This window comes from Solea solea, chromosome 2 (genome assembly GCF_958295425.1).
Source record: "Solea solea chromosome 2, fSolSol10.1, whole genome shotgun sequence".
In the NCBI taxonomy this organism is placed as follows: domain Eukaryota; kingdom Metazoa; phylum Chordata; class Actinopteri; order Pleuronectiformes; family Soleidae; genus Solea; species Solea solea.
This window is the reverse complement of record NC_081135.1, coordinates 11,796,163-11,940,341: the sequence shown is the minus strand read 5'-3', so window position 1 is coordinate 11,940,341 and position 144,179 is coordinate 11,796,163. Positions and strand designations below refer to the sequence as shown.

Below are 144,179 nucleotides of genomic sequence, written 5' to 3'. Positions count from 1 at the left end.
GGACAGCACAGAAAATGTCATGGTAGTTGCGTATCACCTCAGTCTCGCTTTCAAACCGAACGATTACAGATTTCTACTATACTGCTGTGCATTATAATGTCACACTAAAAGAGGTGCAGTCTTTGAAATAAGACTGTCAAAATAAAGTATTCGATGGTGAAATTACCGTGATCATGTGGGTGTCATTTACGTCACTGCTGTGTGGGGCTGGAGCCAATAAAAGACTGTCTATTGCATGTGGGAGTGAATGCCGTTGTATCTATTTCCACTTTATACAAAAGCCAGATGTTAGCAGATGTTAGTGAGTGTTTTGACCAGTGGAAAACAATAGTTGATTACTTTGAAAATAAATTGTGAATATCACTTCCCTAACTCAACATGTTTTTAACAACATATTTGCTCCCAAAAGGTATGTGTTCCTTGCCTTCCTCCTGGAGCTTCTTGTTCCCTTTCCTCTGTTCATTCCTTCCCAATTTCTCTCTTAAATTTATTTTATTTCTGTCCTCCCTGTGGTTCCTCTTACTTGCTCGTCATTCCTCCCTTCACTTGTTGTCCTCCCATCTCTACATTTTCTCTTAGGCCCAGCCTCTGCATTATTAGTTGCGTTCAGTCTTCACCTTCACCCTTCAGTCATCCTCTCCTTCCTTCCTATGGTTTCTCCTTTGATTGCAGCCTGCTCAGCCACGTGGCCAACATCATAAGAAAACCCTCATGACAGTAAAGTCTGCCAAGTTATGCCATGTGGCCAGTTGCAACCCACAAGCAAGGGGATGCTATTCCCCCCCCCCCTTGTGCAGAAAGTCTGCCTGACCTCAGTTAACTCTGAGGAATACTGTATTCAATTTACACTTATCTTTTCCATGAAACTGAAACTATTTAGGGACCTTAGAAAGTTGGTTATTGACTAAAGGAATTAGTGATGAGAACGGCAGTTCTTTTGACTTTACTGAATCCCTAGAATCCATTCATTAAAATCATTTGTTCAAAAAATTCATACAAGGAATCGTTCAGTGCTTAGCAGGAGCCCAGTGCCCTGCCAAGTCTGTCATTCAGTTCACGCAGTCAACGTGAATCACGTCCTCAGCGACAGTTCTATGATACTGTGTGTCTGCATCGTCCAGAAGAATTATGACAACCTCTCAACGCACAAGAGATTTGTTTAGTTTAATCCTGTCCATTTTAGTCACCCCAAACTAATATTTCAGCATCTTCAACTCTGCCACCTAAGTTTTGGGACTGATTGTTATTGCCATTTTTAAACAAACGAATCGTTGAGTGTCAGTTGGAAATGGGAAACAGCTGCTTTCTATGATAAAGCATGAGTTTATTATCCTTCCAGTCAGCATGACCACCAACCTATGCATATACTATTTAGGAGTCTGTTGTTTTGCTACAAAGTTTTATGAATAATAACTGTAAATAGAGAATTTGGGATTGCTGTCTTCTGCCCGAGCTGAAGCCAATCTGGCATGCTTCATTAAATTGGTATGAATGAGAAGTTGAAGTGATGAGTTTCTAAATGAATGTACAATGGACGGATGCATGGGTCTATGTGCTCAACATGAACAGAGGAAGAATTAAAGCTGTTCAGAGGATGCGTTATAACCTATTGTCTTTATTTGATAATTAACGTGATACAAAATTGATCCGTTATTATTATTATTATTGTTATTAATAATAATAATAATTATAATAATAACAACAACAACAACAACAACAATAATAATAATAATGATAATAATAATTCATTTTATTTTTGGGCGTTTTTCTCAACACTCAAGGTCACCTTACAAAATCAACAGTAAAAACACAGTCCATCAAACAAGCAGTCAAATAAAGGAGGCGATAAAACAGAGAGAGGCAGGGTCGGGTCATTCAAGTCAAAGCAAATGAAATTAAAGGGAGTAGGCCTGTCTGAAAAGATGGGTTTTCAGGTGAGATTTGAAAGTTGTAATGGAAGTGGAGTGTTGGATGTAGTCAGAGGCAGAGAGTTCCAGAGGTGGGGGGCTGAGTGGAAGCTCCTGACCCCATGGTAACCAGACGAGCAGGTGGGAGGATGAGCTGGATAGAGGAAGAGGACCTGAGAGAACGGGTGGGTGTCTTGATATGGAGGAGCTCAGTGAGATACTGAGGGGCAAGATTGTTGATGGCCTTGAATGTAAGGAGGAGGATCTTGTAAATGGTGCAGTATTTGAAGAGGAGCCAGTGGAGTTGCTGCAGGGCAGGCATTATGTGACTGATGGAGGGGGTTCTGGTAATGATACGGGCAGCAAGGTTTTGGACCAGTTGCAGTTTATGAATGGATTTGTCAGGTAAACCAAAGAGGAGAGAGTTGCAATAGTCCAGACAGGATGTGACCAGGGTGTGAACCAGAATTTTCGCACTATTCGGGGAGAGAGATGGCCGCAAACAAGAGATGTTACGTAAATGGAAATATGCTGACTGAGTGACGTTATTTATCTGGGACTGGAATGATAGATGGTGGATAGGTAGAGCTGGGTGTCATCTGCATAGCAGTGGAACGGAATGTTATGTTGATGGAAATTATGGCCAAGAGGGAGAAGGTAGATAATGAACAGAAGGGGTCCTAGGACAGAACCTTGGGGAACACCAGAGGAGAGGGGGGAGGAGTGGGATCTGAATGTTTTGAGTTGGACAAACTGAGTACGGCCAAAAAGATATGATTTAAACCAGTCCATAATCCAAGTCGGTCACTTTTTGACCAGGTCAAATAAATGTGGTGAAGCTTCTTTTTGCCAAAGTTTAATCCACAAATGTAGGTTCTTCAGAACTAAAGCCTATTTAAATAATATGAATAATATTGTATTATTATTATTATTATTTATTGTTTGTATTTGTGCTTATCTCCAGGCTCCACCGAGCGTTTGTTTCGTGTTGTTTTGTGGTTTAGGGGAGAAAAAGAAGACAAAGGTTCTTGTTTTTATTTATTTTTATGGTGGTTGGCAAAACACCTGGACGAAGCATTATGGTCAACCTTTTTGTTCTGCTGCTGATGTGCAAAAAGTTCTGGGATATGGTCAGCTGTGAAGAATACACCAGATACATCCATCCCGGATGGGTAAGCTTTGCAGCCATGTGAAGGACCTGACAATTCTTGTGACAATTGGAACAGCCCAAGTTGCAGTTCTGTGAAGCAACCCCCCCCCCCCCCCCATTCATTCAGGGTAGGTGCTAGAAGTACACTAGATTAGAGTTCTCAATGGGCCTGAAGATTACAACCCCGACCCGGCCCACGGGTCTTTAAGTCTGAACCCAACCATGACACACCAGCATGAATTGTCCGATCAAATCCGCCCCAGACAACAGGTGGGACTTCACATACTGTTGTACATTTGCCCTTTGGTCAGTGGCAGCATTCGCAACTGGTTGAATTTCGGAAAACTGGTGCGTATTCCGTTGACGCACGGCTGCCAGCCCTGCAGTATCATTGGCATTTTGCTGGCAGTGATGTCTGAGTCGTTCTGCCCATAGCAGCACAAGATGCAGAGTGGGATATTTGTCCCCCTCCAGTTCACGCTCAGCATCTTAAAAGGGCTCCACAAATGACACTAACATGCCCAAAGTGTCGGGGGGTAACGCATGCAGCGGCGTCAGGTCTGCCTCTCTCCATCAAGCAGGCAGCCAGATTTACTCTTCACCACATGTGAACAGCGATGATTTACAACAAACAACATATAATTTACAACCTGCAAAAAATGTGTTTTATGGGCGGAAAAAAGAAAGCCTAAGGCCCGACCCGCCTCATTTGCAAATTTCCAGTTACAATCTCAATTCCCTCACGCTCTTCTAAGAACTGCCCCTACACTGCTGTTTATGGGTAAAGAAGTTTAACTTAAAATTTCAAATAATTCAACATTACACCATCGTGGGTTCAAAATATTTTATGGTACTGTGAGCTTCAGTCTGTATTTCCTATTCCATCATGATGACACGGAACCATTTACGCATTTTACTGCACATTTAACCTACTAGTGCAGTGCCCGTGCAAAATCTGTTTTTGTGTGTGTTTGAGTGCTCATTGTTACTATTACACAGCAAAAGTTCAGTGACATTTTTATTTGTGTATGGTAGAAAGCAAATACTGATACTGACAAAATCGCAAAGAAAATAAGGAAAATTGTACTACATGGTTGTCACAGGGATGCAAAGCTAGAGTTCAGTAGGTTGACAGCTGCAGGAAATAAGCTTCTGTAACCAGCATGAAAAATCAGGTTACTAACCCTGTATATGTTATATAGACACCCTTAGTATACCCCTGTAGGGGGCAATGTTCCCCCAAGAGTGTTTGAGTTTCGCGTGAGCCTAAATCAGGTATCACATGAAGTCCGGACCTGTGTGCGACGGCATTTCTGGTGAGAGAGGAGGTGATAGCAAACACAAAGCATATGACTATAGACAGACATCCGGTAGCAACAGATCGATCCAGGTTTCATCCTGATAAGCTGTGAGCTGAGGAGGATAACTTTCACCTATGAGAATTTATGCTGATGGAATCTCTGGTGAGTTAGCACAGTGTTAGCCGGCGGTTCGCTAGCTGCTCTGAAAGAAAGGATTTATTGTGCTATTAACTGGGTATAAGTTAGTCTACATGGTTCAATAAATGTCAAAAGATAGTTATTGATGTTTTTCTATAAAGTTTATGCACTTAATATTGTAATTTAATGTTAAAGAAAAGATCACTGCTGAATGCTAATCGCTAGCTATATGCTATTCGCTAGCTAATGATAGTTACTAATTTCATTGTTGTTGTTATGCTTAGCTCATGCTAATATTAAGTTAAACATGGATTAGATGTGTTGCAATGAGAATATGCATTTTATTTAGTTCTTGTGCGATAGTTCAATTGATGTGAAAGAGTGTAAATATTAAAAGGATGGATTAAGATAGTTTAAAATTGATGATACAAGACTAATAGAGGTTAAAAAGGATGCATAAATTATGTATCAGTTTGAAATAGTTTGTTACATTGAAATTATTTTGTAATTCATGAATAATCGGTTACATTTATGGATAAATCTAATTGTTTTAATTAGTAATAATATTTTTTTTTAATATGCATATGTATTTCCTTGGACGCTTGGTAATCTATTTCATGCATAGAACTGAGAAATATTGAGATCTCATAAAGGAACTGAGACCGAATCGGATGAAGAACTTTACAACTCTGCACTTCTTGTGTAGGTTTTTTTTGCCCGTTTGATCAACTGTCAAAGCAGTAGAGCGAGGCGACTTCGATGGCGAGCCAGCCCAGTGATTTTGAGAAAGAGAGAGAGAGAGAGTTGGAGATGCGGTGTGGCCAGCCGCAGAACCTATCTTGAAGCCTCCAGATGATCTGAATCACAAACCTTGAAGACTTCAGATCATCTGATTCACATATTCTGAGACAGCTAAGACATACTCACTCCTCACCTACCCGGGTAGTAGTAGTTGCAATTGACATAAACACAAAACACCTACACACACAATGGGGATCCCTCTTTTCTTTTATCTAGTTTTTTTTTTTTTCCTTTTTGAATGGGACTTCATCGAGTTTGAGAGCTCGAACTAAATGGACCCTTGGTTTTCTTTATTTGGTGGCGCCTTATTTTTTTTGTGTAACTAAATGCACAGCCAAGCTGTTAATGTTAATTGATTGTTGTACACTGACATTAAAGTGTCGCCTGTTCAAACCGTACTAGCACCCACTCCTTTTTGTAAGTAACTTCCAAGTGCAACTGCTATCAGACCGAGAGCGATATGAGTATCTCTTAACCTAAAAGTTAGGACCAAAGGTGCTACACTTCCTCTGAACCTGCTGGTTCAGGTGCAGAGAGACCTGTAACGCCTCCAGAAGCGTTTGTCATCTGCCTCAGCTTCACGCCTACTGTGAGTGACAGTGGGAGTGGCTGCAGTAGAGCGATAAGAGTGGTGAAAACCAATAATAATGTGTGCTTATTTTACTGATATCTTTTGCGTTACTTATCCGAACAATGTCAAACTGTAGCAAGACACCAGTCAAGTTTGAAATCAATCGGACCATTGATTTGAGAGAAATGCAAATAACACACACAGATAGACCAGACAGACATATGTTCCTGGAATTTATAGATAGATAAGCATATTGAGAGCATTAATGATGATGACAGTTTTGTCCACGTTCTGGCACAGCACAGCACTGTTCAGATATATGGGTGTTTAAGCACCAATGTGTAACTTGTGTCACAACATTGCTATATTGAGTCATGTGGAGCTTGTAGGCTTAATCAGTAGTGTGTGAACTCATCTGACAAAGGTTTGAATGTAACGGACATTTGTTTCTATTTAAAAGTTACACACTACAGCTTTAAGCACTGCCCACCATGCAGTTATTTCTAACATGAATAAGGCAGCCTACCATTATCCTTGCAGTGAAGAGAATACAACTTCCTCTTTCACATGTTCGAACCTGATGGCCAATTGGAGCCATAAAAAGTCCACAAGGTTCCCATACGCAGCAGTTCACACCAGGCAGACTGTTGTTAATGTTAATGAGGTGCGATAGAAGGCTGCTTGGTTGTCATGGTCAAGGCTAGCACTGCCAACAACATAGATGCAGAGAGGTCTAAAGACAAGCAAACTCTGTAGTTGCAGAAAGGAAGAAATTGATGCAGCTTAATTTTTTCTTCTTTTCCTCTGTAATGATGAAATGGAGTTGCATCTTTTATTGAACTTTTTCCTGAACACATTTTCAGAAACTGTGTCTCAATTTCTCAAAACTCTAGTGAACTCTTTCCAGTTTATGTTTAGAATAAGGGCCAGATGTTTTTTTTACTATTTACATATCAATGCAGTATTCATATTGGCCCACGGCTATAATACGACTATTTTTCAGTTCATGGTCGATTTTCCAGAGCTTCCTTTTCTTATGAATTCACAGCTAATCAGAACGAGTGATGGTGTAAATCAAGCTTCAAAATAATTCTCACCAACGTTTGCTCGGAGTTGCTGTCTCTACAGCTGAGTTGACCTTTTTTCTTCGCATTGTGCTTGATGAGCATGTGTCATAATTCACATCCTAATTAGTAGCACTTTTGTCCCGTATATCCGCAATGCCTCTGGTAGAGGAACAGTGGGCAGCACTTATATCTGCAATGGGGATCGTGTGCCTAAGAAATTGCCTTGCCCCTCTTGAACAGTCCTTGACTTCCTGCAAAGAATTGAACGCAGGTCACTGCCAGTGAGCGCTTATAGCCCTACAGGGCACCAGCTCTGCCAACTTAGGTAGCCAGCACCCTATTTCAAAACTACAAAACTTTGTTCTCTTATTAAAACTGATTCCCTCCACTAAAACTGTATTCACAGCATAGGTATTATGTATTATATAGTTCATAAATTAGCAGTGAATTGGTCTAGGTCTCACTTGCTAAAGAGATTCTAATCTCAATGTCACTTCCTAGTAAAAATTAAGTTAAATGAAGTATAAAAATACACTTATGTACTATAGAGGATCAAATAGACTATGTGTACTAGCCCTAACCCACACAAATGTTACTTACGAGAAAACCAAAGAAAATCAGTGCACCGAGAAAAAAAAGTAAGAAAAGTAAATCCTGCACATATATATATATATATATATATATACAGTATATACATACATACATACATACATACAGTGAGCCACTGTCTGTGAACCTAAGATATGTACAATGTTAGTCATCACTGTGTCTGGGAGATTGATGAAGTTATTATTATTGTTAATACTGTAATAGTTGTGCTGTTGACAATGGTCTGATCATAGGTCCGTCAAAAAATGAATGACATACAGTGATTTAAAGCAACATTAAATATAACAGCTGACTGTAGGTGTTCTTTTTAGGAACACGAGTGTTTAGGAAGCTGCTTGATGATTGGTTGATTTAATGCACAGATGCAGGAGGATGTTCAAGATTCACCAGATTCATGATACATTAATAAAAACATCTAAAAAGGAGGTAGAGTAAATACACTTACTACCTCACCACAAAAAAAACTTGATCAGAGGAATCACAATGTTATGATCCGATGTGGATCCTCTATTTTCAATGCCCTGTTAAAAGATTCTAAACTAGACCAGTGGGTAACATTTAAATATAAACATGATTCTCAGTATAGCTGTATTTAGGTCTCGTGCAGTGGCATCCTGGCCTGACTTGAACAGTCACCGGACTGAGTAAACTGACTGGAGTTACCGGACGCCCTGGCCTATCAAATCAATCCATCTAGTTACGTAATGACGCCGTTCGGCGACCTGTCGGCGTCACACAACAATCAATTAACTCCGCTGTCTTCACTCTAGTAGTCGAGAGAAATAGAGGGACAGAAGAAAAGGAAAGGTGGAGCAGAGAGAGAGAGAGGGACAGAAAACGGAAAGCCCTTGCCACAGACGCAGCGAAATGTTGCAAAATAAGTGACATGTTCACCAGGAGGGAAGGTCAGTCAAAAACGCTATAGCTTTCATTGCGTTTATGGTTCAATCCCGACAATCAATCCAGAATACCTAGCGATGAATGAAAAATATGATTTTGTTGCATAATGTTTGAGCCACTACAGGATAGTTTATATATGCTGAAATAATAATTAAATACAGCTAGCTTTTTTGTTTACTCTTAATCTATTAGGCTGCAGCTTTGTGGCAGTTTTCTTTACTGTTATTCTGCAACATAAATGATAGTTTGACTATCATTATAATATATACAAGCTCTATATAGTACGACTATAAACTTTATAGGTGTGTGTGTGTCTGTGGTGACCATAACTATCAAATAGGGTTAGAATACACAACTAGAGGTATGGTGGTCTGCATGAGAAGGGTGGCCTGGAATGGTATCGAATTCTCGGCCTGAATTATTGTCCCAGTCCGCCACTGGTCTCGTGTCAAGCTGTGATATTCTCACGCTACACACACAAAGTTATTTATGTTGAGTCAGATGAGAGCAACATCAACCTTGTGGTAGTAAAGTGGGACGCCTGCAAACAGGTGTGGGGTATGAGTGAAAACAGGAAGAAGTGCTCACAAAAAGAAGTGAATTCTACTCTCAAAAACAATTTGATAAGGTAAAAAACCTCTTGTTTGCACCTGCCCCTGCACTGCTGCTGTATACACTGAAACGCTCCCTCAGTCAGGTCTGATCGTTTTACTTTGGATGAAGGACGTATCGTACAAATAATGCTTCATCCTTTCTGTTCGCAAAGACCAAACTGAGGCAGAATAATAACATCAAAGACAACAAAAGTTGCCAAACGTTACGCACTGCAGTTTTCAAGAAAATTATTCATCATAGCTCTTAAAGTATGTTAATATAAGAAAAGACATAAACAAAAAAGAAAATAGACAAATAGACAGTATTATGAGCCATAGTGAAGGCATTTCAAATACTGTTTACACAAATTCCACATGTTGTGCGAGGATGCACTGTATATTGTATATGTGCCATGCAGAGATAAATAGTGTTTGAGTTTCACTGCAGATACTGTATATTTAATGTGTATAAATACACAGTCCAGTTCAGTCCATGATGGCTGAAGGCAGAGAGTTGGAGGGGTGAGGCAGCGCAGCAGTGCAGCAGGATCTTATCTTTTGTCATGATAAACCCACAGGAGATCCTAACAAGGCCAGGTCACATATTTGACTTTTGACCCTTGCACCAGCTCTGAGGGCTCTGCCATGAGGAGCCACTGTGCTGGTTCAGAAATGAGAGAGGGAGAGAATGAGGGGGATGGCGCAGAGTTGAGAGAGGGATGGGGGAGGCAGAGAGAGTGTTTATATCAGACTAAGTCCAATGTAAACAGCTTGGATGTTGACTGTCACCACAGCCCAGAAAACACAGTTGTCCTGCTTTCACTGTCCCAGTTACAGCTGTTATGAAACTTATTTTGGGTGCCAGAGTTATGAAAGCATACCACACACTAAAGCTGCACCATACAGTTTTATAGAGGTGTAAGACAGGCGAGCTATAGCCACTGCATTTGTTGTTTTTAAAAACATACAGTCCATGTCGGGGATAGGTTTTGCCAGAAGAGAACCTCCAAACTGACACATTCTCCTTTGTCACCTTTGATGCACTGAAGCATAAAGCAGGCTAGGTTCACACTGAATGTATTGCAAAGCATGTGATTTTTCATTTTGACTCGCATGTTAATTGATCGTCCACACTGCCCTCAGGAACCATAGCATCTACATCTGTTGTAAATATCACAACACATCCTGTTTATTTTTCAAAGTAAAAGCACTGTAGCGTTCAAATTTTGTGAAGTATGAGCAACACTGACAGATGCTTGGCTTTGTACATTCACAAGAGGTATTCAAAATGATATTTTATGATATTCAAAGGCAAACCCTATGTACAACATAGCAGAAATTCTGCAGCAGGAGCACAGCAGGTGACACCACCTGTGTGAGACACAGGAGAGCAGTGCTACTGTGCTATCACACACTGCACACACATCCAGTGTGAACCTGGCATAAACTCTGTTTTAAAAATCATAAAATGTACTTTTGAATATTTTACATACTCCTCTATAATGCCTTGGCTCATCAATGTGAAGCCAAGCATCTGTCAGTGTTTGCATATTTCACAATACCATTTTACTGAAAAAGAAAAAAAATGGAATTGGGGAAGTGAAATGCTTTTACTTTGAAATTTGGAACTCACTGTGCTCTGTTTGTGACATAAGTGACAGATACAGCGACAGTGACATTAGTAGACACTAAAACTATGAAGAAAAACAATTTTCACTGTATACCATTACAAGCCATAACATGCCACACACGCATCAGTGTTTACCTGGCCTACGGTACCTGAGCAGTCCAGCAAGTCCCACTGCAGGCCACTGAGAAACTGCTCCTTATAGTGTGTTCACACTTAAAGCACTTACAACTTGTGACTCCACATCTGACTGAAAACATTTGGAAGCAGTAGACCCATAACTCCTTTGTTTGTGTTTTTGTCAGTGGACTCTGGTGTGGAGCAGTGAGTGGTTTACAAACTTCAGTTCCCTCTCAAAAAAGGCTGTCTTACAGGAAGGTCAAGTGACAAGCATATTCTTAAGATAGTGCATATTTAAGATGACTTTTACATTTTACCAAGTGAGACTTTCATTAACATGTTTTTTTTTGTACCTGTTATTTCCCCATGCTTCACTGCTTGCCTGTTCCCAATTGCCTCCGCACAAGGATGTAACACACTATGTCCAAGTATCTCAAACAAACCCCAAACTATCCCTTTGTTTAGTGCAAAATTAGTACAATATCATTCATCTCATCATTTATTGTGAGAAAATGTTCTGCCTGCCTCTCCATCTTAAAACTCACCCTGGTCACGTTGCTAAGGAATGTTCACCCATTCCCATGATTCATCATTTCTATGTGATGAAACTTGTAAACTTGTAAACCCAAACACATTCTTTGGCAACAGCTCCACATACATAGTATATTTTAGTAGCTATATGAACAGGTACGTTCCGTGAGTTACGGTAAAGCAGTGTAGGCTGTATATTTCTCTAATAAACTGTGTAAATCTGCCTTTAAACCCCTGGATAGTTATGTCTCTCGTGGCAACTGATGTTTTTAAGATGTGCTGTTTGACAAATCCAATCCCTGTGGTATGCTTCATGTCTCATGTTTCAAGCTTTTCATTTCCAGTATTATGTCATTTCTAAATAGAGTGTATAAATATTTAACAGACTGTAATGCAGGAACTGGTGAACTGGGAGAGCTGAGTGATGATCTGCCTCACAAATCATCATCTGCTATTTATTTCAGTCTTGTCCTCACTCACTCCTGTGGTGAATAAGTTCTGTGCTTTTGCTGAGCTCCTCTTTGATCTTGTTGTAGAGGCATAATGCCGCCTAATCACTGACTTATTACTCATCACATGCTCACAATGTGATCTTATTTTCTTGTCGAATGAGAGTGGGCATGCTGCGTTCCATTTCCATCACAACTCGTAAGTCAGAACTTGAAACGACCCCCGTGTTTACCCCATTCCAGTTGAGACGTCGGAAATGCTGACGTATACTGGGCTAGCCATTGTTAGCAATTAAAGGTCAGCAAATAGTGTAGCGACATGTCTATGAATACAAATTAAACCATACTATGTGAACAACTGATTTAATGAGAAACTGATTCAATTGAAGTGCTATTAACAGTAAAAGAAGCAGCCATCTTGGAATCCTAACTCATGGTAAGTAAGGTTGCTCCGAGAACTCGGAAACTCTGAATACAAAATGAAGGCATCATAACTGCATACCCTTAGCATAAACATTCATTTAATATGCATTTAAACATTTTTTGGAACACATCAATGTTATAGCGATGGTATTTAAAGCTGCAGTAGGTTGATTCTGGGGTCTCATCACCATGCTGTGAAAATACTAAGGTTTTGAGATCGTAGCTCTGTGTCCTAAGCCCCACCCACTAAATGACCATGAACAAACTTAGTAATAACAGATGACTTGTGGCATTAGTCTGATTTATATTGAAATTTTTCACAAATTGTATTTGAGTTTTCCTAAATGATAATCAATAGGTGGTGCAAAAGTAAAACAGAACGATAAAAAGGAGCAACTTGATGAGGTCAATAGTGAGTGTGTGATGAATAAGTGTTTGGTTGCTGGCTCCTTCTATTATTGCAGAAATATTTGCTTCCTGCACTAAACGGAGGAATGTTGTGGTTTTCTCATCTGTCCACACATTCCTCCTCTTAACCTCTGTTTCTGCTATTTTTCCAATGCATTTAAACACTTAAGCTGGAGGGACATTTAAACATCCTCCTTTATTCACTGAATATGTTTCTATCGCACTTATTTTGCTAACTTTTCTGGAATTTTTTAAGGCTTTTGTAAGGGTCAAATGTCAAATGCTGATGGAAACCCACATTATATGTCCATTTCTGCGATTGTCTGCCCCATGGTAGATGGCGCCAGTGTGTGTGGCCTGCCATCTGTCACTCCCAATGCTGTGTGTGTCTGTGCTGTTTGTGTCACTTATAGCTCTGAATGTCAACTCTCTGCTGGTGTACGATCACCAAACACTGCCCGGCTCCACATCCTCAGCCTAAACGCACCCGTTTGGCTGGTGAGGCTGTCTGCCCTTTCCTTCAGATTGTAAGATTGAGTTGTGATTCCTGTCATTGGCCCGGTCCAGTTGTCAGTTCCTACCAGGATTGGCCTGGCAATTGCTAGATCACTAGCGAACAAGACTTTTATCTTAATGGATTTCTTCTCATCCTGAAGATTGTATTTCCTCTGTGTGACTGTTGGTGAGTCCAGTGCTTTTGTGGAACTTTCGCCCCACGATTGTGGTTATTTTAACTACCCAAGGATGCCGGGCCAAGGAGGAGGAATAGTGACTGTTTTTAAATGTAAGCAGATTTCACCATCAGCCTCATTTACCAGCTTTGAACTGAGTTTATTTGAGCCATTAACACCATTAACTTGGTTCTTAATGTCCCACAGGCTGTCTGTATGGAGGCCTCCACCACTTTATGTACTTTTTTAATGACAAAGTCTCTTCTCTTAGGGCTCTTATCTCGCCTCCTGCATATGACCCTTCAATCTATGTGCCCTGCACTGCTGTTTTTAACCAGTTTGAGCCCGTGACTGTCCATTTTACAGGAGGTCGTTGGTAGACTGAAGCTCTCAGGTTCTCCAAATGATGCTGTCCCTCCTCGACTATTTAAAGAGGTTTTCCACACTATAGGCCCATCTATTATTGCCTTATTCTTAAATAGCAGTCTGTCCTCAGGTGTGGTCCCCAAAAACATGCAGTAGTACAACCACTCATCAGAAAACCTGGTCTAGACCCTGTAGTTCATGCTAATTTCAGGCCCATCTCCAAATTTCCTTTTATTTCAAAAATCCTAGAGAAGATAGTCAACAGTCAAATAATGGCCTTTTTAGAGGACAATAATATCCTTGAGGTTTTCCAGTCCAGTTTTAAAGCACTGCACAGCACCAAATCAGCACTTTTAAGAGTTTTGAATGATGTCTTTTTAGCTACTGCCTCCGGTGACTGTGTTGTTCTTGTGTGTTCTCACGTTTGGAGCAGCAGGGGCACAGCATTGGAGTGGTTCAAGTCATACTTCAGCCTCGTGCTTAAGAGCGTGCTTAAAACCAATCGGAAGCTCATAGGAGATTGTGCCTTCGCTGTCGCAGCTCCAAAACTGAGACACATAAGACAGGCCTCGACCTTGTCTGTTTTTAAATCCCTCCTTAAAACACACCTCTTCTCTTTGGCTTTTGACACTTTGTGAGACTTGGATTTTTTATTTATTTTTTATTCATTTTAATTTGAATTTATTGTATTGTTTTTTAGTGTATGGCTGCTATTTCTTCTTGTGTTTTTTATGATCTTTAAATTATTTTACTCTATTTTATTTCATTTTGAACCTTTTACTTATTATTATGTCTTTGATTTATTCTGTACAGCACTTTGGTCCACTGTGGTTTGTTTTAAAGTGCTTAACAAACAAAGTTGGATTGGATTGGATGGTATTATAAATAGGTAATGACCAATAATACAAAAAATATGTTGTGTACCCCCAGATGTACTCTCAGGGTCCCCCATACTGTGACATATGTCCTGAAGTAGAATGTTGGATTACTGTGGCCCAGAATTAGAACATACTTAATGCAAGTGATGCATAAAAATGACACTTTCACACATACAGTCACACTTTTAAAACAATCATATATCATGTGTTGTAGAAAGCATAAACAATTTATAGTATTGCTATTTTAGCAATTTATAATATTTCAATTACTTATTTTTGTAACTCCAAGACTGTAGAATTGTACTCTCTGTTGTTTCGTACATGGAAATGTAATTATAATTATATACTTTGTTGTGTTGTCTACTATATGATTTGCAACTTCCATTGTATCATGTTGAGCTCTGGCTTTCTCAGAATCAGCCACGTGCAAACTGTAAATAGTCAGGCTCTGCATTGTCATTTTCCTTGTACTGTCAATCCTTTGTCTTCCTTTGTCTTTAAAGGTTTCTGATGAACTACCATAGCATTCCTGTCCCCAGTCACTTGTTCCAGGAACTTCCTAGAAGATTGGGAGGCATTCCCAGGCCAGATGAGATATATAATATATAATGCAGGAAATGTTCTCGGCCATGTTAATTCCCCTTCTTTATCTGTGCAGCAACTGAAACTGCCTGTGTCATAAACCCTTTGTTGGGTTTAGGGTCTATAGGAAGCCTCAGGCCTCCGGTCAATTCAATCAAGCAGCTCTACTCCGGGACTGAAACCAGAGAAATGGCAGTGCTCCTGGGAGCGAGGATAGTGATTCCAAGACACCCATTCAACAGCCAAACACTCTTCCCTGGGGTGTAGGCCATACAAGCAGAAACTATACAACGCTCAAAGCTCTGTTATTGCCTAAATTGACTCATTATAAATGACTTATTTTAGGTGATTGTTTTACACAATCGATGACTATGGCTGGGTTTTACCCAGAAAGTGATCAACAATTTTTTTCATATATGTATGTATGTATATATATATATATATATATATATATATATATATATATATATATATATATATATATGTATATATATATATATATGTGTGTGTATATATGTATGTATGTGTATATATATAATGATATTGTATGTGTATATATATATATATATATATATAATATGTATATTGTCATAAAGGCCTTTCCTTCATGTAATTTTTTTACATTAATAATACTTTTCCAGTCAATTCAATTTTCACATCAGCGATTGAATTCCATTGAGCAATAATGGAGCTTTTATTTTTTTGGATCTTGGTAAATTATTTCAAAATTTCACAGCAAATGGTTACATCTAACCCATCAGAATGTGTTGTGTTGATGACGTGGCATTGAAAACATTCAAACAAATGCAATTAGGCAAAGCAGGAGGTGTTCACAAATAAACCAGACATTCCTCAAATCCTCAAACGATGTGACAAACATTCCGAAAGTGCGTTCAAGCCAAACGTTTTCATCACATTACACGCACGATTCCCTCTGCTGAATGTTTTTGTGTTTACTCGCAAATATTAAAAACAACTAGCCTGGGGCTAAAACTCAAGCTAACCAACAGCCAACCAACAACAGTGCGACCAACAGTTTGAATTAAGTGATACAACATTGGAATGTTTGAAGAATCATAGCAGTGATTGGCTTTCATGCGAAGCCATTGCAACTGGGTCGGCAAACAAGATAATAGCCTCGGACCCCTTGGGAGTTGGGAGGGGTGGCCCAACGGACAGCTTATACAGCCACACAGCAATGACACCATGTCATGTATAACCTGCAGAAAACAACATAGATACAAGATACCACCTAAAAGGGGCTCCCACTCGTAATGCAATGCATGCATCCGGACACCAACTGGCAAAAAATGATGGCTCATAGGACCCTCAGACACCCTAGAAATAACTCTTTTTTTTTCATTCAAGTTAAAATATTTCTACTTGAATGGCTATAGCAAAAGACATGAAATTTGAATCTTTGCAGGATTTGCGTTGCATGGTTCGAGCAATTTGTGTTGCCCAGCGCCATCAATAAGAAATTTTCACCAACTCTTCTAAATGGCAGTAAAATTAGCTGTCTTTGTGAGCGCACTTTACAGTCTGACCTGTATTAACATTAACTCTCCTCTTCTTCAGTCTTGGCTGTACCTAAGTATTTGGTTTTACTTTTTCACCCTACATGACCTTCAGGGTCCTGGAATCACTAAACAACATGCTGCCATTGGCCAGTGGTGTAGTTTATATATGCCGTAAACCCAGTACAAAAGGGCCAGTATTTCTGTATAATTACTTAAAAATGCGCAATGATGTGTATCAACCCCAATCTCTGGCAGAACTTCCACTCAAGCAATTTGTTTTTGCAAATAAAGAGAGGGGAAGTCGGTAATTTTCATGAGGAATCTAGTTAAATATAATAAAATGCATCATGTGTGCACTGCTTTTGTAGGTAATTGTGCTGGTCTGGCAACAACCGGCGATGTTTTTCTGAACTCAGTGATCACACAATGATCTAATTTCATCCATCTTACACATCATCTCCAGTGTGTGCATGCAGTGTTCCTGTGAATCCCTGGTGCTCATACACATTGAGAACATTGTGCAGAAACACTAGTAACAGGTTGGTAACTGCACTGCGTTAACAAGGTGCCATTGCTGAAAAAAACAAATATGAACTTTTTTTTGTCAGAAATAACTGCCACACCTGCTGCCCTGCCCTGAATTCTACTACTCAAAAACACACTGTCAGCAGTTTGATGGGTAAATGCTTGTCTCCGTCCACCCCTGCACTGCTGATGTATACATGCAAACACTCACTTAGTCTCGTCTGATAGTTTTGATAGACAGCACTGTTTTAAGATGAAGGATGATCGCATACAAACAGTGTTACATCTTGTGTTCATGAAGACCAAACAGAAGCAAGAAAAGTCACACACAATCTTAATCAGGTGCTTTTTGTATTGAAACACCAATGAATCATCACTGATATTTCTGTTTTCTTTTCATTCTGCTTAGTTGTTGTGTCTCTGTAACCAACTTGGTAACAGATCCTGCCCCTCTCCTCCTTCGCCTGTCCGTCGACTCACCTTCATTAGTCCCCCAGCTTATAATTATTGATCTATTTTCACCAGACCCTTTCCAGATTTTGTTTTTAGCTTCCTGCAAGTATTGCAGCTTTAACCATGGTTCTCTGAAAAACTCAACACTGCCTGATCCTGAACCATGCTTGATTAAATGGACTTTTCCTGCTTGCCCCCTGTCATTTATGTTTGACCTTTTTCTCTGATTGACCCTGGCTTTGACCTCTGCCTGTTTTTGTATAATCCCTGAACTTTGATTGTGTACTGACTGTATTTTGGTTGTGCTTATGGGTTCAATCACTGACCATTGCAGAAACTTACCTACATTTATAACCACTAAATTACCCTTTTTAATGTGTGGCCCCTCACACGGTCAGACACTTGTTTCCTCTTCCTTGCGTCCTTCAACAACAGTTTTGTCTGCTTCTTTTTTGCCGGCTCTGCCATGATGAACTTCTAAAATAACGCTATCACTGCCTTGATCTTATAGTCGGTACCTCTTTAAGGTGTGTGTAGTGCCATAAAGAAATATGTATCTTGCCAGACCCAAGACTTCACGAAGACCTCCTGGGTGGCGGCTCTGCAAGGATGGTTTTCCAATAACAGACATTAGGGGGAGTAGAGACGGCCCGCAATCTCCTCCCAACACGCTATTTAACCATTACAATGACTCCTACACTGTTAAATTATGGTCAAATGAAATCATTTTTGATTCGCTTTTCTTGCTGTATTTTTGGGCTGCACGTGCCAAGTGTGTCCCACCAGCTGCCAGCAGTGTCACAGGTTTAGTGGGGCCTTGAGCCACACGGATAATCAGCTTCATTAGCGCTGTTGCTAAAACCAATTTAAGAGCAGACTAGAGGGATCAGACGGGCCAGCTGTCCACACCAGCTCCGTGGCAGGCTCCCCGAGCACCATTCGCTCAAAACACCAAAACAACAATGAGCCAACTGTGGAACCAATTACGCCTGATTACCATATTTCAAAAACGGACTCAAGAGAATGGACACAAAACCATGCAATTCTCAGACTGCTTTATTTGAGTCAAACTATTCATTTAAAGAAAGTATAGCAATGTTTAATAATGTTAAAGGGATGTTACTAATCTAGACTGGATTTATTGGTGGATTTTATTTGTTTTCCTCAAAATACACCACTTTCAGTTCGGTCAACTAAGTACAACCCATCCCTGACCAGTCACTGACCCCAACAGTGACCCAACACCAGCCTTGTGCGACCTCTTGGTGTTTCATCAGCAAGCACAGTCTATCTGCATGTGCTACTAATTACATAGTGGCAAAAAAAGAGGCTAACTCCATATTAGACAGGGCGAGTGTGCAGCTTCAGGCACGACTGCAGCCTTACGTCACGTCTCTGTCTGGATGGAGAACTGAGACAGTGGGGAAGGATCTGCACAGTTAATCTCAGCAGTCACATCCTCTACGCTGTGCCAAGTCTCGTCCACTCAGACAGAGGTTTCAAGGCCAGATTAAACAGGAAAAGGGCAAGTGAATAACAGGACACTGGGACAGATAATGGATCTCAGTATCAGGGCACCAAGACAGTTAAAACACTGTCAGAAAATGTGTTTTTGACTCTCATTTATGAAGATTTTACATATTCAAAAACAAAAGTGTAAAACAGAATTCTTATATATGTGTTAAGTTCTTCAATCATTAACTAAAATGAGTGTCTCAAATGATTCACTTGAAATTGATTGCAACTCTTTTCTATATGCTCTACTAAAATCTTCTAGTGCAGACCAAAAGTGTTTTTCTTTTGTTCTAACAAAATCCTATATATTACAACCCGACAGGCTCTCACTTAAAACATGGTTGCCATCAAGGTCAAGGTAAATTAATTTTCTTTCAATTTCATAAAATAAATGGTCAAATATGTACTGTTGTATTTACATTTCATTACTAAAACTTCGCTGGAACTCGTTCAACTGTTGTATATGATTAGTTTGTCAGAATCAGCTGTTTATCACAGATCGTCTGACATGATTTTAATGCTCAGCTTCAATTGATCTCTATGAGACAACACAGGAGAGCTTTTTTTCCACAGCACTGAGCAAGATGGGGATTGGATAAATGCGGCAAAAACATCACTTCCATGGAAACGCAGCAGGCGTGGATGCTTGGCTGATGCATGATGATTGGAGGAACTGTCTGAATGGCAGAACCACGTCATGATTGACAGCACTGTGGAAAAACAACACCGGAGCCATTTCTGTCAAGTGAAGTCTAGAAACAAATAGCAGCCAATTGTTTATTATTTTATTGGTGATTTTCCTCATTTTCACTTGTACATATTCTTACACTGTAAATAGAAACACTATGATAGCATTACCTGGTTTCAGATTTACATAGCTATCATGTGTTTCCTTGTTCCAGTTGTTCATTCATTGTTATAAACATCAGTTTAGTCATTTTGGGGCAGCAGAATTCATGTATAAACAACTGTGCCTGAAATGAGCCTCGTCTGCTTCACAGACCAGCAACTGCCACTCACACATACAACATTTGATAAAGTGTCAACAATAAAAGTAAATTGACAACAGAGCTTCATCCTAGAAAATTAGGGATCAAAAGAACAGTGTGGGAAAAAAAAGGATAAAAAAAGATACAATAGAATGCAGGGTAAAAACCATCAAAGCAAGATAAAAACAAGATCAAGTAGTTCAATTAGATCATTGCTGGGTTTTATGAATCACTCTGATGGCAGCAGGAACAAAGCTATCCTGCTCATCTGTGTCTGATTCATTTGATTCAGAGAGTTTTGTTTTTTAGGGAGAGGTTGCTGAACCAAGACACCAAGCTAAAAGATAAAACAGATTCAACAAGGCAATCAGAGGTTGGCAGACTTCACCCCATTCACGCAGCAAGCCTCCGGCAGCCTCTGTTGGTCATATTGGCAAGTGTGGAAGCACAAACAAACAGACAGACACACACACAGAGCCACTAAAAACAATACTTCACTCCCACTCCATGGGGGTGAAGTGATAAATGAACGATAAAAGAGGGTCATCAGCAGTGGTGGCGCCTCCATCAACAATGTAATTCTAAATAACATAAATAATTCTAAATAATTATGAAACTGAAATGGATTACTCACACAGTGTATGGTGTGTACCTGGTTGCGTACACTGTTGGTTGTCTTCAGTTAAAGGGTAATTCTGGTAATTCTTCGACCACGGCCCTATGTTTAGAAACGTGGGTGTGTGCTGTAAGTGAATAGACTGACAACAAAATTCATAATTGGTCCAGTAGATCGCTTCGGGCGATGTGCCAATGTATTGTCAGAATACCTGCACTCTCTCTCTCTTGTCTCCGCTGTGACTGAATGCTGTGAGAGGACGGCGAGAGTGAGCGACCGTATTTTACGCGCATCAGTGAACGCATCGCAACCGAGCAGAAAGAGTCACAGAGGAAACGAGAGAGAGAGAGAGAGAGAGAGTGCAGGTCATGTGCTGTTCTGACAGTCTTGTAACCAAACCTACGCCCTTGGTAATATTCTATAATAACAATATCTTACAATAACAATCTGAGCCATTTATTGGCGAAAACAAACAGTTTTTATGGATATAAATGGCGATGGTCCCATTTGAAGCGACTGTCACCTGTAGTGGCTGCTGCAGCAATCTTCTGGACCAATTATGGAACTTTTTGTAAGTACTTTTCACGAACACATCCACATTTCTAAACATTGGGCCCAGTTAAAAAAATATTGGAATCCCCCTTTAATTACTTTCTGTGTAAATATATAAGTTTTAGGGGTACGAACGACGGTCATATGAGTGTGTACTTTGTCTCTCATTTCATCTCATTGGTTCCATCCAAACCCTCCCAGGCCAATCACATGACACCGTTCATCATTGTCAAATTTACATTCAAGTAGTTGCTTGTTCAATTTTTTTGTAAAAAAATAAGCCCCCCCCAACATTTTACCACCAAAATGATGTGACGTGAGGATGTGAATTGATGTGAAAAGAGGACGCTGATTTTCCTTTTTATACATGGCTTTGCCTCAAAGTTAGCTTATTATCAATGGGACACAAGGAAAAAATAATTTCCACCACTTAACAAATGGCTCACTTGTAAATATCTGTACCTGCTTCTATGATATCTTAAGAATATGCTTGCTGCTTTAAGTTTGTAAATAGCTCACTCGCCAGCACTTCCATAGAGGGAGGAAGTAGATCAGCAGCTTGTGTCACCATAAGCTAAAAATGCAGTTTTACATCAATCAATACACAAATCAATGTTTTTCTTAATGATGTGACATTTTATGGAACAAACAACTGATTGATTCATTGAGAAATAATCAGTGGGTTAATAAATAATGAAAATAAGACAAAAATGGAGGCCATCAGAATCCAAAAACACCTCCAGTCATAATGTCCAATGAGAGAATAGGGCGCAGGGCAGAAATACTCGTTCTCCGGACATGTTACTATTTATTATTATTAATAATGAATTGTACAAGTACAAATGTCTTAATCTGAGTGTGTTCCCTTCCTGTGCACCCATGCTGTCTTGCATTTCCCTGTGTGCATGTGTGAGCAGGCTTGTGTGTGTATAGAGGATATGAACGGCAGGGTCTTTGGAGCCAGGAGCACAGATCTCAGTTAATCTGCAGTTAACGGCTGTTTAAACAACCACCATAAATGTTCAGTGGTGCTGCCCGTGTCCTATTGAATGGAAGGCATTTTACCTCCTGCAAAAACAGGCCACTGGGGCCCCAGCCCCCCCACTACCACCACCATCAATCCCCCCCCCCCCCATAAAAAAAACCCCGACATGCATTTAATGTGTGTAAGAAGGCAGCCATTATCAGTCCCACAATGAGACAATTCACTCTGCCTGTGTGTCTGCCATCCCATTTGGTTTGTATCAGGGCCCAATGTCCTGCTGATGGCTATCTAATTGTTGGAGTTAACCAAGAGCTAATGCCTTGAATTGATGCCTTCACAGGTTTAAACTACTTCCTTAACTGTTTTGAGTTAGAGGGGAGATTATTGACAGACCAGGATGGGAATTATTGTCATGGGATCTCTTTATTTCCTCTTATTTTAATTCATATTTGCATGTGTAATTGACATTTGGAAAGCTTTGTAACATTTGATTACAAGATTTACTCTGAGTGATTTTAATGTTTAAAAGACTTAAGCACATAATCACATATTCATATATCCATGTTTGATATTTGTCTTTCTTTTTTACCTCTGCCAAGGAGGTTATGTTTTCATGGGTTGATATTTAAGTTTGTAAAATAAAATTGTATTCTGTATTCCCTTTAGTCCCACAACGGTAGAATTGATATTGTTCCAGCAAATACAGAAAAGCTAAAGGTAATAAATAATAAACATGCAATACAGAAGACATTGACTATTAAGATTATAAAAATAGAATAGACTATACAGTATATACAGTTGCAATCAGAAAGATTCAACCACCCAAAGATTAGATTTTAAGGATTTATCAATTAAACTTTTTTCTTAAAGAGCAATATTCTGCTTCAAATTACTTCTTTATGAGTTGCGTGGTACAAACAATCAACAGAGAAAATGCATGATGTAGTATTTGTGTTTAACGGTATATTTTATTAAGATAGCCATGTCACAAGGATTCAACCCCTATATAACAATGTTGTTATCGAAGCTGTCTTTTTATGGCCTAAAGTGGAGTTGAAACATAATGAAGACTTTAGGAACTCTATAATGACCCTTGATGCATATATAAAATCCCACCCATGAAGGTATTCAAGGTGAGTTGCAATCATGGGGAAGACAAAGGAGCTTTTACAAAATGAGAGAGGAGATTATCACATCTGAAGGGCCTTGGGTATAAGACGATTTCCAAAAAATGTTGTATTCCAAGACACACCATCGGGAGCATTATAAGGAGGTTCAAGACTTATGGACCAGTTGCAAACTGTGGATGAAAGCCCAGCATTTAATTAAGTAACCAGAATATATACAGTATGAGTTTAATATTTAAAGTTTAATATTTAAACCAGGATTGCATTTAAGATATTGTTCTTCCTTTAGCAACTTCCTGTTAAAATCTGTCAAAACTCATCAGATTTCACCAACATTTGCTTATGGATTACAGATTTGATTTAAAATGTCTCAATCCAATTGAACAATTTCAGACATTGCAACAGATTAGGATTAATTGTGTTACACTTATAAAATGATTATAGCTATAAGCAGGTGAAGTTCTATACAGATCCACAACCGCTATATCCTCCACAATAGTCAATAGATGAAACAATCAATTTTCAAATAAAACTGATTCTTTTTGCAAGGCTTAACTTAGTATTGTAGTCATCCAAATAATCCACTCGTTACATACATACTCAGGTGTTTGGGCCCAGTATGGCCCTTTAACGGAGGGTGTGGCCTTATGCCTACTGTGTGTGTGTCTAAGTGAGAAAGGAGATTGAATTGACTGAATAATCCATTAGCCAGCTTCTACTCATGTTGCATTGGATCATACAGTTTGTTTCCTTTGCACATTTCCACATTTCTACATTGATACATGTGAGCTTGTGTTAACGAAACAAAATGAGGAAATTGAGGAAACGAAGGTGATAACAAATCTTCTGAAGTTTCACCTCAAACCGTTCTATTGCTTGGCGTATGTTTCATGGATGTCTTCCTCTTGCTAAGTTACGCAAACCACATGTTGTCGGCACCTTTTTCTGCCATAATGTTGCTGCAAATGTCATTTCCGTATTGTAAAAAATGCTAAAGGCTCTGAGTGTGCAGGATTAGCGCATGAAGAGGGGTACGCGCATGGGGGAGGGAGGACAGATGGCAGTTTCATTGACGCATCACGATCCAATTAATTTGTTTGGGGCCGTTCAAATTAATTGAATGGTGTTTTTACAGGCCTGTCTGTTCCACAGGTGACTGACATTTTTCGTTTTTGTGACAATGCATTCATTAATGAATTGTTCACGATCAATACTGAATATGAATATATACATATATATATATATATACATATATCTATGTGTGGTCATATGTGGGTCACAAAGGTTTTCAAAAAGTCCTCATTGACACGATACACACAACTTGCATGACTTTATGGTGCACATCCACCATAGCCCCCATAAACGTTGGGTGTCTTATACTGAAGCAAACAAAAAAACAGAAAGAACAGGGCCTCTGCTGCCACACACACACACACACACACACAGAGGGAGAGTGACTGAGTGGTGTGTGCAGAATGGTGACCAGTGCATTCAAAAGGGCATTAGTCCCTGCACTCAGCGCTCTAGGGGAGCACAGTGATTTACTGTTCCTCTCAGCAGTGTTATAAACGCTGCCCAGCTCCTTAATGAGCCTCTGACATGCTGCATGTTTCCAGCGTGTTTTCATTTGCCTCAGTGGCGACGACTGCCTGATTGCCGCCCCCATTAAGAGGGCATTCCCACTGACACCGGGGTGCATTCAGCCTCATGCACTCGGGCATTACAGGCAATCAACCAAGGCTTGGTAATATAGGAGAGGTATATGTATACAGCACCTATGTAGCACCTGCTGTGCAACTTGTCAAGCAAAAAAGATACTTATGGTCATTTAAAAAAAAAAAAAATTCCGCTAGTATGAAACTGTATTTTTTTTCTGTCAGAAAAAATAACACTGTCTACTGCTTTATCCACCACATTACGGTTGCAGAGCCGCTGGTGCCAATTCCTGCTGACATAATAATCAATAAAACAATAGAAAATCCTACAAAATGTCTGTGAAATTACAAATCAAATGCAGCTTTTGGCCTTTATACACACGTATAATTGGGGATTTGATATGGGCCACATTAAAATGTAAATATAAAATTATATGGAGAATGTCCTTGTCCAAAAGGGCAAGTGATTGAGCTTGTCAATAATAAAACATTTTATTGCCACAGAAGAAGAAAAAACGATTTGTGAAAAAATGAAAAAATCTATTTGTCTACATTCAACCCTAACCCTAACCCCCAGGTTGCTTATTGTAAGCAGACATGTTTGCAAATGAACTCCACTCACCACAGGTTTGTGTTGGACATGCCAGCGCTCCAGTGATTCTCCTGGTCCTGGAAGCTGAGAAAAATCAAAAATCATCCATGTGAAATTGGGTTTTGCGGTCAGGTAACCCATTTTGCAAAAAGCTGCCACACAGCCGGCCAGTCCAGCACACCAACAGCTGCTGTTGCCCAGTAGCTTCAAACAACCAAGTTGCATCTGGGGACCAATGGGACATTGTGGCTCGGACGACGGATTCCGCTCTTAAGGACCACAGATCCCAGAGTGCCCCAGATTCCCACTCCCTCCTGACCAAATCCCGTCTCTTGTTCTGTCTGGAACTTGCCGTGCTGAGCCATCAGTGCGAGAGTGGACACACTTTCTCTAGACACAAGGCGGGATTACTCATTAACCACCTGGACACCAGAGCCAAGTACAAAGAACACGTTTGGACACCACAAGCCTAATTTAATTCAGAACGTTAAAACATTAACCGAGGAGCTGACTGTTACAGTGACCACTTAATGAGCATTAGGTCACAGACAGCCATGGGATCTTTGCTCTACTTAGTATTCACAGCTTTGCAACATATGCTGTCATCATGCTTTTTTTTTTTGTAGATTCTGTTGTTTTTCTTCCAGTATATATTTTATTCATTGCATTATTGTATCGTGTTGGGAATGTATTAATATGTTAATACAGCATCTAGTGTAATGGCTAATAATCTGAACTGAACAAAACCGGGAAGCTTGCTCAATGGGACTTTATCCTTTATTAATCAGATCCTGATTAGCTGCCAACAAGGTCACAGCTAGTCTTCCTGGGGTCAAAACACATGCAACATAGAGTTAAACGACAACATATAAAAAAAAAAAAACATGTTTTGATGTAAAGAGTCAAACAATGGTTGAAACTGAAAAACGCCTGTGAACATTAACCCTCAAACACAGAGCATGTGCACGCACACATTACTTGTTCAACTCAAGTACAAATCAAGGGAAAGTGAAAGAGGAGAGACAAAAAAAACATAAAATTGTTTGGCTAAAGTTATCATATCATGTCCACAAATACCAAACATAACTAAAAATTATTATACTTCATGTACAAACCCCATTTCCAGAAAAATAAGAATCTTTCTCAAGATACACTAAATTCTAAAATAGACATGAATCACATGAACCTTTATTTAAAAGTATGGTGAAAAAAAAGTGTTTTCACTCACAAACATAATTGTTTATATAATTCTAATAATGTATATGCAGAATATGATGCTTAAAGCAGACTCAAAAGAAGAAGTTGGGGGAGTTTGCGAGACTGAACAAGTTACACGAGTTATGCTACAGAAGGTCCCACAATTAGCAGGTTAACTGATATCAAATGAGCATTCACCAAGGCTTAGTTTGGGTTGTGCATGTCACAGTACTATCATTAAAATACGCTAGAGTTAGAGGGACATCTTGGTGCATAAAGTGCAAAGAATATCAACTGCTGCTGAATATGTGTGAATATCGAGCCCGCAGGTAGTATTACTGTATAATGATAATGTTTTTCTTTGAACTACATCTGAAAAAAGGGTGGTCGTCTCACTAGTCAATGTCAATGGAACAACAACAATAGATGACGCCAAATCCCTATCTAACAAGTTTGTCTCAGAGGACTGAAGAGACCCGCCCTGCAAACTAATCTCGGTTAATTCTGCTGGTGCCACGTGCACGATGGAGAGTGACCCTCTCGATCGTAGTGGCTCTAAAATTGGGCAAGTTCACCAGCAATTGAGGAGAAGTTATGACGCAAACTATAAGCTAATGGTCATCAAACAAATACAAAAAGACTGTTGAAAATGCATACACTCAAAGAAAAGCTTATAGTGGTCCTAAAGGTCTCCGCTTCCAGGAGATTGACAGGGGAGTGTGTCAGTATGTGGTTGAAAAGAGGGGCTGCCCAAAACTAGCGAGCCATCATTCAGCTCAAGGCCCTGGAGATTGCCACAGAATTGAACATACCGACCAGTGAGTTCAAAGCTATAGCCTCGGCTGGTGCAGATGAATGATGAATTAAATGTGTCATTGGCCTGAGAAAAGAAACACTTTTCCCCCGTGGACCAGATTGGTGATGCTGTTCAGACACCTGTGCATAAGAGAGGAGAGAAATCTACTGGTTGGTGTGTCTCACTGAACCAAACTCCTCCTGAAACGTAAGACTGTACCTAAAGATGAAATGCCAGTCAGCATTATTGTGTGTGTTTAGGAGAAGGGCTGGATTAAGACTGCGCTGACTGATGGTGGACTGATAACGTGGATTCCTTGGAGAGAAGAAGTGAATGGTGACCTCATGATCATACCAGTGGGGATGAAGAGCCAGCTACAGGTGTTGGATGTAGTCACCCACAAGCCATTTGAAGATCATCTGCGCAAGAGATGCACAGAGTAGCTCCTGTCTGGTGATCAAACGCTCACACCATCTGGAAGAAGTCTGAAACCTGCGGCGAGATTGCTCTGTGAATGGATCCTGCAGACATGAGCTGCAAAGTACTACATCTCAGATGCTCTGGATGGGAGTGAGGATGACGCTCTGTGGGAGGAGCCAGTGGAGCCAGCGCTTGTGAATGACAGTAAGAGTGAGCTTAGTGAGTCCGAGGACCTCTGAGGATTAGACTATTAAAGAACATTCGGCCAGTTTGCACTTTTTATTGCACTACTGTTGTTTTCAATCTAGCCTGTTTTTTTTTTCTCTGAAGGCAGAATTGCAGGACTGTTTTACTGTTAAATACAATTTAAATTGTGTGTGTGTGGGGGGGGGGGGGGATCATCGTATAATAAGGGTTGTCTTCTATTCTGACTAATACAGTATGTAAGAAACCGTCATGCTCCTGTGATGGACATTGCCACTTGGGCTTGGGGAGTGATATGCAACCTGAAACTGTATTATGCAAAGAAGAAATGTGCAGAGGTTGTACAAATGTGTTCTCTGGGCCTGAACTCATCAGAGAAAGAAAGTGGAACATTCTGTGTGTGTAGACGACTCCAAGCTTCAGCTTGATTTGGGGAAAACAAATCAGAGATGACAAAAAACATCCAGAATCTTATCAATGGGATATAACCCTAAATGATAATGTGTGATGGTATGCCCAAACTTTAAACTGCAACAATTAGTTTCTACAATTCCCAAATTGTGGAAAACATTTCCCTATCACAACCTTTTGTGGTGTGTTGCAGGCATTTTTTTATTTTTTTATTTGTTATGTTTAAAGGCGTTTGTGTGTGTATCTGCGTCATTACCTCGTTTATGAAACCCTAAAGTTTCAGAACAAACAGTTCAGCCCCTGCTGAGAAAATAGGGTTTTATTGTTTTCCTGGGCTCTGCAAAACGGAAAGGCACTTCCGTTTGCTGATGATGTCATCAGGAAACCTCACCACTCCTCTCACCACCGTAGCGCCTCCTGGTGTGGGCACTAGTCCGGGCACATCCGGTTGCGAACATTCAACCGCAGAAGAAGAAGAAGAACTACTCTCGTTGTAGAGAGTAGAGATGCGTATCTGAGAGCTGACGTGCTAATTACGTCACTTCCAGGTACCTGGAGAGTGATTTTGGTCTGAAACAGCGCGGCTGACGAGAGCGTCAGTGAGGAGATATTTCGATCGGCTCGTTTGCAGCGACTAGGAGGTTTTTGACCATGAAAATAACGTAATATATGCAAGTAGTTTGTTTTTTGTAGAAATTAGATGAACTAACCATTTAAAGGTCCAGTGCATAACATTTAGGAGTGTTTATTGGGCAAACTGTATCTTACGTCCATAAATATGTTTGTATAGTTGTATAATTGCTTTAAAATAAAAATCATGTGATTTAATTAGAATTCGAATAAGCCTTTATGTACTTTAGACAAGGGCCACAATGTTTCTACAGCAGCCCAAAGGGACAAGGCAGCTAGAGTGTGTTTCATGTTTTAAAGCAGAACTATCTGCAGTCTCGCTTGTTACTCAACCTTTAAATACTTTATTAAATTAATTTGAACAACAAATTTACTGCCTATAATCTCAATATCTAAAAAAGTGCAGAACAGAGGCATGCTCATATACTGTGCATACGCTCAGTAGGTGTGTGTGTGTGTCCGTGAAAGCTTACACGTACCTTTCCTCAGGGGGGTAATACACACCAACATGACACGTCCCTCTAAGGAGTTGCTGTATATTGAAACATGAAATATGTGTCGCATCATGAGCAAAACAAAGAACAATGCCTTTATAATTCACATGATATTGACACCACAGGGGACACAAAGGAACAAGGAGCCAAGTAATGACATTATAGCAGAGATGCACGGGGCAATGTTTCACAACAGAGACCTTTCTGGCCTCTCACACGATTGAAACAAAGCATGAATCTATAGGTGGTCAGTGTTTACTCTCAACCTGACAGAATAAAGGTAGCCCCTACACAATTGAAATGATACAAACATTGGCGTCTGTACACTGGCAGTTTGAGTTACTGAGTAAACTATATAACAAGGTAATGTGATGCATCGCTGTTACAGTTAATATTGTTTTGAAATATAGCCATGGTTTCTCACTTCCTTTATCCACTTCTGGTTCTTCTGTCAAAAGTGTCCTCCAGGGAACAAACATCTATACCTAAGTAGAAAGAATGGAGATGGATTGATGTTTTCACTTTGTTGGAATTTACATTTGGGGGTTGTTTTTCAAATGAATTAAACAGAAGTAATTTGTATTTGTGCATAATATTTTTACATGCTGTGCTAAAACTAATGTGTTAATGTATTGAGGAAGTAATGTTTTGAGAACACCTGATAATGGAAGATTCCAGTGCCAATAATCAGTAATATAGTATAACATGTGTTGCGAGGATGTAAACTGCAGATACATACTGTAAATCTCAAAGAAGAAGAAGGAGTTGCAGTTCAGACTCTTGTTACATGGGCACAACTTGCATTTTACTGTGATATTCCCCCAAATACTTCCACAAGAGAACAATTATCTTGACCCTCATTTCAAATACCAACAGACCAAATAAAAGAGAGCATAGTAAGGGTGGTGTCAGTGATGGAGAAGGTCTTGTCCCCTTCCAGGTTTGGTATCAGCAGAGGGAAGAAGGTGGATGTGAGAGAGCAAAGGAAGTCAACAAGGTAGTGTTGAGAGCTTTGTAGGTGATAAGGAAGCGTTTGAACTGGTTGGGCAGCCAGTGGATTTTTGTGGGTTTCATAAAAAAAGTATTTGAACAGAAAATATTGACTATACAGACCTAAACATGTCAAGTAAGAACCAATAATGTATACAGTATATCCAGGGTTCAAACCACAGGGTTTTTCCATGACACCAGTGATACCACAAGGGCCCCTGTACTATTGGCCTGGGGTAAAAATGAGTCTGTTGCAGGAACAATGCCACGTTGCCCCGGTATCACCAACACAGAGCTAATGGAGAGCAGGTGAAGGATGAGAATGAGCAATGTCAACACTGCAATCCGAGCTCTCCTTTGGCAGGCCTCCAAACCTGATTGGCTCTCCAGACGAAGTGGTGCTTCAGTGTTCTGCACCACGTGCATGTGGAAAAGAACCAGTGAGTGAAGTCTAAGCATCATCAGCATCATCCGACGTTTAGGTCAAATGTCTCATGCAGAACAGATTTACAATATGCAGAATTTTGACAGATATTTGGGATGTGGGCATTGGCAGGACTTTGTTGCTTTCTGTAAGAGGTACAGTAAATTCAGTTAAAAGCGAAATAGATTAACAGATGGATGGAGTGGAGATAATGAAACATGGCACAAATAGTAGCAGCAACGGTGGCTATATAGACACACACAAACTGGCTTGTAACTTCACACTGTGCGATAATTAAGAGTTGTATTCATGTAAAACTGTCTTAAGTGAGGACTAGGGTACATAATTGTCATTTAGTGCAAAGATATGCATTGTACCTTATTAAGTACCTGTTCAAATGATTTAGATTTCTAAATGGGAACAGACCTGTATAGTTTAGTAGAGCTTAGGGGTTACCTCTTTGTCCCGGTGCAATTGGCCTCTAATGTACAGTTTCTTACAGCCTGGAATCCACCATAGTTGTCAATGGGAACAGGTGCGTGCATCACTCTACGATCTCTTTGGGAAACTGATTGTTAACGTTGAAGTCCATTCCTCTCATGCCTTTATCAGCTCTTTTTTTTTAAAGTGTTCAAATTTGGCAATGATCAATCGTGGGTGCTGGTACTCCTGCCTCTTCCCTCCCAAGCAGTTCACTCTGTGGAAGATAAAAGGACAGTGTTCACTGGGAGTTTCAGTTTATTCTGCTTTTGGATAAACTCCGCCAACATTTCCGGATCCTCTTCACTTTTTTTCCAGAGAAAACCAGATTCTCTGGATGCCTGGAGATTGATGAGGGTTTCTTTTTATGTTTTTCTTTTCTTCCGAGAGTCTGCCCATTTCTTCTGTGAGCAATTTTACTGACCCTATGTGGACCTCATTCTGAACACCTGATGCTGAATCCTGAAACTCTTAATGCAGGACATCCACCAAAGACAGTCTGGCATCTAAGCTGGATCATTTCCTTTCCATGGATGCCAGGATATCCATAAAGTCAAGTTCCTGGAGAGTCCTCAGGGTGCCTTCTTTCAGTGGAGGGTGTAAGACATGAACATTTTCCCTGTGACTAGCCAATAAAAACAGTTGTCAATGCTGTCCTCAAGCCTCTTCTTTTCCGGTAAGGAAACATCAGATAAATAAAGCTTTTTCTTCATTAACCACAGCAAATATTTGGTTTATATGTGCAACATTCTTGCTCAGTCTCAAGGAGTCTCACGATACACAGCATTCTGCAAGTGATGAGTCCAAATTTGAGATTTTTGGTTCCACCTGCCATGGTATTGTATTGCAAGAAAAGGGTTCAGCAGGAAATTTCACCTCCAGACTATGTTAGGGTGCTTTGATCAAGAAGGGGGAGTGATGGAAATCTGTGTCAGGTGACCTGGCCTCCACAATGTCAGTGTCATTTATAATTCGAAATAGCCTATTTCAAATTACACTATTTTATTTCCGTGAGCACATTTCACTTTTGTACAAAAGTATCAGTATCAACAATATCACCTTTTGATTGTACTTGTGTTACTACCAGGCCTAGAGGGGAACCTGATTGCAATGTTTATGAGGAGACTCCCAGCAACATATTAAACAAACCATTAAAAAAGGTTGATTAAAACCAGCATGAGATGTCTGCTGGTAGTTTGGCAGTGAGTGGTTCAAGGGAAGTCCACTGCAGCTTGGATGATCAGGCCTCCCGAAAGTGGAACCTCCTGTGCAGGACCAATCAGTTCCCAGGATCCACCTAGACACTCACATACACACATCATTCAATCACACGTGCACACCTGCAATCCATCACATGCATGCATGCAGAGAGAGAGAGACACACACACACACAAGGAAAGGGAAAGCACAAGCCTGGGGTCATAACACCTGCTATTGGTTTGGAAAGAGAATTGCACATCACTAGTGAAGAACAAAACAAGGACATGTGAACTCGTGTTCATGGGGACAGTTTTACCTTCACCACAGTAGACAAAATCCAGAAAAAAAAAAAACATTATTCTCATCTGCCTGTGGCTACAGTGTGTCTCCATGTTCTCTAATCCATGTGTTTGTCTGGAACATGTCCAACCTCATAAAGCAGACTATTAAGCTCCGTCGACCTACTCTGTTGTGGAGAAAGAAGAGGGTAGGGGTGAGAGTTCAAAAACAAAACAGTAAATAAAAGTAAAGCGTGTGCACACAGCTTATCATTCTTCTCTTATGCTGTATTTTCAGGCGGATTATAAATCCTCGGTCTACTGTGCCTGTGTGTAGGGGTTATGCTGCGGTTTGATTTAGGCGGATTATTGGATGAGGTGTGTGTATGTTTGTGTGTCTGTGTGTGTGTGTACACATGTATTTATATATTTAGAAACATACAAACCGATATTTTGAACATCTGGTCTGGGCACCACAACTTTAAAGGGCTTTTTCAGGGTTAGTTGTGATGGTTAAGGTTCAGGTCAGGTCATTATGTCTATGATGTGTCCTCACTTAACATGTGTGTGTGTGTGTGTGTTTACTTGTTTGTTTACCTCTTTAGAAGGGTAGGGTTAGGGTTAGACATTAATTGGTTATGGTAAAGGTTAGGCTTTAGGCTGTCCTAAGAAATGGAATTAAGAACAATGATGTTATTGTTTATCACAATATTGGCTGTTATTTGCAATATTATTTTTACGGTATCGTATATCACATAGCTGCTACACATTTCCAGACTTTTATTTTGAAAGAAAGTCGACACGGCACTGGATTTGGCTCTTACACAGAGACATGGCAGACTTAGTTTGCAAGAAGGATGATCATCAATTTGGCAGTATTTTCAATAGAAACTGGAGCGGCAAAACATGTAAATAAGGCCCTATGTTGTCTCACCTCAGAGTCCATCACTCTGCACCATTTGCTCCACTCGACTCTGCATCAGCTCAGGAGGAAATTGACATCGGCACCACTTAAAGGGTCATCATTCTCCAAATCCACTAAATATAAATGAAACAGCACGAGGTGGACCGAATGATCCACCTTGTCAAATGTATTTGACAATACATGTATTTGACAAGTTTTATATGGTGGAAAAATAACTTCATTTAATCGAAATGCAGGATCGCTAATACGAATTGCTCAGCTGAAAATATTTCACCAAGACGGCCATGCCCAACGTGTTCAATAGAGTGATGGGAGATTTGTTTAGTGGAGTTCTTCTCAATAACAACAGATTTATGGTCCAGTGTTGACATTTCTCACACTTGGCAGAAGAAAGCTCTCCGTAAAGCCTAACAAGTGCTCAAACTCCCGGAGCATTCCCTGATAAGGGTAACTATCATTTTCATTTGTTATGATATCCAACCACTTGCCCTCTGATTGCATGTGTTATCATTTATTATTCCCTGAAGGAGCGGGTAGTTGTGAGCAGTGCAGAGATCATGCCGTCTAGACTCTGGTAGTGCTATAATGAGATTTGGTCAGATTATTGTGATTACACTGGTAGATGTAATACAGGGCCGCTCTTAGGGAAGCCAGAATGCTGAAACCTCTCCCATTCAATTATGTGAAAAATGTCCTTCACTCATTTCCTGAGTGATATATTTAATTCAACATTTAACCTCACAAGATGCCAGGAAACAAACATAACCCCTGTACATACAGAGCAATGAATGATATTTGTACGTCTGTTTTCTGTTGCATTTGAGGGTCGGAAATGCTGGAGCCTATATGTAAAAATGGTGCATTCAAATGTGGTTGTTTACCCTATTAACAAGAGGAGCCCTTCTGAGCACTTCCCCCATCATATTCACAAGCCGTTAAAGTGAAAGCGTTTTTTTTTTTTGGTTTGTTTGTTTTCAAGTCTGAGCGAGAGAATCAGCTGGAAATAAAGAGGCTTGCACTCAATGAAAACATGGATGCCAACGTGGAGAGAAGATAAAGAGGTTTTAGCCACTACAAAGGACTCATCTAATAAAATATAAGTCAACAATATCTTAAGAATAGGTTTCCTATTTTATCACATTGAGTTTGTAAACTTCTTACACTCCAGCACCAAATCACGTACAGAAAATGAGTTACTTTTAGCATGCAGGGATACTGAAGCTGCTGGTCTACTGCTTCGTTGTTTGGTAGGTTTGTGACTTATAGGCCAATAAGAATGAAGGATTTCAAACACTGAAGTCACTAAATAACACATTTAGACTGACTGACGGACGCAGCTGTGGATCAACAACTCCCATACGCATTGAAGTAAATTATTAGTAAATGAGTCAAATATTTTCTCTATGGACTTTGGTGTGGCAGGGTAAGCCTCTACAAAGTTTGACAAACTACTACGTCCAGTCAGAAAAGTGTCTAAAATTGTCTAATGGTCAGACAAAGCAACATACTTATTCTTTAGATATATTAGATTTATATGGAGCCCCAGACATGACACTGGAAAAAACAAAGTGATTAATGGCCACAATAGGGAAAACGTGGGCAGGAAATACTAATTTGTGGCCACAAAATACTAATGCCTTCCCCTGAAATTGGTATAATGTCCTTCCATTCATCTTCTACCGCTTTATCCTCCACATGAGGGTCACGGGGGGCACTGTGCCAATCTCAGATGACACAGGGCAATAGGCGGGGTATCCTGGACAGATCACCAGTCCATCGCAGGGACACACATGGCTCTACTCGCCTCGGCACAGCACAACACGGCACGATTAGGTTGCATCTCCACTACAAAAAAAGTACCTAGTGACTTTACACCAGACTCCTGTAGTTGTTGTAGATTAACCCACGTTTTTAGGATTGTTAAGTGGTTTTAAGTGATCTACAGTTTGGCGCTGTTCAGCTTGATTTGTGTGTGGGACGTCTCTTCCTGTGACGGCACCTTGGCCAACAACCATCCACTCTCACACCTACAGTCAATTTTAAAATGGCCAATTTACTTAATCCCCATATTAGATGTTTTTACACTGACAGAAAACCCACCCAGAAACGGGGGAACAAATTAGTATTCCATGACCACAAATTAGTATTCCATGACCACAAACTAGTATTCCATGACCACAAATTGGTATTTCGGGGCCACAAATCAGTTTTTTTTTCCCCACATCATGTCAGGGGCTCCATAGGTTTACATATGAATTCATGAATTTAAGTCATCATAGGTTTTAATGGGTGGGCCTTTAGTTTATTGGCTAAAATCTTTTTCCTGATGTCCCAACTGGCAGCCATGTTCTCAGTGAGAGTGATATGGTTCTTGGCACACAAAGGGAACACACAGCGCAGATAAAATGCTGCCTACATGTCAGTACCTAAACTGAAATGTTTAGGACTCATAAGTAAGTTTATGCACACTGCACATAATGATATGTGCGTCTTTTCCTTTAACAGATAAATGTGTGAATCTCCTCAAAAACAATATAATCATACAATGATGATTTGCATTAAAGAAGGCCATCCAAAAAAGTGTGGAGGATGGGATGAAGAAATTAAGAGGCCTTTACAATAGGGCTTTAATAACCATTACAAACAACATATTTTGACTGTTTCACTTCACTGTTTGTTGTTCATTCACTGTCTACATGGAGGGGTTAAGCTCATCACAGCTGACATAGGGTGAAAGGTCACCAGTCCATCACAGGGCAAACATACAGAGACAAACAACCATTTACTCTCACACTCAGACCTACAGTCAATTTGTCAATTTGAGTGTCCAATTAACCTCTACATGTTTTTGGACTGTCGGAGGAAACCAGAGTACTTGGAGAGGACCCACATGTACATGATGCAAACTCCATACAGAAAAGCCCTCGGTGGAATCAGGATCCGAACCAGTGACCTCCTTGCTGTGAGGCAACGCTATGTAGGCAATGCTAGCCCTGTCACCACAGTGTAACCCAGTTATGTCTATTTAGAATTTTCACCAGAGCAACCAGTTTTTATTTTCCATTTTCGGATTATTGAATGTTCTGGCTTCCACTTTATTGTTAATTGATGTTTCCCTTGTTCCTACGAGCTCCTGTTTGTCTATCCTCTTGAATAAATATTCATTCCCAGGCTTTAGAAGCTATTGCCAAATTCAAAACACTGTGCAGCCATCACTGGAAGACGTATTGTGCCACAGATGCTGAATTCCTACAAGACTGGCCTGGAATTCAAAAGAAAAACTGATTTTAGCTCCAGATAGTGTGTGACTGGATGTTTTCTTTACATAAATAAACCTTGACAGTGATAGAGTGAACTTCTCCCCTCTTCCACACTCACCAAACTTTGACTTTTTAATCAAAGAAACATCATTTCTCACTGTTTATCTTTTAGAATGATGCCTCGGACGTCCATGCCAAGCCAAGTAATCAAATAATGACATGTTCTCATGGCAAAACATATTGAATATTTTAGTTTTGTCTTAGTCAAGAAAAACATCCAGTTAAGTCCACTCCAGACTAAAGATTAACATTTCAGTCTAACTACTTTCAGAGAGTTTACGATGGAAACATCTGCAGATCCACTTCAACTGTGAGTGTACCAGCTTTTCTTCTCCCCATTCCTTCCTCGTGTCTCTGCTGTGTGCTTCCCTTCCTCATGTTTCTTGCCCCGGTTTATCTTTTTGGAGTGTGTTTGTGTGCGTATGCTGGAGGAGGCATGGCTCTTTCCCACTGTCTCCCCCCCCCTGCACACCTGTACCAGATTATCTTATCCTCCACTCTCATAATTTTACCCACGCTTTGGCCAACCTCAGCTAATCTTTTTGAACTTTGACAGTGATGGGTCATACCTTGCATAGGAATGCCCCCTGAACTAGGATTTCTTGAGGGTTCCAGTGTAGTATCTGACTAGTTATAAGCCTGTTATAAATGCAAGGGCCTCGCTTTACAGAGGCGGTCATCATGTTACAAACACAATCTCATCATTTGATGTGGCTCTAATTCTTACAATTCCCAATATAGTTTGGGAATTTTTTGAAATAAACATAGAGAATGGATAGATGCTTTTGATTGAACTTACTTTTCCACTGTAATAAACTGTTGACAACAAGACATGTTGCATTTTTTTTATAGATATAATCTCACAAATCGTGTGAGGCATGTAAGTAAGACGATATTCATCTGAGAGGCATATGTCAATAAACCTAATGGAAAGCATAAAGTAAGGAAAGCACCAAGCCACTCATACACACACACACACGACACACAGGTCAGAGCGACTTAAATTGAATCCCGCCAAGAAAAAGGTGTTAGGATTCCTTAATGAGGACATCAGGCTTCTCCTGTGCGTGCTTACTGGACATCTGCCTGCCACTGCAGAGACGAGGTAAACGGGGTCAAGATAGTTGAGACGGTTACTGAAGGAATAACAACGTCCCAGACAGTGGCCCAGTCTGACCGACTCACCTTTGAGATGTCTCTGGCCTACATGCCCTGAATGTTATGATGTGTGAGACCTGTTTACACCGTCTCTATAGCTGCACCTACACTTTGGCTTCTTGTTGAAGAGAGGAATAATATGTCTTTGCTTTCCAAAGCAAACTGCTTCAGGACTATAAAAGAGCTTTTGTTCCGAGTTTTTGTCCTTAAAATACCTAGCGACACACAACACAGCATATGTGGGATTAGGTAATGCGATATGTGGCTTGTGTTTGCTTTGCGGATATGTATCAGATACCAATAGGGACAGCTTCAGTCACTGCAGGCTGATCCCTCTCAGCCATCAATCACACATGTTGTTGTTTTTTTACACGGTCACACTTCAAATGTATACGTTTTCCAAAACAACATCGGTTAAGTTGCGTGTCAAAACATGAGTGACGTTAGACGTGGTCACCTGGGACTTGGACCTAGGAGGTTTTAAAGTGTGCCCTTTAGGTAAATCCCATTTGTGACTCCTTCACATACTGAAGGATGTTTTTACAGTGACTCTGAGACTGTGGACAATGCAAAGGTTGTTGTCTTTCAGCATCTTTCACCTGTCTGAGGTCAACACTCACCTGTCTGAGAAAGAGAGAGAGAGAGACTGCACCAGACACAGTGTCATACATCAAAGCATGTTCAGTGAATCACAAAAGCTGTCGTGGGAGATGGCGACACCATGTTTGGAGGTAGCCACAATGTGACCCTGTTATCACACCACCTCCAAACATGGTAGGTGACTTACAAAGGGCACCAATTTTGATAGTTCGGATTAGAAATGCAAGGGTATGGATGCTGTACTAGTAGTAATGGCAGTAGCGTACCGTGGGGTTTCAGTCAGGGCCTTCAGTAAAAAAAAAAAAAAAAACGCACAAACACCGACTATATTCACGAGACAGTTGATCTGCAACAACCATAGCGCACACGCACACCACTGCGCATCTATAGGCTACTGCATCATTACCACCACATCTTCCCTTATGTCACTCAGCAACCGCAATTTCACAAGACACTATATGACACAAAAACAAGCTTCCACATAAGCATAGGCGTCAGATACGCGGGGAACACGTCCACGGCACTAGTTATGATCAACAGTTTTGTCCTCCAGACTTCTAAAAAATGTTATCAATGTATCATTAACACTCGAACTACCGTAATTGATGTACCTCTTCGGTGTATTTCTTCCTCTTGAAATAATTTCCTTCTTTTCTCCAAACGATCGCCGTGAAAAGTGCACACGAAGGAGATCAGAAACATGATGGATCGGTGGTGTTAATGCAGTGGCCATAGTTTACTTCAAAACCCGCCAAAGGTTCAAACGTCGTTGAGGACAACAGCAGGGGGCTAGCGCCAGACACATCGCTGGGCCTGGGGCGTCCTGTCACTATGCATCAAATTTTGATTGGCTGACGACACACGTCAGTCAAAGTAATAACCAATTAGGAAATGGCAGCTTCAACGAAAGGCCAGCAATACTACTAGAGCAGGTCCACGGAGCTATGACGCGTTTAATGACATATGGAAAATCCAGCACAGTTTAACCATATTATTTCTGGAAATATAATTATAACATACTGAAAAAGTAATTGAATTCAGACACGTTCAGACACACATTAATTTGATTATTAAAATAATAATAATAATAATGATAATAATAATAAAAAAATATACTTTTTTGATATTGTCAGGGCCAGCAGAGAAGGCCCTGCTGGCCCTGACAGCCCACCACTGAGTAATGGAAGCATGAAAAGCACCCAGAAGCACAAGAGAACATGAGCACAATTGCATGGACACCACAGACAGCAAAGATAAGATAGAGACTGGAAAGGACAGACAACCTAGAGGTGCTACACCGCTGGAGAGGAAGCAGATGCCAGCAGAGGCATAATGCTCCAGCATCACTACATGGAATGGTATACTCTGGTTGCAAAGTGTGTGCACTTTTCAGGTTACATGTTACTTTAGGTCCGGATTTCCCCTTTTTTATGAACTCACGAGTATCCTCCTGTTTTAGTTTTATATGTTTTACTGTACAGTAAGGAAGTTTGTTTAGTCTCTTCTCCCTTGCCATAAAAAGTGTGGTGTGTATTTGAAATTACAACACTGTGAAGAGCAGTGAATGCAACACGCACATTTGTGAGAGTATGGAGTTAGTTAGGTTTTTGGTTTTAACGGTGCTCGTAGCTAATTGCATAGACAGCGAAAGTCTGCTGCTCTGTGCCTGAGCTAGACACCCTAATCCACACAACTGATGTCAAACAGGTGTATGGTGTATTGTACTCACCTGCTGAAGTTTAGTAAAGTTCCGAAAGTGAGGATTTCTTGTCGTGTGAACTACTTTACAGCCAGTCACATCCAGACCAAAGGGATAGCTTCCCATGCTGAACATGACATGTTTATGTTGTATATGCTTTTTCTGGTTTTCCTTGAAACTCTAGCCAAATAAGGACTGTAACTTTGCCTTAAAACTAGATTTAAGAAAGTTGTGCTTACCACAAGCAAAGAAATTATGTCATATAAGAAATTATTACTTAAAATTAAAAGGATATATAGAATAGAAACAAGGCTTATTTATTTTACTTAATAAATGTCTTAAGGTGTGTTAGAATGGATACAGATTATTTTCTCAGACCAAACTGAAACACTTTTTTTAAGGGTTGGGATTCCAAGTGAAAATGTAATATGGTTGCAGCCCATGTTCAGATGTGGTGCGTCTATTAATGACTGGTTTCAGCCTGTTCCTGCCCCAGAAGGTTTGGCCCCTCTCGGTCGCAAGGGTTTACAGCAAGGTGGGGTCAGTTATGGTAACTGAATCATATGTGAGAGAGAACGAGTCAGATCCTCTGGAGACCACAGAATGCACATTTCAGAGAAAAGCCCCAATTTCCTTGTCTGTCTCGGTGTTTGAGGTTCTCAGACAGTTTGGTCATAAGGGGAAAAACAGCCAGGTCTTTCACTTGAGACGATCAAGCACTGGGTCTCGGCCAGTCGCGAGGGTTACTGTGTAATATAGCGCAGGCCGACTATAATGAAAACAGAGGGAGGAAGGCATGTCAAAAAAGAATGGCCTTGATCTCATACGTCTGTGTAGTGTTCAGGTAACACCATTTGGACAGGTGTCTGAAAGCCCTCACATGACCTCATAATGGAGGAGTAGACACTAACGGCCTAACTGGGCATACTGGGTTTTACTTTCTGCCTCCTCTGTTTAGGCTTTGCACATCTGTAAATCATCAACAAATAACAATAATGTTGTTATTCGTTTATTATTTTATTGAACAATGTACTCAATATGTAGTGCTGAATTATGATATTTTGTTGGCATCTCCATTTAATGTGTAAAAGAGTGGCCTTTCTGGGGCTATTTTATGGCTAAATCAATACATTTTATTTCATGTAAAACATTGCCCTCAGACACTTGATTCTGGATTTAATTAAGTATTGTTTTACTATATAAAACCTTAAAATTTGCTTCACCTAAGCTTCCATTATGTATAGTATAGTAATAGAATATTCTGACAGGGGCATAATTTGATATTCTTGTTTTTATTTTTCATTGGCGTCTAGCATTTTTACGTTTTGTAATATTTAATTTTTCACAATTACAGCTAGTTGTCATTTTTCATGAATAAAACCAAAACATTTTTCAGTTTAACATTATGGTAATAATCAAACAATCTCATAGTATGCAGGTTAAGATAACCATCATCACGGGTGAGGGAAAACGGCCAATAAAAGCCATTTTACCGGCAGACTTGATGTTTTCTTTTGTTTTTTTAATCTGTTTTTCCATCATCTTAAAAAATATTTTTGTGGGGTTTCAGATTGTTGTTGAAGCAATCAATCCGAGGACATAATCTCAGGCTTTTGACTTTGTTTTTCTATTCAATATTATTTTTTTGTCTTTAATGTAGAAGCCTGTTGGGAAACGAAATCCCCAATTGGACTTAAACTGGCAGCTCACATTCTTAAATGTCCTTAAGTCCAGAGGTCACTGTGAACCTTTGACTCAAGCTCGAGTAACAGAAATGATTATAGTTGAAGACCTGCGAGGATGTGACGTTAATTTGGGCAATAACGTCGCATGTTTAACAGGGTTACAGAGAGGAACACTGCAAGCTAGTCACACGGAGGCAAGAGATGAAGAGATGAGGGACAGTTTATTCCTTTTCCCCTCATCCGCTGTCCTTGTATTCTCCAAGGCCCCAGACCAGCGATGCGTATCTAGATCTGGCCTGCATATTTTGTCCCGATCCTTCCCTGGGGTTTTTCAAACTGGCCCTCCATGTTTGGGCAAGCTTGAAAGAGAGTTGATAGTATTCAAAGTACCATGACAAGAGAGTGACGCACACAGTCGCTGAGATTTATCGCAACATCGGCAGCTGGGAGCGGAGCTTTGGCCATCGTCTCATGTGTTTTTGCAGCAGCAGTGCCACTTTCAAAAAATGTTTTTTTGTAGATCAATGTGATGGTGATTTCTGAGATTCTACACGAGTAGCACTGAAGGCTCCAAATACCGTCAGCTGTCTGTTAAGCCACACTAAATCTTACAGAAAGCCTTGAAGAGCAGTCAGCTGATAAGTTAATGATGTTAATGTGCTGAAGTGGTTGGTATAATTTTAAACAGATTTAGTTCCAGTCAATGAACAACAGGATGTTGTACTTTGGACCAACCAAGACGCTTTCCTGCTTCGCTGTCAGGAAAAAAAAAAAAAAAAAAACTGGCAAACAACCACCGCAAAAAACCAAACCTAAGAGCTGAGCGGATGTTGCTGGAATGGCCTTAGGTGAAGCTGTGTGTCTTTCTTTTGCTGCCTCCTATCAGCACCACAGATCACTGACAACTGCAGCTGGGAGGTCCACCCACCCACACACTCACACACACACAAGGCAGGTCATTGCTGAGCTTAATTAACAATAATCGTGTTTGTCTCAGGTGTTGATCTCCATCTCTAGGTATTTCACTAATCCTGGTAAAGACGCTCCAAAACAAACGCCAAGCTTCACATCTAATAAAGACTCCGTTTTGTTATGATAATCTGCTTTTCAATCATTCCCAGTTGTTCTTATCGGCATTGGAAAGGTGTGCATGGAGGGGTTTTTTGGATGACCATCTTTCTGTTCTTGATTAAACACAATTATAAACAAAAAAAAGGTAATAAAATGAATAACATTAATAACAATTATCATCATCACTATCATCTGTGCCATGCCTCTTGCCCCAAAACCATCTAGGATTGGTTTCAGCTCTTCATGTGACCCCTCAGGACAAGGACAAGTTGTAGATGAAGGATGGATGAGGATTATGTTGACATTAGCAGTAATGCAGCTATATAATATATAGTTAGAGTAGGTGTTGAAGCTCTGGAATCGATACCTGTAAAACAAGAACAAAGAGAAAGAGAGAGGAGAGAGAGTTCACTTGAACCATCCCTAACTATAAGCTTTATTAAAGAGGAAGGTTTTTAGTGGAACTTTAAATGTAGGGAGATTGTCTGCCTCCCTAACCCAAAGTGAGAGCTGCTTCCACAAGAGAGGAGCACTGAAGTGATGTCATCTCTTTTCCTAGTTCCTGTCAGTATACCCACGCTGCTGCATTCTGAACCGCCAGAACACTCTTCTGAGATGATTTAAGAGTATAATTATAATAATGAGTTACAGTAGTCTAGTCTAGATGTAATAAAGGCATGAACAAGCTTTTCAGCATCCTTTAATGACTTTTGTTATGTTGCACAGGTGGAAAAAGGCTGACTTACAGACCTGTTGTATGCAAGAGTGGATTCTGGGTGAATAACAACTCCAATGTTTCATACATTCGAACTTGAGGCCATGGTAATGCCACCCAGTGTGACTAAATGTTCAGGTAAGGTGTTTAGGGCTGAGGACCATGATGGATATGTACAACTGTGTCCCATTTGCATAACAATGAACATGTAGGTTGTGTTGTTTTAATAATACTACATAGAGGAAGCATGTATAAAATGTATAAGGTGAAAATAATTGGTCTGAGAACCAAACCTTGTGGAACTCCACGTTTAACTCCAGTGTGTTAAGTACTATGAACAAACTAACATGAACACTCTCTGATAAATAAGATTCAAACCAGTTTAATGCAGATTCTTTGATGCCAATAACATGATCCAGAGTAAAAAAAAAATGTCATGGTCAACAGTGTTGAATGCAGCACTAAGATCTAAAAGTCTACATACAAGGGCATTGTCAGAAGGTCATTGGCGACTTTCAATAGTGCCGTTTCTATGCTACGATATTTTCTAGATCCTGACTGAAAGTCCTCAAACAGATCCATTGCTGTGCAGATAATCACACAGTTGGATTGCCACAGCTTTTTTAAGGATTTTAGAAATAAACGGGAGGTGGGATATATGACGATAATTAGCCAGAACATTTCGGTCGAGAGTGGGTTTTTTAAGTAGGGGTTTATTACGGCAACTTGACATGTTGACTCACTACCTTCCTTTTCAGAGGGGCGATGGAATCTGGTGTTGTACATAGTGAAGTCGCCGTACTATTAAGGAGCTCAATCAGTTTGAGTCAGAGTTAAATTAGGATAGATAACCTGGCTTATATTGACACTGTGCAGTGATGTCAGTGCCCATGGAGCTCGGACAGATTATTTCTGAATCCACTGTTGATTATCATAAGAAAATTAAATGTAATTAGAAAGTGGAAAATACAGGATTATGGGGAAAAAATCAACAGATTATTTACGCCATAGGTTGACATGAGATTGAAGGTGTGAATAAAACTGTGGGTGGATTTATTAGCATGTTGAATAAAACTAAATGAGTTCACTACAGACATAAACACAGAGCTAAATCAATATCTAGGCTTGGGATTAATGGAATACAAGGAACGGCTTCATGAAATTAGATATGGGAAAAAAAGGTAATTCTATAGTTAAAGAAAAAAAAGACATAATCACATTACTGTTACATTTAGTGAAAATTGGGATTATTAGTAGGATTACAATTTGTAAATTATGCAAGTCAGTGTTAGTTATGCCTTCCAGATGTGAAAATGCTGTCATAATCCAAAGGACTCGACATCTAATTTAAAGAAACATTGACTGGTAAGCGATAACCAGACTGTCGCTGTTACTTCTACTGGTACATGTGTAGTTTTTGTTCTTTTTTCTATAATGGAAATTCAATATCATAAATATTGAAAATCATCCATAATCATGACTCAGACAGGAAGTATTTGTACTTTAAAAGATTATGTACAGAATACAGGATTCCCTGGCAGGTTAATCTGATGTCTGTGTCTACACTGGAAACATCGCTATAATATCAGGGCAACAGACTAAAAAATCTCACTTAAAGTTACCATTACCTCCAAAGAATAGATCACCGGTGACTCCTTGTGTTCACTACAGGTACTGCGAACACAGACAACGGCACACCAATCTGAGTGAGGCTCAAACTCTCAACAATAAAAGCACCTTTACTACTTCTATAAAATAAAAACACTGGCTCCAGCTGTAAAACTTTCTCTACCGTGGGATCTGAGCAGCATTTTTACTGTATCATTGGGAGACATCAAAGAAAGGAAAAGACAGATTTCTCTCCCATGAAAGAGACAATTAGTGTGTGATCAGTGGTGCAGGTCAGTTGATGTCTGATGCTCTTCCATGCACTCCGTCTCACACACACAGTGCCGTGACTTGAGGAGCCAGACCGGGTTGTGAGTCAGAGAAGATTGGGCACTTGTGGGCAGCTGGTTCTGCCAGCTCACTCGGCAGTCTGCGATTGTGATGAGGTTTTTAGACACAGATGGCTACTCAAGAGTCCAGGTCTTAAAGGGGCCCATATGTTGTGCGTAAATTCAAGCACTGTTCACTTTAAAATATCGATTTGTGGGCTGCAGACATTGTTTTGATTTGGTGTTTTGGGTTAGGGTTAGGTCCACCCACCATCACCCACCCAATAACGCAGTTTGTAACACTTTGAGAAGTGTTAGGGAAGTAAAACAGAAATCAAGCAAGATTAGCTAAAGCTCTCTCTCCATTGTTGGTAGATATGTCATAATATATTTACAGTCTATGTCATCTCCTCTCTTCTGCTGCTGCTGCTGCTGCTGCTGCTGCTGCTGCTTATAGAGCAGACACACTTTCACTCTCAATCTTTGCCTGTTGCTGACACTTGATGAATGAACCAAGTGAGAGGTGTTAAAGGTGCCTGTTACACACACACACACACATCTATACGTGTGTGTATATATATATATATACATATATATGTGTGTATATATACATATATACAGTATGTATATATATATACATATATAAATACATATATATTGCCTTTAAGTGACCAAAGCTACAGTATGATGACCAAATGCGTGACTACAGCAGATTTGTGTAACGACCCATGTACAACCATATCTGTAAATATAGTTTTGAATTGGTAAATATCATTAAAGAGGGTTATATAATACATACTGTATACACATAGTTATTACCTAAAGGTCACCACTGCCACTGCCATAGAGTGTATAGAAAATAGACATAAAAATCCCATTATGAAGACATGCTTTACCATCTATTTTCTTCTAAATTGAAATATTATTGAGTATACTGATGTCATATTCTGCTGAAAAGACCTGAAACCAGTGATTGACACAATTTACTCCTCAAGAGAATGAAGTTAAACATCAACTGAGAAGTAGGCTCATTTATCCATAGACTTCCGCCCGGTGGCGAACTGTCCTACTCCTAAGCTTCACTTTTCCAAACCACAAGAATACATCATTTACAGTCTGTAGCCAGTAAGTTCTCATGGTGCTCACTGGGAAACCCCAAAATAAAGTCATCACTGAAAGTCATTGTAATTCTTCCTGTGGAGGGCAGCAAAATTAGGCTTAGGAGTGGTTCAGATTATCTGAAGCTTTAAAACTTGGAAATGACTTGTTCCCACCTGCTGAATTCTCAAAGGCTCCATAATGACAACATCTTACCCACAGCTCCCAGTTAAGCCAACAAAATGTCCCGGAACGGATGTTATCCTTTGAGGCTGACTGTGAGTCACTGAGAGGGGACAACACCCCCGTGCCTCCCTCCTCCCTTGAAGGGGTCCCACAGCTTTGAAGTGGTGGCAGATTGTGCACAAACAACGTAAACCTCCCCACAACAAACACTGTGATTTACCACCCGAGGCAAGGAAATGGCCACTAAGACAGTTCTATTCAGTTTATAGGGCTATTTTGTTAGCTTTCATACCTCCGGACGGATGCTCTTTTGTCATGGCCACTTTGAGAATGCTGGTAAAGAGGATTCCCAAAGCAGTGACTGAACAAATGTCCAGCCCGGCACCTAACTAAAAACCTCAGGACAAAACTGTCACTGTCACTTGCTGTGGCCAATGAAAGCCCAGTGTCACTGAACTGAAGTCAGAGGTTTGATCCTGCAGTCTCAATTTCAGCATCTGGACCTGATTTATCCTCAGTCTCACTTTAGCATATGGAAAATAATGTTTTGATTGATTTATGGAACTATCCCAGCCAACATGTCCATGTGGGCCCCATCAGGGTTATATACCGGCTGACAATATTGGTCTCATGGGTTTGTCTGTTATGTCCGTGGTGGCCCCACCCATGTTTATCCACTGCAAGCCCATGCCATCCTTTCATTTATTTATTTATTTATTTAATATGTTTTTCTTTGTTTTAAATGAAGAATCTGCCCCTTAAGGAATTAACCTAACCTGCTTCCATTTTGCTGTCATGTGTCTCGTATCAAAACCCATGTTAAAACCCAATAACTGTCTTCCCTCCACAATTCAAAGTTCTTAATTCCAGTTTAAAGTTTTTCAATACAGGTGGAAGTTGTTCACCAAATTGCTTTCTCGTCTCCTCAGTCAATCATTTCCAGCAGGCTGTACACTGAGATGTATAATGCTGCCCTCAACAGTTTGAAGTTCTTAATCACAGCTCCAACTTCTTAAATCACAGTTCTCCTCATCCCTCCCCACGTCCAGCTCTTTTACTACCAACTTCCATCTCACACCCAATAAACACTGAGATTGAAAAATACTTTGTCTCCTTAATTATGTAAATAAATCATATACTCTACCATAAATACTAAATAATTATATGTCTGTATTTATTATTTTTCTGTATTTATTTTTCTTCCTGTTATCTCAACTGTCATGTTGTCCATGTCAGATCTGTTTATTGTATTGTAATTGCACTCCCAAGTGTCTTGAGATAATTTACAATAAGTATTAAACATATTATATGAATATAAACTACATTAGATTGGACGCTCTAAATTGACCGTAGGTGTGAGTGTGAGAGTGAATGGTCGTTTTGTCTCTATATGCTACATGTGGTCCTGTGATGGACTGGCGATCTGTCCAGGGTGTACCCCGCCTCCTATGTCAGCTGAGCTGTTACCCTCATGTGGAGGATAAAGCGGTAGAAAATGGATGGCTAAACTAGATTAAGCACAGTGCTCTGTTGGGGCCAGACCATCTGTTGCTTCACTCCTTGAAATTCTTGCCTCCAAAGAGCGTGGTTTGTGATTGTAGCAGCAGAATGAATGTAACATACAGTGTAATTGTGTAATACAGATATATCACACAGATGATTATTTGTGTATTTCATTTGTAAAGGCACACAGTACTTGCAGCTTTTTCCACATTTAACTTCAATACACTCAATTCTCTATGTTGTTGTTCTACAAGTCAAATAACCCTGACCGCATTTAATAAATGATAAATATGCTGGTGTACATACATACATACATATCTTATCTTAAATGTTATGATTACAAGTGACTGTAAAAAAAAACAACACACAAAATGTGTGTAAGCATGTTTTTATTTTTATAAAAAGACATTTCAGACATTTCTCGATAAGTTGCCGTTTTAGTTTAGTGAAATTGGTGTCTTTACTAGCAGAGCTGTTGACGCTGACCACACTGCAGTAAGAAAACATCATCACTAGAGGGCAGCATTTCATAAGAAATCCACATCAATGAAACTGAAAGTATGCTGTGTTTAATTAAAAGTTTAAAACGTGTTTGAGGATTTATTAATTTAATTATTTGTTTTAATGTAAAGCACTTAGTACATTTTTTTTTGAAAAGTAAAAATAAATAAACTCATTAACAATATATAGCTGGTACTGGAGGTAAGTAAGATGTTATGTATAGTATTATGCAGTTGGATTTAAGGGGGCATGAGGTTGGGAATAATCATTTTCAATTCATAAAATTGCACTAATAAAATTGAAGTTATTATTTATGACCACAGACTGCTATTTTAAACATAGATGTGCTCTATTCTGTGTTATATGTAATGTTATGTTGTACTTGTATATGTTACATATTAGACCATTTGAAGGTCTTTTGCTTTTTTTATTGCCACACTCAAACCTCTTGTTTTTTTATCACTCATCCTTACACGTGTTTACAAGCTGAGCCTGTGAGTCACAGGTAAAGGGGTCACCAGTCTGCTGTCCTCAGAAAACACTGCGGTGCTTTCCGAGTGTTTGGCTGATAAAAAAAGAAAAAAAAGACAAAGTAGCTGCTGTACTCCAGCAGAGGGCTGCCTTTACATCACTGACCTCATCCACTTTACATTGATGTGATGCTGCTGCTGCTTCTCACTTTATCAGGAGTCTGTGAGTAATGCAGATTATAAAACCCTCTGAGGATGGTGTTTAATCTTGACCTGACTCTGAATGGCTCAGTCTTTACCACAATGGTCAGCTTGTTTTACACAACCAGACTTTAGAAATTCATTATTAGCATATTTAATAAAAATGCAAATGTATTTCCAGAAACTGTGGGTTTTCTCCGGGTTCTTACCACAGTCCACAAACATGCAGCGGTTAATTTGACACTCTAAACTGGCGTGTGTGTGAACGTGAGTGTAAATGGTTTCTTTGACCCATGTGTCAACTGAGATTGGCTCCCAGCGACTCTCATGAGGAGGATGACAATGAATGAATGAATAAACACAAACTGAAAAGAGTCAATTACTTTGTCAAAACTCCGCAAATCTCACATGCATTTGAATATTTGAGTGAAGTATATAGTATTTACACTGCTGCATGTATTATGCAACACAAATGTTCCTTATTTCACATATTGTAGTAGTCTCAAAATGCAGTCATGTCACCCATGTAAGAACAGAGAGAAACACTACAAAGACAGAGATTTGCAAACCTGTGATTTAGAATGATATTTGAGTGAGAAGTCAAGTTGTTGATATGTGAGCATCAAGTTTTCCGTGCACATATAGTTCCATCTCTGAGTGTGTTTAAAAGGGGGATAACTGTAAAAACAGAGGAATAACTGCAGTTACAGAAGTGTTCTGCCCTCTGAGTCCATGCTCAACACGCATTGGGTAAAAATACATTATAATACAAAATACACAACTAAGTATCAAAATAAACTACAAAATAAAATCTTACAGCATTTTAAAAACCCAACAATAAACAACATTGAAGTACATTAAAGATACAAACTAGGGAGGCATTTACACTCACTCATATATCCACCACTTTATCCTCCACATGAAGGTCGCAGGGGCATTTCCATCATGTCAAATAAAATACAAAAAAATAAAATTTGCATTTGAAATATGTAATTTATACTGTAACTTAGAATAACAGCTTGATAGACTGTGCAGTGCCCCCTCCTGGTGAGAACAAGGTGGTGGTGGTGTTGGTAGGTGAGTGACTCTGTGCTGCTCCTCCTCTTGCTACAAATTATCTTGCATGTTGTTGCCTTTGTCACTATTTATCTCTGTTTGCTGTGTTATTTTAAATGTATTTAAAAATGACGATCATTCAGATTGGCCACACGGTGGTGTAGTGGTTAGCACTCTCGCCTTGCAGCGAGAAGACCCAGGTTCGAGCCCCGGTTGGAACAAGGGCCTTTCTGCATGGAGTTTGCATGTTCTCCCCGTGTGTGCGTGGGTTCTCTCCGGGTACTCCGGCTTCCTCCCACAGTCCAAAAACATGCAATGTGGGGATAGGTAAATTGGACACTCTAAATTGACCATAGGAGTGAGTGTGAGAGTGAATGGTTGTTTGTCTCTATCTGTGTGTGGCCCTGCGATGGACTGGCGAACTGTCCAGGGTGTACCCCGCCTATCGCCCGATGTAGCTGAGATTGGCACAGCACCCCCCGCAACCCTCTGGTTGAGGATAAAGCGGTAGATGATGACTGACTGACTGACTGATCATTCAGATTCTTATTTCACTTTTGTGTATATATATATATATATATATATATATATATATATATATATATATATATATATACATATACATATATTATTAAAGGACTGGTGTGTGGGATGTTGTGGTTTTGTATTTGCTTTAAGCTCCCTGTTGTATATGAAAAACTAGGGTGGCCTTCAGGTAGCCAAAAAACATGTCAAGCCCTCCTTAGAGCTATTTGATTTGTCCATTCTGAGCTACTGTACAAATATAGCAGCAAAACATACAGTAGACAAATACAATTATATTTAAATATTCTATTACATTCCTGATAGATAGATAGATAGATAGATAGATAGATAGATAGATAGATAGATAGATCATAAAATGATCCTAACACATTGACAGTACTGCAATATTAATATCTTTAAGAATGTGTTTGCATTTACAGGAAAGATGAGTTCAGTTTATTAATATGTAGCCCATAAACAACAGGGTAAATAGTGAGTTTACTGATGTGCTCACAAAAGAATGCATGAGGTCATGTGATCCAACCACAATCTCATCGTATCCTGTGATCCCGTCAAACTTCCTCTCACCTCTCCATCTTTATTATTCCCGTTCCCTTCTCCTCCCTCTTTGATTCTCTATCCAACAGCTTTACCGTCACTACTTTGCACTTATATTGCTCTGTTAGTGCGATCAGAAAGTCCAGCCAGATCATTAAAATTCCTGCCTGTAGAACCATAGCAGCAGGAGAGTATAGGCCAACAAGCCTGATTTGCTCAGGCTCAGCGGCACAGGCAGCAGCTACAGAGGCCGATCATGAGTGAACACAGTGAACACTCAGACGTGATACAAATGGGGAGAGGGAGAAGCATGTGTGCCACTGCCTTCTTTAGAAAGTTACGCAATACCCAACAAACCTATTCTTTTCCAAATTCTTAGACATTGACAATTAATGTAGTTTCAGTATGTTCCTGAATCCTCAACATGTCTGTTTCCAGCTGCATGAATGCAATTAATTACACTCCTCAACTAATAAGGTGTACACTGTAATATATAATGTAAACATGTAAAAAAAAAAGTTTTGCATCATTATACATCCCTGTTCCAGTGTTATAGTAATGTATAATATTAGTATTATACACACCTACATCCATCCATCTGCACTGATGTACATACACAACCCATTTGTACCTACGTCCATACACCCATACATACCCCCCCACCCCCAGAATTAGGATGAATGAGTGTTTGAGTCAGTTATGCTTACATGAAGGAACCCTGTACCTCCTCCCAGAGTTCATTTTAGAGTGTCCAGTTTGCCTTGTGGGAGGAAAGTGAAGAACCCGGAGAAAACCTGCTATAATTATCCATCCATCCATTTTTATCCTCATTTTCATCCTTTTGTCCATATAGACAAAGAACCATTCACTCTCACACCTATGGTCAATTTAGAGTGTCCAATCTACCTAACTCCATGCAGAAAGACCCTTGTTCCAACCGGGGTTCAAACCTGGCTCTTCATGCTGCAAAGGCAAGAGTGCTAACCACCACACCAACCATGTGGACTGTACTGTAATTATCATACAGTATAATTATTTCTCAAACACTTTATTGAAACACATCCGGAAAATACAGGGAAAAAAAAACAACCCAGATACTAATTTAAGTGTCAAGTATTTAGTGTAGCACATGGCGCTCTTAAAACTGGAGTGTAACTTATAAATAAATGTTACTGGTAAAAGCTTGTGTTCATCATATTTCATAATAATATCTGCTGTGAAAAAGTTATATTAAGTTGACAAACTTATGGCCCTTTTCCACTATGGTCCCAGCTCCCCCTCGACTCGGCACGGCAGGGTTTAGGTTGGTTTTCCACTACAAAAAAAGAACTTCCACTGATAACTGATACAGATAGAACTGATAACACCTAAATGAATGAAGTTCTTCTCTCAGTGTAAATGTAATTTAACTGCGGTGTTCATGTGAGTTTTTCTTTTTTTGTCAACAATCACCATAACACATGAATAGAAAGATACAATTAAATGCTGCTTTTCCAACGGTAACAACAAAAGTGTTGATTCTTCCTGCACTTAAAAACACAACCTGTTTAATTAAGTTGATTCAAGCTAAACTAAGCAAGTTGTCTTACTGTCACTTGGTAAATTTGCTTTGAATAAACTTTAAGGTGGGGTGAGAGATTATTTTCTGGAGCATTTGTTACTGTATTGCTTAAAATCCTCTTCACACCCGGATTGTAACAATCTAATTAATGCATTGTCACAAAAATCCAAAATTTCACTTGTGGAGCGCACAGGCCTGTAACCATCCAATCATAATGAACGGCCCAAATGAATGAATTGGTGATGCATCAATCAAACTGCATCTGTTTTTCAGCATCACGTTGTCATTTGAACAAGTTTCCAAAAAGGTTAGCGTCACCAAAATGTACTAAATGTTACCGATGCTGCACAGTTCTCATGAATCCGTGTATGTTGCATGTTGTGTGTGCTGTGGAGACGTAGCTTTGGAGGTGTGAAGAAAGGAGCTTGGTACGGTGGCCCTGAAAGCCCTCAAAACACAAATGCAAATCACAAAACACAAACCACATATTCACATATTCAACAGTGATCCTCTTTTTGTGTTTTTTAATTCACGTTTGTGTTTTTTGATTCACGTTTGTGTTTTTTGATTTGTGTTTGTGTTTTTTCATTTGTTTTTGTGTGTATTTGATTTACTTTAGTTTTTTGTGATTTACGTTTGTGTTTTTTGATTTACATTTGAGTTTTTGACTTATGTTTGTGTTTGTGTTTTGTGATATGCGATAGTGTTTTTTTCATTTGCGTGTGTGTATTTGATTTACTTTTGTTTTTTTGTGATTTGCGTTTGTGTTTTTTCATTTGTTTTTGTGTTTTTTCATTTGTTTTTGTGTGTATTTGATTTATTTTAGTTTTTTGTGATTTACGTTTGTGTTTTTTGATTTACATTTGAGTTTTTGACTTATGTTTGTGTTTGTGTTTTGTGATATGCGATAGTGTTTTTTTCATTTGCGTGTGTGTATTTGATTTACTTTTGTTTTTTTGTGATTTGCGTTTGTGTTTTTTCATTTGTTTTTGTGTTTTTTCATTTGTTTTTGTGTGTATTTGATTTATTTTAGTTTTTTGTGATTTACGTTTGTGTTTTTTGATTTACATTTGAGTTTTTGACTTATGTTTGTGTTTGTGTTTTGTGATATGCGATAGTGTTTTTTTCATTTGCGTGTGTGTATTTGATTTACTTTTGTTTTTTTGTGATTTGCGTTTGTGTTTTTTCATTTGTTTTTGTGTTTTTTGATTTACATGTGTGTTTTTTGATTTGCGTTTGTGTTTTTTGATTTACTTTTGTGATTTGTGTTAGTGTTTTTTCATTTCCGTTTGTGTTTTGTGGTTTGCGTTTGTGTTTTGACCTTCAGAAAATGGTTGAAAAACTGAAAAGAAAACAAAATGACTTCACTTGGTCACACCTAAATGATTTAGGTTAATCCAAACTAATTTGCCAAGTTATTATTATTATTATTTAAAGTCTGTCGACCATTTTCATTTTTCAGTGCAGCACTATAGTGTTAATGAACATGTGTGACAACAGTACAAAAAAGAAAGAAAAAAAAGCTTCCATGAAAATAGTCACAACTATAAAGGCCAGTGAACAATCGAACAATAAATGAAACTTTATCTAACTTTCCTCTGTAGTATAATACTACAACTGCTTGATTGAGTTAGCCTGGCCCATCTGGTGCAGCAAATGGCCCAACTCACCAGGGAGCGAGGGGAGAGGGAGGAGGAGATGGTGGAGAGAGAGAGAGAGAGAGAGAGAGAGAGAGAGAGAAAGAGGAGGGTGAGGAGGGGTTTGAAAACAGATCGGCAGCTTGAGGATCTCAACAGCACCGCATGTCTCTGCAACAACTGTGGGAGTGAAGCCAAACTGCGCTAAGTCCCGTTCGAACTTTTCTTTCTTTATTTTTGTTTACATCGTTTTGTACGTATCATGTTCGTTTGCTGAAGGCGCGCACGCAGGACGCACGGAGAGAAAGAGCGCACGTCTCTGGAGAAGAAGAAGAAGAAGAAGAAGAAGAAGAGGAGAAGAGGAGAAGAGAAGATGGATTGTAAGAAAAGAAAAAGTTAACAGGACAGGGGGCGGTCATGCTATGCCAAGTCTGCGCGATTCCCAACTTTTCCTAAAGTCGCTTGTTGTTGTTTTTTTAATGGAGTTTTGCTCGGACGCGTGTTGTTTGCGCGTTTCGGTGCCAATGTTGGCGTCCGCGCACTCATAGTTTACGGGAAACCCGACTGCACGCGAACGTTTACTCGGGACAAAAAAGAAGAAGAAGAAGAAGAAAAGACGAGGAGAACTTCGGCTTCGACGCGTAAGGAGATAGCAGTGAAGGTAAGGAAGGAAGGAGGGAAGGAGGGAAAGGACACTGAGTGTGTGCGTGGGGATGCTGTCCTGTCAGCAGAGTTTGGCATTGACTTGTTTATGTTATGTAAAAAAAAGTTTGGTGGTGTTGTGTGAGTTTTGTCCTCTGCGGCGCTGCGCGGCAGAGGATGAGGCAGCTTCACGAGCAGCTCCACATCTTATTTGCACTTTGAACTTATCTGACACAGGAATCCAGAACATTCCTTGTCCTGCAACTTGATCCATATGGGAAGAGATTTGATCAGAAGACTCGGCGCCAACCCCCCACCACCCAACCCACCCTTCCTCTTGCAAAATCTTGAAATAGTTGAACACAAACTTGTGTTTTTCTCTCAAAGTCTGCAGCATTTCAAGCTGCTGAATTATCATTGGTTAGACTCAAGGATGCAAGTGACTGTAAAGTTAACTTATCAAGCAAAATATACATATACAAACAAACACACAGTATGTGCCACACTCTCAGGTTGTCTGCAGAGTATGAAGCTATACTGCGGTCTCATGTTTGCACCCCAAATGTAATTCCAGTTAAAGTAACTTTGCAAATTTTACTTACGTTTGTCCATTTTCATCACAAATATAATGTTTTTCCCCCACACCATATAAAAAGAAATTATAGTACAGTATATGATGTGTGTTGAAGTCAAGTTAACATCAAGAAAAACACTTTTCTTGATGTTGAATTTATTGACATTTATTTTCTCCAGTCATTTATCAGCTTTTGAGTAAGTAAAATGTAAGAAAAACTAAATTCAATCAAAAAAATCAAAGATATTCACAATCAAGAAGCTGAAAATTCTTCTTTAAAAATACACTTGAACCGGTTAATCTATTGTCAAAATAATTAGCAATGCATTTCGTTATCGATTAATAGTTTCAGCTCACTCCTGCACTTACGCTGGTCACGCTCACACTTTTCAAGCACTTGAAATTGTTAATCTTTTAATTCTACAAAGCAGAAAAAAAGAACTTGTTGTATAGAAACTAGAGACGCAACACAGACTCATCCTTGCTGCTGCTATGGAAATGTGTACATATTGATGAAAGATTCAAAGTTTACTATTTGCTCTTCAGGCTGAGCAGTCAACAAACACTTGACGCCTTTGTGAGCCTCTTAACCAGATATATTTGCTGTTGGCTTTTAGCCTCATCTAACAAGCGCTGCTAATGATCTCCAAACTCATGTGTGGACGCAGGACAAGCCCCACGTGTGTCTTACTTGTTTTTTGCCATTTTTATTAGTAAAAAAAAAAATATATATATATATATATATATATATATATATATATAAAAGTGGGTTTATTTGTGTGTAAGAAAGTAAAGTAAAAAAAAAATCAAACGGAAGCTTCAAGCTTAAGATGTTTAAGATGTTTAAGACGAAAATGAGCAGATTTAAGAGTAATTTAATGGAGGCTAAATAAAAGAACGAACGTGTAATGTCGTATATGACGCAACCGTTTTTTTTATGTTCTCGTGGTGTCAGGATACATGCACGTTTTCCACTTAACATGATGACAAACCCAGGCAGCGCCGAGGTGATTTGCATGAGAAAAAAAGACGGAGAAAAAGTTTTAGTGCATTTGGCCATTGTGAGGAATGAACAGTTCCAACAGTTCCAGCCTACGGAGGCTGAAAGGACTAAAGAATGGATGTGCCTATTCAGCTCATTCAGCCTTCAGTTCAGGGGCTCTGCTGAGAGCCATAGTGACCATGTCACTTTCATCTTGCAGCCCCGGCCCCTGCATGCTCCTCTATGTATCACCTCTTTGCACATGCACACCCCAGTTGTATTGATCTTGTGAAGTCTCTTTTCTGGAAATCTGCAGCAAATGTAATGAATCATATACTGGAAAAGGAGTGACTGGTTTGCATGTGTGTTGTTAGAGGGGTTTCAAGAAGAGGAGGAGGAGGAGTAGGTGTTTTTTTTCTTCCTCCTTTCAGGAGGAATACCGATGAAGTCTAGCGTACAGGGAGAGAGAGGAGGGTCGGAGGAGAGGGGTGAAAGTCTGAGTGACTCTAAGGAGGGGGGAGGAGCACCCCCACCACTCAGCCGCCCCTCTTTCTCTTACCCACCACCACCACCACCACCACCACCCACTCCTGCTGAGTAAACTCAAAGGTTAGAGAAGAAGAGAAAATGCCTGTAAGACCAGCTCGACCCCGCTGTACTGTAGCAGCGGAGCCATTCAGCAGCCTGTCACGTCAGGATGGTGACGTGTTCAGCGTGGTGTGGTGGACGGAGGCCCGGGGGCCTCAGTGATTCAGCTAAATCAAATGTTTGCAGTGGATTTTTAGTGGCCGCGGGTAAGGAATAAGGGCGACTGCTCGGTAAACCTCTGACCTGCTGCTCATCATGCTGTAGTTCAAGTTTAAGATAAATCCATACCAGTGTGTTCTTGATGCCTATTTTGTGATGTAAATTGTCAGTACTGATAACCATACTGATACAGTAACTAAGAGTTTTCAGCCTACCCTTACTTTTTTTATTATGCTGCCAAAACCATTGACCAAATGAAGTGTCTGGATCTTGGTTTTACCACTTTTAAACATCTAGTAAATATTAATTAGACAGGAGGAGGCCTCTGTAAATATAGTGTATATAGAAAACAGAATTAAAAAACAAATAAATAAGAAAGCTAAATTTGTTTTGACCATTTCTTCATTATTTGCATTATTGGTAGAGCTGCAACTCATGATTATTGTCATAAACAATTCATCTGTCGCTTATTTTCTCCATTAATTATGTACTTTGTTTGGTGTGTAAAAAATGATCAGAGTTTACCAAACCTGGAAATGATGAGGTTCTCAAATGTCTTGTCAATTATTCAGTTGTAATTACTTATTTGTTATATGGAACATTTCAGAAGCGGAAAAATCAGAACGCTTGTTTTCGTTTTTTGAAAAAAAACACTCTAATCAATTATCAGTGAATCCATTAGTTAGTTAATTAGTAATTTAATAATATTTTAATCGAATAGTAGTTGCAGCCCTAGTTATTTGTAGTTGTTTTTTAAGAAGGAAAATAAATTTATAGCCATATTGCCCACCCCTAATCCATATTTGAATGATATTTATACTATTAAAACAAATACAAAAATATCAAATATTACACATTTCCATAGGTTGAAATGAAACGGTGGACCAGTAAATACCAGTCTGTCTTGTATTAATTTGTATTTTTTTTTTTAAGCATCTTAAATTTATCACTCATAGAGATCACAGAGGATGTGTCATGACTCCGAGTCGTAGTAAAACTAAGTTACACAGTTATTTACTCAGATATATCCAAATTACAATCGCTTAAAAGCAGATGTTTGCATTTTTCTATCGAACATATAGAATAGATAGAAATATATAAATGAGCAAAAGTGATTTCAAGCATCAGTGATTCAGGTGGAACTCTTCCTGTCAGGAGTGTGGGTCCTCAGCCACGTGCTGAGTGCTGCCACCATTATCACTTACAGTGCACACTTAAGGGGGCTGGAGAAGTGGAAGAACGAGAGAGTGAGTGAGAGAGAGTGAGTGAGAGAGAGAGAGCGGTAGTTGCTTTCATTCATCTGTAGAGCCCTTCATTGGACGAGGACACCAGAGGACATTTGCTGCTTGTTCAAACGCCTGTTGTTTCACTCGGTCCCGTTCGTTCTCCATTCTCTCAAGTGCGTGAGGTTAAATAGTCTCACATCACCTCGGACAAGTACGCGGGGGTAAAGTTCGGGGGCCTGGTTTCGCGTCCACACTCCACGCGCTTCTCTATCTTTACACCAGAGCAGCTACGAGTGGACACTCGAACCCCAGCAGCACAAAAACTTAGGTCACGGCGGATTGTCTCAACGTCCTCCATGTCCTCCACGTCACGCAACCTCCAAAAACACACACATGCCGCTGGAAAACAGAGGGGAGGTTGAGGTGCCTTGAACAAGCCATTTTAAGGCCTTTAGGGTGAAATAAGCGTCAAGATCATTACTGGCTGATTGACCTCATCAGTCAGGGAGCACTTCTACTGTGTTCCATTTACATCGCAAGTCGGAACTGGGAGTATTTATTCTGCGTCCCAGTTGAAAAGTTGGAAAGGCAAACAAATCCTGGGCTCGCCGTTGATAGCATTACCGGTCAATAAATATCAATATTAAACAGTACTATGTGTACGACTGATTTACAGTGTTTGTAAGATGCCACCATACGAACACACATTCATCTAAAGCAGGATAGAAACTGTTAACTCTGTTAAAAAAAAAAACGATATTTCCATGTTTAATCTTAACAACCATCTTCCTGTGGATCTTTGTTGTAATTCCGCAGATATTATCTCCTCAAAGCCCTGTGCACAGTGTATGGTGTGTCATCACCAGCACAGTGGAAAGATCTTCCCATCATTCATTCCCTAGCCGAGCTCTTCTCGGACTCCTTAACTGAGTCACAGGAAACCGAGTTTCCCAAAAGCATCTCAGCAGGAACATCATCATTGTCTATCAGCCTACAAGAGAACAATGGTGGTTGTAGACCTGGTCTTGGGGGGGGGGGGGACCTGCCCAGGTCACAGGAGGTCACTTACTTGTGGGAAGGGGGGGATGGTGAGACTGATTTCATTACCTCAACACAAGATAAACTCTCGGGACAATGGAAAGTGACTGCTTTTTTTTTTTTTTTTTTTTTACAACCCTGCAACTGCATCTACACCCAGTTTGGTCTAGTTTAACCTACTCACGTCATACAGTTTTAGATGAAATGGCTTAGAAAAACATTGGAGATGGTTGTTTTTTTCTGTCTTTTGTGTCTTAATTTGCAGGTTTTGGTGCTCACCTGTGCAAGTGATAAGTTATAATCATTAATGATATTAGTGTGAAATTTTAGCAATGTCGTTCAATAATCTAGCATTACGCATAAGGCAAAGAGCCATCCATTTTTTACACCTTACTGAAAGAAAGCACCTCATCTGCACTTCAGACAAATCAAATCTCTATATGTGAACTCCTGAAAGATGAGATTAGAGAAGCTTGTCAATGCATTGCACATTCAAACATCTAGTCTGGACGTTCTCTGGGGTTTGCCATCCGTGTATAATGAACACAGTAGGTGATTGTCTGAGTCCGACATGTTCACAACAGCAGGACAATGTCCAGGTGAAGGAGTGATGCCTGGGTGGAGCAGGCAGGAGATGGCACACTCATCCACTCACTTGCTATAGAAGAGCTTTTCCTGCTGTGTTCTTCTCACTGTGTTTTGAGATTTGAGAATTGAGAATATCTGGAGTAAATATGAGAGACATTTGTGTTCTTACGATCTCCTTTCTTTTCTTCTGTAGTATATTTGCCAGGCCTGTATTTGGTGTGTGTGTTGTTATGCTGCCAAATAAATACAGAGAAGAAGGCATGGAGCATGCGTGTCAAGCTTAAAGGCTGTGACAGCATTGTTTTCCCAAAAAAACATAAGGGTGGCGTTTTTTTTTAGTTTTTTTCACTCCGCGACCCATTTCCAAAAATATAATTTGTGAAAACCAGTATGATACAAAACGTTTTAATTCTTCTTATTCTTTATTCTTTGGCTGATGTCGATCATTTAATATCAGCACAGCCAATAAATAATAACAATTGTTTTGCGCTGATTTAATTTTTTCCCTCCCATCTGATAAACTGTAGCATTTGTTTAATTAGCAGTGATACACAAAATGACTTAAATAAACATTTGGCACAACCAAATAACACTTGTGCTCTATCTCCCTTCGCTGCATTTTATGTCTGCAAAAACAGGTCATTAAAACAAACAACATTTGGTATTTAAAGATAAGCGCATTAATGTATTTAGCAACATTTAGCAAGTTTCTGAGAGTAAAACCAGCCAATGCTGCAATGGGCAATTTAAAAAGAGTGTTCGAGTGTTCCCATATGATGTAGGGATTTCCACCTTAAATAAAGTTGCCCACCATGTCTACATTCTTTCCATCTGTTTGTTGAACTGTGTGACTGAAACTCAGGTGACAAATACTGTCAGGACTAAACATTGTTTGGGTGGAAGATGCAATCTTGACATAATTGCAGTTGATGGCAATAAGGAAGGACACTGTTGTTATTTAAAATAATTGCCAAATGTAGAGAGAGAGAGAGAGAGGGAGAGAGAGAGGGACCAGTGTGATGTGTAATATGAGCTGGCTCCTGTTTGCTTCCCTCACGCCCTCCTGTGGTTTAATTCACTTCTTGCTGGTGGATGTAAAAAGATGATAAGATGTTGCTGGTATTAAAATGTAGGAGGGGAAAAGATCATGATTTCCCTCCACTGTATCATTAGCACTTCCTCTTCAAACAGCCAACAGGCGTTTCTGTGTGACTGGGAGCCACTGAGTTAGACCGACACAGACGCGCAGACAATGGCGTATTGTCTGTGATGTTTGCCCCGAGGCCTTAATCTGATGCAGAGGCAGAGATTGGGGGGCCACTGACAACAAAATAGACCCGGCATGCGGAGAAAGAAAGAGGAGGAGCAGTGGGATGTGTTGTGCTGCAAACTCCCGGTTTTATGTCGGCAGGGGAGAGGGCAAAGAGTTTGTAAGTTATGATTTACACTAGGCCCTCCCATAGCTACAGAGTCAACGCAGCCTCGAGGGTATAGTGGTTGGGCTCCCTTTTTTTTTTGCATTTCCATATGATGGGAGATATTAGATACCAAATGGTGCTGACTCGGTGCCAGACCACAGTCTCCGCTCAGATAGAAGACAGAGACAAGAGACACAGAGAGTAAGAGTTGAGCTTGGATATAAAGACATGTGGTTGTCTTTAGCAACCGGCTCTGTAACCTCTCCCTCCGCCCTCTTAGTGTTCCTTTAGTTGCCATCATCTTCTCTCTCTCCCTCTCGTTCTATGTCTCTGTGTCTCTCACTCTGGCTCCAGTCCAACGTGAGGTTTGCTCATGTTTTGTAATCAGCTCATTAGAGAGAAAGTGGGATGAAAAACCGCGCTGGTTACGCGAGAGGCCATCTTCGCTCGCAGTTGTTTCACATGCAAGGCTGTACAACAGCAGGCTGCTCTCCGTGTGAACTCTGCAGTGTCAAGTTTGGTCCTTTTTGTAGCGAAATTAAAAAGGACAAAGCTGTGTAGACATGGTGTACATCCTAAAGAAAGGAATACAGTCATCTGCCAAATTATCACACAATTCAAGGGACATTGGATTTACACGTAAAAGTCAGGTTCCATAAATGAGACCCGTATGGTGATATTTATAATTGCTCAGTGAGTGGCTTTGAGACAGCAGAAAGTTGACTTCCAAACCTTCATTGACTCACTGTCGTTGACTTGTCTGAACAGGCTTATGTCACAGTTTTTCCACAAGTCATTTCCCTCCGTTTATAGTAAAACATGAGGAAGGTGTAGAGTAAGAAAGTGCATTACAATTAGTGATAACACAGTAATGTCCTTGTGGTAGTTACAATTAAAGTACCAAGAGTTCACCTGGTGATGCGCTTTGACAGCTTTGACACACACACACACACGCACACACACACGCGCACTGACACCCCTTGAAATTCTTCCTCAAAAGCCACACGATTTGGGCCTAGCAGCAGTTTTGCTGTGTGAGCGAGCTACGCATAAAACAGATAGACCATCAGTCACCATAAACACTTTCACTGGAGTGATTTCACGTCAACAATGAGCCTCAGTGAAACATAAGTAGTTGCCGGGGTTATTGACAGCTGAAGCAGTTTAGAGTGAGTGTTAACAACACATTTGAAGGATGAATGACCGCAGCCAAATGCTTTCAGAGAGGAAACCGCCTTGACTCAGCAGTATGTAATGTGGCACAGGTGACAGCTGTGACTGTAACACACACACACACACACACCACTTCACTTCCCTCACATGCTCAGCTTCATTTGGCTGTGACAGGCTGTGAAATAACAAACATCACACAGGTAGTGATTCCACCTAATTGTAATGTAATTGTCATGTAAAACAATTGCAATAGTGTTCAAATGGTGTCTGTTTGCAACCTAGAAGATTTATTTATTTATTTTTTCAGCCTAATGACAGCTGACATGCAAGTTATGCACCGCTGCAACAGTGCAGAGATTCAAACCAAACTTTACAAAGTAAATCATTGAGTTGCTGTATGTGGATATTGCCCATGAGTAGTTTTACCGTATTGTTTTTTTTGTTTTTTTTAAATGTTAAATGTTCAGTTTGAGGCATAATTAAGTTAAAAGCTGTCAGAGCTTCCTCTAGTAGTCAGGAATTGTCTATTTCATCATACTGTACTGAGTGCTCTCTGGATACTCTAATGGTAATAGCACTGTTACTTCTGTGGTGTATTAGGGGAGCTCACAGGGGTGTTTGAATTAATTTAAACCAAAGAGGATCTGTTTCCTGTTTGCACCAGGACATGAATGCATATACGTTTTCAGCTGTAGTATGGACACAGATTACTTCTGGAGCTAAAACCTTAGTAGTATGTGGCTTTACACCATCTTCTGCTAACCCTTTCTCCAAATGTTCCTGGATTTTTTAAAGTGATGCTCACCAAAAAAATAATTTTTTTGGGGTGTACAAATTTAACCGATTAATCATCAGTTTCAGCACTTCGCCCTTCAATTGGTCCTGTGATAATCTTTAGGCCTTCCTGTTGTACATCCAAAAGTATGTGTTTTCATACTAAAGGGTAACTCCGCCCATTTCACTCATCAGAGACAGCTGCTATAAGAACAACACACCCAAATTCCTGAGTATCTCTGGTCCCCCTGTTTTTTTTTTTCCCAGTGCCAATCATGAACTATTCAATTTATACATTGATTCTGTGCCTCAGAGTCCGGGTCTGCTCATGGACAGAGGGAATAACTCTGCTTCAGGACTATGTGTAGGCTTTGAGCTCCACATCTGGTTTCTGTTGGTTGAGGGAGATGAGAAGCTCAACCACAGGATATTGCATTCACTAGCAGGAAAGGTCAGATTTAGGGGTGGGGTAAGAACTCATCCATAGGGCCTTTGTCTGCTGTTTTAGATGCCTTTTATATTACATCAGTTGTTAGCCGCTCATTACTCCCTATATTCTGCTTTCCACAGGATGTAAAAGTTTGAAATATCGTGGGGGAAAGTTTTTTTCTTAATTAAAACACAATAAACAGGATAATCATTATCTCTGATGATTACACCAGGTGGGAACAGGCATTAAAATAAAACACAACAGTCATATCAGGTGTCTTAGTATTTATCTACCATGACGAGGGTTGTGTACTGTTTTGGTACCGGTACCCAATGGTACATTGTTTTGGTAGCAGAGCAGTACAAAGACCTCTGTGCAACATGAAACCGGACCTGCTGTACCGTTCTCTTTCACTTGAAGTTTGTGCTACCCATCAGGTAATGAAAATGTGGCAGAGATTGATTGAATGTGAGTGCCAAAAAGTGCCAAGATTGGTACTGAGCCCTAGCCATGAACCAGTGGTATCGATTCTGAATACTGAATGTATAGAATAGACTGAATGTATGTAGATGATTGAATCATGTTTCTGGCCTGTGTGATTGTGCACAGAGCTTCAAAGCAAATGGGAGCTGTGTTTCCACCAAGTGGAACGGTTCAGTTTGATATAGTACGGAACTTTTTTTTTTGGCGTTTCCAGTAAGAATAGTACCAAAAGCTCCAACCCGTCCATTCTTTGGCGTCCTTCCCTTGAGGAACCAGAGTAAAATGGTACGTTGTGTCAGGGTGGAGGTAGATCTACCTCCACCCTGACACAACGTCAGGGTGGAGCAACTCGACAGTCAGCTGATTGAGCAAGAGAAAAACGTAAATAACCCTTGGAAGGCAAGGCAAACGCCTACAGTCTGTGCTCATACAAAGCTTGATGTCTTGTTGAGACAACCTGCTATGTTGTTTGTTGTCAGTTGTGTCACGTTTAATATCATCGTTACTATAACAATTCATTTCAAACCGTACCTAACTGTACCATGATGGAAACACAGCCCATGAAATGGAAGCTCGTGGAAACAGCTCAGGCCCTGCAATTTGCATTGCACTTTGGTTGAGTTAGATACTGATCGAGTAGATACCAATCATACAAGCAAACTGCTACACTAGTCACCTATCTGTTTGTCTGACCTGTAATCTGACAGCCTGCACTGAGGTCATTTCTGCCTGTGAATCAGACTAATGGCTGATTTGCAGCTGTCAGAGATCTCACGGTCTGTTTCATGACCTTTCACACCTGAGCTTTAAATCCTTATCGGGACATGTTTCTCCAAAGACAAGTGATTCACCCACAGAGAATGTGTTCCGTCCTCGTTGAAACTTGTCTTCTGCCAGAGGTCTCTGTCAGTATGGCACGGTTTCATCTGTCAACAAAAAACATTCCTTGTCTGATATTTATTGTGTTTGCAATAATATCTTTCAAATTGTGCTTTGCTATTTAGATTGTTAAGTGTTGTAATTAAAAGAAAGATAACTGATAATAAGTCAGTTTTGGTGTAATGACTATAGAGATAGATTTTTTTTTTATCTTGGATGGATGTCTGTATTTATGGGATAAAGTGTCCTTCTCAGAGACCCATCAGCATTTAGACTAGAGTAGCTGGAGATTGAAACTCAACTTTCCAGTTGGAAGACATGCCCAACTTCTAGGCACGCCACTTTTGAGCGCAGACCGAGTGTGTTCTTACCCCGAGCTGCTTGAGTTTTGGTTCGCCTCACCGTGACCAAAGAGGCCTGTCGTATTTATTTTCTTTCATTCTGGCCCAGAAACGAGGAAATCAAAAGTAAAAATATTTGGTCAGCTAAGAGACCTCGCACGGAGAAAAAGGTTGGTCAGTAAAATTAGAGGTTTCCCATGAAGCTGTCACAGACCGCCTGGGTGTAATCCAACACCACCACTACCATCCCTGACTTTTACACCTGTCCACCTGTAAATTAGATCTGACGGCTCTAGCATTCTTCCTCCTTGTGTTTCATGTTAAGCATGAGTGCAACTGGAGGATGGTTTTAGAGCAGAGACTGTGCATGGCCGTGTCAAAGAATTTAGGTCTGCCTTCATGAAGGGGTCAGTAGACACTAGTCAGGCCTTCTTGAGTGTTGCATTCTCCAGCCTCATGACTCATGTGTGACTCCACTTCCAAAGAATCAATTACATACAACGGAGGGTTTGGTTTTTCTGTAGCTACAATACCTCAATCACTTGCAATAAATAAAATGCCATGAAGCTTACTCATATCGTAAGGACCAAGTGGTGACCCATTGTGACAACATCTACTGCTGATTTGAAGACTCCACTTTACTCCATTAAAGAACATGCAGCCATTTAAGAGTATATCTCTTATATACGATCTATGATTTTTAACATATAATATTGCAAAATAGCATACATTTTATGATTTTTTTTAAAGCCAATACAAGCACCAGAGTCTGATCTCAGTCAAAATCTCCAGCTTCACCACACTAAGACTTGTTCCTCTCACAAAGTTATTGTCTGGAAGAAGCATGGAGTATAAATAGAACAGGACTGTAGGGACGAGTACAGAGTAGATCAGTTTTCAGTGTAGTAGTTCAGTAGTTCAGTGTGATGATGTTGTGTGTCCCTTACAACCGCCATAGTCTCATTTAGCCAATCGTTAACAACCACCTTTGTTAAAATCTTAAAAAATATCATACACTGTATACATGTATATGTACATATATACATATATATATATATGTATATATGTATATATATAAATTTTTATTTTTTTTGGAATAAAAGTATTTTCAGGTGAAATGTTCCAGAGTTAGGTAAAATAAGAACTTCATCCTTTAGTAGTCCCACTGTGGGGAATACAAGTATGAGTACATGAAACTTTCTTTTTTAAACGTCCTGTCTCAAATGCAGAAGCTGATCCTCTCCAGTTCCCAAAAAGGACATGTCACTAACATGCCCGTGATGAAGACACAAAAGTATGTAAAACTAAACCATATTTTGGCTTTTGCTGGTTGTTATGTGAACCTGCATGTATGTCACCACCAGTAATGTGAGAAGAAAGGTCTGCAGGTGGCATGAGGGCATCAAGACCTCACCTATCCATCTCTCTTGTGTTTGCCAAGTGAGCAGAGTGTGGGACAGCCGTTGGTGGGTGTCCCATTGCACGTGTGTGTGTGTGTGTGTGTGTGTGTGTGTGTGTGTTTGACGCTGCCAGGATAAAGATCCTACCAGCATAGGGAATGCATCGACTGAAAGATAGGGAGGAAGAGAGTAAGAAGAGCAAAGCCTGGAAATCTTCAAAATGAGAGGGCCTCTTTTGATGTGTGTTTGCATTCCTTTCAGTGTTGGTGAAAGGGGAGCTGTTGAACGGTAGTGGAGGAGAGGAACACTTGAAACTGAACGAGGCACTAAGGAAAACACACGCCAGGTCTCATAACAAAAAAAAAGTCCTGCAACTCCGAGGAGGAGGGGGGTGGAAAGTGAATTAACGGCGAGAGGAAGAGCAGTTGAAAGGGAAGAAAAAGGGACAAGGCAGAGAGACAACTCGCTTTAAATGAGTGGAAATCTGATTAAGGAAAAAAATACTTAAAATGTATTTGTCCTGAAAGAAACTCAGGAAACAAGTCATTTGAAATAAATGGAGGTATCCAACCTTCTTATGATTTTAAGACTGACCTTGGCTAAAGAAAACATAACAGTTCCTTTCCGCATTACCTCAGTCTGTTTCCTGTGCCTCATGTGGTTAAGTGGCATGTCTGGACGGTCCATCAGAGACAGGACTGGTTGAACACAACGATGAGATGAACAATCTCTGTATCTACAGTATCTTCCCTGTACCATGAGCGCTGAACCTGTCTGTTTTCTACTGCTTGTTTTGGTTATGAATCAGTATATATATGGTAACTTCACATTCAGCCAGAATGTATTTAAAGTCTTCCCACTGTGGGCAGACTGTGTTTGAAAATAGCACTGAAGAATTGTTTGAGTTTATTAAAAACAAGACATGTTTTTTTTTGCATCTGTGTTCAAGTACTAGAGCACTTGAACCAGCAGTGGGAAACACACAGCACGCCCACACACACACACACACACTCAAATGTTTTGTAAGATAATTTACTAAAAGCAAAGACATTTCTCAGTGACGTCCAGTTTTGTGGTTATGTGGCAGGAAGGAACCAGAACAAAGCAGCCTCACTGTAAATCTTATGGATAGCCTCACCCATGAAAAAAGTAGCTTTGCATGAAAGTAACTGAATAAATCATTCAAAGTAGTAATCTGAGGGATTGTTTTTATGCTCGGTATGCCTGTTTTTCAATGGTATGTGCTATATCACTTATTGACGTAGACTTTTAAAGTCGTTTACAGACATGAGAAAATTATAGCCATCACTCCTGGAAATTTACAACAAGCACGTTTGTTGACACGGTGTCCATAGCTCTGCATACGTCATCTGGAACTAGGTCTATCCAGTTGTGTAGAGAGGCATTTTGATCTGTGTCCGTTGGTCATGCCTTTCCAGACTTACACTCGATCTCAAATTAGATTGAGATGCAGTCTGTCTTACTGTCTTACACATAAATTGCCATACGGTGTCTGTCCTCGCCTGTCTTACAATGTGCAACAGTGCTCTGCTCAGTCATCCACGGTTTTACAATAACACAGCACGCCGTTAATCCACTCTCAAACACCTTGGTGGAAATTCCTTCACTGCGACAGTACAGAGTTCTTGAAAGTATGTGGAGGAGTTAATGTGGACGTTCTCCCGTATAATACTCGAAAGGTATCTCAAACTGCTCTACGTTAAAAATGGAAGATCTATTTGTCTGAAGCGGACTATAAGAAATCCTAATTTCTTGAGATTTTGGTGACTGAGTGTTCTGTAAAGGTTCTTAATCCTGTCCTGCTCTCTGAAGTCCCCAGTCTGTGGTCACATGGCGTTGGGGAGTTGGGTAAGGAGAGGGTGGGTTGGGGGTTTAGGAGGAAGTGTGTCTTATCCTCTTCGTGCCACAATGGACTACCCAGCCAACCAGAAGATGGGGAAAGAAGTGGACCCTTGTTGTTTGCTCGCCTTTGGCCCCTGCCATCTGTCCACTTGGCTCATGACACCTGTACCAGCCTGTCAGACACGGGCTTCCCTGTCATCGGGGGCAACAAGGGTCTGGTCTGTTGGGAGGCAGTGTGAAACGGGGCAAATGTAAAAGCCCCTGATAATTATGGAAAGAGATGGGTGGGGGTGGGGATGGGTCAGGGTGAAATTGCGGCCACTTTTAGAGATGGACTCAGATCTTTAAAGTTTAATTGCTTGTTTTTTCCATTAAATGCCCTCTTAACGGATTTATTTTATTTTGTTTTAAGTTGATGACCTTTCTTGACGCTTATTCCCGAATTTCTGGCTTCATCAAAGAGCTGGCACAAGGTTTTGAGGCAACTGGAAAGCAAATGGTTGGTATGCTGTAAAAGCAGGGAAACAGCCATTAATGTGATGCCAGATGTTTAACCAGGCGCTGATAGTAATGGGAGGATTCACAGTTATTCTTAAGGGGCAGGCTAGTTGAAAGGCAATGGCAGTTGCTGTGAGCAGGGGCATGTTCATGTGTATGTCTTATCTGAGCCAAAAGGGGTTCACCTTCAGAAAGAGCCTGCTCTCTGAAAAACCTTGTACACGATAAAGACCCACGAAGGTGGCGCTTTGAGTCCTCTAAGAGGAGACAACTCCCTGGCTGTATCTCCAAGACTTTTTGGCACCAGAAAAAAAAAGAAACAGATGCAGCATAAACCTGTTAGTCGCCCACCTCTAATCGGCTTACACTGGCTCTGTGACAGGCGACTGGCACCTCCAAAGGGTCGCAGGCATGGCAGCTAGGACACACATCTTACAATGAAGGACAACATGTTGGATAGCCACATGAAACCAAACACAGTACTTCACACATTTGGCTATAGCGGTGACCACATCGGTGAACAATTACATGAAAATCTTTTCATGACAGAATCAGGATTCATAACTGCAGTTACATGTTCTCATTAGGAATGGGTATGAATGTTCCCTTATTTGATTTGATTATAAAGAGTCAGTTGATGCGACTATTAGTATATATATTTTAAAGATTAAAAAATTTAAAATGTTTTATCAGTGATTGTGTTGATAAATAAATGTATCTACCCCAGTGACTACCTAATGTATGAGACATTTATTACTACAATGTGGCAGCAGCAGGACACATTTAATTAGTTGACCTGATTAAATTTAGAGGGTTACTGAATGCATCTTGTTAGCTGCTCCTCCGGGTTCAACACACTGTAAACCCTGCATTACTTTCACGGGCTCTCATGCGCTCTCATTACTTTGTAATGTTGTAATTTTGCCCACGCTATTGAATGGCTGGTTTCTAGAACATGTGGAGGAAAAAGAATATTTCTCTATGGCTTTGTGTGTGTGTGTGTGTATTTTGGGTGGGGTATTAGAATATTTATCAAATATGTCTTTTATGTTTCCTGTAATCCTTTAACATTTGTGTGCAATAGATTTCCAGACTGCTGTGTCAGGGTAATTTCTAGCCACATAAACACATGATAGAGCGGCAAACAGGTGGATGCCCCAAAGCATTCTGGTGCTGTGGTGCAATAATGTTGCATGCTGACCTTACATGGGTTGGATACAGCTGCTCTGCATTGCCGTCGTCCATCAAAGTACACAAACACTTTCTCACCAGTGTCTGAAAGCAGGTATAAAGCTATGGCCATGAGCGATAGCTACCCCCCCCCCCCCCCCCCCCGCCATGGGTCTTGTTTGTTCTTCGCAGTGGATGGCCTCGCAGGTCCTAACAAGTCAAACAAGTGGCGTGTTGCAAAAGTTATCGAGGCATTCACACAGACGTGTGGAGGTAATAGCACAGAGTTTGTGGCTAGAGCCTCTGCGTTAAGGGCCACTCGTGTTTACACTTGGAACAGAAGAATCTGTATGTGAATGTAGGGCCTGACCTGACGTGCTACACATGCTATACATACAGTGTGGTTCAAACCTTGTATTATGGCTTATGGCTCATAGTGTTTTAATGCACTTATAAAAATGATTTCTCAGTGCATCTCTTACCTTTTCAGGTTGTGACGGAAACCGAAGAGCAACATGGAGACTTCAGCTCCGACAGCCACTGAGAAGAAGGAGTGTAAGGGCTCGGGCTTGGATGGAAGCAGCTTCTCAGAACTCCCTAAAAAGCCCTCGCCCACCACCCTGACCAGAGGTACAACAATCTTATCATGTTTTCTCACATATGTGCAGTGCGTTAAAATGGTTAGTGAGTAGATAGGTGATACACTGGCTATACTCCTTGAAAAGAAGTCTCGTGTCCTGATGCTTCCTGTCGAGGATCACTTACCCTGCAGTGCAGTGAGCTGAAACATGACGGCTATTCACAGAAGTTGCTGGGTGGCACATGAAAAGAGTTAAACCCAGAGATGGGGGTCACATGTTTTCAGAGATGTCAGAGAATGGGTGATGAAAAAATGTTATAATGAGGTCGAAAGACCTTGTTCTCACCTCCCGAGTGTAAATTTCATGAATTACTAAAAAAAGGCTGGCATGGCAGTGGACGACATGGTGTATCAGAGGCCTCAGATAAAGGCTGCGAGGAGGGAGGGACCTTTGAAATGCTAATAAGATGTCTTATGACATTGTGGCAGTATATTTTGCTTAATGATGGTTTTGGTGGCCTGCCACAAGAGGAGCCATGAGCATTAATTGTTTAGGGATGCATGGTGAGAAACTAGGACGTTACTCCGTGGCAACTCTACAAAGAGGCCACAAGTTTTTCAAGACCAGCGAAGAAGGAAAATATCATGCTTGCCATGAGATTAATTATTCACCCATTATGACCATTGTGTGTGATGTAGGCTGTGAGGGTTACATTTTTATAACCTTGCAAAACAGAAAATCCTCTTCACCCCTCAGGGTTTATTTGTGCTTGTGAGGTCATCACAGAGCGGGTAGGATGTGTGAGATTCATAATTAAAAGATGAGAGCTCATGTTTTCATTAGTGAACGTGTGACGAAAACTCCTCATAATGAGGTTGTAGTAGGACCTCGTTCAGGCCCCTGAGGTACCACTGTTATAAATTACTAACGCCTGCTGGTGGACACTGGGAGCCCATAAGAAGACAACCTGGCATCATATGAGGGGGCAACTGCAGAAGCACAGCGTTCAAAGAGTTTTACTGTTTGATGAAGGGACTGGTGGCCTGCCATCACAACGCTCACTTTGTCACACTGGCGCGGGGAAAAAGTAGGACATTGGTGTGTCATTAGTTAGTTTTAAAGCTCTGCCTTTGTTTTCAGTTTGATTATTCCTTCTATTTTATTTGAACTGGTTCTTTGAAAAATATGCATGTGCATTTATAAAAAATGGGGCAAGCTGGAATAAATCAAGTAGTTTGGACTCTGTGCTTGTTTATTCAACTTGGTTAAATTTGAATTAGACTTGTAAAGTACTCCAAACTAGGAGTTGATAAAAAAACAACTTGAGCAACTAAAGCTCGTGTTCCTTGTCTGCAGAGATGTGCATACACGGACGAACACAGTTCCATTCATAGTAAATAAGCGTCGGCATCAGTGTAGCATTCCACACATGCATACTTCAGGCTCACATTCCACTCCAATAGCAGCAATTTGATGGAGGTGCTAAAGTTTGTCTGCAAAGGATTTGCACCAACGCCACAGACATGGGCATCATCAGACCCTAACAGACCTGTGTGAATATGGAGCATGACCTAAGGCCTAAGAGGCATCAGCACCATCTCATGAATGATTATGAGTCGATGCAGAAGAAATCCATAATTGGAAATTTGGCAGAAATGGCCAAATTGAACCAACCTATTTGCCTCAGTGTGCTGATGTCATGGAAAAGAGTCCGAGTTAAATACATGTTAATTAGAGGACTTGCAGAAGAACAAAGTACTTGCAGGGTTGTGAATATGTTTTCGAAAATTTATGAATGCCTTTCGATGGAAATCAGCTGGAGGACTCTACTGAGTGAAAAAAGCTGCTAGCTGCAGCTGCTCTCACTTTCTTCCTACTTCAATTCAATTCAGCAGGATAGCACTGCGCTATAATCACAGGGAGACCCATTTCAATCAATTATTTTTCTCATAATTTCTCGACAGATGCATAGGTTTGTAACTGTGGCTTCAATTCAGATTTTTCTGTCAACGTCAGCTGGAGGAGGCACAGAAAAACAAAACATTGCAGCACCATTTCTGTTTTTCTCTGTCTTTTTTTCCTGATGTTCTCAGAAATGTAGTGTTCCATTTGCATTAATACAATAAAATGGAAGTAAACAGTCATGCTTATTTGATTATGGATCATCAAATGCACATTTTTTTCTAAAAAATATGTGGTAATCGTTGTTAAATCATAAGATACTTAGAGATTCCCACCTCGACTCCGAACCACACAGACTACGTTAGAGTTTTTTTTTTTCCAAGCATGGAAATAAAACTGCACAATAAAATGGTGTAACTTAAGCAGAAACATCTTGAGAACATCCCGTTCATCCTAATCCTCTGTGCCAGCTGGCCACGAATCTCATAACTTGTTTCACGAGAGCTCACTTTTGCTTGTGTTTCATGGAGACATACCCTGCCCGGGGTGAACTCGACTGTGTCTGTGAGTGTGACGATGTAATGGATGCGTGAGGTGCTGCTGCTGCTGCTGCTGGCACAGGCAGAAGAGCGGGTCACGTTCAGTCCGTGTGATAGGAATCAGGCTTCTTTTCTCATGGCCTCTTTGTTAATGGTGTTTAAGTGGGCACCCACATTTTGCGCCACTGCCTGCATCTGTCTCACAGCTATGGGACAAGCTCCCACAGGCTTGGCCCTTGCAACCCGACTCCCAGGCCCCAGGATTTACGGGTCTGTTTCGGCTTGTGCCGCACCATGTCAGAGCAACATGTGTTCAGATTAGGTACCCACTTCTACAACTGTAAAACATCTCACTGTTTCAAAGAAATACCTGTGATTGATGCACCCCCGCCCAACCCCCCAACACCCTGATTTCACACAGGGGAAAAAATGCTCACATGTGCAGGGTTTCACTGTATAGTGGCACTTTGTGCCTTCTTGTTGTTCCTACAGCCCTTATTATGTGCTGAGAAAGTTTGCCAAAGATCATTTTTCCATCATCCCTCTTTGATGTTGACTGTACGAGGCCAGTGGAGCAGACACGCTCTGTTATCTCCACCTGTGTTACGTTCATTCTTCTTAGACTCTCTGGTCATAGCTTGCAAACCCGGACATGAATTGATGTTCTTCGACCTATAAGCCACATTGCCTACATATAATTATTCACAGCCTCGACGTGTGTTAAGAAGGTTGCCCTTCTATGATTCATACACCTTTAGTATGAATCATACTGAAGGGTTTTGGTGTTTTTATCTAAATAACAGGCTTGCTGCACATTATCCTGCATTTAAAAAACAAGTCATTTTAAACCAAACCTTTTTTTAAAAAAAAGAAAAAGAAAAAATGGTGATGATTTAGAAATTATACTTATGTGATTTACTGTATATTTAACTAATAATAAAAACATCTCTCTGATTTTTCAGCTTCTTAAATGTGAATATGTCCAGCAAACCTAAATCTTTGGTTTGAGGACAAAACGTTTTGAGGTTTGGGAAACAGATTTATCAGACTCTACGGAGCTGGAACTGTGTCCATAGCTCTGTTCTCAGTGCCTATGAAAACCCCTTGCTTCCTATGTAAACCTGGTCGTCCGTATGATCTGAACACGAGTCTGTCATTGAGAAAGAACTGATCATTAATTGATTATTCAGAGTATTCCACCAATAAGCATTAAATAAGCATTAAATCACAAGAAAATTGATGAGCTGCCCTTGTTGCCAGTCGGCCTTGGAGCATTTACTGTAGTGTAGATGGACGGAGAGGAGTCAGGTGTTACTCCAGCTTTGATAAGGATCGGGGTGTTAATAATGGTCATCATGGACAAGTCTCACAGGGAGCGTGAGTCTAAGAGCCCCCCCCCACCCTGAGGTCACAGGGCCTTTCTCCAGAACACTCCCACCCCCAACTCAGAGTCAGTAAAGAAAAATATCCAAGAGAAAATAAATACGCCGCTGACTACGCTCTCCATCCATAGGCCACACTCCAAAGGGATGAAAACCACTAATCTTCCTGAGAAAAGAAATTTCTGCCTTTCTTTCTGTGTCCCTAAATGAGGCTCTTACGCTGCTGCGCTTCCACCGGCTGGATGAGAGGGTGAGGGGGTGAGGGGGTGAGGGATTGGACTGTGTGAGTTGTTAAGAAGTGAGGGTTGTGCAGGACTGACTGCATTCATGCCAGACCTTTATGTTCACTCTTGGGTTTAACTCCTTCGCCCTCCATCTTAGTTAAAATAATAATAATATTAATTATAACAATTAATCTCCTGATAACTGAAGGCAATTATTTGTTTTCAAATTAAAAGCACCATTTGAAAATCTGCAATTAAACATATAATTGCCAGTTATTTTGGTAATTAATGAATTACCCTAATTTTGTTTCAGTGTTTTTTTCTAACAAAATAAAAGTCAGCTTCTCAAATGATGTTATATTCGGTTTATCTGTTTATTTATTTGTTTTTTGCTGCTTTATGACAGTAAGTTGATTTTTTTGTGGACAAAATAAATTTTTGAACTTCACAATTTGAAAGTCTGGGAAACACCAAATCAACCATTGACAGTTTAATCAATGGTGAAAATACAACGTGCGTTGGAAACAATTTATACTTTATGTTTGTTTGTGTTGTTGTTGTAGCCGTTCACGTACTGATGGTGCCACAGTCACATCTCGTTTTAAAACTCCAAGTGAAACATATAAATATCCCAAATTGTATCACAGCTGCAGGATATATCAGAATTAGACATGTTTACCAAAGTCATTAATCCCTAGTGCAAAAAGAAAACACAAAAAAAGAGAAGAGAAATTGCTGTTCCAAACACTCACTCTTCTCTTTTGTATTCACACATTATTATTTTATTTTGTCGTATAGTGCAACAGTATGTATCTTACATATTTTAGAGAAATGCTGTAGATTGAATTACATACCAGAAACATCTCCCCAGGCTCCTAAAGCGACCAAACATGTCATGGATTTCACGTTTAACAGCCCAAACTACATATTCGTATTGCCGGTGTTGAGAGAATCAGCTCTATCAGGTGTCATCTAACTGTAACGTTTCGTTACAGCATATCAATAATGCTTTCCCTGATACTTGAGAAGACCTTCAAGCAACAAGCTTACAGGAAGGCCTATTGACCAAGTCCCAGTGTTGTTTATTTTCCTGTCAGAGTCTATAGCTGCACACTGTCAGGAACTCACGGCTGTCCTCCAAGAATGACTTCAAGAGCGCCTGATACGGTTTCTGTCCCGGAATGACTCAATTTATGGCCTCTTTTTGCAAATTTCATCATCCACAGAGTTGGATTACATTTACATTATGTGACTGATATGTCCACTATAGGCTTTAAGTTGGGACCTAATGTAACCAATGTAGCATGTGTTCCCATATTTCCATCCAGCCTGTATAGACTCAATGACAGAAATCATTGCACACACACGTTTTTCTGTACTTTTGTTATTAGTATTGATTTCCTGTTCTATTTATTAGCTTATTTGCTCACATCTTACAACAAAAATATTTTGGTGATAAATGAATTGGCTAGTTTGATTGAATACTTATTATTATTAAATACAAGAAATGTATACATATTTCAATTTTAGGACACATGACGCACAGAATCCTGTTCAGCAGTCGTTTTGGTGGGATTTTAAAGTTTACTGTATAGTTTAAACTAGAGGTTGTTGTGCTTGATATTTATTAATCATTGTGCCTTTGTTTTTGATACATGTTGCTAAATCAATAAAACTATTTCACATTTATTTTATTTTTTTTATTATTGAAAATACTGTATATAATTTCACTGCAGTGGTCACTGAAGTTAAGTTGAAAACATCAGTATCAATTATCGACCATCGGCTGCCCTGACTTTAAAAGTTTAAGGAAAAAAACATAACTTATCACCTGGTCAGCACAAACCTGCTGTTAACACCACTATGTGGCTCCATTGTGGCCATTGTCTGTGTATGCATTCATATACAGGTCTAGAGCTGCAACTAACGATTATTTTCATAATCGATTAATCTGTCGATTATTTTCTCGATTAATCGATGAATCGTTTGGTCCACAAAATATCAGAAAACCATAAAAAATGTTGATCGGTGTTTCGTAAAACCTGGAAATGATGATGTTCTCAAATGTCTTGTTTTGTCCACAAACCAAAATGATTGACTTTTAATGATTAATTTGTTATCCAGAGCAAGGAAATGAAGAAAATATTAATATTTAAGAAGCTTAAACAATCAGAAATCTTGTTTTAATCATGAAACAAGCTTCAAACCGATTAATCGATTATCAAAATAGTTGTCGATTAATTTAGTAATCGATTAATAATCGATTCATCGATTCATCGTTTCAGCTCTATGCAGGTCATATACAGAGATTTTCATCCATATGTGATAAATGCAGTGGGAGATTGTCTGGAACATCCAGGTGGAAGGATGTCTTTGGTAATGCAGGAGACAGGACACTTGCTTGCTTCCTTTGTCTGGAAGTGTCTTTTGCAGACTCTTGATTTGTCACATGTGGCCCCTGGAAAACCTTTGGAAAACGTTTGGATTTAGTGGGTGTCTTTTATTTAGAGTTTATTTGGAAAGGACAGTGCATGTTAATTAACTTTTTAGGAATGTAAACACACTAGATTGTAGTCAAAGGCTAGTTTCCATCTGTTGTCCCTGGATATGTTAACAGAGGCAGGGATTAAAAAAAAGAAAACAAAAACACACCCGTACAGTACATCCATGTACACAATGCATTCCAAGTGATTGGAATGGGTTGCTGCTGTTGAAGGAATCTGTATTAACTTGAGTTCCACTTTAGGTCACTGGCTGGCCAAGACAGGATTTTAAGAATAGATATGCAAAGAAGTGTGAACATATGAGGGTACATTTTGTTATTTAGCATTGCAAAGCTAACGATATTTAAGATATTATGATTTATTAATGCCCTTAGGGAAATTGTTTCTCTGCATTTGACCCATCCTAGAATTAGGAGCAATGGGCTACCACACTGAGCAGCGCCCGGGGAGCAATGGGGGGTTGGGTACCTTGCTCAGGGGTACCCGAGCCCTTTTGACCTGGTGGGGACTTGAACCGTTGACCTTCAAGTTTCAAGCCAAGTTCCCTTTCCACTTGGCCACGGGCTGGGGTATGATATGGGGGTTTTGAGCTTTGCGTGTAGTCGCAGAAGCCGTTGCCTTTATCATCATCAGTCATTACAGGACTGTCTCATCACTGAAGAGCTGGCCTACATATTAAGAGAGGAGAACTGAAGGAGAAGGCAGTGTACTGCTCCTCCAGAGATACGTGCAGCAATTGGTTGCAAGGGTTCCTCTACATGCATTATCATTACATTTTATTTAAATCTGAATTATGAATAAGCTCCCTGGCTTAGTTTTATTTGAGTTTTTTATATGAACATGAAGCAAAGAAACCTCGAGCTGAATCCAACTGCGGAGTTCAGAGGAACTCTTTGAGGTTGAAAGCACTATAGAGATTTGTTTTTCTACTTTTGAAAACGAACATCACAAGACAAATGTTTATTTTAGCGAATGCTTAGAACACAGTCTTAAAGGCTAATGCTGAGCAGGCTTGTACTCCAACTGTAGTTTTTGAGCAAATGCCTATAGAGTGTTGACTCAGTGGAAAACTGACAGCCTTTGGCAGCTCTCTAATGTGGTTATGAAACATAAATCAGGCTCAAATGAGAGGACATTTCTGATATTGGTTGTTTCTTTGGAACGCTCTGCCTTAGCTTCAAAGACTTGAGAAAAAAAGTACAACATGGTATGCTTTGGGCAATGTCTGCAAATATAAATCTCTCAGAACCAGAGGCGTCTGCACATGCAGGGCCCAAAGACAACATGTTACATTCCTTGCCATTTACAAGCAGTGGGAGAGGAGGTGGAGGCAATATATGGATGCTTTAGGGGATTAAGCAGCACTCCCGTCAGCCAGCCTTTTTCCTCCTATCCCTCGAGTCTCTCTCCAGCTTGTACTTCCCTTCTTCTTTTTTGTGCTTCATCCTCTCTTAAAGAGAAAGCTCTTTCCCAGCATGCATGAGTGTAATCCATGCCCCTGCCTCTAAGACACTTCCTGCCTGTTTTGTTTGTCAGGCTGATGGGAACCGTTCCAATAATGGCGCATTTCCACCGGCTCTACTCGCCTCGGCACGGCACGGCACGACACGGCAGGATTAGTTTGCATCTCCACTACAAAAAAGTACCTACTTAACGTGGGCAGAGACTCTTTATACGCAACACACACCAATGCCGTGGAAATACGCCCTAGCTTCCTTGTCTCCTCTTAGGTGTCACCTCAGGCATCCGCTTTAACCCCCTAACTTGAATCCTTTTTTCTGAATGCCTGACCCAGTGCAGCCCCCTCAGTGTCCTTTCGAAAATTGCAGAGCCACCACTCTGCCAGCCTCGCGACTTCCACTAATGCAGCCCCTAATGCAACACTCACAGTTCAAGTGAAGCAAAATAAACACGCGTGGAGTTTAGACATGGTAAAACAAAAATGTGTGCCGGCTGTAAACATGGGCGAGAGGCACTTATGTAAACACGCCGGGTTTGTGGTCAGCCGCTTCCGGTCACAAGTCCACCGCCGCTCCACTGAAAACCCCCTTTCCCGCAGACACAGCTGTTGTCCGACCCTCGCAGTGAGGAAGCCCACTCACTTACAAAAACACAGGCACGTCTGCAGCCGCTCAGGCAGCAGAGGAGGAAAAAAGAAAACAATAAACACATTTGCAGAGTCTGCATCAACAACCTCTCTAAGGGGTTTATAAAATGTTATGCTATACCCCCCCTTGGATATTTAATATGTAACATTTATGCATGTTTTTTGCATCGATGTTTAAAAACAATGAGACTAATGTTAAATATTATGTTGAGTAGTGTACTTACATTGGCCTAAAACATTTCCAACACTCTTTAAATTCATATTTCTAATCAAGGACCATCCATCCTCTACCGCTTTATCCTCCACATGAGGGCCGTGGGTTTTTTTATTCAAGGTAATGGACAGTTTAATTCTGGCCGCCTTTTAATTATTTTTTTATTTTTTAGGTTTAATAATTGAAACAAGTTGTCTGATTTAAAAAAAAAAAATTACGTTGTTAAATGTGACATAATTGCTCCATATAATAAATACATCATTAAAACTGAATAATTTTGGCTTGTGCACAAAATAAGACATTCAAGAACATCATTATTTCTAGGTTTGGGACACAGTCATTTGTGTGACTTTTTATAGGCCAATCAACTGATCGTATAATTGAGAAAGTAATTGAAGAAAAAGAAAATAAATAACGAAACTTGACAAGACATCAGTTACCATGACTCCACACTGTTCCCTGACTTCAAAGGTCTTTTATTATTGTTTGTTACTGAGAGACACCCAGCAGCAAAAAGTACATACTGAGCATTTAAATCTGGTTCATAGTTAGTGCTCGACATTTCCCCTTGCCAACACTTATTTTGTCACGCAATGTGATTGTGGAACAAAACAACTTCTCCTGTTGCTTTCTTGCCTGGACTCAGTTTCTTTCACTCCCATTGTCCTCTCAGTAAAAGTACATTAAAATCTCCTCCTTAATTATATCAAATCAATCCATAATCAACGATTCAATGTGATCTGGCAACTGAGAAATGTTCTTTTTTTTAAAACAAAAACTATACATTGTGTCTCAAAAGTGATATAATTATGCCAAAATATATATTTCACTGTATCGATATTCCTCCCACCCTTCATAGACAATAGGTGTCAATAGGTGTAATTGTGCTATATCCTGTTCAGACACACATGTGAAGGAAATTGATTTTTTTTTTTTCTTCCATCAGTGAGATTTTTCCAGAGGGAAAATGCTGCTTCTTGTAATTACAGTTCTACGGTTTCACTTCTGCTTCTGTTAGCGTTTAACAATTAGCCTAATCACTGCGCGCTCAGGGGCAGAGTCACATTAACCCAAACCTGTTCGTACGTATCAGTGAAACGAGCTTGGGTTAAATCAAAGGGTCAAAGCAGGCAGTGACTGGGTTTGCACTGGAATTCCATAAAACTTTAATCATTTATGTTTTTGGCAACTTCCACAGGATGATGGAACTTTCTCTCACACCTACTACGTCTCCCTAAATGCAGGTCACACATGACTAAACCGTGCAACCAGCAAAATAAGCAGATGAGGTTGCCTTGGTGATTAAAGAGGATACAAGTACAACAAACAAATGATGTCTCAGCCTACAAATTTGACTGCTTTTTTGGACCAACTCCTTAAATTTAAGATTATCAGACGGGAAAGGCAACAAAAAAATTCACCTAATAAAATCTTTAACAGCCTTATTGTACGTTTGCAACTGGAAACTGAAGTTTGTAAACAGCTTACTCTCCTGCATCAAAGTTTTCTTTTCTTTTCTTTTATTATTGAAGAACACTGCAGTTGTGATATATTGTTGGTCCACTTGCAGAGGAACAGAGGTGAGACAAGTTGAACTCACAAATCTGTGTCATGTATCCATTCATTCAGAGAGAGCATCAATGGCTATAGCCTCAAAGGCCTTTCTGCCACATCCCTCCCCGTTTTGTTCATCGCTGTGCTACAACGTCCCCACTGTCATTAAGTGGAAGGACACAGCATGCATCTTCGTGAAATGCAAAGTGTTTTTTTGTTGAGTGAACGCCTGGAACGCATTAGTAAAGCATGCAAGCCTGTTGTGTTTTGTTTGCCAGGTGATTTCCCCGACATTGTTGAAGCTAAGCCAAAAAAATTCCTGGATCAGCCCTTCAAAGAGCAGCGGGGTCACCTCCTGACAGCGGCAAATACAGACATGTTCACGCGCAGACCGAGAGACTGAGAGAACACCGTTTATCAGCTTGACCACCATTATCCTACATTTTCAATGCAATGATATTGCAGTTTACTTTTAATTATTATCTAAAGGCACCTAAAGGTTATCTCAGGTTTTTTGAGGTACTGACATATACTGACTCAAGAACCAGCATGAAATCCTTGACTTGCTCTTGGCTGCCAGCACGGCACGCTAGTGCCTATCTCAGCTGACAGAGGAAAGGTCGCCAGTCCATCACAGGGACACATATAGAGACAAACAACCGTCCACTCCCACACTCACACCTACGGTTAATTGTGTCCAATTTGCCTAATCCCCAAATCTGCATGTATTTGGACTGTGGGAGGAAACCGGAGAACCCGGAGAATGCCCCACACCAAAGTCCAAAGAAAAATTCTGCAATTTTACATCATAGCACACGGGAGTAGTAGATCCTGTCCTGCCTTCATCATTAAGTCCAAATGTCTTACTTTGAGATACTTTGAGACAGAAACTACAGTATAACCAGCATTCTATTGTGTAGAATCCTTAGTGTGGACTCAGCAAGCAATAAACACCTCCTTACTATAATAATACATTTAACACTTAATAGACAGTTTTATTAGTAAAATTAAAATAAAGTCCAGTGGCTTGTGCAATTTAAAAACAGCCGTAAAAGTTTTCAGTGTATATGTTGATTTGTATTTGCATTAGTTTAGTGCATATTCTCTGAGTAGTTAGCTTTGGCAAAGCAAGTATTGTATGGCTAAGTGATAAAAGCACTGTAAATCCTCTTTATTCAGCTGAGTTATAGTCTTAAGACTTAGAGGGTATCTGGACCATCTGAGATTCCCACAGAACAACGAGGAAGGAGGGGGTGGAAGAGAGAGACTCAGCTGAAGAGGGGGTATTGTTTACACATCAAGACACTTCCTCTGACTCCCAGGAAAAGCAGTAATTTTGCCTCGTATGGTTTTAGTTGTTTAATTTCTCCATTGTGTGGGGGGATAACCCCTTAATTATAGAGGAGGAAGTAGATCCTAAGCCCTGGACAGAGACTCAGTAAGTGCTGGACCCCGTCTGCCTCCAGCCTCACTCTCAAACTTTGCTCATTCTTTTCTTCACCGTGGCTATGTTGCCTCGTCATTAGCACTTCTTGGATATCTGGGTGCTCACCAATTAGTGTGCCGCTTCTTGTATTGTTCCCGTCCTTGTGGAGGATGGGGTGGGTGTTCATATCTTAGCAAATACAAAGAAACAGTCACAGAATCATACTATGAAATGTAGAAGAAATGTATTTTTCCAAAAGATCAAAAGTCAATTTATTTATTTTTTCTTCAGTTTTGATTGGAATACCCAGTTTGTACACTTCTTTCTGGGTTTTGCTTGTGTTTACATTCTTGTTTCCAAATCTAAAAGCTACCTCATCTTGCAAACACTTTCATGACAAATGGAACGGCAGACTCTCAAATTAGCACGTCTATGTACTGAATCAATTTTTAAAGCAAAACATGATTGTGTACCGGAAATCTTTTTGAATTGAAAATATCGATACAGTGCAAAAGTCTCCATCAACAGGTCATCTGGCAATGTTGCCAGATCAGATTAATCAGATTAATCATAGATAGGGATTCAGGACAGAGAGCTCAAATCTAAAATTATAGGTACAGTGTGAAAAAGTTAGCAACAATTATTGAAATAGATTGCCGAATATCCCTCACCACACCTTTCTCTTTAAAGTGTCTTGGAGAACTTTAAAAAATCTAAAGATATTATTGTAAAAACGCAGTAGTCCAACATGGTCAAGTTGACGTAACCATGAAACGCTCTTTCTGGGGTCATGACAAACAACAATACAATCAGGTGATTGTACAATTAAAAAGTATAATCACTTAATTTTCAATTTCTGCCAAATGAAGATAGGTTCACCTACATTTTATACACTGGACCTTTAAGGCAGCTAAAATGATAATGAGATTGTGTGATTGTTAACTATACCTGGCTGATTCTGGGATCATAATAGTTACATTGGTCTCTGTTAAATGCAAAGGTAATGTTTGGTTGTTTCTGATGTTGTGTGCGCCTGTGTGTGTGTGAAAGCGGGATTTATTATGCAGTAATGGCTGTTAATGTGAGGTGTTGTGAGAACATAGTCACAAGAAAAGCTGCAGGAAAGCTGTGTGTGTGTGTGTGTGTGTGTGAGACTGTTTTCACAGTGTTTAGCTCCTGCAGCTTGTCACAGCTGTAATTGCCTCAGAGTCAGACCAGGACTGTGCATGGGGGCAGATGAAGTAACAACAATAACACAAGGTTTTCATTCTGAGCGACTCGCTCCTCCCCATCGGCCGACTTTTGAATATTAATGTATCACTTGTTTATGTTTGTGAAGCGCGTGCAAAAAGATGTTTGTGCTCCAGCTCAACTGTTGCCTTTGCTCCACACTGCTATCCCAACTCTGTTTACACACTGGCAGCGTGTGAATGTGTGCGTGTTGCTCCTGCCACTGTCAGGAGTCCGCACTGGGAGAAGGAACAGACGGGGTTCTGTCGGATCATGTTCAGTGAAGAACGTCCTGAGAAGTATTTTTCCTTCATAAAAATGAAGCTAAGACCTCAGCATGCCAGCACTGAGGGTTTTACACGTTGATTTAACCCACCTTGTTCAAATTGAATAGCTAATGTATGTTTTATTTGTTAATCATTTTTAATTTAATTTAAAAAGTTTCCATTTAAACACAATGCATTCCTGTTGTACCACTACTGCTACTCTTCATTGTTTTGGATTATGCAGATACTGTGTGACATAAATCAAGTGCAAAATCCCTGTCCCAGTGGCAGAGAGGAACACAGTGAACGAAAAATGTATTAAGGATCAGTGTAAATCAGGGGTGTCAAACATACGGCCCGGGGGCCAGAACCGGCCCGCCAGAGGGTCCAATCCGGCCCACAGGATGAATTTGTTAAAATTTCACACTACGATTACAATCTAAACGCAATATTTTTATTGTTGAAAATGCACTAATATTTCTCAAGAAATTTTATGTTTTGTAAAAATATCCTTCATTAAATGTAAGACAAAAGGAGAAAAAACAAAGGAGTTCTTGTTGTTCATAGGTTATTATGCTGGTTTCATTATGCTATTTTACTGGTCCGGCCCATTTGAGATCAAATTGCGCTGTATGTAGCCCCTGAACAAAAATGAGTTTGACACCCCTGGTGTAAATGCATGAATTACACTGTATAATCAGTGTCAAGATCATAATGACAAGTTTAAGACAAACTATCGATTTTCAGCGTCAACGCAACCAAATAGCGATGACTTTACACTGCTGTTTCCTGTCTGATTCCAATATCACAACTTTAAATATCTACTTAAACACCTACGCTCAGAGCTGTGCTGGTAAATGTTTCTATTATCAGCCATTTAAAAAAAACGAACATTTTTAAATTGTACAACATATGTTTTTCTCCCATAAAGCAATTCATGCAAAGTTACACTCTGATGTTTTCCATACTTAAAACAAGTCCACATAGCTGACATGATTATTGTAGCTCGGCCAACATGGCTGCAATGTATTTTAATAAATGAATAAATAATACAATTATTGGTTTAATATTTTTAATCATACACAGGTTCTTGGATTTTTCAGCTTCTTAAATGTCTATATCTTATGGTTCATTTTGGAAACAAATACTTTGTTTGCCAAACAACTCATTTAATTGTACAAAATAATGTACAGATGAATTGAAAATGAAATGAATTATTTGTTACTTGTTACTGATATGACGGACAGACATGATATTCAGGGGTTTACATATCAAATCAGATGTTCCGTTTTTGTCTGTCAGGGATACTGACTGTGGGGACTAGCCCATCCTCAGGAACTATGCTGACCCCTCTCTGTCTGCTGCCACACAGTTACCAGCACCATTAAGCTGTCATAACATGGCACATATAACCAGGGGAGATTCCAGGACTGAGTGAAACAGTTTCCCCCTGGGGGGAGGGCAAGGTGCTGCGGCAGCCAAACACAATCACTACCTCAGGCTATGGGGTGATGGGTACCACATGTAAGCAGAGGCAACCACTGGCTCTAATATGAGCTGACAAGTGGCGGTCTGACTGGGAGAGATCAGATGGCTTTGGCTGGTCTATCGCTATGGAAACAGAGTGGCGTTTCTCGAGACTCTAAGCGGCACAGTGGTTTGCTGTAAATAGAGGCTTTGTACTGACGAAACCCTCAACTCATGGCTCCCCTGCTGAAATTCTCATGATTTCCACGTTAAACAAGTTAAAGAAGTTGAATGTTTTTATAGTTTTAAACAATCTTTGGTTAAGCACTTTGTTCTTTTGGGAGTATTACTGCACTTTTTTTTCTTTTTTTTAAAAAAAAGGGAAAAGGTTTTTATTGGTCCACATGGAGCTGTTTGAAATCTGATCAACTGCCTCATGTGATGTCATTGCAGCTGAGTTTTACTGTAGGTAATGTAGCCGCCAGATTTTTTTTTTATACAAGGAATAATAATGTGTGAAATAAAACAGAGGAGGATTTGTTCACATGTAAGCATCAGTTGCCTCACGCAAATATGTCATTGTAAATGGAGGCACACGATGAAAAATTGTTAACTTATTTTTAAATACAGCTTTTTCCAACAAGTGAAAGTGGTCTTTGTCCACTGGGAGAAATGAGCTTAGAGTCTTCCATCATTTTATTGCTGAAAACTCGACTGCACTTTTACATATAGTTGTGCGATGAATAGAAACAAAGCCTGGTGTATGTGGTGTGGTGTTTTTTTGTTTTTGTTTTTTTTGCTACAAACCAGGACAAAAATCTTTAAAGAAAACCAAAACTGACTGTTGACAGAAAATAAACAGTGCTCTACTGTGTCAGGGTCACACATACTGCTGACAGATCTACTCAGCTCCACCTTCTCCATACAAGGTTTAGTACTGAATACACTATCATGTAGGATGAATAAATTGTCCCCAGCTGTTTTCTTTTTTCGCCTTAAGAGCCACAAACTGTAAATGGCTGCTACAGACACGGGGGGCTGATTATAGAAAAGCCCAGGGGCTACCTAAGGGGCCGAACACATTTAAATGTGTTGCAAAAGGCACGGCCGCTTCTCATGGAAAAGCTGGGGAGTTGCAGCGATCAAATACACACAACTGGAAAACAATGGATTCAAGCAGATGTCAAGCTCCTGACTTTGCTTTAATTTTTAATGAGAAGCAGAAAAACCTTATCCCGGCTAACGTCATACTGCATCTCAGTCTCATTTTGAGTATGAGCCTGGAGGGTGTAGTCACCTCCTACTTTCAGGAGGCGTGACCAACAGACTGAGATGAAAATACCTCGGTACACAACTGGATAGACCTACAACCAATCAGACCAATGATCCAGTGTGCAGAGCGTCAACAAACATGCATGTTGTAGTTTTATAGGAACGATGGCGATCGAGTAATGGCATCGAACGACTTTTGAACCGGGGGATCTCCATGGAACAGGTCACTCAAGTCAAATCGAAAGACAGCTGCTCTTCGGTGGATGTAAACAAAAGCTGCTCGACGTCGCTTCTCTGTCGCCGATCATGTTAAGCCTGCGTCTAACGTGCCCGGGTTTTATGATGGGTTCCCTGCTGAAGTTGGCCAGGACGTGTCAGCAGAGTGAATTCAAATTGCTGGCAGACTCAGCTGGGTTCACCCAGGCTATGAAAACCTATAAAAGGTGGAGGTTTTGGGTTGTATACCTTTGTCTCTTGCTTGATTTGATTAGCTGCCTGGGCCCTGTGTGACAGTGAGGAGTGCTATGACTCGGGATGAGATGACACAATATTTAGTTACTGTGTTGCTCCGATACTGGCCAGAACGGATCGGATGTTAGAATAATAAACCCTCAATATGACACAAATGCTTCACTAAGCACAGGCAACCTGCTGTTAAGAGTCCACCACCACCATTATGTGAACCGGAGTGAGTGAGTGAGCGCTGTAAATGCCTGCCAGATTTTTTGGACAATTATGTTTTTGGAACGCCTGGTTATAGCTAGGTGGTAAATGCATCAGCGTAAAACAATCTTGTACCTTAGGAAAAGGTTTTTGCCAGCAAAATGGCTTTACAGAGATGTGGGAACGAGTGGGTGTGTCATTGTATTCATTCTGTTTTCCCCAAAAAAAATAATTATCCAACCAACACTGGAAAGCTGGAGCTGACACCCCCCCCGCCCTCCTAACCACAGCGTACACTGCGACCTCACATGGCATTCACTGTGAGCACTTAATGTGGTACATATCAAGAGAAGACTAAGAATAATACAGTGGCAGCATGTGGCACCCGCTCTCAACAAGAGGTGGTTGATGAAGATCACAACTGGGCCACATGTGGATAATTATTAAGAGCCAGGCAGGAATAGTTAAAACTTCAGTGTGCTCTCAGAAGGGGTCTTTGAAGAAAAGCAACAAGGAACGTGCTTTTTAATCAAGCCCTGGCAAAAACAAAAGCCACAATATAGAAACTCAACCATCTTTAACCTAATGCACCAGATGGTTTGTGTTTCTTTGTTTCTACTGAAGGGAAATCCGAAACAAATAATGAAATAATTATCTAATGCAATCTGTAGTCATATGTTTATTTTATCCCAAGCCTCATCTGCCTTTGGGGACTCTGTAAGAGGTATAAAACAATATTTTCTAGTTTTAACAAATAGAACTCAGCTTTGGAAATAGACTGTGAAGGGAATTAATCAGGTTTTTTTTTTTTTCCTTCCTCCTTGGATGGATTCAAGATAAGCATATACAGTAAGTCTTTACCCTGCATTTGGTCTGGAGCCTAAAGTTTGGCGCGAGTCCACGCTGTAATTGTTTCAGAATGTCACCACTAAATTGTGCCGTCACTATGTCTGAGATAGCACATGGAACGCCCTCCTATGTGAGGGTGTCTTAATCGAGTCCCTTCACAAATGCAAGGTTATCGTCACTGTTGCAAGAAGCAACACTTCACTGACAGTAGGATTAATTAGTTCCCCAAATGTTGATTGAAGCTTTGTCGCAGTTTGTGCACATGAATTACCAGAGCTGTCTCTGTCATCGCTGACTTTGTAGCATAGAGTTTCTATCATTGCTAAAGCAACGGCAACACTGGCCATTCACAGTGATGTTTTGAGCAAATCAAGTCAGTTTTATTCGTTTCGCCCAATATGACAAGCACAGTTTGCCTCTATCTGTAGCCCCTTACATCGAATGAGGATAAAAACTCAACAAAACCCTTTTCTAGGGGGAAAAAATGGGAGAAACCTTAGGAAGAACCACAGATCTCTCAGTCCAATGATGGTGATTTTAAAAATGTTGTATGCTTGTTACGCACCAATGACACCAGAACAAATTCCTTGTATGTGCAAATCATACTTGGCAATAAAGCTCTTCTGATTCTGATTCTGATTCTGATGATGCCTATGGTGATGGAACAGGTAGGGCATCTGCTGAAAGCGCCGAATCACGCTAGATCATCTTGTGACTTACAAGGATGCAGAAAGTGTGAATGGCCCCATGTGAGGCGTTTGTCCTGCCCCAAACAAATGTGACCTCTTGTCACCATGGCGGTGTGGAGACGTGGATGCCAGCAGGCCCCTCCCTCCCTCCCTCCCTCCACCCACTGACAGTGTTTGCTATGCTGTTGAGTTTGCTTCGAGGATTGTGTGAATAAATCTAACTGGAGCAGTGTCAATTGACTCCTGGGCTTTACTCCAAACACGGGGAGCACGACCCTCAGTGTGCAATCCCTTTAGCTATTCCAGCTCAGGGTTTGATGCCGTTTCCTGCTTCAAACATCACGCATACATGACAATGTCAAACACTGTGTGCACATGAGGTCATAAATACCAATTACAACTGTTTCCAGTCAATCCGTTGCACAAGTTGACCAGTTTAAGTCTGTAGACCTTCAAGTGTTCATTCTCTTTTAACGCTGACTACTGTAGTGGCTTTGAGCAAGGCACTCGCTGGAGAGCAGCTGCTCTAGTAGGGTTGCTCAGCATTCATTAGCAGTGGCTTGTGGTTAAACCAGTGTGTGTTTAACTACACATGAAGAGGACCAGCTCACATCACTTACATCACTGCAATCCAAAATCTGCAAAGGTCTCTAATCAAGAAAGATTTGTGACACTTAGTGGATCTCTGTCTGTAATGAATTATACCATGTAAAAGCTTATTCTAAATTTGTTTTGCCTTGCTGTTTAATATCAATACTTTGATGTAGGACTATTGATATTTTTATTTATGGATGGTATCTCCATAAACCACCGTTGGCTTCTCATCTACTAGTTACACAATTACACTTTATTTAGCATGTTGTCCGTATGTATGTTTCCTGCAGGTACTCCAGTTTCCTCCCACAGTCCAAAAACATGTAGAGGTTCATTTTACTCTCTAAATTGACTGTGGGTTTGAATATGAGAGTGAATGCTTCTCTTTATGGCGGCCCTGTGATGAACTGGCAACCTGTCCAGGGCGTACACTGCCTTTCGCCCTTTGTCAGCTGGGTTTGGCTCCAGCTATCTCCCACAACCCTCATGTGGAGGATAAAGAGGTAGACAATGAATGAGCCACATCAGATGCAGAAGCATCTCAAAGTCCACATTGGGCACGACACTGAAGCATCGCAAATATAGGTACTATCTCTTGTAATTCTTTTTTTTTTTTTCTGACTAAATCTAAAAGAAAACTTAAAAATGCATGTATATTGTATAGAAACTGGCCGGATTATGATAAAATCTGTATTTTCTACCTCATTCCTCCATGCTTTTAAAAAAATATTACTTTAAAAGTATGTACAGATTTATCATTTACAGAAACAGAAGGACACATTGTCTCTATGGAACAAACATACAGCAGAGACAGGCAGAATGAAAGTGAAACTCTGGTGTGACAATGCTTGCTGGATTGTTGGCATTGTGGTGCTTTGCAGCATCATTTAAACCCATTCACTTAATCAGTTTGTTTTATATTTTATACTTAATGTTTTACCTTTGCACAAAATGAATACAGAAGGATTTTCTTTGAAATCTTCTACAGAGGATAAAAGAGATTCCCCCACAGGCTTACCCTGAGGTGACTCAGCTCTCTCAGTGTCACACAAGGGAAGTGACATGCTGGCTAATTTTATCTCACAGAGCGCTGGGTTTGTCACTGCAGCTCAAGTGACAAATGATTCCTTATCTTGAGGTCTGTTGTGTGTTGTTGCTGAGTAATGTCCCAGCCACTCCGGCTCTCATCTCTGGAGTCTTTCGGAGGTTTCAGCTGCTCTGCTGTCACTTGTCAGAAACCACAGTTGTGTGCGTGTGTGTGTGTATATATACACACATCCAAGGAAAGTCAACACTTTATGTAATTCCTACACAAACTCCTGTTTTCTGTGTTTGCCATTCCATGTTTATTGAAACCATTATTTCTTTTTTAATTCTAGTAGTACTAGAACTCATTCCACCTTACCGGTAATAGGAACTAATCACATTTCGCACATGCACAGAACAAACAGCAATATCAGCTTGCTAATAAAAAATAGCTTAATCATTTTTATAATAAAATACTTGTTCTTATGATATCTTTCTTTTACAATTTGGTTCCAGCTAACAGATTGGTTTGAGACAACCACCATCACTTCTTGATATAAAGTAATGACAGGGATGTATGTTACATAAGCCATTTTTGGACATTAATGCTGGAAAATGTCTGGAAAATTGGGTCTGGGTGGGAGATTGGTCGGGTCACGAGGCATTCACAAGGACTGAACCCTGGCTTTAGCGTGCAGGAAGCCGGACACTTGCTTGCTGTGAATTTTACAGAGCTTTTCCTGCCTTGTTCTCACATAGGCTCACTCGGAAACTTCATTGCAGAAGTGTGCACATACAGCCTCTGTGTGCAATTTCACAAACATGTCGACACTTCTGTGCAGGTCTGACAGCTGCTTTATACATAGTCCTCATTTATTTGATTTGCATACTTCTGTATTTAGAGCTAGTAAACATTCAATCTACAAAAATATATTGATACAGGGGAACAAGGCTTGTCATAGTAAATTAAAACACTTAAATGGTAAAAAAACGTAAACGTAAAATAAATTTAAAAAGCATTATTTCTATATTTGAGGAAGTTTTTGGCCTTAGGATCTTGGGGAAACACTATTGGAACAGCAGCTTTACAGAGTTGACACTCTAAAAATTCATGTCACTGTTGACTGTCCTCCTCTGTCCTCCTCTGTCCTTCCTATTCCCTCTCCGCATGGCTTATCTCTGCATCAATGGACTCTTCTCATGTTGTAGCCCGAAGCCTGGGAGTCTTGCCTATTGTTGTCTGAATCTTAAGAGGCAGGAAGTAACCCCAAATACTGCCTTTCCTTCTACATGTCACTGTCCATCACACTAGCAAAGCTAGTGGGCTAGGACATTTAATAATTGTAGTCATTGTTGTTTCTTTGTGACTAAGAATAAAAACAATAACAGTGACTTGTAACCATCAAGACAAGACTATCAAAGCTTAATCATTTGCTTATTTTAATCCTGAATTTCATTAAGTTGAATATGCCATTTCTATAAATATAACAAAGTACCCTACACTCTGCCTGAATCATGACAGTTCACTTTTAGTTTAAAAAAGGCACATTATATTTAATGTGATTGTGAATGTATGCCTAGTTCCATGTAGTGAATCCTGAGGGACAGTTATAGTTCATGTGAGTTCTGTGATGCTTAATTCACATTATTGGACCTCCTGTTAGAGTAAGAACTGTTTCACAAAAAACGCAGTAGTTTGCAATGTGGCAGGGATTATGTCTTTTTTGCCTTAATGAATGTTTTGTTTTGTTTAGTAACAATGCTTACAGTAGATGATGCGTTAGTTTACGGATTAAAGCCCTGGTCACATGCCCATCATTCCAGCCATACTAAAATTACATATTGTGCCACATGGGCTGCATACACACATGGGCCTAAGATGAGGATGACATGGCTCATGGGAACTGAGGTTGGAACAGAACAATGATGACACACAGAGAACATGACCAACCTGACTGAAGAAGACTTGTAACATGTTAAATTGATTTGGGACAGATGGCACGTGTTGGGGAGTCAGTGAAAAGTTGAGAAAACAGGTCAAAGTTGGCACCTGGCGACGGAAACAGGTGGGGGAAAGTGTGAGGGCATCTGGTGGACAGGTGGGGAACAGCAGTTTTGCAAGGGTCCGTATAAGAGATTGTGGGCAAAGTTGACAGGTCTGAGAGAGGAATCATGACAGGGTTCCTTCACACAGTTCCTTATTAGACTAAGAGAGAGAGAGAGAGAGAGGGAGAGAAAACATCACCTGAGACAAAGAGTCAGTCCAGTTGGTCAGAGGCCCATGGACCTGCCTTACAGCTGTTTCTTGTTAGTGCTGTTAAACTAATTCCCACAGTGAGATGGTTTCCATGCTGAATGCTGCCCCGAAGAAAGAGGCCAAGACAAGAAGGGGGTTTATAAGTCCCTGCTGTGTGTGTGTGTGTGTGTGTGTGTCTTAACGTTTTTTATCTTATCGGGACAGATGACCCGAGAGCACAGCTGACAGCACTTACAATGCTCTGCCGTGTGTTATGAACGCCACCGGCAGTCAGCTGAGCTGAGCAGGACTTGATTTCTTCCAAATCTGTCTCCGCTTCAAAATGGTCAACCCCAAACAGAGCCTCACATAACACAACACGAGTGGGAGTCGAGTTGATTAAACTAGTGCTCAGTGTAGACGTCATAGTGTACAGAGGAGAAAAAAAGGGGGGGGGATAAGTTTGAGTAAACTAAATGTTTTGGTTTTTTTTACAGTTTTTTCTCACCTGTCATCAGAATTATAAAATGCTAATTTTAACACACATGAGAAAGAGAAAGGAGAAAGAAATCAAGTTTGAAATAGTCCACCTGGTTCTCGGGCTGTTATAAACGTTGCTGCTATTAATGTCACCCTTGAAACAAATGGATACCATGAGTTTATTTAATAAAACTGTCCACCCTGGTGGATATAAACATTTTTACCACCACAGGTTATTTTAAACATGAATTATTTTGAAAAGGTCCCCGAAGAAGAGTCTATACTGACATCTGCATCTTCAGTAACATTCACTGGTCTCACTCTGGGAGACACATCTAACAGATTCTGCAATGGTGGTTTGATGGAGACCAGGCAACGTCTGTCCAGGAGATACTCCCCAGTTTTTCGCACTCAGGTCTGGGGAGCAGTCTCCCAGGGGGGGCGGGGGGGCGCCTCACCTTATGGTGACCCCCAGCAGAGACAGCTTCTAGATTGATGTGTGCTACCTTCTTCTCCCACGCACTGTGAGCTGTTTGGGTATTTCCTCTGCCTTTCCCGTCTTTCCTTTCTAGAAGAAAGCTCTATTTTTATGAGTCAGGGAGCGGGAGTGGTGAGCCTACGCTGAGGAGCATCAGCTGTGTGTTAGAGGTTAAAGGGCTCCCAAAAGAGAGGACCTCTCGCCATCTTAAACGACTTGACTTCCTTTGTGTGTTTTCACACTAGCAAATGCCAGGACACATTATTGGGTGTAAACTTAAAATAAACATTGTACGTGTTGTTTGAAGTATTTGCAGAAAACATACTCAACATGTCAAGTGGGCATATGACTCTTCTTAAGGCCTCAACGTACTTTCTGCAGAAGTATGTAGGCGTTGTGCTCAAAGTCAAAGGTTTTAAACTGCATGTGTGAGCCGTCATCGGTCGCCAGTGGACTCCGGCTCACGATTTTGGAACAATGGTGAGAAGTAAAGACAAGAAAGGATTTCTGTTTGGAGACCAGGGATGAGGTAGCCTGGGTGAACCCAGCCAAGTCTGCCAGAGATTTGATTTTGCTCTGCAGACATGTCTGGCAAGGAACCTAAAAAAGGGAACCAATCCCAAATGGGTTTTTTTTCTCCCGGTGCGCTAGAGGCAGGCTTAACGCGATGACGACACAGAAGTGAAGTGTAGCAGCTTTTGTATACATCCAAAGAGCAGTCTGGCAGGCATAGCCAAAGCAGAATTATTATGCAATTTTTAAAGAAAAGTACTTATGTGGATTATTGCCTAAACTTTCCTTCATTTTATTATCACCATTGCAGCAACACTTACAAACCTAGTGCATCATATACCAAGTTGAGTTTACGCCTGTGTTCTAAATTGGCCAGAAAATAAACCTGAAGTCTGCATGGGAAGGTGATTATCCTGACACGTCATCAGTCTTCACAGCTTCACAACTGTATGGCAATTCAAATGCGACATCTCATATTTGAATTAAAAAAATAATTCCGGATGGCCAGGTGTCTCGCTTTCAAATAGAAATATGCATTCTCTTTAAATCTGGCTCAGGTGAGGGCATTGTGTGCAACTGTTTCAGAGAGCTGGAAATCAGAGGTCTCCTGGTAGATTTAGTTGGCTGGAGTTTAGCGAACAGATTAGCATTGTGGAAAATATGAGTGAGAACGATGAGAGGCCGGGGACTGCTGGACCTGCTCCAAAAAAATAAAAGACTGTGTTCTACGTTAAAGAGTGGGAACAAAAGTTTGATTGGGTTAAACCTGTTGAGCCTGATGATTACGTGCTTGTTTACTCATTTACTGTGGTGTGTTTTTATTTGAGGATGAAATCATGGCAAGTGGTATTTTCATATACTGTAGCGATTCTGCATAGAAGTGTGTGTTTTTGGGAGTGCAGTGCAGGTTGGCTATAAAAATTCTGCTTCATACCAGGTGTGGAAGGAAGGACGGACAGCTGTCCACTTGTATTAGGATTTCTCAGAATGGTTGTAAATACTAGGTTGGAACAGCCTCATAGAGGGAGAGAGAGCACAGGGCTGTCTGTAGTGTGTGTGCACGAGAAAGCAATTGGTGCTGTCATTGGTGCTGAAAGTAAGTGCAAGTGGAATAATCTGGCAGCTGGCTATGAGTGGTGTTATATATAGGATGTTTAGTGGCAGATAAAACCATGGAGGTACAGTATATATTTCAAACACTTGCAGTCACTGTGCTTTAATAATGGGAATATGTCACTGTTTTATAAGCAAAGTGATATTTTGCCTGGTAGTGTGTGTGAGAGAGAGAAAACTGATTTATGCTGTGGACCAAAATGACATTGAAATGCATAGTTTGCTTTTACTTACTTGTTTGACTTAATGTCGTAATGTGCCGCTAATCCCCACTCAGGCCAGGTGTTTCATGGTAGTCATTAGGCAGTGGTCCCCCCTGTGCTGCCGCTGGGTAAAAACCTGAGCAAATGACTTAGATTTTTCTGGTTTTTAGTTTTAGTTTAGTTAACTGAGTTCATAACATTTCACTAAAAAAGGAGCTTAAAAAATAAATTACAGTTCCAAATCATCCAAAGGTACGATTACTAACATTTTTGGAGCTAAAATCACCGATAAAACAATAGCCTCCCTGAGCTATCATGTGTCCCTTGGTACTGTGTAGAATTTAATATCACTGGCTAATGGCAACACAGGTGAGATAAAGGTCTTTGTAGTGCTCAGGCTTTAGAACAATTAGGGGAGGCAATGTGGCACCTCGTAGCCCAGGTGATGGATCATACTGGCGGCAGGTTCACACGGGTTGATGCTGAGACTAAGGAGTGATTGTCTGAGGCAGGCGCACAGATTTGACAGAGACTAATCACAGAGGAGAGGAGCCAGCTGGGTCTGAGCAGGTTCTGTAAACAGGCCCGGACAGCAGCAAAGGCAGAAACGGCCCGGTCGACTGCAGCAGCCCTGCAAGATAATACAACACTTCTGAGGGGGTAGGAGGGATGAGGGCGTCATGACAACGGGATATAAACAAAGGCCTGAGGGCCTGATAGAAACCTACTTGCAAGTGATCACTGGAAACTAATCATAGTTTTAACAGTTAATCAAATGACTATTTTTCAAGGTTCAGTTATCCAAAGTCCATGCTATTGTTACATCTGATAAGAGAACGTGTAAGACAAGACTGTTTGCTATGTAAGGGCAATGATGTCAAATGTGTGTTGTGGAACTGTCAGCATAGACTGCACTGATGCCCCTGCTGGTCTTTCTACCAGTGACCTGTGTTTTTCAGCATAAAACAACAACAATCAAAAAATATATTTATTTATTTATATTCTTATTTTTTTTAAAGTCAAGGTTCACTTCAGTTATCACTGTGTAATAGAGTTAAGGTGGGATGGTGCATTACCACACCACACACAGTCAAAACATGAATGACTTTTTATTGTAGTGCAAGGATGACAACTTGAACATGTGAATTGTCACCAAAATAAAGTATTTCAAATGACATTTGTGATTTGAAAGCGATATGTTGTTCAACCCTAATAAACACTATATGCCTCCGAATTCTTAGTCAACAAAGCTAATATTTATTTGAATGTGGAAATCAGTTATCGGCGTGTATTTCATTTTTTTTAGGCATGCACTGAAGTCACTGGAAGATATCCTTTAAAGTCACTCTGGATATTGTCTAATGGATTTCACACAACAGCTTTATAAGAGTATACCAGCCTATTCAGCTACATCAACTGCCTCATAGACATCTGACGTAAGCTATATTTGAAACACAAGTGTGATTCCCTCTTCTCAGTTCTGCAAAACATCGGTAGTCGTCCTCCCAGGGAACAAGTGTTTCATGTGTCACACACACTTTGCACAAGTTCATAGGAAATCATTTCCGTTCAAAGCAGCTCTTGTCATTACGTAGACCATTGGCCTCTGTGCCCAAAATCCCCCTATCAATAAGAATGTATCATTTTACCCTTCCCAGGGGCAGTTAAAAGTAAAGAACCGTGCTGTTAAGACTCTCTTTCATAGATGCTAGTGTTTTTTTCCGTGCTCTTCTGTAAGCCTCTAATCCCTCTGTCGCCATCACTTGCTCACATATTCGCCCGGGAGGAAGCGACATCTTGCGAACTAAACCTGCAGATTCCCTGTTGTGTGTGTGTGTTTGTACTGCAGGATTCTCCAGGATTAGGCTAAACATACACGTTTTATTAACCCCAGACATGACACTTGCCATGGTGTGACTTTGCAAGCATGATGTGAACACGTTCAGGGACTTTTTTTTTTTTTTTTCCTGTTCAATCTCAAAAGTTAATGTTAGTGTTTGTCTCGGCCACTTGCTGACTGAGAGGGAGCTGCGGAACAAATCAGTGTCTGTTTGTGTGTAATGGTGAATGTGCGAGAGTGTATGCATGCACATGAGCGTTTGTGTATAGCCGTTGGCACGGTGCTGTGTAGTTAGGACACGGGCCAACTTTTTCTGCTGGAATTTCCTGTCTGAATGGAGCACCCCCACCTCTCCCGCTCCTCGGCTCTGCTCTTCACTCTTTCTTTTTGCGCTCTCACTCTTGCCTGTGCTCTCTCTCTCTCTCTCTCTCTCTCAACACGACAAAGGCTTTTTTTTTTTTCCTGAAAATTATTCCCAGCCCGGCCTCTCAGGGCATTATTATTATCGTTGAGTACTTCCTCAAAGACATGAGCCCACTTCACTCTCCACTTCACCGTGGTCCTGATCTGGGGCTTCATTTGGACATAATGAGAGAGTACTTTTCCGTCTTCATTGCTCTGGAGTCACGAGGCTCGATGGGACCTTTGTTAACAGTGAACACCTGGCATTGTCTTTAGCGAAAGATCAAACCGGGGCTTTTTGATGCAAACAAAGAAAAAAAAAAAAAGACAAGATGTGGGACTCTCACTGCTGCTTGGTAGGATGTTTTTCACGTCTGGAGCCTGATTATGGGGGCTAAGGGGCAAAGACATGTTCGGTCTTTAAACAAACACGTTATGGGAGATCAGAAACAGATATAGTCCCCCAAAAAAACCCACCACCACTCAAAGGTTCCTGTGGGTTGGACTGATTCATGATATAAGATTACCCCCTAACACAAAAGCCCCTCAGTGTGCTGATTTTTGAGCTTTTGCCATGGTTTACAAAAGTAGATCCTCGAAGTAAAACACAAAATTACAAAGAACCTTCTTTGTAACAGCTAAGAACTCTGTATCAAGTTGTCCCATGCTTTTAATACAGTAGGTATATTCTGTATACACAAATATAAATACTTATGACGGACCAGAAAGTGACATTTGTGTAACAATAGCAAGCACTTCCTGTGTGAAATTGGGATTTTTGAAGTGGGGTTCTATGAGTTTTACCAGGAACTACAGAAACACACATTTTAGCCATTTAACTAAAGGTTCACTGAATAAAATCAATGTCAGTTTGAGTGTATGCTATCTTATCAACAGTCTATTCCAAGAGGAAACTGTTGTTAATGTTGCTTTATACACCACTTACTCCCTGCACTAAAGTCCATTGACAAAAGCAACACATTTACTTTGCCGGATATGGGATGTATTGGTCCACTGCTTCCCAGTAAGTTTGTTTAAATCTATGAAACAGAAGTCAGAAGGTAGCACAGTTGATCTTACTGATGGTGGAAGTAGTAGACGCGTGTTCTATGAGATACAAATAATCCTTCATTGGATTGCAGGTCTAACAGTGAAATAATCTACTGATTACATACACTTACGCTAACATATATTTTAATAGGGGAGCCTCGTGTTAAGTGGCTAAAATCAGTATTTTCAGTTCAGCCATGTTTTAACTGGGCTCACATTAACCTATCTTTATTCTATAAAAAAAACTATCCCTATAATTAAAATACACTATGGGCTGTATTGGTGAAGACATGTTATTTTTCGGGTAGTGGTGAGATGCTATAATGCATTGTAGAAACTGCATTTATCAGACTGCAGCATCCCAAGATGGGATTTTACAAAGTAAAGTTATTTAAGTAGCCATTTTATCTGCAGTAGTACTTTGTTATAGTTTTGCTGTTGTTGTTTTTTTCGTATGCCTTCAATATATTATACCCAGGATAAAGTAACCCTTCATACCAACACACCCAAAGGGGAACAGCAGATCAAGAAATAGAGGTGTGTGTGTGTGAGTCAATTGTCATAGTCATGTACCTTGGTGTAGCATAGTCATGTGTTCCCGCAGCCTAGGAAACAATACAGCTGTCTGGTTGATGGAAGGGCCTGTCCTGCCCTTATCACCCCCACATCCAGCAGCTGCAACTGGGGAATCAGCCTCTTGGGGGACTTGGTGTCATTTGTTTGTCCCCACTTTTACTGAACTTCAAGCAAAAAGTTCATGGAGGTTTTAATGTTTGCCACACAAACTATTTTAAAGTAGCCGGGTGTCTCTCGGGAAAAAAAAAATAAGAAATCAATACAAGAAGCCACTGTGGCTGGTAAAAGCTTATGGAAAAGTAGTTCATCATTTATTTTTGGAATAACTGATCTGTAATGCCAAAAATGTTTTATCTTATACCTGTTCTGTCCAGTTACTGTGCTGTCCTCACTTCCAGTGAAACCCGTCTTTGTCATTGTCTGACCTCCTTGTCCATTGCTTTTCAATGGAGGTGCACCAGGCAGCACAAGCAGAGGGCACCTCTCAGGAAAAGAAGATCCAACTTTGGCTCCACTCGTGAAACAAAGCTTGCACTGCTTTTCCCAGCTCTCACCCCCGCTCTCGCTCATTCACTCAGTGTCTAGCTTGGCTTTGTAACACGTAAGTTGACTCGGAATTGGCCGCCTGTCTCACACACAAAAGCCATGGAGGGTCACTGGCTGCGATCCAGCGGCATAGATCTCGATAGAGACACAAAGCTGTCGGCCCTCGGATCTCAAAGACTAGGAGACATGGGAGTGTGGGGCAGCACACAGAATTTTACAACTCACTTTGGTTTTAAAAGAGAGGATTCTTTTCTCTTTCTTCTCTCTCTCTCTCTCTGTATGTGTGTGTGTGTAATACCTTATTTGCTGGTAAACTCGTATGTTGTTCTTGATGGTCGCCTTTAATATCCTATTTTCTCTTAGCACAAACATTTCACTTTTAAATCTATTGTTGTTGTTGTCATATGGGAAACAATGAGTGATTAGCTAATGTTTCTTCATGAACAGATTCCACATCAGTCAAATGGGTAACAGTTGTCTGGTGCCTTCAGGGCAGCTCTCCTCTCCCAGTCATGTGTAATCCCATCAGAATTAACAAAGAACATCATGATGATGGCCTCAATCATAATAACAAAAGCCCCAATCAGGTTTAAGTCGCTGTAATGTCTGTTTTTGTAACTGGCATGGGCTAAAACAACACTCAGCTTTCTGCCGTCGCCTACAGGCACAGAATCCTGTTTCACCTTGTTTTCACGGCGCCGCTTACAGCGAAGGAAGGAAGGGCTATCCCTGAGGCACATCTCAAACAGGGAGGTGTTTCGAAAATGTAAACTTTCTAAGTAAATAAAGTATGATTGCTGTGATTACAGTCACAAACAATAACTGTTTAAATGTGATTATGTTATACACTGAACATTTTTCAAGATCAATTCCAAGCACATCTAAAAACAGAATATTATGTGTCAGTGATTGCAGACCTTTTTGACTATAAGTACTGGGCAGCAGTTGTCATAATTCAATTTAAAACTCACAAAATTCAATATTTACCCATCATCAATGCAAGACCTCGTCATCATATTGTATTTTTATGTGTGTGATTGGCATGCAGTGTCTTTATAGCATCCATAAATTCTTCTTAAGGGTTTTTCATTACCTGTTTCATCGAGTCAATATTTAATGTTTTATCTCAAATACATGTGCATAAATGGGCACAGAGCATTTGTCGTTTATGTAAGTAAACTGTTATCAAATGGAGGGGATGGGAAAGAAAAACGGCCAAACATATCATCTAAAAACATCAGCATCATATGTCATCATTGGCTGCACTGTTTTCTTAAGACCCACATTGGCCCAAAAAAGGAATATAAATTCCCATGTGATATGTAATAAAAAAAAAAAGGTTTAACCTTTTTTAACTGCTCTGCAGAGAAATGATGGAGAAACAGTGGAACTGAAATCAAATGGTGATTATACTTGATCTACGGTCTGTTAGCTCTGCTCGTGAAAGTGGTTTTTAAGACTTGAGACACAAGATTACCTATTTTTAAATAAAATGATCTGCATCACAGAGATAATAACTCTCACACTGGGATGATCTACTCTCACCTTTAACCTTGCTGGTCTCTCTGCTCGCAGGTCATCCCAACCAAAGAATCTATCTCTATCACTCTCTCTCATTCATTCTGCATCACAGGTTTCTTTGGGAGGAACTATGTGCGAAATATCAACTCAAATGTAGTTATTGTTTTATAAAGATGGAATACTGTGATTCAATCCCCCACTCCTGCTGAACAGACGTTGTTTTTGTCACACAGCTGGACAAGATGTCACTTGACTGGTCCCCTCCTGACCAGACCTCTGGCGTAAACTCAGTGTCCCCCCCCTGCCTTCGGTCCTTCCATGATTTCGTTAGCACGCTCAGTTGCTGTGATGACACACATTCATTAATGAAGATCAGCTGTGTTGTTCTAATGAGACTTCCCTCAAGCCTCCTGAACATTTATGGCAGGAAAGAGTGGATTTGTGCATTCTTTGTCTGACACATAAAAACACAGTCATTGTTGTGTGTAAAACCTGCTTTGGTCTCATTGGCTGGAGAGCGAAGCCATTAGCGAACATTCCTGGGGCGAAAAAGTCACAGACGGTGTAAAAAGGTTTCAATTACTGCTGCATTACAGGAACTGTAAAACAGCTCGGTTGCATTTCAGAGGAAGTGTCTTCTCCACCTCATGGTGATTCCCATCGCTCACTGCCTTTGTTGCTCCCAGTCTCACTGTTCCTTCTCTACTTTGCATTCACAGGTGCCCACCACCTCTTCCCGCCGTTTCACACACCGATCCCAATCGACATGAGACACCATGAGGGGCGGTACCATTACGAACCACACCCACTTCATGCCATGCATGGGTAAGTGTTATCAGGTTCCAATATTCAAATCCACTAATCCACTGCATTTTAAAGTCTCTGAAGCAAGTAAGCAGGGTAAAGAGTTTAAAATAAGGTAAAGTTAAGTACAATGGAGCACCATATTAGTTATTAAAATGCTAAAAGAAACTTTTCAACTGATTTTTCTTTATTTATTTCTTTTATAAGGATGATCTATCTACTTCCACACTCTAAGAAAGCGTGATAATTTAAATTTAAAGATCATCAAGCTGTTCACTATGTGCATTCAAAAGCATTACACACATTTACACTTATCGTGGAGCAGTAAGCTTCAGAGGCAACAGCCGTGGCCAGAAGAATCATGTTTTTGCTGCCAGCCCTATTCTTTTGAAACCCAACATCTCAATAACCGGCATTCATTTGGACTTGAAGATGGAGTTTGGGCTGATCAAAGATCGAATGTCGAGCTGAGTGTGCCCTCAGAACTTTTTGCTTTGTGACTGTGAAAACTCAGGAACACTTTGAGGAAATCCTCATAAATATGGCACAAGGAAGAACTAATAAGTTCTTGGTTACTGTCAGTTGTTTCCACGCTCAGTTAACAATTCATTCACTTAAAAATATCAAATTCCTTAAGCTGACAGAGCATGAAATGTGTCTCCTTTTCAGTCCTAAATTTTATAAAAAATAAAATTATTCTTCTGTGTACTGGCTTCATCTACTATTATTTACAGGTTTAACAATAGGTGGGAACAGTTGGGCATGCACAGAACGCCCAGGCTAGTTTAAGTCTGACTCTGGTACAACTGAACATACATATGCAGTATAGCTCAACTCCTATAGTCCTACATCATCTGGGTTTGTTAGTCAGCCTTTGAGAAATCTTTGTAGAATTTCAGTTAGTACAATTTCAACGTGTTTAAAAGTGTTGACCAACACAATATTTTTTTTTTGTGTCATGTAAACGTACTGTGTGACGTCACAAAACTTCCACAAAATACTCTAAATGCCTGGAGAAAAGTTTTGTTCTCTTACTGTAAATTTGGTTGGAAGATTTGGCTAAAAGGTCAAAGAACAATGTTTTTGGCCTTGTTGAATGTGATATTTGTTGTCATAGTGCATGTTATGTGAGTCTGGAAAAGAAAAATAAAGTCTACTGAAACTGTTGATCGGTGGAGACAAACAACCACCGGGCAGTAATTCAGCACTACTCCTCCGTGGTTGTCTGCACCAGTGCTGGGAACAGTTTCTAGCTCGAGCAAGAAAGTCTACTTCAAAAAACCTCAGAAGCAGATAAGATACACAGAACAGAAATCACACAGAGATGAAGAGAGACAGGCCACATTTCAGCAGCAGTACAACAGACTGTTTACATTTCCTTTTTTGTCTCCTCTCCTTACATTTAATGGTTTGAGACTTGGAAAAACTCTCTGGTGCCAGCATCACTCAAACATGAGGTGCTGTGCCAAGAGTCTCTAGTGGAACAAGAAACCCTAGTGAAGGACGCTCGAGCAATACTGATGCTTCACTTAAGCAGAAGTGGCAGCAATTTTATAGAATAACCTGTATGATGACAAACTTTATTATTGGTTGTTAAAGTGAAACTATGTCACTTTTAACTTTCCAGAGGATAAATAGGTTGGTAGATCTTGGTCTTGAACTTATTTTCTAACTCGACCTGAAAAGAAACACTAATACATTTTCTGTGGCATTACCATAAAAAAAAAGTGTGGCCATTCTAACATTGCCAGGCCTTCCCGTACTTCTTTATCTGAAATATTCAAATATGGGAAGGAAGGGAACCCACGGCGTAAGCTCAATAGTGGTTTTGTGAGAACTGTGCCGTTAAAATTTAAATTCAGCGAGATCAGGTGATATATAGCAGAGGCAGAGCTATTCATCACCTGCAAAGCAAGGAAACGAGTGGTGGGGGTTGTGGGCTGAGGATGCACCCAGTTTGTTTTTGATGAATGCGAATGCAACTCTGACGGCGTCCCCACTAATTCATCAAGACCTTGATCGGACTGTCTCTTCCCACAACCCGTGCCAAATTCACCTAATTACCGCACGTCATTGTTGCAGGGAAATTGAGCAGGGCAAGCAGTGCACGGTGCCTGGTGGCAGCACTTTGTCAATGGCCCGGTATAGCTGCATGTCTGCGTTGGACTTCGTGTTTGTGAGATTTGTTAACACCATATGTTCACACGTTCAGCCATCATCACTGTTTGTGTGTAACATAATGAGGTCTGGCGGTCACACCGCCACAGCTGTCATATCGCAGATCCTGCAGGACTCGCTGTTTTGTTCTCTGCTGTGCTCCTCAGCTAACAATGTAAGGAAATGGAAATGGATGAATTTTGGTTGTTGGGTTAGGTTACATTAATCAGGAAGTAGTTGTTAGTCTAGGTAAAGCCTGGTTACGAGTCCTTGTCTGTTTATCATATGTACATCCCATTTCTTGTGGACGTGATATCCCAAGAACGTCTTGAGGACATTCTTTGGCTCAAACGTTCTCTTGGACTTTAAGATGAAGCTATTTGATTTTGGTGGTCAGAGGTTAAGGCCATTGTGCCCTCAGATGTCAATTTCTGCCTTGTGAATGAAATATTTCAGTAAAGCTTAGAAGGATGTCTTTCAAATTTGTTAAAAAAAATTAATTGACATTACAAAATGTGTTTTATCTCGTCAAGGCTATGTCTAAGGAACACCTTGAGAGACAGGAATGGCTCGAAAACCACTTCTCCATGACCGACGCAATACTGATATCATAGCCTTGAGTATCTTCCAATACTGATACAGTCTTTTTACAAAATTACACTCATCTCTTTTGCTTTTTCCCCTCTTTCCTTTACCTTAAACTACAGTAAGAACACACAGCTCACATTATCATTGCAGGATGGGAAACATGCTTTTTTTATTCACATTTGTTCATGTGATATTTATTGAATTGTTTGTATTGCATATATTTATATGTTCACTAAGACTCAAATATGAAAAGATTTAGATAACAATTTGTTGCCTTGTGAGTGCATTACAATACTCTCCCTTTCCATAGTCACTGTTGTGGTGCTTGTCGGCAGTGATAAATACATATGACGTGGCCATAAAGTCATGCTATCGCAAGTCTGTCTGTGTGATGACTAAGTGACAAGATAAACAGACGCTGTAATTGTGCCACAACGTCTTCGCACGCATGTGCAGTTCTCACATGCTGGTTGCTCATAGGCATAACTTTTCTAAGGTTAATGGTAAAATTGTTTCTGACAGTAAGTGTTAAAATTGTTGCCATTGTTCCCAAAAGTCCACAACATGACCTTGAAATTGTCCAAGTAAGCAAAAGCAGAATATCTGCAAGTAATTCTTATATTCAAGATATGCTTGAAACAAATGACTTTATACTGTTAATGACATTTACCTTTACCATGGGACTGGGTTTCAGTCACTGGAAGACAATGCAACAAGTACATACTGAGACCCTTATATCAGAGGTTTTTCATTTTTTTGCTGTTGATAATTGGTATATATATGTATATATATATATATATATATACCAATTATCAAACACTTTATCCTCTCCCCGGGTTGTGGGTGGAGCTTCACAGCTGACATAGGGTGAAAGGCAGGATACACCCTAATAACATGATCATTTTAATCAATGAAGCTTATCACAGACCCTTGTACTATATCAGAACCCCGTATGAGAAACAGTGCTTTAAATCTTCCAGTGTTTTGTACTGTTATAGGCTACAGTGTGAGAAGGCACAGTGGTTTTACGTATGGATATTTTCCAAGCACATTTCCAAGATGCTTGATTCAGGATTTTAAATTAGCAACCTCCCAGCTGTGGTCTCCTTGCTTTTCACGAACTTAGCATACCAGAGGAGAAAAAAAATGCCATATCCCAACAGTCTCTGGAACACATTAGGAAAAGCCTCCCATGGGATGACAGTAGAACGTAGACATAGAGACAGCACTTAGATGATGTTTTGCTGCACATTGTGGAGTCAGGGCATCTCTGCAAAGCCACAGACCAGGAAAGCCAGCCACCATGCCAACATGTTTGACCGGGTAATTAGTATCCAAAATCTGGCCTTCCGTTCCCAGAACCTCAATGACAAATGCGACGGATGAGAAAAACAGATCCCCCGCTCATTCCACAGCCTGTATTTATGCTCTTTGGTGAGCAGTCGGGGTGCAAATTGCAGCACTGAAAAGTTGAAATATGCCCAAGGTTTTTGTGCGGCAGAGCTGTGGCCTACACCGCCCCAGTGCACAAACAGATGTGGTCCCACTCACCAGGCAGTCAGGCCTGTTCAAAGGGCCCACAGCACGGAATGTGTTGATTAAATACAGTTTACACATCAGCCATTTTGGTTGATGTTTTATTCCTGTTCATTGTTTTGGTTCCTTTGGCACTGAAAATGGGGGGGGGGGGGGGGTAGGGTGGGGGTCAATTCAGACTATTGGCTGTCAGTGTTTTTTTGACTGGCATGTTGTTATCATACTTGCTGTTTGTTGGCTTGGGGTTAGGCTCATCGTCCCGGCTAATGCCCCACCAATGCACAGCCAGGAATGTTGCTGAAAAGACAAGGGAGCTATTAATCAAAAGACTGTGAAGTTTCAAGTCAATGGCCTGATATGTTCACGGTGAACTGCACAGCCTCCGCATAATTTCCCCGCTCTCAAAAAGACCAAATGGTATGTGACAGCAGTGGAGCTGAATAATGGATAATTGCCCTGTGTATAATCCCTTCTCATTTAAGTATATTATCCTGTCGCCTGACATAGTTTCCCTGAGCCCCTCCCTTGTACACAGTCCTTGCTTCACAGGGAGTACAGTATCAAGTTGTGTCTAAATCCTCCGCATCCTCATCAGGGCCCCAAAAACAACCAAGGCAGGATCTTAGCATGTCCCCTGTGGGGTAGCGTGGTGATTTATCTTGATCGCCTTGGCTGCCCAGAAGTACAGAAGGGAGTGTGTCACATCATAATTCATCCCACCCTGAGCCAGTGGGGAAAATGCCAGAGGGGCAAATACTAACTTCTTGGTCAGTGAGGAGGGCATGGTAGGCAGGCGGGCCAGCAGAGAGGGAACTATATCACCTTTCCATGAAAACAGGTTATTTTGGCAGCGTCTTGTGGCAGTGAAACTGGATGACTTTTTACATTTGCAGAAAGACCCCAGAAGACTTAGTGATCACATCTACAACATATACATACAGCCTTATTATTCATCAACTGTTTGTGTCGATGCAGAATATGTACAGATGAGTGGGCAGAATCACAAAAAAAAAGTTGCTGAGTTTCATATGCTCATTTTTTTTTATTTTTTTTTTTTCAATTTTCCAATTTGATGTGCATTATATTTAATTTCAAGCTTCAGTTCAATTATTACTGTTTATGGATTCAAAACATGATGAAACTTTACCATACGACACATCACAATATGAACCACTCCCTATTAGGGCTGACTGATTATTATTGCAAAATAATTCACCAACTGTTTTGATCCCATGACTTTTTTGTTTTGTTTTCAGGTTCTTAAATGTTAATATGTTCAGATTTCTACCCTATGACAGTGAAATGAATATATTTTCTTTGAGGACAAAACAAGATGTATGCTGATGTCATCATTTTACATATTTTTTACATAATGCATTTTATAGATGAAACGATTGATCAACAATGAAGATAAGAATAAGTTACAGCTCTTCGGTATTCTAATGCTTGGATGAGAACATAAGGATATGAATTTCCAGTACAAAGAACAATTCAATATTGAACACATACATTATTTAATTTGCTAAATGACATAGCACTACATTACAGATTCACGTGAGATTAACTATCTGTTGTACTCCAAGATTTATATTAAGCTGAATGATATTTATGAAATTATTGATCAGTGACAACAAAACAACAACCTGCCTACTGTACCTAGGGCTAAGGCGTTAACTTGCCATGAACTAGCTCATACAAAGGGCTGCCACACTCAAATGCCTGAAGGTTGAAGTTGTTATGGCTGTTGTGAGTGTTGTGAGTTAAGAGCCTGCTAACGTGTGCTGTAAGAGGGAGTGACGATTCATGCTTTAAGAGCGCTTCATCTAAAAGGGAAATGTCCTCTTTTCAACCCTTAACCCTGCACACCTGGTCAACCACTGCAAAAAAAGTGTGCATGCGTGTTGGTTTTAATCAAATTGTTGGGCACCATAGGTAAACTACCATAGATTACAGAAATGCTTTGACACATAATACGGAAATCATTTTAAAAAATTGGTTATGACAACAGAGGACAGGATGTTGTCAGGTCATCCATTCATCTGTCCATCTGTCCCATTCTTGTGATTCTATCTCTTTTTCTCTGAAACTTATTGACAGAACCTCTTCACTTTTGGCACAGATATTCACTTGGATTTAAGAGTGAAGTGATTATATTTTGGCTTTTAGGCTTTGTATATTATCTTAAGAAAGCGTTGAGAAAATCACTGGGTGGTGATACTATTATCTTGGTTGCGGTTATTGATACTGCTCTGGCTAAAACATACAAAGAGAGTTGGTAGAACTGAATTTTGGAACAGCTTAGCACCTGTGAACAAAGCTGCAACCTGCCCCTGCCACCAGCCTAATGTACGTGCTCTCTGGTATGCACCTACTCACATGATTACGTATATTCTCAACAAGCTGTACCATGTCCAGATCACTTTTTCTCACCACAGAGTTTTAGCAATGGAACAACACAGAGTGTGTAATCACACAGTACAGAACATGGAGACAAATAGCAATTACCTCGTTGAAAGGATGTCATCCTCTGACTCAATGCTGCTCATCCTTCTCTCTGCCCCTATTTCTCATCAATGACAAAGTCCTGGAACTGTTTTCCCGCATTTCTAACAGAGCAGCCACCCATCATGCTCAGGTATGATAGAGGTTTCTTGAAATGGCAGCTGCAGTTTAAGAGACGAGGTCCTCCCAGGACTCTGAGGCCCAAGGAGAGCTTCCCATCTAACCCCTTTGAAGACACAGAGACTTCAAGTAACATCTTGTCAGAGAAAGAGTGGATTGACAAAGCTTCAATAATGCTCCCAGTCAGACAGGACTGTTATTTGCCATGCCCGGCAGTTAATTTCCCCTCATGTTTAAGGTCTCATACACAGTTGTTTGAATGATATACAGCTATGCAACTGGTTTAAGGAGGTGGAGCGCGGGACATGGGCATGCTGTGTCAGAGAACTGCAGGTTGCAGTTCAATGCCTGCAGGCACATGGTTAACCCGTCAATAAAACTACAGATTAAGAGGTTGGTTGTGGGCGGATGAGATAATGCATAATTGGAGTAAAATATTCAGGAAAATATGAATCAGTATTTACACAATTCACCACCAGAATGGTTGTAAAATGAGACTGACTCAGTTCTTGAAGAATGCCAGCCACTGCCGTGGACCTACAGTAGTATTAATGGCTTTATTTGTGCAGTAAAGTAAAAATACTCCAGCAGCCTGAGGTAGTAAACCCATCACAGGAGGAGCTAAAGTACCCAGAGAAAACAAAACATGCAGTCACACCCTGGTTGAACCTGAATCTGAAATGTTGACCCTTGTGTGTCACTGTTGTAATATGGTACCAATTGATTCATCAATAAACGATGAAACATGCAGGTGTTTCTAATAACGTTCTTCTCAAACACGAAACGGTTGCAGCTTTCGCTAAATGCTGGGAATCCCAATGTGCAGTTACTTTATTGAGCTTTGATTCACTCAATGTGATAAGAAAGCGAGGCATCATCCGTGCCAGTTAACCCAGACAGTCCTTCAGTAAATCACCCAAGCACTAATCTGAGGAGGCACTGCCAAGATCTCTGTATGCTGTTTAGAGGGAGACCAAGGGAAGTGTGTTTTTGTGTATGGAGCGTCTGTTTCTTCTCACTTCTTCCCTTCTGCTGAAAACAGAGAGCTCTTTATGGTTGTTTGTAGGGGAAGAGCGGACCTGACGGCAGAAAATTGGCCCTCAGACAAGGCTAGCAGTCTGCAGGCACTTACTGGAAATGGAGCGAGGTACGGGCTCTGGGTTGGTTGGCTCAACCTGAGCTGGGCAGGGCTGAGCTGAGCCGGGGGCAGGTTGGCGTCTGCACACAGGACAGTGAAAGAGAGACTGAGCAAGGAAACTCAAGGGAGGATGGTGTGCAGAAATCCTGCCAAGCATGCTCGCCAGGCTTGTAACTACAACCTGCAACAGACACACTCATTTCAGCAGTCAAATGATTTGCCCATCACTTTTATCAGATGTTTACTGGTACAGCCTCAGCATTGTAAAAGCATGCATTCAAAATCCAGATTTTTTTCTGTCTGTCCTCAATTCAAATTCATTCTTTAATCTTCGAACCTTTATGTGGAGGATAAAGTTCCATAAAGGCCCATCACAGGGCCAGGTCAATTTAGAGAGTCCATCTGCATGTTTTTTCTTAATGTGGAAGGAAATATGGAAATTCCACACAAAAAAAGTTCCTTGGTCAGACCAGGATCTGGACTGGTGACCTTCTTGCTGTGAGGCACCAATGCTAGCCACTGCATCATCATGTGTCCCCTCAATCCAAAGTTATATTACAAAACAAATAACTCTGGTTTCGATTGTTTTTCTACTCCTACTACTTCTGTCTTGTAGATATTTTCTACTGGATCAGTAGATTTTGCCAAAGATGCAGGAATACGGCCTAATATTGTAGACTGTTGTCTGATGTGTGCGCCAGTGAGTGCATGCAAGTTTCTTTGACATGATGACAATATCTACAATTTAATGACCTCAAAAGTTCAACAGAGTCAGAGCTGCATTTAATTGTCTAATTAATTATGTTAATTATATTCCTTAAACCCTTTTCTACAAACACACATGTTTTTGCAGCTCTTAGGACACTGCATTGACTTCCATTCATTTGGACAGTCTAAACAAACACTATCCCTAACCTTAACCATAACCACTTAATTCCATAATCCTAAACTTACCCTAACCACAATTCAACCTGTAGCCCTTAACTTTTCTCTCAGAAATTAGGTTCTGCCTCAGTAGGACCAGGTTTTGGTCTCATTGTTGACTACTTGTCTGGTGTTTAAACCAGAACAAGTCCTATAGAGGTAACAAATGCAAGTATACACACAGTATTCCCAGCATGCAGTTGATGCTGCCAAGAATCAAAACCACACATATAAACACTCATTTGTTCACAGCGGTCATCGAGCCGCTTAAGTGGTAGCTTTCGCGGCGCTTTCTCTCGCAGACTCATAAAGGCGACATATTCCCTTTTATTATATTTTTAATTGCACTGCATTATTGTGTGCAACTCTGAAGCAAGTGGAGAAAAAGTATGTTTAATTACTAACGATACATTACTACTCGTGTGACACAGACTTTTATTCAGGGTTAAATAATGAACTTTTTTAAAATCAAAATGTAAACAATCAGAATGACACTCAGCATACATGGTAATCTTTAAATATGTGACCTAAATTTTACAATTTAGGTTAAAATAAGACTTAAAAATAAGATAACGCCATTAAAAATGTGAATTCTAAGCATTTTTAGCATTTTAAGTTTTAATCCTAAATGAATCAGGCTCACTGTGTGCGGTCCTTGTACTGCTGACAGTACAGTGAGTCATTAGTCTGGTCATGACTCAGGGTTTATCCCATTTAATGGCTACTGTACTTCCTTATGATCTCAGAGAATAATGTAACTGTAACATGTCTTTGAGCCTGCTTTAGTGTGTATTGAACTCATTACCACATAACAGTGATCAAGTTTCAAGATCCTAACAAAGATTCCAGATCCTTCTTCTTCTTCACACTTGTGACATCATCTGACTATGACGCTTTCTTTCCTTGGGGTCAAATTATCTTGAAGGCCAAGTCCGACCGTAGAGCATAGTTTAAACTTGAAGGCCACATAAATTCAGCCTTGTCATAACTTCTCCCGCTTCAGTGCCCCTGTGACAGCTGAATTTCTACCAGGTGTTCCTGCCACACACTGAGGGAGCAACAGGCCACTTATCAGAGCTGAAGTGCACCAGGTTGACATAAAGAAAGTATGGCCCCGTTCAAAGGGTTGTGCCAGCGCCGGCGACCAGCAGACGTTTTTATCTAGAGTTCAACCCCTCGGGCCTTGGGAATTACAACACCCACTTGTCTGTGTTTTTGCAAGCAGAGCTGGTAATTACATCCCACAGATGACAAGTTTGCTGTATAGCCTGGAGTGACCACCAGGCTGTTGGAGACTCTCTTTTTCGCTTACAATAGCCACAAGCTCTTGATAACATTTTTGGAGTGTCAAGTTACAGTTTTTGCTACTCACGCAGATAAAGAGAGTGTCTGCAGTGGGTCTCATCTTGTGTAGCTTGAGGGGTTTTAGAGCAAGGTGAACAAAAGGAGGTAATTATGTATTAGCTGTGGGACTGAGTAAAGTAAAGGGTGTGAATGGATTGAGAAAGTACAGTGGAAACAGGCTTGTCTAGGGGTATATCACTGAAAATCACTCAATAACGATGCAGGTAAGGTCTGGATTGTACCCTCTGTGTGCCTATGTTTGCTCAGGTCCTGTGATATAAATTTAGTCACTGGCATATTTCCACGGTTGTCCACACAGACCCCTACAGAAAAATATGGTAACCATAGACGCTTGTTTGAGGTTATGCGAGGAGGTTCATTTGTACCCACACTCTAAGCACTTAAGAGTACAAGGACATACAAATGAGGACAAACCCCTCGTGAGAAATCACTGTGACTGGAATGGAATTTGAGATCGATTTTTAGTATGAAGTTAGCATAACTCTCCACAAACTTTACTAGGTTATGGTCATTTTAGGAAAATATCTGTAATGTTTACGAAAATAAAGACCTACACCTATATTATGGATAGTAGCAATTTACGAACAAATTACTAAAACTGTCTGCAACCAATGGCGCCACAAATATTGAAATGGAAAGAAACAATAAAGACCATGGAAAGAAAAACACGCATAATATGGAATGGCAACTTGTATACCTGAACATTTCTTTATAAAAAATAGTTGAAAATTAACTTTTGGGTTAGAAATAAACAAAGTCTCAATAAAAAAACAGAAATATAAATGGAAATGGAGAAAAATGCCAGGCCTAATCAACATAAACAAATCATGGTTTCGGCGGTGAATTGTGGGGAGGGTTTGATGGAATGGGTTTATTCCTCCTTGAATTATTTACATACCAATGTCTGATTTCTTTGATTTCCTCTCCACAGACCTCCAGGACTGACAGGCAGTCCAGTCATCTCAGATATTTCCCTCATCCGTTTATCACCCCATGCCGGAACGGGCGAGTCACCGTTTAGCCAACCACATCCATACGTCAGTCCCCACATGGAGCACTACCTGCGCTCAGTGCACGGAAGCCCCACACTGTCCATGATCTCCGCTGCGAGGGGACTGAGCCCCGCTGAAGGTGAGTTTTACCCAACAGTTATTCGGATGTTGACTGTAACCGTAATCTCCACAAATGTTGATGGCAATTAAAGGCAATGACTTGGATTGAACATTGGGAGGGTAAAAAAATAATAATTAAGCCTACCTTCATTGTTAAGCAATGATTCAAAGACACAAATCACACAGTAGTAGTAACAGGACTAGTGTCACTCCTGAAAGACCCCTGTTAAAAAGACCGTCTCAGTTATGGATTGGTGTGGTGGAACTTGTTATTGTGGTCATTTTTTTAATGTGTGAAAACAAACAATCTACTGCTATGCACCAAGATAAAAATAAACAGGTATAGAGATAGACTTATTATCACTATTTCAAATATTAGTTAAGCATTTTGTGGTAATGTTAACAGCATCAGTCTACAAAAATAGTCTGCAGATACTGTACACGTAATTATGCAGACACATTGTCAATGTTTACCTGCGGCCAATGATGGGAGATTATTTTTCAGCTCCTAGTTCTTATTTTGTGGCGGGGGGTTTGCTCCATATAACAAATAAATCATTAAAACTAATTTAATTTTTGATTTTGGACAAAATAAAACAAAATAAAAGACCCAATCGAACAATCGTCATTTTGAGATATGGGAAACACAGACATGTGTTGAACATGATTTGATATTGGATGGATCAAAAAACATTTTTTATACAGTTTAATTGATTATTAAAATAATAAATAGTTGCAGCCCTAATACCAAATCTATTTACTTTCAACTGCAGTGTTCCTTTTGCTGAATTTGCTGAATGAAACCAGTGTAACTTTGATTTAAAATAAACCAGTGGGAGTGTAGCTGCTTCCTTTTCATGCCTCTGTGTTCAGAAGTGAGGTCACACACATTCAAACACTCAGACACAAACTCTGCGGTGGTAGTAATGTGACCTGGCGGTCGTGGGGAAACCAAAGGAACATGACTGGGTCACTGCTGTTGCTCCGCCATGGCTTCATAGGTTCTGATGGATTGAGGTTTTTAAACATGTGCTCATACTGTTATATAGGTCTATTTTGCACTCCCAAATAAGTCTCTTGGCCCCCAACCAGTGATACCAACCTTGACTCCCACAACCAATAACCAGCATCAGCCTGTACATCTATGCCTGTATGTTGTTGTATGAGGTACTAATACATGGTCAACTTTGACTGCACTCTGTTAAGACATGGAAGCTTGCTTTGAGTGAAAACATGCCTGCCAGTGGAGACACAAGGAAACAGATTTTAGCAATTTAACAAACTAATAAATCTAATTATATCATTGCCAACTTAAGGCTACAATCTTAAGAATTTGCTTCTGGTTCGGCTTTGAAAATCTCTCAATCTTCTCAATCTGTGATTTTACATCATGGCACACAGGAGTTGAGGATTCACTGCTTCCTCCATCAATAAGTAAAAATGTGTTATTTGAGGGATTTGGGTGTTTGAAATATTTAGTTTGGACTTACCTAAGTGACACAAAACCAGTAGCTCCATGTGTCAGCCTGAGCTAAAAACACTGTTTTGTTTCTGCATACTTTGGTACTCTGGTGTGGGAGAGTGAGCAGTTTACAAACTTAAGTTTCTTGTTGTACAATACAGTGTCAAAAAGTGTTTTTAAGATATGGTATATTTAAACAGGCATATATTTCATTGTTATGTGGCAAAATCAGTTTTTCCTCGTGTCCTCACTGACTATATGTCAGTACACTTTGAGGGTCCATAAAATGCTGTGGTCATACTGATGAGGCCAAGAAGATAAAATTGACCTGTTCTCCATCATCTGTCTTCTGCTTCAGTGACCCATGAACACTTGAAGGACCGCGCCCTGTTCAGCCTTCCCCCTCCTCCACCAGGAGCCAACCCCACGGAGTACTACCACCTGATGGCCAGTGCCACTCAGCGAAGCCCCTACGGTGACCTCCTGATGCAGAGTGGCGCCGCAGCAGCGGCGGCGGCAGCAGCAGCCGCAGCGGCCGCTCATCTGCCTGACTATATCAGCCCTATGGATGGTGAGCAATATTTTAAAGAACCACTTTTTAATGTGTTTATTGTCCCACTCTCACACTGCTTGATGCATAGGCTGCAACCAATGCCTTCTCTCTGATTACAGAATTTATAGCATGCTGAATGTGATTATTCGTCATTAAATTATTCATTGCCACAAATTCAACCTACCTTAGCTTTAATATGCTTAAAACCTATCAAATTCAAGAGCTTTGTTAGCCTGAGATTAGCAAAGTATTGTTTAAACTTTACTGACTACATTACATGTCATTAAGCAGACGCTTATATCTAAAGCGACTTACAAGGGAATTGAGTACAACCTGCCGGGGGTTGAGTTGAACTTGCGACCATGAAGTCTTTGGCACATACTGTGGAGTGGCTGTATCTCGCCCTTTGTTCTCAGCATCAGACATGCTGATACCATCCTGTTATTCTTCTTGAGGCATTTTTGTGGAGGAGTTAGCCACATCAAACATAGTGGAGAGTTCTGCACTTTAATGTAGCATGGGGTCCACAGCTTGATGTTGGGGGGGGGTGTACATAAATACAATTCCCTGGGGGACAGGACCTCATAAAACCACATTAGCATAGAGTATCTCATGCTGGTGGTGTTCCAGGTGTGCTACTGAAAAAATGTCATATTTGCTCCTGTCAGCTACAAAGTCACATTTCTGGATAATGTGCAAGTGAGTCCTTGTAAAAACACAACAGGAGAAGCCCTGGATAATTCACAGTGGGCATACATGTTACAGTATATGCTCAAGCCAGGCTCCACCCCTTGCCTGGATGCTACCGGGAATCTCCTGCCATGTGTGAAAGGCAAACATGTCTACAAAAGTGGGTTGAGGCATTTTCTGGAGTTAATTAAAATGGCTTAACTATAAAAGGGCAGAAAAAATGGTTGTTGTTTCCATGAAATAAGGTCTAATCTTGACTAATGTATATATAAAAGGCTTAACCTGTGCTACAAAAACCAAACAAGTTTTAATTTTTAAAATACTCAACACCCTCATCTATACTCAAATAATGGCATGACTCTTTAGTATGAAGCTGTGCTGTTTATCCTGCAAATAATCCACGCTTAAGTTTTGTTAAAAATATTAATGGATTTATGGAACTGAAATGTTAGTCTCCTCTATGCTACAAGGCTTTTATTGGGTAAGGAAGGCCACAGCCACACAAAAGCATTAACACTCAGGCAAATGCGCAGAAAAACTTGTATATGTGTACACACAAACACACAGAGACCAGCCTGTTCTTTCATGCCAATCAGAAACTCGGCCCTCAATCAAAACCACGCTCAAGCACCGTGAAACACGTCTGATTTCGGCAGCAAAATGTGTCCAAGAAACTTTCGGCCTTCGTGAATGGGGGAACAGAAAGCGCACAGAGAAGAAAACTGTCCGTGAAAGTCGGCCTTTTTAATGCCTGATAATCAAATACTCCGCTTGGCTCTGACACCTGCCTCGCTTTTTCTTTTCATTCAACCCAACCACAGCCCACAGAAAATACAAAACAGCCACTTTGCTTTCACAGTGTTACGCTCTCCAAAGTCGCTGCATGACACCAAAGCAGCCATCCTCATGCACAGGTAGGAAAACACAACAGGGAAAGAGAGTGAGAGAAGAAAACCAAAACAGAAATGTGATTCCTTTGCAATTCATCTTCTTACTGACCTGAATCACTTTGGTAAACACAACAGAGGCACTGAGAGTGTAAAGTAGGGGTTTTTGGGAGGGAGCTTACAGAAATGAAGGGAAATGCCTCCCAACTTTTTTCTTCTCCACCTCTAGCCACCTCAGTGACCGCCGCTGTACTGCCTTGCCCACACTTTGTTTGGGGAAGTTATTTACTCAAATAGCCACAACCCCCCCCGACCTACCCCCACTTGCACTAAAGCACTAAAGTCCACACTCGCTGCCGCCGTCCCAGCAGCAGCATTTATTTAGTGTTCTGCCATGCTGTGAGTGATGTGGTCAGCTGTTGGCCAGTGCGGAGGCTCTTCCATCGCAGTCTCCAAACACAAGGCCTATATTGACCGAGGAGACCGACTAATGGTCATCGTGGGCAGCCATGGCCAGAATCAAAGGCCTTATTTACTGCCATAGCTTGGGAGGAGGAGAAGGAGGAGGAGTAGCAGAGGTGGCAAAAATGTGCTTTATCCCTTAATGTTAGTTTTGGATGGCAGTGCAGATAAAACCCATAATAAAAATCAATTTATGCACCAGTACTCGACAGACCCACCGCAAGAACTGGGAGTCCTCAGTGAACCCATAGTATGGCTTCTCACCCGCCTTCTTCTCACTCACTGTTTTCCCATCTGGATAGTGAAATGTAAGGCGTTATGGTTGAACACTGAGTGCTGCTGTACGATGCGTGCTGGTGGAAAACTTGCACGCGTCACTCAAGGTTTTCTGACATAAGTGTAGGTTTTACTGGACTACTTGTGGATTATTGAACACTTAAAAACAAATAATATTTCTCAAGTACGTGAGGAAGAAAAAAGCTTTTTTTTTTTTATTTCCCTGGTTAAACATAAAGTTACCCAGCCATGTAATAGTTGGATTGTCTATCGATTATCCATACGCTGTTTGCTAGATTTTTTCCTCCATATGATGTTCTATATCTTGTCACCAACAGTTTTAAAGGTCTTTATGAAAAGCATGGAAGCTCTTAAATCAAGTTTCCTCTTCTTCATTATCTTTTGGCTTCTCCCTTTAGGGGTCACCACAGTGGATCATCTACCTCCATCTTGTGCTTTCCATTGTCTCCTCTTTTGTTACACCAACTGTCCTCAAGTCCTCCTACACAACATCCATGAACCGTCTCTCTGTGTTCTTCTACTTTGTCTAATATAATCACTGGTACTTCGTCCTATGCTGCCTTGCCACATTCTTCCCTGGCATCACTTTGCAGTCTCCTGTCTCCTTCAAATTGCATCTTAAACAAACCTGTTGTCCAGTGTTGACCCAGGATCAATACATTATCATGTTTTTATCTTTAAATCCAACCCTCAGAGTCACAACATATTTAAGTACATTTTGATAACAATAATGTTGTTAGAGGTCGGACAGTGGATTTCAAAGGTTAATATTAGGTTATGTAATGGCTGATGATCTTTTAAATGCAGATATTTTGAGCAAAAGAGGCCCTCAGATGATCGGGTATGGCCTAATTGGCTCTTTTATGTCCAAATTCTATCCACCACACATATCATCATCAGTTGCTTGCATTTCCAGTGGTTTTTGAAACAATGAATTGGTCAAGCTCAATAGCCCGCTTCCGGCTTTTGAATTGTTTCTGCATCTGCTGGTCTGCTGAGGTCTGGTATGGTCCACTTGACATTAATGTCTTCATCCACCCAAAATTGGAGAGAAGTCCTAACCTTCATGAGTACATAGACCATACACATCAACAGTGCACACTCAAGGCAGGATAATGAATAGAATCAGGTATGCTTCTGCAACACACCAAGCCATCATGGGTCCACCCGAATCCTAATTTTAATACAAATATAGCTGCAGATATGTGTAAGAAAGACAGACACTACCACTGTAAGTGTAAAGTAACATTTCACATTGGGAGGCATTCAGGGAACTGTTTTTATTTGAGTGAGCAGGTATGTACTGTAAGGGGTGGGTGAGCGGCGCAATATCGGAGCGGTTTGCGGGGAAAACATTGAAGCTCCCACGACAAAAGCGGTAGCCAAAGTAAATGTGTGCCATCCTGAGAAAGAAGGCGATCTTAGTATTGATGCAGCAGAAGGAGATGGATTCATATAGCAATGTGGTGGTGGGGGAGAGGGTCGGTCCCCTCAGACAGCATACACAAACACTTAACTATATGTTGGTCCATGAGCACATGGTTGGAAGTATGTGCATAAACACACTGACAAACACAACTGCGGCTTTAGGCTGGACTCTCCGCTCTCAAAGACGATTCAGTACAAGCTGCCCGACTAATAAAATTCACAGTGTTGCTATGAGTGAGCTCTTGCAGGGAAAATAAATATTCTCCTTCTCTAGTAGGCCTGTATGGGGGTTATATGGGGCCCTGCTGGTATGAACTCAAGCTGTGGTGTGGTGGTGGAGGTTGCTCAGGTTGCTCAGGTTGCTCAGGAGCTTCACCCTTGAAAATAAGAATATAACTTTAGAAAGTCGTTGGTACGTAACTCCACTGTAAAGACACATGATAACTTTACTAATGTGGACACAAAGGTAATAATAACTTAAAGCAGTTGGTACATTTTGGTACACAACTTTTTTGTCGGTACACAACTCCACTGTAATGACACACAATAACTTGCCTTCCAAATCTGCTAAATTTTTTTTAAAGCTAGGGTCTCTAGATCTTACATTCAAACAGCCACCAGTAAATAAAGTTGTCTCGCCCTGGTAATAATATAATATATATATATATATATATATATATATATATATATATACATATATATATAATATAAACATGACATTTAATTGAGACAATATGAAGTGATTCTGACCAGGCAGTTAGTAAGCAGGTCACAAAAATTGCATGAAAGATTACATCATAATACAATTGATGCACTTTTTTTAGACCTTAAAATTTCAAAAAAAATAATAATTTTTTGATAAATAAATAAAATAATAAATCAAAGAAGGCAAATTTTCTAACAGACGAAACCAACAGTGTTACCATTTCACACAAATGGTGAGAAATACAAAGTATAATGTGCTAAATGTAAATGAGATATAATATAAATATAAATTGTTATAATAGTCTGCAAATATTTAATATTTTTTATTTTACCTAGTCCTTACTGCATATGGAATACTACAACATTGCTATAAACTTTAACTCAATGGGTTAGCAGAGGTATAAAATCACTCAGTGAGGGAATCCCCTTGTGTCCCCCAAGCTAACAGCTAATGTAGTCAGGCGTTAGCGCACAATGTTTACACTTACGAGGCGAGAACATAAATGCAAACAGTGCTTAAGCGTTAGGCTGGCCTGTGATAAGAGGAAAGTGTCCTCTTACTATGAGGGAACGGTAGGTGTACTGGTTTGAATACTGTGTGAATCAGTGAATGTAGCCTTCTGAACATGCGCCCTGAGTGATATTCAGCGGCTTAAACTAAGCAGCCTCAGCAAATTCAAGAACAATGCTGATTTCTAGATCAGTAAAAAATAATTGAATATAATAATAATAATATAATATGCATTTATCTCCAACATTTAGCAAGTTAATTTAAAAAGATCTCATGATTTAACAGAGGAGTCTGGCGTATTTAGCAACAGCACTGTCGACGGTTGACTGGCGATCGTTAGCCGAATCACAACCCTTTCAGCCGTATTCCAGTTCAGCGACTGTGTCAGACGGAGTCTGCGCTCCAGTCATGCAGGGAGTACTGAGCGATTTGGTGACAATGAACCGATTCTGATGATTCAGTACACCAAAAAGAACTGCTTTACATATCACTACTATTTGCCAACTTGATGTGGGGATCTGTATAACCCTGCAATTTAAGTGTTTTCATTCTCCACAAAAGCTTTTTTAGTTAAAACAGCACAGGCAAATACTAAAAAATAATTACACACACACACATCTAATGCCTAGCCTTTTACGCACACATGTACAGTATATACTGTACACTTTATGACTCATTTCTTTTTAATTTTACTGTATCAATATGCACCAGGACCCCTGTAATTATGACTCTCAATATAAATCCAGATCCCACAATTACAACCAGCCCACGACAGTCTACAGAGCAATGGCATACACTTACATACTGTATATACACATACCCACACCGTTCACATTAGGATACAGTGCTGCGCCGCCACTGCCTGTGCAACATCTGTTTTCTCACTCCCTGCCGGAACCTGCTCACCCTTTCAATTATAACCACCTCCCATAAAACACTCCACTCACCAAGTGGTGAGAGTTTTGAGTCCATGCGCATATGTGAACTTTCCTTCAGGTAAAAAATGTGCTTAAACCAAGGACATCCACTAGAAAAAAGACCCTAAACTAAAACAACACCTCGGCATTAGAACCTCACAGACGTTCGTCTTGAGTTTTTGTAGCTGGAGGCATTAAGAATTCTTCTGAGCTGAGGTAGATGTATAGATTGAGTGGGTGGTTTGAAGATGGAGGGTGGTGCTTTGGGCACAGAGCCCAGAAGGGTGAGGCAGGCGCCAGGCCACCAGGTTGTAAGGTCTGTTTCCTGCTTTATAAAGGGGGATATTAATACACTTATCTCACATTAAATTTGTTGGCAAGGCAGCAAGCTCGCCCCACTGCAGACATAGCAAATCCTAGCAGCTGCTCAAACCCGTCTGGAGTTGAGTAACGCGTAGTTTGTGAGAATTGAGTCCCCGTGTATGACAATCCTCGTTCCCCAAGAAGACGATCGCCTGCCTTTCCACCCTCAACATGTTTTGCATTTCTCTATAGATGACACGTTTATTTATTAGCGCTAAAGAGGCACATTCCTGAGGACTGTTTGTTGTTTTTGCCAGCTCTTTCATACATGTCTCTGTCATCTCGACCCAACTACTGTTGTCTGCCGTCTGACGTTCCTGGGGGCCTTTTAACTAAGCACATATGCCACCGCTTTACGACTCGGCACCCCCAAACATAACAGTTTTGGAAGTACGACGCGGGTTTTATGGCAGTAGGTCTGGTGTGGTGATTATGGTCGGTGCCTGGATTCATTTGGCTCAAGAGGCTGTGAGTTTCACCAGCAGAGACTCTGGGATTGGTAACATATTGGCAGGAGTGGAGAAGACATGTGCACACACTTGCGGCATTTCATTGTGCATGTGTCTAGGTGTGCTGTGATGGGCCTATTATGAGTTTCCTGCCTCTCACACCTCTGCTAATGTCTGCTGTAAGACCTAATTACACATGTGCTCAAACACACATCAGCCCCCCCCCCAACACAACCTGTTGGTCTCCATCTCTATTGGAGCTATACAGGCCTCAGAAATGTTTAAAAAAAAAAATGCACATGATTGACTATCAGTGTGGAAGGAAAAACAAGTAGCTTTCAGTTCATGGGAAAGTAGTCTTTTCAAGACAGAAAACAGTCCAACAACCAGGTCCAGCAGGAGGGTCATGAACCCTACCTTTGTTAGTCAGCCTTGTTCTTTTTTTAATGGTATTCTGAAATCAATTTGTTTAAATTGCCTCCTTTTAAGTCCGGCGAGTACAGCGGTCAGAAAGAGATTTCTATCGCGGTAATTACTGAGAATGATTGTGAGCCATTCATTAAGCATAAGAGGATGTGAATGTTAAAAAGGGGAGCTGTGTGCGTGTGTGAAAGAGAGAGATGGAGCAGATAGAGCGTAGCTTAGCATTGCTCTGACCTCCAATACAATGCTTGGGGCTAAGTGTTTCTTGGAACATGGTCCAAGATAAATGCTGGTTTCCATTGAGGCCATGTGGAGATTTAACGCAAGCTCAGAGAATTTGCACATTACTGTACTTCAGATAAATAAGATGTGACCACAGTGTGTGACAGACTCTTATAACTGCAGGGAAGAAGCCATATAACACATTTGCTTGCGAGCAGTTGTCTAGTTGTGTTCAGTGAGGTACCAGTGAAAAATAAATGACGCCCTTTGCATTGCCTTTGTGTCCAGTATCCCGTTTTTCCAGCCCGCGGCTGACACCACGGCTGAGCAGAAAGAGGGCGCTGTCCATCTCTCCCCTGTCAGATGCCAGCATTGACCTGCAGACCATGATCCGCACCTCGCCCAACTCCCTCGTGGCTTACATCAATAATTCCCGGTCCAGCTCTGCTGCCAGCAGCTCCTATGGGCACCTTTCAGTAGGCGGTATCAGGTATGTAGACACCATCACAACGTATTATAATTATCTTTTGATACTGATAACATAAAATGATTATGAAAATTGTTTATTGTATCTGCCAAATATGTCACCACCTGCTTCAAAGTAAAAGCACTTTGAATCCCTTGGGTTTTTTCTTTGATTGTAAAATATTTGCAGGACTGTGATATACATAATGCACATATTACCTATTCTTTATGACTCATTTCTTTTTAACCAATTATTTCTTCACTTTGGCGACCTGCACCCATGCTGATATTGTCTCTATACTTATACTGGTGCATTGTGCAAGCACTGATTACTTTTTTCATTATTGATTGTGTAGTATTATTATTATTTCGCCCACTTTCAATCTAAAATATTACTTTACCTGGTGGCGCACAGCTGTGACTGCTCTTCTGTAGATTTCTGGCATTGAGTCGAGTACATAGGTCTACTTGCTTAATAACAGTCACATGCTTCACACACAATCAATGTGGCCTAAGCATGACATATTCAGAGATCTGTTTCTAGCAAACCAAAGCTGTTATATGTACATCAAGACTCTGAAACCACCTCCAAGAACCAGAAACGGACGGTTCACACCATCACTTGGCATCTACAGCTAATGCAGCAGAATAAGAAGATATTTGGACCAGATGAATTGCAGTAAATAGAGAGATGTCACCGTTTCCCTCCTCTAGACAATCCTCCTTTCTGAAATTCTTCATGGTAACTGTTTCCTTCCTGCTTAGTCCTTCCTTTAGTTTCCCTCATCCTATCAACCCAGTGGCATACCAGCAGCTGTTGTCCCAGCAGAGGAGTCTCAACACCTTTGGCCACACATCTCCCCTCATTCAACCATCACCGTCCTCTTACTCTGCACGACAGCATCCCCTCACTGCTCCACCAATGTCCACCACCCACAACACCTCCAACTCTGAGGCAAACCAGGTAGGACCGAGCGTCCCATTATTATTATTATTAATAAGTATGTATGTGGGGGTTGATGGTAGAGATGATGTTTACTGATCAATATGAACAGAAATGAAGGTGTAAGGTGACTGCCATGTAATGTGGAAAAGGGAATTTTGCCAGTATTGATGTGAGTCACTGCAGGGAGATTTCCGCTCTTGATTCCATTTGCAGAGCTCTGTCTATGTTGGTTTTCTGTCACTACGAACATATCCAGACCTGCTGTATTTAAAAAGCTGGAGAAGTGATGAGCTATGGGCAACAACTGCTAAATCTTAAGAGTGTAGACACATCAATGTAAAAAAAGCAAGACCTAATTTATTATTGATTGATGCAGTAAAATGGCTTTGTTAAATCCTGATTGTTTGCTCAGTGGCAAGGGTCTCGCAGTCTCAGGCTTTTTTGAGTATGCAACAAAACTTTATCCATGCAGGAGCCAGAAGTCCTAAAGCGGCGCTTTCTCTCCGCTTGGTTAGGCTGTTTGTCGATGAATAAATACTTCCCTTTTACAAATATGTTCATGAGATGATGTTGTGAGGAGAGAGCTGGATACTAACAGGAGCAGCAGACAGGAAGTTAGCCAGAAGATGACAACACTGTCAGCAATTAGCAGAGAGAAGATCTTAGCCAGGGCATCTTTTGTCCTGGAAACTTGACTAGAACTTGACCTGAATTTGGTTTGCTCCACACATCATTGGATTTTACACAAGTTGTTTTGTCACTCAAGTGGCAGCCTACTGTGGTGTCACTCAGCAGTTTGTGAACTCATGTATTTTGGGCAATGTTTTTTTTGTTTTTTTTAAACCCGAAGTGACCATATTTTGGAAGAGCGGGGGCGGAGCCTGACTGAGCGCTCATCCACCTACACCTGCAACTGTGCCAGTTTCACTCTAAATCATAAGTGTCATAATGGACATCATGCTGTATTGAATAAAACCTGAAAGTAGTGATCGAAACCATACACTGATCAGGAAAATGTTTACTGATGTTATAAATCTTATACAGCTGCAGACAAACCAGGGTCACCCTCTGATGCCCTTTCAAGAAAATTCAAGTTTTAAACACTTCCATACTGGCTTGACTCTCTGAACCGAACTATCTGACTTACGCTGTGTAAGGAGCCTAAATCTGAGAGTTTTCATGGTTGAAGTTTTTTTTGTAAAAATGTGTCTCAGGTCAGAAATATGCAGGAGATTCCCACCCTCTTCAATCTGTCTTACTTCCCACTGTCTCCTCTGTTTCTCTTCATCAGTCCACTATATACACCACTGCCACTCCTAATGTAAACTTCCCCCTCAGTGAATCACTCCATCTCACACTGCCGCAGGCTGTGTCTCTTTACTGACACACAGCAATATGCTGATATGAGTTTATACTGTATGTGATGTGCACAGACAAATAAAAGACACACACCCTCCATGAATATATACATATATATATATATATATATAAATATATATATATACAGAAATGCACATTCAGCTGTGTTTCAACTGTGATCAGAGCCATATTTCCCTTTTGGTTCTCAGCCACTGAATGAATCATGGAGGCCCCCACAAATGCTCAACTACACTGCAGCGTCTGGGTGGGATTAGTGGACCCCCCTTAAATGTTCGACCCCCTCCAATGAACTTCAATACTCTCTCTCTCTCCCTCTCTCATTTATATCGTTCCTTTCTTTTCATCTCCATTAGAGCTTCAACAGGCCTTCCGAGTCTTTGTCTTTCCGTCTTGTTCGGGATCTGTTGACAGATCAAAGCCCCTTCCCCTTCCAAGTCCCCGTCCCCTCCTCCTCCTCCTCTTCCTCCTACCCTTCCCCACTCTGTAGCGAAGGCAATAACTCCTCTTCTTTCATATTTCCTTGTGGCTTTGGCGATCATAAAGCAGTCTAAACTGTTTAGTCTCGGCAGCAGGTCACAGTCTGACTTATGGGCCGTGGTGCCTGGCGCAACCATGACTCCTTGCATGTCTTTGCAGCCGATTGCAGAGCCAAAAAAAATTGTATGTTATCTTTGTGACTTAATTATGTGATTCCCCTCAGCCTCTCCTCTATTCTCTCTCTGTGTGTGATGACTGCGTGGAGAGCACTAGTGTCTGACTGAGTAGAAACCTCCTCAGTGGGAGTACTAATGAATGCACTGACAGATGAATGGATAGATTGGTGTTTGTTAGGATTCATGGAATGATTCGCCAATTATAGGTTTAATGCTATCAAAAGCATAGATGATAAAATGAGCATATTATTCTGCCGCATGTTTCTCTTCAGTCCTGTTTCTGCTTGTCTGTTTTTCCAGAATGCCAGTGGTGACCCAGCAGTGAGCAGTACGGTCAACCCACTGACCACCAAGAGATCGAAGGTCAAGACAGAAGCAGAGGGTCCACTCCCCCTCTCACCGACTGCTCAAGTAAGACAGTTGTCGAAGTTGCAGTCTTAAAGCTGCAGTTTGCAACTTTTAGTGACTTTTTGAAAAAATATGTTGACGCGAAAAAAGCAAAAGTAGTGTGAAACTTTTACATAGAAACAAAAGTATTACATTATGTTCAAAACATTGTCAAATGAGTTCACACAATGTTGATTAAGTCCATCGCCTACACATGACTCTCTGTGCTTCTCAGTATAGCAGTGTTTAGATCTCATGTCACCCAGTGACATTCCTGTGCTGCACACAGAAAGTGATTCATATTGTGTCAAGACAGACTGAGCCAACAGCAACATAATGCCAGTAAAGCGAACACAATGAAGCGCCAACAAAAAGTTTCTGAAGTGAATCCTACTGCTCAAAAAACCTTCTCATTCAGCAGTTTGACGGGGCAAATGCTTCTTGTCCCCATCCGCCCCAGCTCTGCTGCTGTAGATACACAAACACTACATCCGTCAGGTCTGGTAATATTGCTTGACAGAGCCTGTTTTTAGATGAAGCGGCAGCATACAAATGAAAAACTACATATATATATATATATATATATATATATATATATATATATATATACATACCTCTATACACTGCAGCTTTAAGTATCTTTATCACAGCTTAAGCTGCCTACAGTAGGAAGGTAGTCGTTTGTTTAACTGTTAATATGGTTATAAATGATTGTAGATAGTGAAATAAAAGGCAACTGTAATTAAGGAACGAAGCAACATGATTGAGAGACAGATAAGACGGATGCAGTATAGCCCGAAATGCTTCCCAAACATATTTACCACATACTCAGATAAAATATTCACCCAATGTTTCCTTTTCCACTCACTTATATGCGCTAACTCACTCATGTTTGTACCGTTTGATTTAGCCCATGTTTTAGTCATGTTCCTTTTCTGCAGGACCACAGTGGTGGAGGGATCTTGGACTTGAGTGAGGATCTGGATAAAGATGAGTGCAAGCAGGAGCCAGAGGCCATTTATGAGACAAACTGCCACTGGGAAGGTTGCACCAAGGAGTATGACACCCAGGACCAACTTGTGCATGTAAGTGTCAGGTTCATGTTACAATCCCGCTTACAGAAATAGTATGTAGATGTAAAACAGGAAATCCCACGGTTAGTTGATTGATTGATTGAGTCCAATGTCAAGTTTGCAGATATGTAACATTGGCATAGGACAAAATTACATTTATATTGATCAAAATAATAATATAGTCATATAAAACCTGCTTCTAACGTTAATTGAACACGCTCATCTTTGATAAGATCATTATATATCCTGAAGTCCTTGAATAACTGGAAAGATGCAGGCTCCTCCTTGTGGCACTTTAAAATAAGTCACTAGGACTGTACGTAAGAAACTAGACAGCAATGTCATAAATTCACCATGATCAAATTAATGTGTGCATATTTTATCACGATGTTCAATGAAATCACATACTTCATCCAGGGTTGTTACAATACTAGAATTTTCACTCAATGCAACAAGGAAAATACAGATACCATTTTGATATCAGGGGGATAATCAAAAATTAGGTTGTTCTCGTTGCGCAAAAACATACAGTACAGCATCATTAAACATTACAGAAGATGGCACTGCTGGCATCAATACAGTTGCAAATTGGTACGTAATCTAATTTTCAATATCAATTATTGTCTGACTTTTTGTTTGACAACCCAAATAATTGTCCCATCAGTATTGATGATTATATTCTCCAGTAAAGTTAAAGTCAATTACTAACTCTTCTATAACAACCAATGCATTTCACACTGTGAAAAGTGAACATTTCAAACACCTTCTCTGCTACTCATTAAATCTGTGTTGATTGAGTCCAGTCAAAGCTCTGCAGTAACTGATCCTTTCCTGTTGGGTTGACACGCTCAGCATTAATGAGCCTACTGGCTCTCGCCAAATTCAAACCCAAGCCCTGCAGCTGTGTCCCACCAAACCCTCAGCCCGTGACCCCTGACCCCTAACCTCTCACTCCCAGCAACACCCCCAACCTCTGAAAGCCCAGAGGGCGGGCTATAAATCCATCGTCATGCCAGCAGCTCTGGAGCTGTGGAGCCTCACACTCCCACATTTTTCCAGGCCAACTTCTCCTCTTGCTTTCCACTGTGTGAATGGATGTCAGAGCATGTGTCAGGTCCATAGACACAGAGACTGATGGGAGGTGATGGGCAGGTCACTCTGAGCTGCTACAAGTCAGGACCAGAGTTACCTTTAAGAACTTTTGCCCCAGCTCTGGCTCCCACACTACAGAACTCTGTGAAAGCTTGCCAGGATTAGCGAGTGGTCCATCAGTGGATTTGGTGGTTTGATCCCGGATGTGGACGATTGTGAGGGCAACACGCTCTGAAATGTGCTTTCCATCAACTTTATAAAAAAAAAAAATTAACCAGAAGTGCTGAAGTGTTATAGGCAGTCATTCAACCAAAAGTCATGACAGCATCTCCCTAAGCACATCTAAGGTTTCACACAAGGTTCTTACAACAGTAGCACACACATAGGTTTGCATGCATGGACTTACAGTCATTTGGATAGCCTTATTTAAGTCTTATTTCAAACCTGAACCATTAGCAGTTAATGTAACCACAATTTAAATCTAGCTATGAACTTAACCAGTTCCTCAGAAATGAGGTTCTGCCTCATTAGAACCAGGTTTTGCACTTCATGAGGACTACTGGTCCTGACAAGGTCAGTGTTTATGCTAGAAAAGGTCCTACAGAGTTAAGTAATACAAGTACACACACACACACACACACACACACACCTGTGGGTTACGCAGGCTTCTGCTTAACCAAAGTTAAATTAATCCCATTTCAAGAGCCCCCAATTATGGATTCACAGTAGTGTAACCTGAAAATAGAGGCCTGCGCTCAGGCTTGGGGCCACACACTTGTTTCCATTCCTCCTCCTCCCTGACTCAAAATAGATCTCAGCGGAATTGTCAAACCGCTGAGCTTTTTCGCGGGTGAAGAAATGGCCACATAAGTGGAGCATTGTGGGCCTGGATGTCCTCAGGAAATGAAGTGGTTCCTCTGGGTGTGTGGATATTTGCATGTGGTGCAGTGGATAAGAGCTCTTGAGTTTGTGTCTGTTCAGAAATATTCTCTGTGTGTGGAATGTGTGTGTGTGTTTGTGTTTGTGTGTAAATCCTGATGCATCTAAAGTAGAAATCTATCAGCTGTTCATTAGTATTGGACGATTTCAGCAAATGAGGTGACATCCACTGCATTAGATTAGAGATTAGAGGAATTATTGAAGGTTATTACATGACTGGATTTTGTTATTATTTAAAGATTGTGTCGTTTTACATCTTGAACTCAAAGATAATTAAAAACATGACTTTGTTTTTTGGTCTACACAACCATGCCTTCAAAATAGAGGCGTTTTAAAGGTAGAGTAGGCAGAACTTTGGCATTATTGATCAATCATTTCATGATAACCTTTTATCTTAACGTGGATCAAGTGACTCTTCTGTACCTCCTATTGGCCTGGGACAAGGAACTGTTCCATGCTACAACGGAACCTTAAAAAAAGGAAACACTTTAAAAGAGAGTCAGACAATACACACAATAATATGTGTTAATATTTCAAAGATGGAGTGATTGTCTCTCATCTGATTAGAGGAGCATAGGACAGAGAGCTGACATACCAAAATAAAATGTATTTTAATATAATATTTTTCAACTGAGATATGATGTCTAAAGTATAAAGTAAGTTCACCCTGGAAAACCTCTGACACTAACTAACTATCGTCCTTATCTATTCAAAATAAGGAGAAGGGTATTGAAATACAAGGTGGTCACTAAATGCTCTTCCTGATCACTTTTACTGGGACGTGAGGAAGTTCCTCTTCCTTGAGAAACCAACAGACACAAGACAAACACAGAGCCTGAAAAAACAGACGCTGCTTTTGAAGCGATTGTCTCCTGTTGACAGACACATAATAACTGTCACCTATAATGGATGGAGCCATCACTCACTATGTGCGTGAGTGCATGGTACTTTTGTACAAGTGAAAATGTATGGGTGCATTTAAGAGGGATTTACTTTAACAAATACTCATGTTAACACACAGATTAGTCACTGTGTTTCTTTAACCTTGTACCTCTGAAACACGTGACGCCAATAACCGACTTGACCTGAACTGGATTGGCTGTCTCCTCCTCAGCACATCAACAATGACCACATCCATGGCGAGAAGAAGGAGTTTGTGTGTCGCTGGGAGGAGTGTTCCCGGGAGCAGAAGCCCTTCAAGGCTCAGTATATGCTGGTGGTCCACATGAGGCGACACACAGGAGAGAAGCCACATAAATGCACAGTAAGAAACACACATCACCATGAGATGCAACAAGGTGGTTCACTGACCCGTCTGTGTGACTCGGTATTCAAACTGTATTCAAAGAGGTTCTCCACCAATTTAATGACCCACAGGAGACAGATGGGAAAAAGTGTAAAAACTGAAACAACAGAGGCAGAGGATCCTAAAATTATCATAATTAAATAAAAATCAGCAGTTACTGTTGTTTCAGTTTCATGACACAAATGTTCATGTTTTTTTTCTTCAAACTTCTCAAGATTTCAACTTTGGCTTTTGCTTTTGAATTGAAATTATCAAAGGCCCAGTTTAGACCTTGTATTAGAGATTAATTCACAATTGGACAAGACAATAATTGAAACACAAACTTGAGTGCAAAATAACTTTTAGTTCACTGTAGGACTGTAGCGGGTCAGAGTACATCAGCTTCATCTGCGTTCTCATGTATGCCAGAGACGGATGTGGTTTCAGTCGTTAAATCTGAGGATATATTATTTGAATGCATTCAGACTCTAACTTAGAGCCTGCACACGTAATACTTGGGCTGATGTTAAAGTGCCATTTCAGTTTTGCTTTTTATATTGTTTTTATGAGGCACGCACTGCCTTCACCAGCAGACAAAACATGGAAAATGGAAAAACTCATTTGAGCCACTTCACAATTCACCTAAAAAAAGATCTAAGATAGGGTTTTGCTAAGTTTTTCTCCTGTCCTGCTGGCAGCCATGTTTTTACTGAGAGCGTGCCTGTCTGTCTTTTTAAAGTTCTAATCACAGCAGACATGCACAATGCAGTCCAGCTATGTGTAAGATAAAGAGTTGCAGTGCCTCATACAAGCACACCTGTTTTAAAAAAAAAAAACTGAAATATCCCTTTAATATCAGGTCCAGAGGATTTTACAGACGTATCATTTGGGTTACAGGCCCTTTATAAATGACTTTCCAAGAAATTGGACTGAGTTGTCTTACAGGAACATTAGAAGCCATAATAGTCTCTCTCCTTTTGACACTCTCCTCTGCCTCAGAAATAGAAAACTGTTTTAAAAAACTTTATATGAATTTCCTTTTGTGCTCAGAACCAGTCGTATGCTGTTTCCGTGTCAATAAATAATGGGGGCTTTAGTTAAGCCTTCATTTGCCGTGTGAAGATCAAATTGAGGGCCTGTTTTCATGGCTTCAAAGCTGACTCACAGGCTCCAGTGAATGCATTAAAACAGATGACTTGTAAAAAGGAGAGAGTTAAGAAAGACAAGCAGGGGGCCATAGGCCCTTATTAGGATCACGCTGTATATTATGTGCACAAATACCACATGCATCTTCTCAAAACACCCCCAGCTTCCCTTTAGTCTTAGTGTTTTCAGCGGGAATCAGATTTTTGTATCTTATTTCTGAGCTCATCTAATTTCATTCTCTTTTCATTCCAGAGCCAATTACACTTACTGTAACTGCTTAGAAGGAATACCAAATTACAGCTTGTACAATAAAAGTGAACACAAAGGCCAAACACAGACTTTTATTTGTCACAGTAAAGAATCGCAGACACATGGCTCCGCCACACCTCACACTTAGTTTAGATATTTCACATAATAGCTCTTTCTACCAAAGGGATGTAGGGCTTTGCTTTAGTGTGGCGTGCCACAGTAGGTGGGCGAGAGTCCAAGAGTGGATCACATTTGAAAACTGAAACACACAGAGGGTTTTTCTGTTGTCGCTGCTCAGCGATTTTCTCTGACCCACTGAAGACGAAATTACAGCAGTCACGCAGTCAGTCTCATTGTCTGCCCCTCTTGTCTGTCTGTCTGTCTGTCTGTGTGTGTGTGTGTAGTTTGAGGGCTGTTCCAAAGCCTACTCCCGTCTGGAGAACCTCAAAACACACCTTCGGTCCCACACTGGAGAGAAGCCGTATGTGTGTGAACACGAAGGCTGCAACAAGGCCTTCTCCAACGCCTCAGACCGGGCCAAACACCAGAACCGCACACACTCGAATGAGGTATGTTCACAGAGAGAGAGAGAAAAGGAGATCAAACAAATTTGATATCGTTTTTTGTCGATGAAGACATTGTTTTTCATACCTTTATATAGTATATATGGTATATATAATAGTTTTTGTCTGATGTTTAATTGTGTTGTTTTTTTCTTTAGGAAAATATTGATGATAAATTAAATGTTGACCTTGTTTGCATTTTGAATGATCATAGTTTTATTTCACCAGGAGCATTGCTTGAAGTATACATGCTTCAGGTGGAAATGATAGGTATATAGTGAAAAATATATAACTATATATTTTACATAAAGAAAAGAAGCAATGCATAACGTCCCACGTTCCTGTATTGTGTTATTTTTCAGTTATAAACATTTGTATTGCACACTATTTTCCATGGAGTACGCATTCCTGCCTCCTTGCACAATAAGAACTGTGTTAAATCTGATATGTTGGCAGAAACCCTACGTGTGTAAGATCCCGGGGTGTACCAAGCGCTACACGGACCCAAGCTCTCTCAGGAAGCACGTTAAAACAGTGCATGGACCAGAGGCTCACGTCACCAAGAAGCAACGGAGCGACGCTCCTCCCAGACAGCAGCCACCCAAAGGCAATGGGGAGAATGAGGCCAATTCCAAGCACGGTGCAAGAGGTGTGGACGGCAAGATGGAGGCCAACAGCACCTCCAGAGGAGTGGACGATTATCTTCAGATCAAATCTATCAAGACTGAGACATCCATGGTGTGTCCTGATTCCATACATTTACAGAAACGTCACTGTGCCAGAATGAATATTGTGATATGTGGTTCTGTGACATAGTCGTGATATGAATTACAATACAGGATATTAAAGCAGATGGCTTGAATAGCTGTTCTGTTCGGCTGCATAGAAAAGCACAATAATGAAAAAAAAAACGGAAATTTAGTGTAAACCATTTAAGCTCGCGTTCAATAGGACTTAAATCACGTTATATCAGACAGATTTCTTTTGCAGATTAGTCATGGAAGCAAGGACTGTGGTGGCTTGGTTTGAAAGAAGCGGCAAAAAGTAGTAGCATGACAAACTTACAAAAAAATAACTTTAACTTTAAGAATTTTGCAAATATAAAGTTTTTCATGTGGAGGGCATAATTATATATATATATACATATATATATAATTATAATTAGAAGAAGACAACTTGTTTGATCCAATTGACCTCATTCAACATTTCCCTGTATTGCGCTTTCACTCATTGTGATAACTACAATTATACATTGTGCAGCTCTACACCGAACACAGCGTAATTATTTGTTTGCAGAATAATCATTGTTACTGAATGCAATGTGTGAGATTTGATTGGATTGCACCTTGAGGGAGTGTAACCATGTTTAGTGTTCTTTGTCAAAATAACACGATCGAATAATTGCATGTCTTTGTTTGTGTAGGAAACAACAAAGAGAGTCTCTCTCACGCACAGAGACCTGTTTTTATCACTGTTTTTCGCTTTACTTATATAGCTGTGAGGTTAAATATTTTACTGCCAACACTTCCTGCATCCTTCCCAACTCTTCTCTTTGGCTCTTGCTTGAACTTGCTTCTTTCTTTCCCTTCTAACCTTCCTAATGGAAAGACTTCACTGAGGTGAGCGCTCACAATGTCCCTCTGACGTCTTGTTACTCAGTGTGGGAGATGAGCGAGCGTGTTCTCATGCTTTGTGTTGTGTTGTGTTGTGTAAAATGGTTCTTTGCATGATAATCTACTTTCACACATTTATCACTGCATTCGTTGTATTTAAAATACACACAGTGCTGTATATGCATGTGCAGAAGCACACACACTGCCTCTGCTGTCTGCTGATGATAAAAGTCACTGGCACGTGAATATTTAAAGGCCGGCACTGAGCATGTGTGCTGAACAAACAGTGCCAGTGTCAAGCTGTGATCAAGACTGTAGTTCAGTTTTGACCATTGTGAGATTACTGTTGCTCACAGATCTCATCTATTATCCACTTGTTTTCTTGTTGTAAATAAATCAAACCCATGTATAATTGATGAGAATTTGGAACTTTAGCCTCCATTAGTTATTACAAAACACCATCACAATCGGATTCTGTAACTGTGGTAACTGTTTAACATTGAAGACTTATCTGAATGTGGCATGGGACTTGAACGAGTATTATTTCATTTGAATCATTTCCGTTTTTTTCAATTTCTTGCATTTCTTCTAATCATATATGCAAACAGCTCATTACCATGGTGTGATATATTCTTTTGTAATGTGTGTACAATTCTGCAGTGAACCTTTATACTTAATTGATTCATTGTACTTACATCAAACTCCACTCCACTGTCCTCCTGCAGACATATCAGTCCAGTCCTGGCGGCCACTCGTCATGTAGCAGTGAGCCGTCGCCTCTCAGCAGTGCCAACAACAACGACAGTGGGGTAGAGATGGCCATGCACAGCGGGGGCAGCTTTGGGGACCTCAGTGCACAGGACGATTGCCCCTTGGTTGACTCCACTGTTCCTGCTGGGGGACAGCTTGGTGGGATGGGGCTTCAGTTGAGGAAAATCGCAGGTCACGGTTGTGGGATCACCATCAAGCTAGAAAACATCAAAAAGGAAAGGCTGAAGACAGTGAGGGACTCCTGCCCCTGGGGCAGCTCTGCACCACATCCACCACAGGGCCAATGCAACAGCATGAAGCTGCCTCCCATACCTGTAGTCGGTAAGTGTGGTCGGCTCAAGAAATGTGTGCTGTGCTAAACTGTGAAATGAAGGCATACAATGACTATTATGTCTCGGTAGCATTAATCCAATAGAAAATATAGCCATCACATGTTCTCTTATCGTCTGATAAAACAATGGATATGCTCAGGAATGTAGGATGGGCTGGTTGCAGACTGTGATTTGGATTTTTAGGATCTGGAGATTAGTGTACCAGTGTACTTTTGTCTTTTTGCTTTTATTGATTTACTTCAATTGGCTATTTACATATGCCTAAAAACACGTGGAGAGAAAAGAATAATCTCAAAATAAAGACAACGGATTATCACCACCACATTGCCCTCACAGCATCTGTGCTGCTTTATGAGTGTGGGAATAAAAAAATCTTGCTGTGTCTGGATGCACCCTATCCTTCGCCGAATGATTCAGGAGCTTTGTCTGCTTGATGAATGTTCTAATCTTATTTCAGTCGTCAAAGACCACATTGACCTACTTATTTGGCCTGAATATCAAAAGATCATCACAATGGCACCACTCAAATTGTGTGCACATGCACAGCTCTCTGTGAACTGACCCTAATTTCCTATACCCGTCCAGAACTATGGGTATAAAAAAAATGAAAATAATTATTTGTATGATATTGTCTTAAAGTAATTTCCCTGCTGATATCCATGTTTTCACTGACTAAGTGATTGACCATTTTTGGCATGGTCTGGCCATGTGTCAGTACCTCATACAACACACTTCAAAAAAGCCAAATGAATACAATTTTACACCATTTGATTGTAACTAATTGGAAATATGACATAAGTTGTCATTATGTAATCTGTTTCCTTGTATTTGCCAGGTTCCCTGCTGGAGAGCTCCAATGTGATAAGTAACTTAAATGGTCTGCAACCTAGCCAACGCATGGGTGACCAGACCTCATGTGAAATCACACTGCTGAACCAGCTGAATGAGCGCCGTGACAGCACCACCAGCACCCTCAGCTCAGCTTACACCATGAGTCGCCGCTCCTCCGGTATTTCGCCCTGCTATTCCAGCCGTCGCTCCAGTGAGGCATCCCAGTTTGGTGGCAACCGCCATAACAACATCAGTTCGGCTGACTCCTATGACCCCATCTCCACTGACCTGTCCCGCCGCTCCAGTGAAGCCAGCCAGTGTGGAGGGGGTGGTGGTGTCGGTGGAGGAGGTCTCCCAAGCCTCCTTAGTCTCACACCAGCTCAGCATTATCGACTCAAGGCAAAGTACGCTGCTGCCACAGGTGGAGCTCCTCCTACTCCCCTCCCCAATATGGACCGAATGAGCCTTAGGACCCGCATGGCATTGTACAGTGACTCCCAGGAAGGTTCGTCTCATGTGTTCCGTCAACCACCCCCTGGAGCTGCACCTCGGCGCTGCAGTGACATTGGATATGGCAACAGGAGCATGATGCCCCACGAGGTACCCGCCAGCCTTCCACGTCGTGCCAGTGACCCAGTGCGACGTCCCACCCATGATAATCTTTCTTTTCCAAGGGTCCAGCGCTACAACAGCATGAACAATATGAACCCCATCAATGGTTTCTCAGCTTCAGAACGCCACCAGTCACTGGCTATGCAGGGCTACACTCGCTCTGATGGTAGCCTGCAACACTACCCATTTGCCCCGAGGCCACCTAGCATTTCTGAGAATGTAGCCATGGAAAACATGGCAATAGATGGAATGATTGTTGGAGGGGAGAGTGGGGAGGATGACATGGTGCTTCCAGATGATGTGGTGCAATACCTCAGGTCCCAGAATTCTGCCGTCTCAGGTCACAACTCTGGCCAAGCGGACTATCATTCCAATAATCAGGCTCAGGGCTACCAGACAGGTATGGCCCCACCAGCATCATTTTACGCACAGAGGAGGATGGCTATGGTGGATGCCACCATGACTCATGGTCAGGATCAGCCCTTCTCAGCACCAGACAACATGAACAAGAACAACATGCCAGTGCAGTGGAATGAGGTGAGTTCGGGGACTGTGGACACCTCAGCCAAGCTTTCCAGACAACAACAGCAGCATCCTGTCAGGGGGAATTTAGCTGTTGTTCAGCAGAGGCCCAATTTTGGATCCTTCCAGTCACAAGGTCAGGGCCTGAACAGCAACCAGCAGGTAGTGCCTATGAGTCATAATATGTCTATGCAGGGCTACGTGAACCACAACAGTCAGAGGCTGATGAATATGACCCACCAGCAGATTCAGCAGCAGAGGCAATACAACAACAATAACTTCAGTGAGCAAATGAGTCCACAGCAAGGGTATGGCCAAGAGGCAATTTCAAATTCTAAAGCTAAGGGCACTAGCATGAGACCTGCCCGCAACAGTGCAACAGATCCAGAACTGCAAACCTACAGGACAAGGACACAGGCTGATGGGTATTCTCATGTGAACCAAGTAGATCATCACCAAAATTACAGTGTCGTCACCCAGCAGCAGCAAAGTATCCATAATGGAAGCAGAGGAATGTTACAACCCCGGCCTCCGGCAGAGCCAAAGGCTGTATCCAGACAACACATAGGGTCTAACATGATGCATCCAAGCCGAATACCCAAGCCAACTGATTTGAGCCACAATCGTGGTAATGACACCTCAGAGGCGAGCCCAAAAAGGCCCAGCGGATCAGTGTCTCACAACGGCAACTCTGAAAATCCAAACTCTGCTGTATTCTACACAGGTCAGATTCACATGTTTGAGCCAGCATCTGCCAGCTTTGATACACCCATGTCCCCCAGTGCCAGCCAGGCTCCTGCCAGCAGCAACACTGGAGCACCCAACATGGCTTCACCTGGAGTTAACCAGGTATCCAGCAGTACAGTGGACTCTTCCACCGGTGGATCTGGTGGAGCTGAGCACTCCCAGATTGACTTTGACACCATGCTCGATGATGGAGACCACTCCAGCCTCATGTCAGGCACACTGAGTCCTGGCCTTTTACAGAGCCTCTCCCAGAATTCCTCACGTCTGACCACACCTCGCAACTCTGTCACCCTTGCCTCTGTACCGGCAGGGATTGGCAACATGGCTATTGGCGACATGAACTCCATGCTCACAGCTTTGGCTGAAGAAAGCAAGTTCCTCAACATGATAAGCTGAGGCGAATTAAACACCCATGCTAACCATTCATTACATCAGGAATATATAGAATAGACATGAAAGCACTGACTGAGCAATGCACAACTGGTTATTTTATACATTTTTTGTCATTGTCCATAGTAGTATGCTGATCTTGTAATATTTGCTTCAGATAATATGTTAATTGAACTGAATAGTAAGAATAGCTAGGGTTAAGGACCATTTCTTTTTGACCATCATCATTTGTTAAAAAGCCATACTTTTTAGCCACAAATATATGATAGCCCAGGGTATATAAACACTTCTACAAACAACTACCATTCAGTATTTGCTGGTGTTAAAAGCCCTTTACAAAGTTGTGCACTGAAAGCAGTTCACATCGTGCCTTGCTGAGGACATCAAGGTAGGTAGAGGATGACATAAAAACAGAATTACCAGGAAACAGACATGATATGTAGATTTCAGGTAATATTTTTCATGAAGACATTTGTGTGTATAGATTATACTATATGGTACTTGCTGTAAGTTATGCTATAGACATTCGATGTTTAAACTAGGGCTGTCAAAGGTCTAGCTTTATAAGGGTTGCAAGATTCTTACATGCTTACATAGCTATGCTGCAGTTACTGCTAATTACTGTCAATGTGTATATTATAGGAAGAGTAAGATGAGTTCAAGCTGGGGTAGGCAATGTCCTTTTGTCTTTGTTGATCAATAATTCCATAATAACCTTTAAGCGTAATGTAAATGAAGTGATTAAGAGAGAACTAGACTTCTGCACCCCTTCAAGGCAGTTACATATTGACCAATCACGGGGCAGGTCAAAGACAAAGAGCATTCCTATTGGCTGTTCTGCTAAGCCGATACACTAATTAGACATTTTAGGTTAAAGGTTGCTATTCAGGAATTTAAAATATATGGGGAGTGGGATAATAAATGGAGCATTTCCAAGCATTTACTGCCATATGGTCTCAAATTTGATAATGACCTACTGTTGCAACCTGTCTTGTGCAGAATACTGGGTTTCGTTGAAATTCAGTTACACCTGTGATTTTGAATAAAGGTTGGCTTTATTGAACACATTTTCAATTTGCAGCAGTACCACGCACTCGGAATTGTAAGACTATTTGCTTTTCACAAAGTGAAGAGTTTGACAGCCCTGATTTAACCACAGTTGGACACAATTATTGTCCACAGATATTAAATGCTTTTTGATCATATGGTCCGAGCTCTTGGGGATGGCACTGATGAACCCTGAAAACACATTTCCTCCTTTGCCCTTTGGATCAGAGGAATGAACACTCCTTGGTCCCGTCTCACAAGGGTAAATAATTGGAAAGGACAAGGATTTGCCACTGTGTTGGTCTACCAGGACGCATGAACCCCTGTGTCTGATGAAAAGCGTTCTCTAAAGGAATATGCAAGTACCTCTGTGTGTTCTCAGCACAGATCCAACTCTAATTAACACATCCACGCAGCCTCCCTACACTACATCCCATAACTCCCCTGGGTTCTCAATGAACTGCAGAGAGACCAGGAAGGGACTCCGACTTTGATAATGAAATCCTGTTTCTGAAAGGATCAGTGAACGAGCCCTCTCCAAATTCCTCAGTTTTACTATGTTTGCTGAATTTTCAAGTAGCCTTTCAAATGTTGGTGTGTATGCTACCATTCACTTTTACTATGCTATATGTGTGTGTTTGGGTGTGTATGTGTGTTTGTGCGAGTGTGTGTATATAGCTTTTGTACATTTCAAATAAACTATCTTCTTTTTTTCAGTTAAAATCACTTGGTTGTGTCTTCTTTGAAACCTCATGGTCTCTGGGTCCCCTGAGACCACATCAAAGTAAGACTTGTGCACTACAAGTGAAATCATGCGTACACCACTGTTGAATACACATACAACAGGCAATCACTAGTCTATTCACTCTAAATTCACTGGTTCTACACATGTAGAGACATAAACAGTGAAATATTTCAGAGATTATTGGTATGTAACAGTGCTGTAACTTTGTAGGTTCTGTATGTTTTGATCAGTCATTCGTACCACAAGTACCACAAATTGAAACCTGTCTCACACCAGGTCGCTCTCTAGTCATTTTCCTACTGTCTTACAACTACGACGATCAAGTAGACAAGCAAGTACATCGATTATTATTATTCAATCAATAAAGGAAACGTGCCAACTCGGTGAAGAGAAATTCAAGAGGGAATGCAACATTAAAATGTTGGTGATTTGAGTGCAGCGCCACCACACATGGATGGCAACAGCAGGAATAGCATTTAATTAGTGGAGACATTGACAGTATTTATAAATTGGTATGTAAATATTGAAATATTTTACTATTCTAAGTTTATTTATTTGAGGAACCTAATTTTACAGAAAATCTGTAAGTCTGTACCCTGTGACACAAAAATGGACAATGTTTCAGAACTCCCCTCAATGTCTCAAAGTAGGCTTTCAGGGGAGCGTGTGTCCTATTCAGGATAGCTGAGTTCGCCTTCAATCCTCCATAATTTGAACCCTGGTTTTGATGTTTTCACTTAGTGGGAGGATGCTCTCCATTAACGCAAGGTCATTTAGCTCAGGGTTGATGAGGTTCTTTTGTTTTCTTAACTGGAACTTTGGAGAATCATCTTTTACACATGTCGGAACTTGCGAGTAGCAACCGGTGTGGCCCCTTTATGATCAGCAAAAAGGTCACTATAACTGCAACTAACGCTTGTTGTTAGTAACTGGAAGTTGTTACTTTTTAATTGATTGGTTATAGTACGTTAGTTTACATGAAAGCCAAGGCTAATTTGTTAATCCCTATTTCCTGGCTTTTCACTGGCTTTTCTAAAACGGGGGGGTAAATACTGTATTATCAAAAATATATATTGTAAAAAATACAATTGCTACATTTAGATATAATAATGGCATCATTAAGAGCATTATGTAATTAGACTGTGTCAAATTATTTTACATGCATGAATAAATGTGTGTGTGTGTGTGTACAAGTTTATATGTTCTTAATTCATAGCAATAGGTGTGTGAGTCCTGATTGCTTGTATGCTATCAAGAGTACGTATGTGTCCTGTACCTCTTTTGATGATCTTATAGCATGAAAAAAAAACTATATAAATAGACAATTTATACAAAATACATACAAAGCATTAACTTAAGTGATGGGGACAAATTACGGGGAAAAGAGAGAGTTACTATAGAAAGAACAAAGCAAAGCATTTAATTGGTGAAAACATGAGGGAGCCTTGTTGTTATGGGGTATACGATAAGTAAAAGTATATAATTATGTGTATATACTTTAAATATGAGACATGAAATAAAATATGCAGAATGCTACATGCAGGAAAAAGAA

The 144,179-nt window shown here is 40.6% G+C and overlaps 1 protein-coding gene across 1 annotated transcript; it reads left to right on the top strand.

Annotated features, from left to right (window-relative positions):
- The first annotated feature begins 55,676 nt into the window (after positions 1 to 55,676).
- Positions 55,677 to 142,599, top strand: gli2a (GLI family zinc finger 2a). Its single transcript, XM_058616879.1, has 14 exons — positions 55,677 to 56,212; positions 72,268 to 72,407; positions 103,944 to 104,049; positions 115,290 to 115,489; positions 117,291 to 117,503; positions 125,128 to 125,329; positions 126,070 to 126,268; positions 128,584 to 128,694; positions 129,612 to 129,755; positions 132,889 to 133,038; positions 134,859 to 135,023; positions 135,474 to 135,755; positions 137,356 to 137,722; positions 138,569 to 142,599. The coding sequence occupies exons 2-14, from the start codon at positions 72,293 to 72,295 to the stop codon at positions 140,839 to 140,841; spliced, it is 4,527 nt and encodes a 1,508-aa protein (XP_058472862.1). The 5' UTR covers positions 55,677 to 56,212; positions 72,268 to 72,292; the 3' UTR covers positions 140,842 to 142,599.
- The last annotated feature ends 1,580 nt before the right edge of the window (positions 142,600 to 144,179 follow it).

Excerpts from the sequence above, each read along its gene's own strand:
- gli2a (XM_058616879.1), top strand. The coding sequence starts at position 72,293 with ATGGAGACTTCAGCTCCGACAGCCACTGAGAAGAAGGAGTGTAAGGGC. Across the intron at positions 128,695-129,611 it reads CCCTCTCACCGACTGCTCAA|GACCACAGTGGTGGAGGGAT; the intron begins GTAAGACAGTTG and ends CCTTTTCTGCAG. Across the intron at positions 135,024-135,473 it reads ACCGCACACACTCGAATGAG|AAACCCTACGTGTGTAAGAT; the intron begins GTATGTTCACAG and ends ATATGTTGGCAG.